The following is a 117,724-nucleotide window of genomic DNA, read 5'->3' on the forward strand; positions in this document are numbered from 1 at the left end:
CAGATTTTCAATAACACATGAAAATGAATACATAATATTACAAAAGATGTGAGCTTTCAAAAGTACAAGATTTTGGTTACTATTCAAAATATAAGTGTTTCTTCAAAATTTTAAATTTATTTTTTCTAGAACATATTTAGTAACACTATCCTTTATAAAAAATATATAAATTTTATGTATTAATTAAATGTCACATATGAATATAGGTTTTTGACATTTTCGACATTTTTGACAGTGAGGTTTTTGACGTGACGGTTTACAACCGTCAAAAACTGTCACATGTCAAAAACCTGCCAACCCTGCTTTCTACGCACATTCAAAATTTCATGTTTCTAAGTCTTATAGATTTTGTAACGTAAAAAACAATTAAGAAAAAAATTCCGGAAAAAACATTAAAAATTGCAAATTAAATATATTCAAAATGAATCTAAAAAAAACAAACTCTGGCGTGCTGGGCCACTATATATTTAACAAATTTTTACTCTGTGCATAAAATGTGTTTCTTTTGTAACTTTTTCCCCTAATTCAAAAAATATCTGCAATAAAAGAAAGGTTCTACATAATAGTCTCACCACAATTAATATGTTTAACAATAAAGTAATATTATCAAATTTTTTAATAATATAATGTTAATACTCAACAATAAAAAATAGTGACAGTTTACTTAAGGTGTATAGAAATGGAATTGAACTTATAAGGGCCCCATCATTTTCAGTAGCTTAGGGCCCCACCAAGCTTAAATCCGGCCCTGTATACAAGGTGTTTTGTAAAGACCACCCTTAACTTTTTTTTCTAGAATCCTTGTCAAAAATGAACATAGAAAAGTATACACAATTCAGGGATGAAACAGCAAATAAAAAAAGGTCGCAACAAAAGTGGCATTTTGTCTCAGTAAAACTGTTGATTGTCTTACGTTGTCTAAGTAAAATTACAGCTTTATCTCAACGGTGATTTCCAGTTTTGGAATAATTTACGCAGGTTTTATATTTGATGGATAAAATAAAAAAATCTGTTAAATATATCAATTCAATAATTTTCAGATGTGTATTGCAAAGGAAGACTAGAAATGGAATTTTAAAGGATCAAAATAAACTTAGAGTCAAAGATTGACATGAGCTAAATACAACATAACACTCTTCTAAAATAAATAACGTCGGAAGAGTGTTTACAAATTAAACAAAAATATATTTCAATCTTTTAAATAAATGAATATGATTTCAACTAATATTTAAGGCTTTTATCCCAAATAATTTTTAAAAAGAAAATAGAAAAATGTGAATATAAAAATTCACCATCAATATTTAAGAGGGGTGATTGTAGTAGCTTCAGGAAGAAATACCCGAAATTTTAAAGGGAATAGACGTTTACGCAGGAGACATAGATAATCATTGAATGTCTTCTGCTAATAGACAATTGTAAACTCTAATTATAATTTTTATAAATGAGAAATTAATATATTTTTAATCTTATTTTGGGAAACTTTAATAATTAAAGCATAAATGAATTAAATTCATGAAAATATTTTAAGCAATTACAGTAGTTAAGTCATATTATTTCAAGTAATTGAAATAATAATATTGTAACTGTAAATTTCATAATATTGTAATTTTATTACAATATTATAAAATTCTTAAAAATATATGATATTCTAATTTTTTCGACACAGATTCCGACAAAACTTGAGTGGCAATAATAAAAAATAATAATAGCTTCAAAAAATGATCCAAAACTCTTTTAAGCTGTTACATTTTAATTATTTGAATCCATGAATATTAACCAAAAATTTTACAAATATATTTTCAATTATAAGTAGGCAAAACACCAAAATTTATTTTTAATCTATGAAAACTCAATTATTAAAGTTAAATAGCGTGAATATGAATCGTGATGTGCGACTTTTAAATTTTGGGTTTAAAAAACGAAATGTTCGATATTAAAATCGCTTAATTACAAATCATAATGTTTTGATTTTAAAATAACCCAGGTTCGAAACAAAGTTTTTCTTTAAATATCAGGTGAATATATATAAATCATGATGCGTTATTTTAAAACGAATCATGGTGTGTAATTTTTGAATATTTGATGAAAATTAAATTGTGTTAGTTTTAAATCTCGTCAATAGGAATCGCCATGAGTGGATCGCGAATCGCGACGTTTCATTTGATTGACTATCTTTCCTAAAATAATATTACAAAAATTTCAACTTTGTAACATTCAACACTTGATTTGATATTCAACAAATATTCCTTTATAAAGTATAACACATTTCTATGGCAAAAAACCTATCAAAATCCTTCAGAGCAAAACTATTGATAAAAACAATCAATCGAAATAAAATAAATGCAGAAAAACAATAGAAAAATGTTTTCATAAAATTCTATAATAAAAGTAGCAACAAAAAAGGAAACTTACTTAATAGATCTCAAAAATAAGACATAAACCCACGCTTTCAACAAGGAATTCCTCTATCACATAATATTTACTTTTAATTCTGCAGAGGAAAGAGAGTACTGATTTAGTTTTCTATGGTTGCTATATTGTTTCTCGGTTATTTGGAATTCGCCGTACTAAAGTCGCCAATTGAAAATTCGCCAATTAAAAACGTTTGAACTAAATGTCACATAGAGTTTTTACATCTGGGATCCAGAAGTGTAATAAAATAAATGGTGAAATGCTTTTTGCGGTTTTAAAAAATACCGACATAAATCTGAACTAGACACAAGGACGAAATATTTTACTACGCATTAAAATCGTATAGTTGAAAACGCAATGCATTTTATTAAAAGGCATGATTTTAAACAGAGATCATTATTTTTGAAATCGTGTTATTTCCATTTTTTTAAAACTATTGCATAAAATATAACATTTACAATTTATTTCCTTTTTTGAAATTTTTCTTTAATAGTTTTTTTTAATTTACTCCCTGCTTCATCAGAATTACAAAAAACTTTTTCTCGTTAAAAGAGCTTTCTTTTTAATCATTTTGATATATAAGTGTTAGAGGGCATTATCCAAAGATGGACTAAACTGGAGCGTGAACAAGAGAGAAGACATTTAAATCAGATTTCCATATGAGGTGGGCCGGGTTCGAATCCTAGAGATGACTGGTCGATACGAATTCCGCATATGGCTTGCGCCGATCACAGTGCTGACGCAAAATATCCTCAGTGGTAGACGGATCATCGGTTAGAGTCTTCTTACCGTCAGGCTAACCATGGCATATTTTCGTGATTTTTCTCTCTACGTAACGCAAATGAGGGTCAATTGCATCAAAAAGTTCTCAACGAAGGTAAATATCTCCCGATACTAGATCCAGGAGTTCCCTTGTTTTCCGTGTTGGGTTCAAAATTATAAGGCTATGGAGTTGAACATTGGTAGACGTAAACCCTAAACTGGGTCGGGTGTTAAATGACGGCTATAAAATAAAATACATCAATAAAAAGTCGTGGTGGCTCATGGTGCAGAGCGCTTGCCACCCGATGAGGTAACCCGGGAGCGAATGACTGGTCGATACGAATTCCGCACCCGACTCGCATCGACCACACTGCTGACGTAAAATATCCTCAGTGATAGACGTATTTGTACTCTAGGTCAAAGAATAAATTGTCCTGGTGTAACCTGCAGCTAAAGGCTTTGGCCCACCTTAGGCAACGTACTAAATAAGATGTGTGAAAACACAAATATATATCAATTTCAGCTTTTCTGACTAGAAACTGATAAAGAAAAAATAAAAAAACACAAAGTATCTTGCAAAAAAAAAAACTATTGATTAAGACTATGTTATACTGTAACGTTAAAGCAATCAAATTACTAAAGCAAGATTTAAAAATGAAAACAGCTTTGCTAACTCTGGAAAAAATCTTCCCATAAAGCAGAAGCATGTTAGCATCCCAGAAATAATAACACAAAAATTAGAATTTTCTTAAATAATTACAAGAATATATGGTAAAAGATAATCGATGAAAAAAAAAATACAAATAATATTTTTTGATGAAAATTATTATTATTATTAAAAGTTTATTATTTTTTTACTGTAGATATGCTAAGATAAGGAAACTTTATAGGAAACAAAATTGGAGCTTTAATAAGTTAAGCACTTTAACTTTGATGTTCCCATTATAAGGAAAGAAGAAACTAAGTTCCAAAATGAAGAATCAAATATTCATAGTTAAATAAGTTTCAAAAATATTAAAAATTACGACGAATAAAAAATATTCCACCGCTAAACAAAGCTAAATCGGATAAAAATGAGAATTTACTTAAAAACTCTATTATAGTATAATTAGTTTTAGAAATACCTTAATAAAATTTCCGTGTATATTTTCGGCATAAAATACATTTATTTTTTGCAATTCTTTGAAAAAAATTGCTAAAAAAAATAAATAGTTTTAATAAACAAAAACTATAAGATTCGAGATATATATTTCTATGCTGTCACGCGCTTTAATAGTTGTCGCTATAGTATAAAAAATATGTTTTAAGATTTAAACAAAATTTATAACTAGAAAAAAGGAAAGAAAATGAAAGAAATAAAACTAATACGAATATAAAAAAACAAGTGAAAGATTATTTACACTCGAACTTAACAAAACAATAAAAATACAGTCTCAAATCGAAATCATTATTTGCCACAGCAGAGGAGGAAAAGAAAATGTTTAAAATGATCTTTTATAAATCTCGCCAAATCTAACTTTGAAAGCGGCTGCTTGCTTATATTGAATAGACAATGCTAAAAGTGTTTATTTTAGTTGTATAGTAGCTAGATCTGAATTATGATTGTTGCTTCTAAAGAAATAATTTTTTTCCCTGCATGAGATTTTTTTAACTTCTCTTGGATACTATCATATAATAACATAATTATTGGGAGAAACAGCTTGGGGAGATGGAACGCATCATGAGGATTAAAACTGTATAGGAACCCATGCCAGAAAGGTCGTCATACGCTGCTAGGGACGCTTTCCTACTATGAACTGACTCTTTGTGTGCTTCTAAACTGGTCATTAAAGGGAAGAGCACCTAGTTTTGTACGGCAACATTTTCGGGCATGGGTTCCTGTGCAATAATCCCGATTCCTGGGTTCCTGTGCATTAATCCCGATTTTGTGCTTCAATTCCTTAGAAATTTGTTACAACATTTACACTGCCCTATTACATATAATGTTTCTAAACTTGTGAGTTGAATTTTTCTTTGTTGCTAAAAATGCCATTTTTTTAAAACGAAAACAGAGTGTAAGGAGCAAAACTAATTTGATTTGAAAGCACAACACCTGAACTAGGCAAGATTACGTATTTGTAGAGATGCAACCAAAAAAATTTTCTCCTGTGTAATGAATAAAATTGAATGTTAATGAATAGAAAAAGATGTTAATGAGTATTGAATAAAAATGAATGTTTGATTCAAAACCTTTTAATAATATAATAAAAACACTTTATGGAATGTAATTTATTGAGTGTATGCAAATTTATGTCAAATATTTGAAAACACATTTTAGCGTATTTAAGTAAAAGTCTGAATGTAAATTTCAGCAATTATTTTAGCATATAAGAAGCTTTACCTGGATAAAAAAAAAAAGAAATGTTAATAATTCTGGGATCGAGAAAATAATTTTATTGCATCGTCGCAATATCTTAAATCACTCTCAATACGCAAAGATCTTTTGAGTGTGGCTCATTATTATGGGGAAATGGTCCTGAAAATTTCAAAATAAAATTCACTCAAAAAAAAGAAGGAAAAAAAAAGACTCTTAGCAAAGTCACAAGTTTCGACAGCCTATAACAAATATACATCCATTAACAAATATTATTAGGTTAATTAGAAATTGTGCCCGAATTGATCGGGGTTTGAAATGTAGAGATTTAATAAAAAAAATTAAAAAATACAGTCCATCATTTTCAAATTTTAACAAAATATTGATAGCATTAATAGAACTATGCGCACAGAGTTTTTTTTTGTTTTCAAAAATTATTTATAGCTAAGGCGTTGTTTTTAATTGTTGGTAATTAAAATAAAGTTCCTTGCAAGCGAATTTTAATTTTTTAAAATTAAATTGTACTCCAGTACGTTGTTTGTAACCATTTAAATATATTTAAATGGCTTAAATATATTTAAATGAGTGGTTAGAGTAACAGTATAAAAATGCTGCTCTAAAACGAGGTAAATCAGTTTTCTATTTGTGACACATTATCGTCCTTGGAGTCATTAGGATTCGGCGAGTCATGGCCTCTTTGAGCAGAAGTCAAGCAAGTTTGCTGCTGCAGGGTCCGGGGTTCGAAACCCAGGGACGGACAAATTTTCAAAAATATTTTTTTTTGTTTGTTTATTTTAAATTATATTATTTTGAATGTGTTTTTCCATATTCTAAAGGGTCCTCCATGTAGGAAATAATTTTTTTTATAGGGAAAATGGGAAAAAGTTGGAAAAATCCTGCAAAATAAGTTTAATTGCTCTTTTTCGACTTTTTTCGTAACATTTTGGATATTCTAGCATGCATGTGGTGTTTTCTGTGTGTGGAATCCAGCAAAGAAAGCGAAATGGAATAATAAAAAAAAGAATGAAAAAATAAAATGGCTCGAGAAAGGTTTAAATTTCAAGACCCCTAGCTCCCTTTAATATCAAGGTTTAATTTTCAAACTTGGACCCTAAGTAGGAGTCCATAATCCAAATTTGGCTGACGAGGAGAATTTTTATAGGCCAATTAGGGGGGTCACAGTCGGCCCCTAAAGGTATATTGCGAAGATGAGAGGAGAGCATTTGAAGCGAAACTGTGGTAGGCTTCACGTATTAACGTGGACTGGAAGGTAGGCCACCAGACAAGCAAGTTCGCTGCAGGAGGGAGGTGTCCTGGGTTCTAATCCCAGGGACGGTCAAATTTTTAAAAGACTTTCTTTATTTTAAATTTTTCCTACATGCCAGGATATCGAAAAACACATAAAAAAATAATATAATTTAAAATAAACAAAAAAAAGAAAAATTTTTGAAAATTCGTCCGTCCCTGGGATTTGAACCCAGGACTCCTCCCTCCTGCAGCGAACTTGCTAGTCTTGTGGCCTACCTTCCAGTCCACGGTGATACGTGAAGCCTACCTCAGTTTCGCTTCAAAACTTCTCTTCTCTCATCTTCGCAATATACATTTAGGGGTCCACTGTGACCCCCCCAATTAGCCTATAAAAATTATCTTTAGCAGCCTTGTTTGGACCATAGACCCCTACTTAGGGAGCGAGTTTGAAAATTATACCTCGATATTAAAGGGAGCTAGGGGGTCTTGAAATTTGAACCTTTCTCGAGCCATTTTATTTTTTTTATTCTTTTTTTTTATTACTCCATTACGCTTTCTTTGCTGGACTTCACACACAGGAAACACCCCATTTATGCTAGAATTTCCAAAATGTTACAATAGAAGTCGAAAAAGAGCAAATAAACTGATTTTCCAAGATTTTTCCAGTTTTTTCCCATTTTCCCGAAAAAAAAATTTTTTTTTGCTACATGCATGAACCTCCAGAATGTCGAAAAACACATAAAAAAATAATATAATTTAAAATAAGAAACAAAAAAATTTTAAAAAAAATTTGAAAATTTGCCCGACCCTGGGATTCGAACCCAGGACACCTCCCTCCTGCAGCGAACTTGCTTGTCTTGTGGCCTACCTTCCAGTCCACGGTGATACGTGAAGCTTACCTCAGTTTCGCTTCAAAAGCTCTCTTCTCTCATCTTCGCAATATACCTTTAGGGGTCCACTGTGACCCCCCTAATTGGCCTATAAAAATTATCTTTAGCAGCCTTGTTTGGACCATAGACCCCTACTTAGGGAGCGAGTTTGAAAATTATACCTTGATATTAAAGGAGGCTAGGGGGTCTTGAAATTTGAAACTTTCTCGAGCCATTTTATTTTTTTATTCTTTTTTTTTATTACTCCATTACGCTTTCTTTGCTGGACTTCACACACAGAAAACACCCCATGCATGCTAGAATATCCAAAATGTTACAATAGAAGTAGAAAAAGAGCAAATAAACTGATTTTCCAAGATTTTTCCAGTTTTTTCCCATTTTCCCGAAAATAAAAAAATTTTTCCTACACGCAGGAACCTCCAGAATATCAAAAAAACACATAAAAAAATAATATAACTTAAAATAAAAAAAAATAAATAAATAAATAAAAAATAAAAAAAAATTGAAAATTTGCCCGACCCTGGGATTCGAACCCAGGACCCCTCCCTCCTGCAGCGAACTTGCTTGTCTCTTGGCCTACCTTCCAGTCCACGGTGATACGTGAAGCCTACCTCAGTTTCGCTTCAAAAGCTCTCTTCTCTCATCTTCGCAATATACCTTTAGGGGCCCACTGTGACCCCCCTAATTGGCCTATAAAAATTATCTTCAGCAGCCTTGTTTGGACCATAGACCCCTACTTAGGGTGCGAGTTTGAAAATTATACCTTGATATTAAAGGGAGCTAGGGGGTCTTGAAATTTGAACCTTTCCAGAGACATTTTATTTATTTATTTTTTTTCTTTTTTATTATGCCATTACGCTTTCTTTGCTGGACTTCACGCTCAGAAAACACCCCATGCATGCTAGAATATCCAAAATGTTACAATAGAAGTCAAAAAGAGCAAATAAACTGATTTTCCAAGATTTTTAAAGTTTTTTCCCATTTTCCAAAACAAAAAATTTTTTTCCTACATGCAGGAACCTCCAGAATATCGAAAAACACATAAAAAAATTATATACACTGGTTATCATAAATTAAGGAAAATTCACAAAAATCGCGATAACTCAAGAAATTACACATGGAATTTTATGAAACTTACCCACAATATACAACACATAGTAAGGTATTAAACAACATAAAAAGAAATTATCAGACATTAATAGTAGTATAGAAATTAGCACATGTATAAAATAAACAAATTGGAAGTATCGGTTTGCAATAGAAAAAGTACCTTTAATATGGAATATGATTGCCTCTAGAAGCAATACAGCACAAACAGCGATGTGTGATGCTTTCAATTATGCGGTCTATCAGTTCAATAGGAAGTGAGAGCCATTGCTCTTGTAAAGCAGTTGCAAGCGTGGCAAGGGTATAAGGGGGCGGATTGATGGCAGATACACGCCTCCCTAGAGCATCCCAAACGTGCTCGATAGGATTCAAGTCCGGGGATCGAGCTGGCCACTCCATGCGAGTAATTGTTTCCTGTTGAAGATAATCATCAACAATGCGAGCTCTGTGTGGTCTTGCATTATCGTCCTGTAACAGGAAGCAATCACCAATTGCCCCGGCATATGGGCGCACATAAGCATCAAGGATGTTGTCTCGATAAACCTGAGCATTCACGGTTCCCCTTGGAAAGACATGGAGGTATGTGCGCCCTCCTAAGGATATGCCTCCCCAAACACAGACACTGCCTCTTCCGTATGCATCTCTTTCACGGATGTTTGATGGATGATAACGGGTCCCAGGTTCTCTCCATATCAAATAACGTCTACTGTCACTTTCTAGACTAAACCTGGACTCATCCGTAAAGAGAACAGGCCTCCATTGATCTGACGTCCAGTGGACATGTTGTCGGGCCCACTGCAAACGGTCTCTCCTATGGCGTGATGTGAGCGGCACGCAAATGGCTGGTCGTCTCGCATACAGACCACCTTCGTGGAGCCTTCTGCGCACAGTTGACGTTGACACCAACCTTCCGGTGGCTGCAGCAAGAGAGGATCTAAGATGTGTCGGAGTAGCGGTTCTATTCCTGCGTGCACTTAATGTCAAATATCGGTCATCGGCACTGGTCGTAACAGTTGGCCGTCCTTGACTGAACCTCCTAGATGCCGAATCTGTGGTTTGAAATTGCCTCCAAAGTCTATGAACCACAGATGGACTCACATTTAGCCATCTGGCCACTTCTGATTGACTCTGCCCTGCCTCTAGTCTCCCGATGGCTCTCCATCGTAGTTCTTCAGGCAAATGATGCCTAGAGGTCATTATTACGAATTGGCTATCTCAGATTTTCAATGTCGCAATCACAGTAAAATTTGTGTGCTTTCTCTCAAACTTGGACTTTTATGCTCCAGGCAGATGACGTAAGCCGAGTGCAGCGCCACTAATTTGCATATTGCAATTTTACTCAGCTACTCTTAGTGGACAACATATGCAAATTTTGCACGGTTTGGCTTACTTTTGAAAGAGTTATCGCTATTTTTGTGATTTTTCCTTAATTTATGATAACCAGTGTAATTTAAAAGAAAAAAGAAAAAAAGAAAAATTCGACCGACCCTGGGAATCGATCCTAGGACCCCTCCCTCCTGCAGCGATTTTGCTTGTCTTGCGGCCTACCTTCCAGTCCACGGTGATACGTGAAGCCTACCTCAGTTTCGCTTCAAAAGCTCTCTTCTCTCATCTTCGCAATATACCTTTAGGGGCCCACTGTGACCCCCCTAATTGGCCTATAAAAATTATCTTCAGCAGCCTTGTTTGGACCATAGACCCCTACTTAGGGTGCGAGTTTGAAAATTATACCTTGATATTAAAGGGAGCTAGGGGGTCTTGAAATTTGAACCTTTCCAGAGACATTTTATTTATTTATTTTTTTTCTTTTTTATTATGCCATTACGCTTTCTTTGCTGGACTTCACGCTCAGAAAACACCCCATGCATGCTAGAATATCCAAAATGTTACAATAGAAGTCAAAAAGAGCAAATAAACTGATTCTCCAAGATTTTTCCAGTTTTTTCCCATTTTCCAAAACAAAAAATTTTTTTCCTACATGCAGGAACCTCCAGAATATCGAAAAACACATAAAAAAATTATATAATTTAAAAGAAAAAAGAAAAAAAGAAAAATTCGACCGACCCTGGGAATCGATCCTAGGACCCCTCCCTCCTGCAGCGAACTTGCTTGTCTTGCGGCCTACCTTCCAGTCCACGGTGATACGTGAAGCCTACCTCAGTTTCGCTTCAAAAGCTCTCTTCTCTCATCTTCGCAATATACCTTTAGGGGCCCACTGTGACCCCCCTAATTGGCCTATAAAAATTATCTTCAGCAGCCTTGTTTGAACCATAGACCCCTACTTAGGGTGCGAGTTTGAAAATTATACCTTGATATTAAAGGGAGCTAGGGGGTCTTGAAATTTGAACCTTTCCAGAGACATTTTATTTTTTTATTATTCCATTACGCTCTCTTTGCTGGACTTCACGCTCAGAAAACACCCCATGCATACTAGAATATCCAAAATGTTACAATAGAAGTCGAAAAAGAGCAAATAAAATGATCTTCCAAGATTTTTCCTGTTTTTTCCCATTTTCCCCAACAAAAAAATTTTTTCCTACATGCATGAACCTCCAGAATATCGAAAAACACATAAAAAAAATTATATAATTTAAAATAAAAAATAAAAAAATTTTAAAAAAAAATTTGAAAATTTGACCGACCCTGGGATTCGAACCCAGGACCCCTCTCTCCTGCAGCGAAATTGCTTGTCTTGTGGCCTACCTTCCAGTCCACGGTGATACGTGAAGCCTACCTCAGTTTCGCTTCAAAAGCTCTCTTCTCTCATCTTCGCAATATACCTTTAGGGGCCCACTGTGACCCCCCTAATTGGCCTATAAAAATTATCTTCAGCAGCCTTGTTTGCACCATAGACCCCTACTTTGCGTGCGAGTTTGAAAATTATACCTTGATATTAAAGGGAGCTAGGGGGTCTTGAAATTTGAACCTTTCCAGAGCCATTTTATTTTTTTACTCTTTTTTTTATTATTCCATTACGCTTTCTTTGCTGGACTTTACACTCAGAAAACACCCCATGCATGCTAGAATATCCAAAATGTTACAATAGAAGTCGAAAAAGAGCAAATAAACTGATCTTCCAAGATTTTTCCAGTTTTTTCCCATTTTCCCCAACAAAAAAATTTTTTCCTACATGCATGAACCTCCAGAATATCGAAAAACACATAAAAAAAATAATATAATTTAAAATAAAAAATAAAAAAATTTAAAAAAAAAATTTGAAAATTTGACCGGCCCTGGGATTTGAACCCAGGACCCCTCCCTCCTGCAGCGAACTTGCTTGTCTTGTGGCCTACCTTCCAGTCCACGGTGATACGTGAAGCCTACCTCAGTTTCGCTTCAAAAGCTCTCTTCTCTCATCTTCGCAATATACATTTAGGGGTCCACTGTGACCCCCCTAATAGGCCTATAAAAATTATCTTCCGCAGTCTTGTTTGGACCATACACCCCTACTTAGGGTGCGAGTTTGAAAATTATACCTCGATATTAAAGGGAGATAGGGGGCCTTGAAATTTGAACCTTTCTCGAGCCATTTTATTATTTTTTTTATTACACCATTACGCTTTCTTTGCTGGACTTCACACACAGGAAACACCCCATGCATGCTAGAATATCCAAAATGTTACAATAGAATTTGAAAAAGAGCAAATAAACTGATTTTCCAAGATTTTTCCAGTTTTTTCCCATTTTCCCCAACAAAAAAATTTTTTCCTTCATGCAGGAGCCTCCAGAATATCGAAAAACACATAAAAAAATTATATAATTTAAAATAAAAAATAAAAAATTAAAAAATAAAAATTTGAAAATTTGACCGACCCTGGGAATCGATCCCAGGACCCCTCCCTCCTGCTGCGAACTTGCTTGTCTTGTGGCCTACCTTACAGTCCACGGTGATACGTGAAGCCTACCTCAGTTTCGCTTCAAAAGCTCTCTTCTCTCATCTTCGCAATATACCTTTAGGGGCCCACTGTGACCCCCCTATAATTGGCCTATAAAAATTATCTTCAGCAGCCTTGTTTGGACCATAGACCCCTACTTAGGGTGCGAGTTTGAAAATTATACCTTGATATTAAAGGCAGCTAGGGGGTCTTGAAATTTGAACCTTTCTCGAGATAGTTTATTTTTTTATTCTTTATTTTTATTACTCCATTACGCTTTCTTTGCTGGACTTCACACACAGAAAACACCCCATGCATGCTAGAATATCCAAAATGCTTCAATAGAAGTCGAAAAGAGCAAATAAACTGATATTTTCCAAGATTTTTCCAGTTTTTTCCCATCTTCCCGAACAAAAAAATTTTTTCCTACATGCATGAACCTCCAGAATATCGAAAAACACATAAAAAAATAATATAATTCAAAATAAAAAATTAAAAAATTGAGAAAAAAAATTTGAAAATTTGACCGACCCTGGGATTCGAACCCTGGACCCCTCTCTCCTGCAGCGAAATTGCTTGTCTTGTGGCCTACCTTCCAGTCCACGGTGATACGTGAAGCCTACCTCAGTTTCGCTTCAAAAGCTCTCTTCTCTCATCTTCGCAATATACCTTTAGGGGTCCACTGTGACCCCCCTAATTGGCCTATAAAAATTTTCTTCAGCGGCCTTGTTTGGACCATACACCCCTACTTAGGGTGCGAGTTTGAAAATTATACCTTGACATTAATGGGATCTAGGGGGTTTTGAAATTTGAACCTTTCCAGAGACATTTTATTTTTTTATTATTCCATTACGCTTTCTTTGCTGGACTTCACGCTCAGAAAACACCCCATGCATGCTAGAATATCCAAAATGTTACAATAGAAGTCGAAAAAGAGCAAATAAACTGATCTTCCAAGATTTTTCCTGTTTTTTCCCATTTTCCCCAACAAAAAAATTTTTTCCAACATGCATGAACCTCCAGAATATCGAAAAACACATAAAAAAAATAATATAATTTAAAATAAAAAAAAAATAATTTAAAAAAAAAATTTGAAAATTTGACCGACCCTGGGATACGAACACAGGACCCCTCCCTCCTGCAGCAAACTTGCTTGTCTTGCGGCCTTCCTTCCAGTCCACGGTGATACGTAAAGCCTGCCTCAGTTTCGCTTCATAAGATCTCTTCTCTCATCTTCGCTATATACCTTTAGGGGCCCACTGTGACCCCCCTAATTGGCCTATAAAAATTATCTTCAGCAGCCTTGTTTGCACCATAGACCCCTACTTTAGGTGCGAGTTTGAAAATTATACCTTGATATTAAAGGGAGCTAGGGAGTCTTGAAATTTGAACCTTTCCAGAGCCATTTTATTTTTTTACTCTTTTTTTTATTATTCCAATACGCTTTCTTTGCTGGACTTTACACTCAGAATACACCCCATGCATGCTAGAATATCCAAAATGCTTCAATAGAAGTCGAAAAGAGCAAATAAACTGATATTTTCCAAGATTTTTCCAGTTTTTTCCCATCTTCCCGAACAAAAAAATTTTTTCCTACATGCATGAACCTCCAGAATATCGAAAAACACATAAAAAAATAATATAATTCAAAATAAAAAATTAAAAAATTGAGAAAAAAAATTTGAAAATTTGACCGACCCTGGGATTCGAACCCTGGACCCCTCTCTCCTGCAGCGAAATTGCTTGTCTTGTGGCCTACCTTCCAGTCCACGGTGATACGTGAAGCCTACCTCAGTTTCGCTTCAAAAGCTCTCTTCTCTCATCTTCGCAATATACCTTTAGGGGTCCACTGTGACCCCCCTAATTGGCCTATAAAAATTTTCTTCAGCGGCCTTGTTTGGACCATACACCCCTACTTAGGGTGCGAGTTTGAAAATTATACCTTGACATTAATGGGATCTAGGGGGTTTTGAAATTTGAACCTTTCCAGAGACATTTTATTTTTTTATTATTCCATTACGCTTTCTTTGCTGGACTTCACGCTCAGAAAACACCCCATGCATGCTAGAATATCCAAAATGTTACAATAGAAGTCGAAAAAGAGCAAATAAACTGATCTTCCAAGATTTTTCCTGTTTTTTCCCATTTTCCCCAACAAAAAAATTTTTTCCAACATGCATGAACCTCCAGAATATCGAAAAACACATAAAAAAAATAATATAATTTAAAATAAAAAAAAAATAATTTAAAAAAAAAATTTGAAAATTTGACCGACCCTGGGATTCGATCCCAGGACCCCTCCCTCCTGCATCGAACTTGCTTGTCTTGCGGCCTACCTTCCAGTCCACGGTGATACGTGAAGCCTACCTCAGTTTCGCTTCAAAAGCTCTCTTCTCTCATCTTCGCAATATACCTTTAGGGGCCCACTGTGACCCCCCTAATTGGCCTATAAAAATTATCTTCAGCAGCCTTGTTTGCACCATAGACCCCTACTTTGGGTGCGAGTTTGAAAATTATACCTTGATATTAAAGGGAGCTAGGGGCTCTTGAAATTTGAACCTTTCCAGAGCCATTTTATTTTTTACTCTTTTTTTTATTATTCCATTACGCTTTCTTTGCTGGACTTTACACTCAGAAAACACCCCATGCATGCTAGAATATCCAAAATCTTTCAATAGAAGTCGAAAAAGAGCAAATAAACTGATATTCCAAGATTTTTCCTGTTTTTTCCCATTTTCCAAAAAAAAAACAATTTTTCATACATGCAGGAACTTCCAGAATATCGAAAAACACATAAAAAAATAATATAATTTAAAATAAACACAAAAATAAAAAATAAAAATTTTCGAAAATTTGCTGACCCTGAGATTTGAACCCAGGAGCCCTCCCTCCTGCAGCGAACTTGCTTGTCTTGTGGCCTACCTTCCAGTCCACGGTGATACGTGAAGCCTACCTCAGTTTCGCTTCAAAACTTCTCTTCTCTCATCTTCGCAATATACATTTAGGGGTCCACTGTGACCCCCCCCCCCAATTAGCCTATAAAAATTATCTTTAGCAGCCTTGTTTGGACCATAGACCCCTAATTAGGGTGCGAGTTTGAAAATTATACCTCGATATTAAAGGGAGCTAGGGGGTCTTGAAATTTGAACCTTTCTCGAGCCATTTTATTTTTTTTATTCTTTTTTTTTATTACTCCATTACGCTTTCTTTGCTGGACTTCACACACAGGAAACACCCCATTTATGCTAGAATTTCCAAAATGTTACAATAGAAGTCGAAAAAGAGCAAATAAACTGATTTTCCAAGATTTTTCCAGTTTTTTCCCATTTTCCCGAAAATAAAAAAAAATTTCCTACACGCAGGAACCTCCAGAATATCAAAAAAACACATAAAAAAATAATATAACTTAAAATAAAAAAAAATAAATAAATAAATAAAAAATAAAAAAAATTGAAAATTTGCCCGACCCTGGGATTCGAACCCAGGACCCCTCCCTCCTGCAGCGAACTTGCTTGTCTCTTGGCCTACCTTCCAGTCCACGGTGAAACGTGAAGCCTACATCAGTTTCGCTTCAAAAGCTCTCTTCTCTCATCTTCGCAATATACCTTTAGGGGCCCACTGTGACCCCCCTAATTGGCCTATAAAAATTATCTTCAGCAGCCTTGTTTGGACCATAGACCCCTACTTAGGGTGCGAGTTTGAAAATTATACCTTGATATTAAAGGGAGCTAGGGGGTCTTGAAATTTGAACCTTTCCAGAGACATTTTATTTATTTATTTTTTTTCTTTTTTATTATGCCATTACGCTTTCTTTGCTGGACTTCACGCTCAGAAAACACCCCATGCATGCTAGAATATCCAAAATGTTACAATAGAAGTCAAAAAGAGCAAATAAACTGATTTTCCAAGATTTTTAAAGTTTTTTCCCATTTTCCAAAACAAAAAATTTTTTCCCTACATGCAGGAACCTCCAGAATATCGAAAAACACATAAAAAAATTATATAATTTAAAAGAAAAAAGAAAAATTCGACCGACCCTGGGAATCGATCCTAGGACCCCTCCCTCCTGCAGCGAACTTGCTTGTCTTGCGGCCTACCTTCCAGTCCACGGTGATACGTGAAGCCTACCTCAGGTTCGCTTCAAAAGCTCTCTTCTCTCATCTTCGCAATATACCTTTAGGGGCCCACTGTGACCCCCCTAATTGGCCTATAAAAATTATCTTCAGCAGCCTTGTTTGCACCATAGACCCCTACTTAGGGTGCGAGTTTGAAAATTATACCTTGATATTAAAGGGAGCTAGGGGGTCTTGAAATTTGTACCTTTCCAGAGACATTTTATTTTTTTATTATTCCATTACGCTCTCTTTGCTGGACTTCACGCTCAGAAAACACCCCATGCATACTAGAATATCCAAAATGTTACAATAGAAGTCGAAAAAGAGCAAATAAAATGATCTTCCAAGATTTTTCCTGTTTTTTCCCATTTTCCCCAACAAAAAAATTTTTTCCTACATGCATGAACCTCCAGAATATCGAAAAACACATAAAAAAATTATATAATTTAAAATAAAAAATAAAAAAATTTAAAAAAAAAATTTGAAAATTTGACCGACCCTGGGATTCGAACCCAGGACCCCTCTCTCCTGCAGCGAAATTGCTTGTCTTGTGGCCTACCTTCCAGTCAACGGTGATACGTGAAGCCTACCTCAGTTTCGCTTCAAAAGCTCTCTTCTCTCATCTTCGCAATATTCCATTAGGGGTCCACTGTGACCCCCCTAATAGGCCTATAAAAATTATCTTCAGCAGCCTTGTTTGGACCATAGACCCCTACTTAGGGTGCGAGTTTGAAAATTATACCTTGACATTAAAGGGATCTAGGGGTCTTGAAATTTGAACCTTTCCAGAGACATTTTATTTTTTTATTATTCCATTACGCTTTCTTTGCTGGACTTCACGCTCAGAAAACACCCCATGCAAGCTAGAATATCCAAAATGTTACAATAGAAGTCGAAAAAGAGCAAATAAACTGATCTTCCAAGATTTTTCCTGTTTTTTCCCATTTTCCCCTCAAAAAAAATTTTTTTTCCTACGTCCGGGAACCTCTAGATCACGAATAACACTTAAAGAGAATAATATAATTTAAAATAAACAACAAAAAAAAATGAAAATAATTTGAAAATTTGGCTGACCCAGGGATTCGAACCCAGGACCCCTCCCTCCTGCAGCGAACTTGCTTGTCTTGTGGCCTACCTTACAGTCCACGGTGATACGTGAAACCTACCTCAGTTTCGCTTCAAAAGCTCTCTTCTCTCATCTTCGCAATATACCTTTAGGGGCCCACTGTGACCCCCCTAATTGGCCTATAAAAATTATCTTCAGCAGCCTTGTTTGCACCATAGAACCCTACTTTGGGTGCGAGTTTGAAAATTATACCTTGATATTAAAGGGAGCTAGGGGCTCTTGAAATTTGAACCTTTCCAGAGCCATTTTATTTTTTACTCTTTTTTTTTATTATTCCATTACGCTTTCTTTGCTGGACTTTACACTCAGAAAACACCCCATGTATGCTAGAATATCGAAAATGTTACAAAAGAAGTCGAAAAAGAGCAAATAAACTTATTTTTTGGAATATCGAAAAACACATAAAAAAATAATATAATTTAAAATAAACAACAAAAAAAGGAAGTTTTTAGAAAATTTGACCGTCTCTTTGATTTGAACCCAGGATCCCTCCCTCCTGCAACGAACTTGCTAGTCTTGTGGCCTACCTTCCAGTCCACGGTGATACGTGAAGCCTACCTCAGTTTCGCTTCAAAACTTCTCTTCTCTCATCTTCGCAATATACATTTAGGGGTCCACTGTGACCCCCCCCCCAATTAGCCTATAAAAATTATCTTTAGCAGCCTTGTTTGGACCATAGACCCCTAATTAGGGTGCGAGTTTGAAAATTATACCTCGATATTAAAGGGAGCTAGGGGGTCTTGAAATTTGAACCTTTCTCGAGCCATTTTATTTTTTTTATTCTTTTTTTTTATTACTCCATTACGCTTTCTTTGCTGGACTTCACACACAGGAAACACCCCATTTATGCTAGAATTTCCAAAATGTTACAATAGAAGTCGAAAAAGAGCAAATAAACTGATTTTCCAAGATTTTTCCAGTTTTTTCCCATTTTCCCGAGAAAAAAAATTTTTTTTTGCTACATGCATGAACCTCCAGAATGTCGAAAAACACATAAAAAAATAATATAATTTAAAATAAGAAACAAAAAAATTTAAAAAAAAATTTGAAAATTTGCCCGACCCTGGGATTCGATCCCAGGACCCCTCCCTCCTGCAGCGAACTTGCTTGTCTTGCGGCCTACCTTCCAGTCCACGGTGATACGTAAAGCCTACCTCAGTTTCGCTTCAAAAGCTCTCTTCTCTCATCTTCGCAATATACCTTTAGGGTTCCACTGTGACCCCCGTAATTTGCCTATAAAAATTATCTTTAGCAGCCTTGTTTGGACCATAGACCCCCTACTTAGGGTGCGAGTTTGAAAATTATACCTTGATATTAAAGGGAGCTAGGGGGTTTTAAAATTTGAACCTTTCTCGAGCCATTTTATTTTTTTATTCTTTTTATTTTACTTCTTCATTACGCTTTCTTTGCTGGACTTCACGCTCAGAAAACACCCCATGCATGCTAGAATATTCAAAATGTTACAATAGAAGTCGAAAAAGAGCAAATAAACTAATTATCCAAGATTTTTCCTGTTTTTTCCCATTTTCCCCAACAAAAAAAAATTTTCCTACATGCATAAACCTCCAGAATATCGAAAAACACATAAAAAAAATAATATAATTTAAAATAAAAAATAAAAAAATTTAAAAAAAAAATTTGAAAATTTGACCGACCCTGGGATACGAACACAGGACCCCTCCCTCCTGCAGCAAACTTGCTTGTCTTGCGGCCTTCCTTCCAGTCCACGGTGATACGTAAAGCCTGCCTCAGTTTCGCTTCATAAGATCTCTTCTCTCATCTTCGCTATATACCTTTAGGGGCCCACTGTGACCCCCCTAATTGGCCTATAAAAATTATCTTCAGCAGCCTTGTTTGCACCATAGACCCCTACTTTAGGTGCGAGTTTGAAAATTATACCTTGATATTAAAGGGAGCTAGGGAGTCTTGAAATTTGAACCTTTCCAGAGCCATTTTATTTTTTTACTCTTTTTTTTATTATTCCAATACGCTTTCTTTGCTGGACTTTACACTCAGAATACACCCCATGCATGCTAGAATATCCAAAATGCTTCAATAGAAGTCGAAAAGAGCAAATAAACTGATATTTTCCAAGATTTTTCCAGTTTTTTCCCATCTTCCCGAACAAAAAAATTTTTTCCTACATGCATGAACCTCCAGAATATCGAAAAACACATAAAAAAATAATATAATTCAAAATAAAAAATTAAAAAATTGAGAAAAAAAATTTGAAAATTTGACCGACCCTGGGATTCGAACCCTGGACCCCTCTCTCCTGCAGCGAAATTGCTTGTCTTGTGGCCTACCTTCCAGTCCACGGTGATACGTGAAGCCTACCTCAGTTTCGCTTCAAAAGCTCTCTTCTCTCATCTTCGCAATATACCTTTAGGGGTCCACTGTGACCCCCCTAATTGGCCTATAAAAATTTTCTTCAGCGGCCTTGTTTGGACCATAGACCCCTACTTAGGGTGCGAGTTTGAAAATTATACCTTGACATTAATGGGATCTAGGGGGTTTTGAAATTTGAACCTTTCCAGAGACATTTTATTTTTTTATTATTCCATTACGCTTTCTTTGCTGGACTTCACGCTCAGAAAACACCCCATGCATGCTAGAATATCCAAAATGTTACAATAGAAGTCGAAAAAGAGCAAATAAACTGATCTTCCAAGATTTTTCCTGTTTTTTCCCATTTTCCCCAACAAAAAAATTTTTTCCAACATGCATGAACCTCCAGAATATCGAAAAACACATAAAAAAAATAATATAATTTAAAATAAAAAAAAAATAATTTAAAAAAAAAATTTGAAAATTTGACCGACCCTGGGATTCGATCCCAGCACCCCTCCCTCCTGCATCGAACTTGCTTGTCTTGCGGCCTACCTTCCAGTCCACGGTGATACGTGAAGCCTACCTCAGTTTCGCTTCAAAAGCTCTCTTCTCTCATCTTCGCAATATACCTTTAGGGGCCCACTGTGACCCCCCTAATTGGCCTATAAAAATTATCTTCAGCAGCCTTGTTTGCACCATAGACCCCTACTTTGGGTGCGAGTTTGAAAATTATACCTTGATATTAAAGGGAGCTAGGGGCTCTTGAAATTTGAACCTTTCCAGAGCCATTTTATTTTTTACTCTTTTTTTTTATTATTCCATTACGCTTTCTTTGCTGGACTTTACACTCAGAAAACACCCCATGCATGCTAGAATATCCAAAATCTTTCAATAGAAGTCGAAAAAGAGCAAATAAACTGATCTTCCAAGATTTTTCCTGTTTTTTCCCATTTTCCAAAAAAAAAAACAATTTTTCATACATGCAGGAACTTCCAGAATATCGAAAAACACATAAAAAAATAATATAATTTAAAATAAACACAAAAATAAAAAATAAAAATTTTCGAAAATTTGCTGACCCTGAGATTTGAACCCAGGAGCCCTCCCTCCTGCAGCGAACTTGCTTGTCTGGTGGCCTACCTAACAGTCCACGGTGCTACGTGAAGCCTACCACAGTTTCGCTTCAAAAGCTCTCTCCTCTCACCTTCGAAATATATTTTTTGGGGGCTCACTGTGACCCCCCTAATTAGCCTATAAAATTTTCTTCAGCAGCCTTGTTTGGACCATGGACCCCTACTTAGGGTGCGAGTTTGAAAATTATACCTTGATATTAAAGGGAGCTAGGGGGTCTTGAAATTTGAACCTTTCTCGAGCCATTTTATTTTTTTATTCTTTTTTTTGTAATTTCATTACGCTTTCCTTGCTGGACTTTACACACAGAAAACACCCCATGTATGCTAGAATATCGAAAATGTTACAAAAGAAGTCGAAAAAGAGCAAATAAACTTATTTTTTGGAATATCGAAAAACACATAAAAAAATAATATAATTTAAAATAAACAACAAAAAAAGGAAGTTTTTAGAAAATTTGACCGTCTCTTTGATTTGAACCCAGGATCCCTCCCTCCTGCAGCGAACTTGCTAGTCTTGTGGCCTACCTTCCAGTCCACGGTGATACGTGAAGCCTACCTCAGTTTCGCTTCAAAACTTCTCTTCTCTCATCTTCGCAATATACATTTAGGGGTCCACTGTGACCCCCCCCCCAATTAGCCTATAAAAATTATCTTTAGCAGCCTTGTTTGGACCATAGACCCCTAATTAGGGTGCGAGTTTGAAAATTATACCTCGATATTAAAGGGAGCTAGGGGGTCTTGAAATTTGAACCTTTCTCGAGCCATTTTATTTTTTTTATTCTTTTTTTTTATTACTCCATTACGCTTTCTTTGCTGGACTTCACACACAGGAAACACCCCATTTATGCTAGAATTTCCAAAATGTTACAATAGAAGTCGAAAAAGAGCAAATAAACTGATTTTCCAAGATTTTTCCAGTTTTTTCCCATTTTCCCGAAAATAAAAAAAATTTTCCTACACGCAGGAACCTCCAGAATATCAAAAAAACACATAAAAAAATAATATAACTTAAAATAAAAAAAAATAAATAAATAAATAAAAAATAAAAAAAATTGAAAATTTGCCCGACCCTGGGATTCGAACCCAGGACCCCTCCCTCCTGCAGCGAACTTGCTTGTCTCTTGGCCTACCTTCCAGTCCACGGTGATACGTGAAGCGTACCTCAGTTTCGCTTCAAAAGCTCTCTTCTCTCATCTTCGCAATATACCTTTAGGGGCCCACTGTGACCCCCCTAATTGGCCTATAAAAATTATCTTCAGCAGCCTTGTTTGGACCATAGACCCCTACTTAGGGTGCGAGTTTGAAAATTATACCTTGATATTAAAGGGAGCTAGGGGGTCTTGAAATTTGAACCTTTCCAGAGACATTTTATTTATTTATTTTTTTTCTTTTTTATTATGCCATTACGCTTTCTTTGCTGGACTTCACGCTCAGAAAACACCCCATGCATGCTAGAATATCCAAAATGTTACAATAGAAGTCAAAAAGAGCAAATAAACTGATTTTCCAAGATTTTTAAAGTTTTTTCCCATTTTCCAAAACAAAAAATTTTTTTCCTACATGCAGGAACCTCCAGAATATCGAAAAACACATACAAAAATTATATAATTTAAAAGAAAAAAGAAAAAAAGAAAAATTCGACCGACCCTGGGAATCGATCCTAGGACCCCTCCCTCCTGCAGCGAACTTGCTTGTCTTGCGGCCTACCTTCCAGTCCACGGTGATACGTGAAGCCTACCTCAGGTTCGCTTCAAAAGCTCTCTTCTCTCATCTTCGCAATATACCTTTAGGGGCCCACTGTGACCCCCCTAATTGGCCTATAAAAATTATCTTCAGCAGCCTTGTTTGCACCATAGACCCCTACTTAGGGTGCGAGTTTGAAAATTATACCTTGATATTAAAGGGAGCTAGGGGGTCTTGAAATTTGAACCTTTCCAGAGACATTTTATTTTTTTATTATTCCATTACGCTCTCTTTGCTGGACTTCACGCTCAGAAAACACCCCATGCATACTAGAATATCCAAAATGTTACAATAGAAGTCGAAAAAGAGCAAATAAAATGATCTTCCAAGATTTTTCCTGTTTTTTCCCATTTACCCCAACAAAAAAATTTTTTCCTACATGCATCAACCTCCAGAATATCGAAAAACACATAAAAAAATTATATAATTTAAAATAAAAAATAAAAAAATTTAAAAAAAAAATTTGAAAATTTGACCGACCCTGGGATTCGAACCCAGGACCCCTCTCTCCTGCAGCGAAATTGCTTGTCTTGTGGCCTACCTTCCAGTCAACGGTGATACGTGAAGCCTACCTCAGTTTCGCTTCAAAAGCTCTCTTCTCTCATCTTCGCAATATTCCATTAGGGGTCCACTGTGACCCCCCTAATAGGCCTATAAAAATTATCTTCAGCAGCCTTGTTTGGACCATAGACCCCTACTTAGGGTGCGAGTTTGAAAATTATACCTTGACATTAAAGGGATCTAGGGGTCTTGAAATTTGAACCTTTCCAGAGACATTTTATTTTTTTATTATTCCATTACGCTTTCTTTGCTGGACTTCACGCTCAGAAAACACCCCATGCAAGCTAGAATATCCAAAATGTTACAATAGAAGTCGAAAAAGAGCAAATAAACTGATCTTCCAAGATTTTTCCTGTTTTTTCCCATTTTCCCCTCAAAAAAAAATTTTTTTCCTACGTCCGGGAACCTCTAGATCACGAATAACACTTAAAGAGAATAATATAATTTAAAATAAACAACAAAAAAAAATGAAAATAATTTGAAAATTTGGCTGACCCAGGGATTCGAACCCAGGACCCCTCCCTCCTGCAGCGAACTTGCTTGTCTTGTGGCCTACCTTACAGTCCACGGTGATGCGTGAAGCCTACCTCAGTTTCGCTTCAAAAGCTCTCTTCTCTCATCTTCGCAATATACCTTTAGGGGCCCACTGTGACCCCCCTAATTGGCCTATAAAAATTATCTTCAGCAGCCTTGTTTGCACCATAGAACCCTACTTTGGGTGCGAGTTTGAAAATTATACCTTGATATTAAAGGGAGCTAGGGGCTCTTGAAATTTGAACCTTTCCAGAGCCATTTTATTTTTTACTCTTTTTTTTTATTATTCCATTACGCTTTCTTTGCTGGACTTTACACTCAGAAAACACCCCATGTATGCTAGAATATCGAAAATGTTACAAAAGAAGTCGAAAAAGAGCAAATAAACTTATTTTTTGGAATATCGAAAAACACATAAAAAAATAATATAATTTAAAATAAACAACAAAAAAAGGAAGTTTTTAGAAAATTTGACCGTCTCTTTGATTTGAACCCAGGATCCCTCCCTCCTGCAGCGAACTTGCTAGTCTTGTGGCCTACCTTCCAGTCCACGGTGATACGTGAAGCCTACCTCAGTTTCGCTTCAAAACTTCTCTTCTCTCATCTTCGCAATATACATTTAGGGGTCCACTGTGACCCCCCCCCCCAATTAGCCTATAAAAATTATCTTTACTAGCCTTGTTTGGACCATAGACCCCTAATTAGGGTGCGAGTTTGAAAATTATACCTCGATATTAAAGGGAGCTAGGGGGTCTTGAAATTTGAACCTTTCTCGAGCCATTTTATTTTTTTTATTCTTTTTTTTTATTACTCCATTACGCTTTCTTTGCTGGACTTCACACACAGGAAACACCCCATTTATGCTAGAATTTCCAAAATGTTACAATAGAAGTCGAAAAAGAGCAAATAAACTGATTTTCCAAGATTTTTCCAGTTTTTTCCCATTTTCCCGAAAAAAAAATTTTTTTTTGCTACATGCATGAACCTCCAGAATGTCGAAAAACACATAAAAAAATAATATAATTTAAAATAAGAAACAAAAAAATTTAAAAAAAAATTTGAAAATTTGCCCGACCCTGGGATTCGAACCCAGGACACCTCCCTCCTGCAGCGAACTTGCTTGTCTTGTGGCCTACCTTCCAGTCCACGGTGATACGTGAAGCCTACCTCAGTTTCGCTTCAAAAGCTCTCTTCTCTCATCTTCGCAATATACCTTTAGGGGTCCACTGTGACCCCCCTAATTGGCCTATAAAAATTATCTTTAGCAGCCTTGTTTGGACCATAGACCCCTACTTAGGGAGCGAGTTTGAAAATTATACCTTGATATTAAAGGAAGCTAGGAGGTCTTGAAATTTGAAACTTTCTCGAGCCATTTTATTTTTTTATTCTTTTTTTTTATTACTCCATTACACTTTCTTTGCTGGACTTCACACACAGAAAACACCCCATGCAAGCTAGAATATCCAAAATGTTACAATAGAAGTAGAAAAAGAGCAAATAAACTGATTTTCCAAGATTTTTCCAGTTTTTTCCCATTTTCCCGAAAATAAAAAAAAATTTCCTACACGCAGGAACCTCCAGAATATCAAAAAAACACATAAAAAAATAATATAACTTAAAATAAAAAAAAATAAATAAATAAATAAAAAATAAAAAAAATTGAAAATTTGCCCGACCCTGGGATTCGAACCCAGGACCCCTCCCTCCTGCAGCGAACTTGCTTGTCTCTTGGCCTACCTTCCAGTCCACGGTGATACGTGAAGCCTACCTCAGTTTCGCTTCAAAAGCTCTCTTCTCTCATCTTCGCAATATACCTTTAGGGGCCCACTGTGACCCCCCTAATTGGCCTATAAAAATTATCTTCAGCAGCCTTGTTTGGACCATAGACCCCTACTTAGGGTGCGAGTTTGAAAATTATACCTTGATATTAAAGGGAGCTAGGGGGTCTTGAAATTTGAACCTTTCCAGAGACATTTTATTTATTTATTTTTTTTCTTTTTTATTATGCCATTACGCTTTCTTTGCTGGACTTCACGCTCAGAAAACACCCCATGCATGCTAGAATATCCAAAATGTTACAATAGAAGTCAAAAAGAGCAAATAAACTGATTTTCCAAGATTTTTAAAGTTTTTTCCCATTTTCCAAAACAAAAAATTTTTTTCCTACAAGCAGGAACCTACAGAATATCGAAAAACACATAAAAAAATTATATAATTTAAAAGAAAAAAGAAAAAAAGAAAAATTCGACCGACCCTGGGAATCGATCCTAGGACCCCTCCCTCCTGCAGCGAACTTGCTTGTCTTGCGGCCTACCTTCCAGTCCACGGTGATACGTGAAGCCTACCTCAGTTTCGCTTCAAAAGCTCTCTTCTCTCATCTTCGCAATATACCTTTAGGGGCCCACTGTGACCCCCCTAATTGGCCTATAACAATTATCTTCAGCAGCCTTGTTTGCACCATAGACCCCTACTTAGGGTGCGAGTTTGAAAATTATACCTTGATATTAAAGGGAGCTAGGGGGTCTTGAAATTTGAACCTTTCCAGAGACATTTTATTTTTTTATTATTCCATTACGCTCTCTTTGCTGGACTTCACGCTCAGAAAACACCCCATGCATACTAGAATATCCAAAATGTTACAATAGAAGTCGAAAAAGAGCAAATAAAATGATCTTCCAAGATTTTTCCTGTTTTTTCCCATTTTCCCCAACAAAAAAATTTTTTCCTACATGCATGAACCTCCAGAATATCGAAAAACACATAAAAAAAATTATATAATTTAAAATAAAAAATAAAAAAATTTTGAAAAAAAATTTGAAAATTTGACCGACCCTGGGACTCGAACCCAGGACCCCTCTCTCCTGCAGCGAAATTGCTTGTCTTGTGGCCTACCTTCCAGTCAACGGTGATACGTGAAGCCTACCTCAGTTTCGCTTCAAAAGCTCTCTTCTATCATCTTCGCAATATTCCATTAGGGGTCCACTGTGACCCCCCTAATAGGCCTATAAAAATTATCTTCAGCAGCCTTGTTTGGACCATAGACCCCTACTTAGGGTGCGAGTTTGAAAATTATACCTTGACATTAAAGGGATCTAGGGGGTCTTGAAATTTGAACCTTTCCAGAGACATTTTATTTTTTTATTATTCCATTACGCTTTCTTTGCTGGACTTCACGCTCAGAAAACACCCCATGCAAGCTAGAATATCCAAAATGTTACAATAGAAGTCGAAAAAGAGCAAATAAACTGATCTTCCAAGATTTTTCCTGTTTTTTCCCATTTTCCCCTCAAAAAAAATTTTTTTTCCTACGTCCGGGAACCTCCAGATCACGAATAACACTTAAAGAGAATAATATAATTTAAAATAAACAACAAAAAAAAAATGAAAATAATTTGAAAATTTGGCTGACCCAGGGATTCGAACCCAGGACCCCTCCCTCCTGCAGCGAACTTGCTTGTCTTGTGGCCTACCTTACAGTCCACGGTGATACGTGAAGCCTACCTCAGTTTCGCTTCAAAAGCTCTCTTCTCTCATCTTCGCAATATACCTTTAGGGGCCCACTGTGACCCCCCTAATTGGCCTATAAAAATTATCTTCAGCAGCCTTGTTTGCACCATAGACCCCTACTTTGGGTGCGAGTTTGAAAATTATACCTTGATATTAAAGGGAGCTAGGGGCTCTTGAAATTTGAACCTTTCCAGAGCCATTTTATTTTTTACTCTTTTTTTTTATTATTCCATTACGCTTTCTTTGCTGGACTTTACACTCAGAAAACACCCCATGCATGCTAGAATATCCAAAATCTTTCAATAGAAGTCGAAAAGAGCAAATAATCTGATTTTCCAAGATTTTTCCAGTTTTTTCCCATTTTCCCCAACAAAAATTTTTTTCCTACATGCAGGAACCTCCAGAATATCGAAAAACACATAAAAAAATTATATAATTTAAAATAAAAAATAAAAAAATAAAAAATAGAAATTTTAAAATTTGACCGACCCTGGGATTCGAACCCAGGACCCCTCTCTCCTGCAGCGAAATTGCTTGTCTTGTGGCCTACCTTCCAGTCCGCGGTGATACGTGAAGCCTACCAAAGTTTCGCTTCAACAGCTCTCTCCTCTCATCTTCGCAGTAAACCTTTAGGGGCCCACTGTGACCTCCCTAATTGGCCTATAAAAATTATCTTCAGCAGCCTTGTTTGCACCATAGACCCCTACTTTGGGTGCGAGTTTGAAAATTATACCTTGATATTAAAGGGAGCTAGGGGGTCTTGAAATTTGAACCTTTCCAGAGCCATTTTATTTTTTTACTCTTTTTTTTATTATTCCATTACGCTTTCTTTGCTGGACTTTACACTCAGAAAACACCCCATGCAAGCTAAAATATCCAAAATGTTACAATAGAAGTCGAAAAAGAGCAAATAAACTGATCTTCCAAGATTTTTCCAATTTTTTCCCATTTTCCCCAACAAAAAAATTTTTTCCTACATGCAGGAGCCTCCAGAATATCGAAAAACACATAAAAAAATTATATAATTTAAAATAAAAAACAAAAAAATAAAAAATAAAAATTTGAAAATTTGCCCGACCCTTAGAATCGATCCCAGGACCCCTCCCTCCTGCGGCGAACTTGCTTGTCTTGTGGCCTACCTTACAGTCCACGGTGATACGTGAAGCCTACCTCAGTTTCGCTTCAAAAGCTCTCTTCTCTCATCTTCGCAATATACCTTTAGGGGCCCACTGTGACCCCCTATAATTGGCCTATAAAAATTATCTTCAGCAGCCTTATTTGGACCATAGACCCCTACTTAGGGAGCGAGTTTGAAAATTATACCTTGATATTAAAGGGAGCTAGGGGGTCTTGAAATTTGAACCTTTCCAGAGACATTTTATTTTTTTACTCTTTTTTTTATTATTCCATTACACTTTCTTTGCTGGACTTCACACTCAGAAAACACCCCATGCAAGCTAGAATATCCAAAATGTTACAATAGAAGTCGAAAAAGAGCAAATAAACTGATTTTCCAAGATTTTTCCAGTTTTTTCCCATTTTCAAGAACAAAAAAATTTTTTCCTACATGCATAAACCTCCAGAATATTGTAAAACACATAAAAAAATAATATAATTCAAAATAAAAAATAAAAAAATTGAGAAAAAAAATTTGATAATTTGACCGACCCTGGGATTCGAACCCAGGACCCCTCCCTCCTACAACGAAATGGCTTGTCTTGTGGCCTACCTTCCAGTCCACGGTGATACGTGAAGCCTACCTCAGTTTCGCTTCAAAAGCTCTCTTCTCTCATCTTCGCAATATACATTTAGGGGTCCACTGTGACCCCACTAATAGGCCTATAAAAATTATCTTTAGCAGCATTGTTTGGACCATAGACCCCTACTTAGGGCGCGAGTTTGAAATTTATACCTTGATATTAAAGGGAGCAAGGGGGTCTTGAAATTTGAACCTTTCTCGAGATATTTTATTTTTTTATTCTTTTTTTTTTATTACTCCATTACGCTTTCTTTGCTGGACTTCACACACAGAAAACACCCCATGCATGCTAGAATATCCAAAATGTTACAATAAAAGTCGAAAAAGAGCAAATAAACTGATTTTCCAAGATTTTTCCTGTTTTTTCCCATTTTTCCCTCAAAAAAAATTTTTTTTCCTACGTCCGGGAACCTCCAGATCACGAATAACACTTAAAGAGAATAATATAATTTAAAATAAACAAAAAAAAAGAAAATAACTTGAAAATTTGGCTGACACAGGGATTCGAACCCAGGACCCCTCCCTCCTGCAGCGAACTTGCTTGTCTTTTGGTATACCTTCCTGTCCACGGTGATACGTGAAGCCTACCACAGGTTCGCTTCAAAAGCTCTCTCCTCTCATCGTCGCAATATACCTTTAGTTGTCCACTGTGACCCCCCTAATAGGCCTATAAAAATTATCTTCAGCAGCCTTGTTTGGACCATAGACCCCTACTTAGGGTGCGAGTTTGAAAATTATACCTTGACATTAAAGGGATCTAGGGGGTCTTGAAATTTGAACCTTTCCAGAGCCATTTTATTTTTTTACTCTTTTTTTTATTATTCCATTACGCTTTCTTTGCTGGACTTTACACTCAGAAAACACCCCATGCAAGCTAAAATATCCAAAATGTTACAATAGAAGTCGAAAAAGAGCAAATAAACTGATCTTCCAAGATTTTTCCAATTTTTTCCCATTTTCCCCAACAAAAAAATTTTTTCCTACATGCAGGAGCCTCCAGAATATCGAAAAACACATAAAAAAATTATATAATTTAAAATAAAAAACAAAAAAATAAAAAATAAAAATTTGAAAATTTGCCCGACCCTTAGAATCGATCCCAGGACCCCTCCCTCCTGCGGCGAACTTGCTTGTCTTGTGGCCTACCTTACAGTCCACGGTGATACGTGAAGCCTACCTCAGTTTCGCTTCAAAAGCTCTCTTCTCTCATCTTCGCAATATACCTTTAGGGGCCCACTGTGACCCCCCTATAATTGGCCTATAAAAATTATCTTCAGCAGCCTTATTTGGACCATAGACCCCTACTTAGGGAGCGAGTTTGAAAATTATACCTTGATATTAAAGGGAGCTAGGGGGTCTTGAAATTTGAACCTTTCCAGAGACATTTTATTTTTTTACTCTTTTTTTTATTATTCCATTACACTTTCTTTGCTGGACTTCACACTCAGAAAACACCCCATGCAAGCTAGAATATCCAAAATGTTACAATAGAAGTCGAAAAAGAGCAAATAAACTGATTTTCCAAGATTTTTCCAGTTTTTTCCCATTTTCAAGAACAAAAAAATTTTTTCCTACATGCATAAACCTCCAGAATATTGTAAAACACATAAAAAAATAATATAATTCAAAATAAAAAATAAAAAAATTGAGAAAAAAAATTTGAAAATTTGACCGACCCTGGGATTCGAACCCAGGACCCCTCCCTCCTACAGCGAAATGGCTTGTCTTGTGGCCTACCTTCCAGTCCACGGTGATACGTGAAGCCTACCTCAGTTTCGCTTCAAAAGCTCTCTTCTCTCATCTTCGCAATATACATTTAGGGGTCCACTGTGACCCCACTAATAGGCCTATAAAAATTATCTTTAGCAGCATTGTTTGGACCATAGACCCCTACTTAGGGCGCGAGTTTGAAACTTATAAATTGATATTAAAGGGAGTAAGGGGGTCTTGAAATTTGAACCTTTCTCGAGATATTTTATTTTTTTATTCTTTTTTTTTATTACTCCATTACGCTTTCTTTGCTGGACTTCACACACAGAAAACACCCCATGCATGCTAGAATATCCAAAATGTTACAATAAAAGTCGAAAAAGAGCAAATAAACTGATTTTCCAAGATTTTTCCTGTTTTTTCCCATTTTTCCCTCAAAAAAAATTTTTTTTCCTACGTCCGGGAACCTCCAGATCACGAATAACACTTAAAGAGAATAATATAATTTAAAATAAACAAAAAAAAAGAAAATAACTTGAAAATTTGGCTGACACAGGGATTCGAACCCAGGACCCCTCCCTCCTGCAGCGAACTTGCTTGTCTTTTGGTATACCTTCCTGTCCACGGTGATACGTGAAGCCTACCACAGGTTCGCTTCAAAAGCTCTCTCCTCTCATCGTCGCAATATACCTTTAGGGGTCCACTGTGACCCCCCTAATTGGCCTAAAAAAATTATCTTCAGCAGCCTTGTTTGGACCATAGTCCCCTGCTTAGGGTGCGAGTTTGAAAATTATACCTTGATGCTAAAGGGAGCTAGAGGGTCTTGAAATTTGAACCTTTCCTGAGCCATTTTATTTTTTTTACTCTTTTTTTCATTATTCCATTTCGCTTTCTTTGCTGGACTTCACACACAGAAAACACCCCATGCATGCTAGAATATCCAAAATGTTACAATAGAAGTCGAAAAAAAGCAAATGAACTGATTTTCCAAGATTATTCCGGTTTTTCCCATTTTCCCAAAAAAAAAATTTTTTTTCCTTCGTCCGGGAACCTCCTGATCACGAAAAACACTTAAAAAAAAGAATATAATTTAAAATAAACAAAAAAAAACATTTTTTGAAAATTTGACCGTCCCTGGGATTCGAACCCAGGACCCCTCCCTCCTGCATCGAACTTGCTTGTTTTGTGGCCTCCCTTCCAGTCCACGGTGATACGTGAAGCCTACCACAGGTTCGCTTCAAAAGCTCTCTCCTCTCATCGTCGCAATATACCTTTAGGGGTCCACTGTGACCCCCCTAATTGGCCTATAAAAATTATCTTCAGCAGCCTTGTTTGGACCATAGTCCCCTACTTAGGGTGCGAGTTTGAAAATTATACCTTGATGCTAAAGGGAGCTAGAGGGTCTTGAAATTTGAACCTTTCCTGAGCCATTTTATTTTTTTTACTCTTTTTTTTATTATTCCATTTCGCTTTCTTTGCTGGACTTCACACACAGAAAACACCCTATGCATGCTAGAATATCCAAAATGTTACAATAGAAGTCGAAAAAGAGCAAATAAACTGATTTTCCAAGATTTTTCCAGTTTTTTCCCATTTTCCCGAACAAAAAAATTTTTTCCTACATGCATGAACCTCCAGAATATCGAAAAACACATAAAAAAATAATATAATTCAAAATAAAAAATAAAAAAATTGAGAAAAAAAATTTTAAAATTTGACCGACCCTGGGATTCGAACCCAGGACCCCTCCCTCCTACAGCGAACTTGCTTGTCTTGAGGCCTACCTTCCAGTCCACGGTGATACGTGAAGCCAACCTCAGTTTCGCTTCAAAAGCTCTCTTCTCTCATCTTCGCAATATACATTTAGGGGTCCACTGTTACCCCACTAATAGGCCTATAAAAATTATCTTTAGCAGCATTGTTTGGACCATAGACCCCTACTTAGGGTGCGAGTTTGAAAATTATACCTTGATATTAAAGGGAGCTAGGGGGTCTTGAAATTTGAACCTTTCTCGAGCCATTTTATTTTTTTATTCCTTTTTTTTATTACTCCATTACGCTTTCTTTGCTGGACTTCACACACAGAGAACACCCCATGCATGCTAGAATATCCAAAATGTTACAATATAAGTCGAAAAAGAGCAAATAAACTGATTTTCCAAGATTTTTCTAGTTTTTTCCCATTTTCCCCAACAAAAAAATTTTTTCCTACATGCATGAACCTCCAGAATATCGAAAAACACATAAAAAAATAATATAATTCAAAATAAAAAATAAAAAAATTTAAAAAAAAATTTGAAAATTTGACCGTCCCTGGGATACGAACCCAGGACCCCTCTCTAATGCAGCGAACTTGCTTGTCTTGAGGCCTACCTTCCAGTCCACGGTGATACGTGAAGCCTACCTCAGTTTCGCTTCAAAAGCTCTCTTCTCTCATCTTCGCAATATACATTTAGGGGTCCACTGTTACCCCACTAATAGGCCTATAAAAATTATCTTTAGCAGCATTGTTTGGACCATAGGCCCCTACTTAGGGTGCGAGTTTGAAAATTATACCTTGATATTAAAGGGAGCTAGGGGGTCTTGAAATTTGAACCTTTCTCGAGCCATTTTATTTTTTTATTCCTTTTTTTTATTACTCCATTACGCTTTCTTTGCTGGACTTCACACACAGAGAACACCCCATGCATGCTAGAATATCCAAAATGTTACAATATAAGTCGAAAAAGAGCAAATAAACTGATTTTCCAGGATTTTTCTAGTTTTTTCCCATTTTCCCCAACAAAAAAATTTTTTCCTACATGCATGAACCTCCAGAATATCGAAAAACACATAAAAAAATAATATAATTCAAAATAAAAAATAAAAAAATTTAAAAAAAAATTTGAAAATTTGGCCGACCCTGGGATTCGAACCCAGGACCCCTCCCTCCTACAACGAAATGGCTTGTCTTGTGGCCTACCTTCCAGTCCACGGTGATACGTGAAGCCTACCTCAGTTTCGCTTCAAAAGCTCTCTTCTCTCATCTTCGCAATATACATTTAGGGGTCCACTGTGACCCCACTAATAGGCCTATAAAAATTATCTTTAGCAGCATTGTTTGGACCATAGACCCCTACTTAGGGCGCGAGTTTGAAATTTATACCTTGATATTAAAGGGAGCAAGGGGGTCTTGAAATTTGAACCTTTCTCGAGATATTTTATTTTTTTATTCTTTTTTTTTTATTACTCCATTACGCTTTCTTTGCTGAACTTTACACTCAGAAAACACCCCATGCATGCTAGATTATTCAAAATGTTATAATAGAAGTCGAAAAGAGCAAATAAACTGATTTTCCAAGATTTTTCCAGTTTTTTCCCATTTTCCCCTCAAAAAAAATTTTTTTTCCTACGTCCGGGAACCTCCAGATCACGAATAACACTTAAAGAGAATAATATAATTTAAAATAAACAAAAAAAAGAAAAGAAAAGAATTTGAAAATCTGGCTGACCCAGGGATTCGAACCCATGACCCCTCTCTCCTGCAGCGAACTTGCTTGTCTTGTGGCCTACCTTCCAGTCCACGGTGATACGTGAAGCCTACCACAGTTTCGCTTCAACAGCTCTCTCCTCTCATCTTCGCAATATACCTTTAGGGGCCCACTGTGACCCCCATAATTGGCCTATAAAAATTATCTTCAGCAGACTTGTTTGCACCATAGACCCCTACTTAGGGTGCGAGTTTGAAAATTGTACCTTGATATTAAAGGGAGCTAGGGGGTCTTGAAATTTGAACCTTTCTCGAGCCATTTTATTTTTTTATTCCTTTTTTTTATTACTCCATTACGCTTTCTTTGCTGGACTTCACACACAGAGAACACCCCATGCATGCTAGAATATCCAAAATGTTACAATATAAGTCGAAAAAGAGCAAATAAACTGATTTTCCAAGATTTTTCTAGTTTTTTCCCATTTTCCCCAACAAAAAAATTTTTTCCTACATGCATGAACCTCCAGAATATCGAAAAACACATAAAAAAATAATATAATTCAAAATAAAAAATAAAAAAATTTAAAAAAAAATTTGAAAATTTGACCGACCCTGGGATACGAACCCAGGACCCCTCTCTAATGCAGCGAACTTGCTTGTCTTGAGGCCTACCTTCCAGTCCACGGTGATACGTGAAGCCTACCTCAGTTTCGCTTCAAAAGCTCTCTTCTCTCATCTTCGCAATATACATTTAGGGGTCCACTGTTACCCCACTAATAGGCCTATAAAAATTATCTTTAGCAGCATTGTTTGGACCATAGACCCCTACTTAGGGTGCGAGTTTGAAAATTATACCTTGATATTAAAGGGAGCTAGGGGGTCTTGAAATTTGAACCTTTCTCGAGCCATTTTATTTTTTTATTCCTTTTTTTTATTACTCCATTACGCTTTCTTTGCTGGACTTCACACACAGAGAACACCCCATGCATGCTAGAATATCCAAAATGTTACAATATAAGTCGAAAAAGAGCAAATAAACTGATTTTCCAAGATTTTTCTAGTTTTTTCCCATTTTCCCCAACAAAAAAATTTTTTCCTACATGCATGAACCTCCAGAATATCGAAAAACACATAAAAAAATAATATAATTCAAAATAAAAAATAAAAAAATTTAAAAAAAAATTTGAAAATTTGACCGACCCTGGGATACGAACCCAGGACCCCTCTCTAATGCAGCGAACTTGCTTGTCTTGAGGCCTACCTTCCAGTCCACGATGATACGTGAAGCCTACCTCAGTTTCGCTTCAAAAGCTCTCTTCTCTCATCTTCGCAATATACCTTTAGGGGTCCACTGTGACCCCCCTAATTGGCCTATAAAAATTATCTTCAGCAGCCTTGTTTGGACCATAGACCCCTACTTAGGGTGCGAGTTTGAAAATTATACCTTGATATTAAAGGGAGCTAGGGAGTCTTGAAATTTGAACCTTTCCAGAGCCATTTTATTTTTTTACTCTTTTTTTTTATTATTCCATTACGCTTTCTTTGCTGAACTTTACACTCAGAAAACACCCCATGCATGCTAGATTATCCAAAATGTTATAATAGAAGTCGAAAAGAGCAAATAAACTGATTTTCCAAGATTTTTCCAGTTTTTTCCCATTTTCCCCTCAAAAAAAATTTTTTTTCCTACGTCCGGGAACCTCCAGATCACGAATAACACTTAAAGAGAATAATATAATTTAAAATAAACAAAAAAAAGAAAAGAAAAGAATTTGAAAATCTGGCTGACCCAGGGATTCGAACCCATGACCCCTCTCTCCTGCAGCGAACTTGCTTGTCTTGTGGCCTACCTTCCAGTCCACGGTGATACGTGAAGCCTACCACAGTTTCGCTTCAACAGCTCTCTCCTCTCATCTTCGCAATATACCTTTAGGGGCCCACTGTGACCCCCATAATTGGCCTATAAAAATTATCTTCAGCAGACTTGTTTGCACCATAGACCCCTACTTTGCGTGCGAGTTTGAAAATTATACCTTGATATTAAAGGGAGCTAGGGGGTCTTGAAATTTGAACCTTTCCGGACCATTTTATTTTTTTACTCTCTTTTTTATTATTCCATTACGCTTTCTTTGCTGGACTTTACACTCAGAAAACACCCCATGCATGCTAGAATATCCAAAATGTTACAATAGAAGTCGAAAAAGAGCAAATAAACTGATCTTCCAAGATTTTTCCAGTTTTTTCCCATTTTCCCCAACAAAAAATTTTTTTCCTACATGCATGAACCTCCAGAATATCGAAAAACACATAAAAAAAATAATATAATTTAAAATAAAAAATAAAAAAATTTAAAAAAAAAATTTGAAAATTTGACCGACCCTGGGATTTGAACGCAGGACCCCTCCCTCCTGCAGCGAACTTGCTTGTCTTGTGGCCTACCTTCCAGTCCACGGTGATACATGAATCCTACCTCAGTTTCGCTTCAAAAGCTCTCTTCTCTCATCTTCGCAATATACATTTAGGGGTCCACTGTGACCCCCCTAATAGGCCTATAAAAATTATCTTCCGCAGTCTTGTTTGGACCATACACCCCTACTTAGGGTGCGAGTTTGAAAATTATACCTCGATATTAAAGGGAGATAGGGGGTCTTGAAATTTGAACCTTTCTCGAGCCATTTTATTATTTTTTTTATTACACCATTACGCTTTCTTTGCTGGACTTCACACACAGGAAACACCCCATGCATGCTAGAATATCCAAAATGTTACAATAGAATTTGAAAAAGAGCAAATAAACTGATTTTCCAAGATTTTTCCAGTTTTTTCCCATTTTCCCCAACAAAAAAATTTTTTCCTTCATGCAGGAGCCTCCAGAATATCGAAAAACACATAAAAAAATAATATAATTCAAAATAAAAAATAAAAAAATTGAGAAAAAATATTTGAACATTTGACCGACCCTGGGATTCGAACCCAGGACCCCTCCCTCCTACAGCGAACTTGCTTGTCTTGTGGCCTACCTTCCAGTCCACGGTGATACGTAAAGCCTACCTCAGTTTCGCTTCAAAAGCTCTCTTCTCTCATCTTCGTAATATACCTTCAGGGACCCTCTGTGACCCCCCTAATTGGCCTATAAAAATTATCTTTAGCAGCATTGTTTGGACCATAGACCCCTACTTAGGGTGCGAGTTTGAAAATTATACCTTGATATTAAAGGGAGCTAGGGGGTCTTGAAATTTGAACCTTTCTCGAGATAGTTTATTTTTTTATTCTTTTTTTTTATTACTCCATTTCGCTTTCTTTGCTGGACTTCACACACAGAAAACACCCAATGCATGCTAGAATATCTAAAATGTTACAATAGAAGTCGAAAAAGAGGAAATGAACTGATTTTCCAAGATTATTCCGGTTTTTCCCATTTTCCCCAAAAAAAAAATTTTTTTTTCCTTCGTCCGGGAACCTCCTGATCACGAAAAACACTTAAAAAAAATAATATAATTTAAAATAAACAAAAAAAAAACATTTTTTGAAAATTTGAATGTCCCTGGGATTCGAACCCAGGATCCTTCCCTCCTGCATCGAACTTGCTTGTTTTGTGGCCTCCCTTCCAGTCCACGGTGAAACGTGAAGCCTACCTCAGTTTCGCTTCAAAAAATCTCTTCTCTCATCTTCGCAATATACCTTTAGGGGCCCACTGAGACCCCCTAATTGGCCTATAAAAATTATCGTCCGCAGTCTTATTTGGACCATAGACCCCTACTTATTGTGCGAGTTTGAAAATTATACCTCGTTATTAAAGGGAGATAGGGGGTCTTGAAATTTGAACCTTTCTCGAGCTATTTTATTATTATTTTTTTATTACACCATTACGCTTTCCTTGCTGGACTTCACACAGGAAGCACCCCATGCATGCTAGAATATCCAAAATGTTACAATAGAAGTCGAAAAAGAGCAAATAAACTGATTTTCCAAGATTTTTCCAGTTTTTTTCCCATTTTCCCCAACAAAAAAATTTTTTCCTACATGCATGAACCTCCAGAATATCGAAAAACACATAAAAAAATAATATAATTCAAAATAAAAAATAAAAAAATTAAAAAAAAAATTTGAAAATTTGACCGACCCTGGGATACGAACCCAGGACCGCTCTCTCCTGCAGCGAACTTGCTTGACTTGTGGCCTACCTTCCAGTCCACGGTGATACGTGAAGCCTACCTCAGTTTCGCTTCAAAAGCTCTCTTCTCTCATCTTCGCAATATACCTTTAAAGGTCCACTGTGACCCCCCTAATTGGCCTATAAAAATTATCTTCAGCAGCCTTGTTTGGACCATAGACCCCTACTTAGGAAGCGAGTTTGAAAATTATACCTTGACATTAAAGGGATCTAGGGGGTCTTGAAATTTGAACCTTTCCAGAGACATTTTATTTTTTTATTATTCCATTACGCTTTCTTTGCTGGACTTCTCACTCAGAAAACACCCCATGCATGCTAGAATATCCAAAATATTACAATAGAAGTCGAAAAAGAGCAAATAAACTGATTTTCCAAGATTTTTTCAGTTTTTTCCCATTTTCCCGAACAAAAAAATTTTTTCCTACATGCACTAACCTCCAGAATATTGAAAAACACATAAAAAAATAATATAATTTGAAATAAAAAATAAAATAATTTAAAAAAAAAAATTTGAAAATTTAACCGACCCTGGGATTCGATCCCAGGACCCCTCCCTCCTGCAGCGAACTTGCTTGTCTTGCGGCCTACCTTCCAGTCCACGGTGATACGTAAAGCCTACCTCAGTTTCGCTTCAAAAGCTCTCTTCTCTCATCTTCGCAATATACCTTTAGGGTTCCACTGTGACCCCCGTAATTTGCCTAAAAAAATTATCTTTAGCAGCCTTGTTTGGACCATAGACCCCTACTTAGGGTGCGAGTTTGAAAATTATACCTTGATATTAAAGGGAGCTAGGGGGTTTTAAAATTTGAACCTTTCTCGAGCCATTTTATTTTTTTATTCTTTTTTTTTTACTTCTTCATTACGCTTTCTTTGCTGGACTTCACGCTCAGAAAACACCCCATGCATGCTAGAATATTCAAAATGTTACAATAGAAGTCGAAAAAGAGCAAATAAACTAATTATCCAAGATTTTTCCTGTTTTTTCACATTTTCCCCAACAAAAAAAAAATTTCCTACATGCATAAACCTCCAGAATATCGAAAAACACATAAAAAAAATAATATAATTTAAAATAAAAAATAAAAAAATTTGAAGAAAAAAATTTTAAAATTTGACCGACCCTGGGATACGAACACAGGACCCCTCCCTCCTGCAGCAAACTTGCTTGTCTTGCGGCCTTCCTTCCAGTCCACGGTGATACGTAAAGCCTGCCTCAGTTTCGCTTCATAAGCTCTCTTCTGTCATCTTCGCTATATACCTTTAGGGGCCCACTGTGACCCCCCTAATTGGCCTATAAAAATTATCTTCAGCAGCCTTGTTTGCACCATAGACCCCTACTTTAGGTGCGAGTTTGAAAATTATACCTTGATATTAAAGGGAGCTAGGGAGTCTTGAAATTTGAACCTTTCCAGAGCCATTTTATTTTTTTACTCTTTTTTTTTATTATTCCAATACGCTTTCTTTGCTGGACTTTACACTCAGAAAACACCCCATGCATGCTAGAATATCCAAAATGCTTCAATAGAAGTCGAAAAGAGCAAATAAACTGATATTTTCCAAGATTTTTCCAGTTTTTTCCCATCTTCCCGAACAAAAAATTTTTTTCCTACATGCATGAACCTCCAGAATATCGAAAAACACACAAAAAAATAATATAATTCAAAATAAAAAATTAAAAAATTGAGAAAAAAAATTTGAAAATTTGACCGACCCTGGGATTCGAACCCTGGACCCCTCTCTCCTGCAGCGAAATTGCTTGTCTTGTGGCCTACCTTCCAGTCCACGGTGATACGTGAAGCCTACCTCAGTTTCGCTTCAAAAGCTCTCTTCTCTCATCATCGCAATATACCTTTAGGGGCCCACTGTGACCCCCCTAATTGGCCTATAAAAATTATCTTCAGCAGCCTTGTTTGCACCATAGACCCCTACTTTGGGTGCGAGTTTGAAAATTATACCTTGATATTAAAGGGAGCTAGGGGCTCTTGAAATTTGAACCTTTCCAGAGCCATTTTATTTTTTACTCTTTTTTTTTATTATTCCATTACGCTTTCTTTGCTGGACTTTACACTCAGAAAACACCCCATGCATGCTAGAATATCCAAAATCTTTCAATAGAAGTCGAAAAAGAGCAAATAAACTGATCTTCCAAGATTTTTCCTGTTTTTTCCCATTTTCCCCAACAAAAAAATTTTTTCCAACATGCATGAACCTCCAGAATATCGAAAAACACATACAAAAAATAATATAATTTAAAATAAAAAAAAATAATTTTAAAAAAAAATTTGAAAATTTGACCGACCCTGGGATTCGAACCCTGGACCCCTCTCTCCTGCAGCGAAATTGCTTGTCTTGTGGCCTACCTTCCAGTCCACGGTGATACGTGAAGCCTACCTCAGTTTCGCTTCAAAAGCTCTCTTCTCTCATCATCGCAATATACCTTTAGGGGCCCACTGTGACCCCCCTAATTGGCCTATAAAAATTATCTTCAGCAGCCTTGTTTGCACCATAGACCCCTACTTTGGGTGCGAGTTTGAAAATTATACCTTGATATTAAAGGGAGCTAGGGGCTCTTGAAATTTGAACCTTTCCAGAGCCATTTTAATTTTTACTCTTTTTTTTTATTATTCCATTACGCTTTCTTTGCTGGACTTCACACACAGAAAACACCCGATGCATGCTAGAATATCCAAAATGTTACAATAGAAGTCGAAAAAGAGCAAATAAACTGATTTTCCAAGATTTTTCCAGTTTTTTCCCATTTTCCCGAAGAAAAAAAAATTTTCCTACATGCAGAAACCTCCAGAATATCAAAAAACACATGAAAAAAATAATATAACTTAAAATAAAAAATAAAAAAATAAAAAAAAATTGAAAATTTGACCGACCCTGGGATTCGTACCCAGGACCCCTCCCTCCTGCAGCGAACTTGCTTGTCTTGTGGCCTACCTACCATTCCACAGTTATACGCGAAGCCTTCCTCTGTTTCGCTTCAAAAGCTCTCTTCTCTCATCTTCGCAATATACCTTTAGGGGCCCACTGTGACCCCCCTAATTGGCCTATAAAAATTATCTTCAGCAGCCTTTTTTGCACCATAGACACCTACTTTGGGTGCGAGTTTGAAATTTATACCTTAATATAAAAGGGAGCTAGGGGGTCTTGAAATTTGAACCTTTCCAGAGCCATTTTAATTGTTTACTCTTTTTTTTATTATTCCATTACGCTTTCTTTGCTGTACTTTACACTCAGAAAACACCCCATGCATGCTAGAATATCCAAAATGTTACAATAGAAGTCGAAAAGAGCAAATAAACTGATTTTCCAAGATTTTTTCAGTTTTTTCCCATTTTCCCGAACAAAAAAATTTTTTCCTACATGCACTAACCTCCAGAATATTGAAAAACACATAAAAAAATAATATAATTTGAAATAAAAAATAAAATAATTTAAAAAAAAAAATTTGAAAATTTAACCGACCCTGGGATTCGATCCCAGGACCCCTCCCTCCTGCAGCGAACTTGCTTGTCTTGCGGCCTACCTTCCAGTCCACGGTGATACGTAAAGCCTACCTCAGTTTCGCTTCAAAAGCTCTCTTCTCTCATCTTCGCAATATACCTTTAGGGTTCCACTGTGACCCCCGTAATTTGCCTAAAAAAATTATCTTTAGCAGCCTTGTTTGGACCATAGACCCCTACTTAGGGTGCGAGTTTGAAAATTATACCTTGATATTAAAGGGAGCTAGGGGGTTTTAAAATTTGAACCTTTCTCGAGCCATTTTATTTTTTTATTCTTTTTTTTTTACTTCTTCATTACGCTTTCTTTGCTGGACTTTACACTCAGAAAACACCCCATGCATGCTAGAATATCCAAAATGCTTCAATAGAAGTCGAAAAGAGCAAATAAACTGATATTTTCCAAGATTTTTCCAGTTTTTTCCCATCTTCCCGAACAAAAAATTTTTTTCCTACATGCATGAACCTCCAGAATATCGAAAAACACATAAAAAAATAATATAATTCAAAATAAAAAATTAAAAAATTGAGAAAAAAAATTTGAAAATTTGACCGACCCTGGGATTCGAACCCTGGACCCCTCTCTCCTGCAGCGAAATTGCTTGTCTTGTGGCCTACCTTCCAGTCCACGGTGATACGTGAAGCCTACCTCAGTTTCGCTTCAAAAGCTCTCAACTCTCATCATCGCAATATACCTTTAGGGGCCCACTGTGACCCCCCTAATTGGCCTATAAAAATTATCTTCAGCAGCCTTGTTTGCACCATAGACCCCTACTTTGGGTGCGAGTTTGAAAATTATACCTTGATATTAAAGGGAGCTAGGGGCTCTTGAAATTTGAACCTTTCCAGAGCCATTTTATTTTTTACTCTTTTTTTTATTATTCCATTACGCTTTCTTTGCTGGACTTTACACTCAGAAAACACCCCATGCATGCTAGAATATCCGAAATCTTTCAATAGAAGTCGAAAAAGAGCAAATAAACTGATCTTCCAAGATTTTTCCTGTTTTTTCCCATTTTCCCCAACAAAAAAATTTTTTCCAACAGGCATGAACCTCCAGAATATCAAAAAACACATAAAAAAATAATATAATTTAAAATAAAAAATAAAAAAATTTTAAAAAAAAATTTGAAAATTTGACCGACTCTGGGATTCGAACCCGGGACCCCTCCCTCCTGCAGCGAACTTGCTTGTCATGTGGCCTACCTACCATTCCACGGTGATACGCGAAGCCTGCCTCAGTTTCGCTTCAAAAGCTCTCTTCTCTCATCTTCGCAATATACCTTTAGGGGCCCACTGTGACCCCCCTAATTGGCCTATAAAAATTATCTTTAGCAGCCTTGTTTGGACCATAGACCCCTACCTAGGGTGCGAGTTTGAAAATTATACCTTGATATTAAAGGGAGATAGGGGGTATTGAAATTTGAACCTTTCTCGAGCCATTTTATTTTTTTATTCTTTTTTTTTATTACACCATTACGCTTTCTTTGCTGGACTTTACACTCAGAAAACACCCCATGCATGCTAGAATATCCAAAATGTTACAATAGAAGTCGAAAAGAGCAAATAAACTGATTTTCCAAGATTTTTCCAGTTTTTTCCCATTTTCCCCAACAAAAAAATTTTTTTCCTACATGCATGAACCTCCAGAATATCGAAAAACACATAAAAAAAATAATATAATTTAAAATAAAAAATAAAAAAAATTTTAAAAAAAAATTTGAAAATTTGACCGACCCTGGGATTCGAACCCAGGACCCCTCCCTCCTGCAGCGAACTTGCCTGTCTTGTGGCCTACCTTCCAGACCACGGTGATACGTGAAGCCTACCTCAGTTTCGCTTCAAAAGCTCTCTTCTGTCATCTTCGCAATATACCTTTAGGGGCCCACTGTGACCCCCCTAATTGGCCTATAAAAATTATTTTCAGCAGCCTTGTTTGCACCATAGACCCCTACTTAGGGAGCGAGTTTGAAAATTATGCCTTGATATTAAAGGGAGCTAGGGGGTTTTAAAATTTGAACCTTTCCAGAGCCATTTTATTTTTTTACTCTTTTTTTTTATTATTCCAATACGCTTTCTTTGCTGGACTTTACACTCAGAAAACACCCCATGCATGCTAGAATATCCAAAATGCTTTAATAGAAGTCGAAAAGAGCAAATAAACTGATATTTTCCAAGATTTTTCCAGTTTTTTCCCATCTTCCCGAACAAAAAATTTTTTTCCTACATGCATGAACCTCCAGAATATCGAAAAACACATAAAAAAATAATATAATTCAAAATAAAAAATTAAAAAATTGAGAAAAAAAATTTGAAAATTTGACCGACCCTGGGATTCGAACCCTGGACCCCTCTCTCCTGCAGCGAAATTGCTTGTCTTGTGGCCTACCTTCCAGTCCACGGTGATACGTGAAGCCTACCTCAGTTTCGCTTCAAAAGCTCTCTTCTCTCATCATCGCAATATACCTTTAGGGGTCCACTGTGACCCCCCTAATTGGCCTATAAAAATTATCTTCAGCAGCCTTTTTTGCACCATAGACACCTACTTTGGGTGCGAGTTTGAAATTTATACCTTAATATAAAAGGGAGCTAGGGGGTCTTGAAATTTGAACCTTTCCAGAGCCATTTTAATTGTTTACTCTTTTTTTTATTATTCCATTACGCTTTCTTTGCTGTACTTTACACTCAGAAAACACCCCATGCATGCTAGAATATCCAAAATGTTACAATAGAAGTCGAAAAGAGCAAATAAACTGGTTTTCCTAGATTTTTCCAGTTTTTTCCCATTTTCCCCAACAAAAAAATTTTTTCCTACATGCAAGAACCTCCAGAATATCGAAAAACACATAAAAAAATAATATAATTTAAAATAAAAAATAAAAAAATTTAAAAAAAAAATTTGAAAATTTGACCGACCCTGGGATTCGAACCCAGGACCCCTCCCTCCTACAGCGAACTTGCTTGTCTTGTGGCCTACATTCCAGTCCACGGTGATACGTGAAGCCTACCTCAGTTTCGCTTCAAAAGCTCTCTTCTCTCATCTTCGCAATATAACTTTAGGGGTCCACTGTGACCCCCCTAATTGGCCTATAAAAATTATCTTCAGCAGCCTTGTTTGGACCATAGACCCCTACTTAGGGTGCGAGTTTGAAAATTATACCTTGACATTAAAGGGATCTAGGGGGTCTTGAAATTTGAACCTTTCTCGAGCCATTTTTTTTTTATTCTTTTTTTTTTACTTCTCCATTACGCTTTCTTTGCTCGACTTCACACACAGAAAACACCCGATGCATGCTAGAATATCCAAAATGTTACAATAGAAGTCGAAAAAGAGCAAATAAACTGATTTTCCAAGATTTTTCCAGTTTTTTCCCATTTTCCCGAACAAAAAAATTTTTTCCTACATGCATGAACCTCCAGAATATCGAAAAACACATAAAAAAATAATATAATTCAAAATAAAAAATAAAAAAATTGAGAAAAAAAATTTGAAAATTTGACCGACCCTGGGATTCGAACCCTGGACCCCTCTCTCCTGCTGCGAAATTGCTTGTCTTGTGGCCTACCTTCCAGTCCACGGTGATACGTGAAGCCTACCTTAGTTTCGCTTCAAAAGCTCTCTTCTCTCATCTTCGCAATATAACTTTAGGGGTCCACTGTGACCCCCCTAATTGGCCTATAAAAATTATCTTCAGCAGCCTTGTTTGGACCATAGACCCCTACTTAGGGTGCGAGTTTGAAAATTATACCTTGACATTAAAGGGATCTAGGGGGTCTTGAAATTTGAACCTTTCTCGAGCCATTTTTTTTTTATTCTTTTTTTTTTTACTTCTCCATTACGCTTTCTTTGCTCGACTTCACACACAGAAAACACCCGATGCATGCTAGAATATCCAAAATGTTACAATAGAAGTCGAAAAAGAGCAAATAAACTGATTTTCCAAGATTTTTCCAGTTTTTTCCCATTTTCCCGAACAAAAAAATTTTTTCCTACATGCATAAACCTCCAGAATATCGAAAAACACATAAAAAAATAATATAATTCAAAATAAAAAATAAAAAAATTGAGAAAAAAAATTTGAAAATTTGACCGACCCTGGGATTCGAACCCTGGACCCCTCTCTCCTGCTGCGAAATTGCTTGTCTTGTGGCCTACCTTCCAGTCCACGGTGATACGTGAAGCCTACCTCAGTTTCGCTTCAAAAGCTCTCTTCTCTCATCTTCGCAATATACCTTTAGGGGTCCACTGTGACCCCCCTAATTGGCCTATAAAAATTATCTTCAGCGGCCTTGTTTGGACCATAGACCCCTACTTAGGGTGCGAGTTTGAAAATTATACCTTGACATTAAAGGGATCTAGGTTTTTTGAAATTTGAACCTTTCCAGAGACATTTTACTTTTTTATTATTCCATTACGCTTTCTTTGCTGGACTTCACGCTCAGAAAACACCCCATGCATGCTAGAATATCCAAAATGTTACAATACAAGTCGAAAAAGAGCAAATAAACTGATCTTCCAAGATTTTTCCTGTTTTTTCCCATTTTCCCCAACAAAAAAATTTTTTCCAACATGCATGAACCTCCAGAATATCGAAAAACACATAAAAAAAATAATATAATTTAAAATAAAAAAAAAATAATTTACAAAAAAAAATTGAAAATTTGACCGACCCTGGGATTCGATCCCAGGACCCCTCCCTCCTGCATGGAACTTGCTTGTATTGCGGCCTACCTTCCAGTCCACGGTGATACGTAAAGCCTACCTCAGTTTCGCTTCAAAAGCTCTCTTCTCTTATCTTCGCAATATACCTTTAGGGGTCCACTGTGACCCCCCTAATTGGCCTATAAAAATTATCTTTAGCAGCCTTGTTTGGACCATAGACCCCTACTTAGGGTGCGAGTTTCAAAATTATACCTTGATATTAAAGGGAGCTAGGGGTCTTGAAATTTGAACCTTTCTCGAGCCATTTTATTTCTTTATTCTTTTTTTTTTTACTTCTCCATTACGCTTTCTTTGCTGGACTTCACACACAGAAAACACCCGATACATGCTAGAATATCCAAAAAGTTACAATAGAAGTCGAAAAAGAGTAAATAAACTGATTTTCCAAGATTTTTCCAGTTTTTTCCCATTTTCCCGAAGAAAAAAAAATTTTCCTACATGCAGGAACCTCCAGAATATCAAAAAACACATAAAAAAATAATATAATTTAAAATAAAAAATAAAAAAATTTAAAAAAAATTTAAGATTTGACCACTCCTGGGATTCGAACCCAGGACCCCTCCCTCCTGCAGCGAACTTGCTTGTCTTCTGGCCTACCTAATATTCCACGGTGATACGCGAAGCCTACCTCAGTTTCGCTTCAAAAGCTCTCTTCTCTCATCTTCGCAATATACCTTTAGGGGCACACTGTGACCCCCCTAATTGGCCTATAAAAATTATCTTCAGCAGCCTTGTTTGCACCATAGACCCCTACTTTGGGTGCTAGTTTGAAAATTATACCTTGATATTAAAGGGAGCTAGGGGGTCTTGAAATTTGAACCTTTTCAGAGCCATTTTATTTTTTCACTCTTTTTTTTTATTATTCCATTACGCTTTCTTTGCTGAACTTTACACTCAGAAAACACCCCATGCATGCTAGAATATCCAAAATTTTTCAATAGAAGTCGAAAAGAGCAAATAAACTGATTTTCCAAGATTTTTCCAGTTTTTTCCCATTTTCCCCAACAAAAAATTTTTTTCCTACATGCAGGAACCTCCAGAATATCGAAAAACACATAAAAAAATTATATAATTTAAAATAAAAAATAAAAATTTGAAAATTTGACCGACCCTGGGAATCGATCCCAGGGCCCCGCCCTCCTGCAGCGTACTTGCTTGTCTTGTGGCCTACCTTCCAGTCCACGGTGATACGGGAAGCCTACCTCAGTTTCGCTTCAAAAGCTCTCTTCTGTCATCTTCGCAATATACCTTTAGGGGCCCACTGTGACCCCCCTAATTGGCCTATAAAAATTATTTTCAGCAGCCTTGTTTGCACCATAGACCCCTACTTAGGGTGCGAGTTTGAAAATTATACCTTGACATTAAAGGGATCTACGGGGTCTTGAAATTTGAACCTTTCCAGAGACATTTTATTTTTCTATTATTCCATTACGCTTTCTTTGCTGGACTTCACGCTCAGAAAACACCCCATGCATGCTAGAATATCCAAAATGTTACAATAGAAGTCGAAAAAGAGCAAATAAACTGATCTTCCAAGATTTTTCCTGTTTTTTCCCATTTTCCCCAACAAAAAAATTTTTTCCTACATGCATGAACCTCCAGAATATCAAAAAACACATAAAAAAATAATATAATTTAAAATAAAAAATAAAAAAATTTTAAAAAAAAATTTGAAAATTTGACCGACCCTGGGATTCGAACCCGGGACCCCTCCCTCCTGCAGCGAACTTGCTTGTCATGTGGCCTACCTACCATTCCACGGTGATACGCGAAGCCTGCCTCAGTTTCGCTTCAAAAGCTCTCTTCTCTCATCTTCGCAATATACCTTTAGGGGCCCACTGTGACCCCCCTAATTGGCCTATAAAAATTATCCTTAGCAGCCTTGTTTGGACCATAGACCCCTACCTAGGGTGCGAGTTTGAAAATTATACCTTGATATTAAAGGGAGATAGGGGGTATTGAAATTTGAACCTTTCTCGAGCCATTTTATTTTTTTATTCTTTTTTTTTATTACACCATTACGCTTTCTTTGCTGGACTTTACACTCAGAAAACACCCCATGCATGCTAGAATATCCAAAATGTTACAATAGAAGTCGAAAAGAGCAAATAAACTGATTTTCCAAGATTTTTCCAGTTTTTTCCCATTTTCCCCAACAAAAAAATTTTTTTCCTACATGCATGAACCTCCAGAATATCGAAAAACACATAAAAAAAATAATATAATTTAAAATAAAAAATAAAAAAAATTTTAAAAAAAAATTTGAAAATTTGACCGACCCTGGGATTCGAACCCAGGACCCCTCCCTCCTGCAGCGAACTTGCCTGTCTTGTGGCCTACCTTCCAGACCACGGTGATACGTGAAGCCTACCTCAGTTTCGCTTCAAAAGCTCTCTTCTGTCATCTTCGCAATATACCTTTAGGGGCCCACTGTGACCCCCCTAATTGGTCTATAAAAATTATTTTCAGCAGCCTTGTTTGCACCATAGACCCCTACTTTGGGTGCGAGTTTGAAAATTATACCTTGATATTAAAGGGAGCTAGGTGTTCTTGAAATTTGAACCTTTCTCGAGCCATTTTATTTTTTTATTATTCCATTGCGCTTTCTTTGCTGGACTTCACACACAGAAAACACCCCATGCATGCTAGAATATCCGAAATGTTGCAATAGAAGTCGAAAAAGAGCAAATAAACTGATTTTCCAAGATTTTCCAGTTTTTTCCCATTTTCCCGAAAAAAGAATTTTTTTCCTACTGCAGGAACCTCCAGAATATCGAAAAACACATAAAAAAATATTATAATTTAAAATAAACGGAGGTTCCTGCATGTAGAAAATAACTTTTTTTTATTGGGAAAATATGAAAAAACTTAAAAAATCCTGGAAAATCCGTTTATTTGCTCTTTGTCGACTTATTTTGAAGCATTTTGGATATTCTAACATGCATGGGGCTTTTTCTATGTGAGAAATCCAGCAAAGAAAGCGTAATGGAATAATAAAAAACAAGAATAAAATAATAAAATGGCTCGAGAAAGGTTCAAATTTCGAGACCCCCTAGCTCCCTTTAATGTCAAGGTATAATTTTCAAACTCGCTCCCTAAGTAGGGGTCTATGGTCCAAACAAGGTTGCTGAAGATAATTTTTATAGGCCAATTAGGGGGTTCACAGTGGGCCCCTAAAGGTATATTGCGAAGATGAGAGGAGAGAGCTTTTGACGCGAAACTGTGGTAGGCTTCACGTATCACCGTGGACTGGAAGGTAGGTCACCAGACAAGCAAGTTCGCTGCAGGAGGGAGGGTTCCTGGGTTCGAATCCCAGGGTCGGTCAAATTTTCAAAACATTTTCTTTTTTTTTTTTTTTGTTTATTTTAAATTATGTTCTTTAAGGTGTTTTTCGATATTCTGGAGGGTCCTGCATGTAGGAAATAATTTTTTTTTTTTTTGGAAAATGGGTAAAAACTTGAAAAATCCTGGAAAATCAGTTTATTTGCTCTTTTCCTACTTATTTTGTAACATTTTGGATATTCTAGCATGCATGGGGTGTTTTCTATGTGTGTGAAATCCAGCAAAGAAAGCGGAATGGAATAATAAAAAAAAGATTAAAAAAATAAAATGTCTCGTGAAAGGTTCAAATTTCAAGACCCCTTTTCTTCAAGACTTTCTTTTTTTCTTTCTTTTGTTTATTTTACATTATATTGTTTTTTAAATGTGTTTTTCGATTTTCTGGAGGGTCCTGCATGAATTAGGGGGGAGCACATGGCCCCTAAAATCTCTCGCTTAGCTAGCCGGGAGAACGCATTTGAAGCCATGTAGTCGCATGGTCCCTGAACAAGAGTGGTCTGGTGGTAAAAGGCTGGACTAGTAACTTACGCCTTTAACGAGGTGGTGCAAGTTCGAGTCCCGGCTGTGGTCAATATTTAAATTTTTTCCTTCCATTGTTTATTTTACATTATATTATTGATTTATTGTGTTTTTCGATATTTTATAGGGTTCTACGTATAAAAAATAAAAAAAATTTATTATGGAAATGGTGAATCGTGCATAAAAAGAGGAAAAATACCCGAAAATTAATTTATTTGTATTATTTTATATTTTTACAATACATTGGATAGTTTAGCATGCGAAAGATGTTTTTTCTATAAGAAGTAGTGTATTTCTTTGTTAAAGAACACACAATGGAATAAAAACAATAATAAAAATGGCGCGTTATGACTCAAATTTCAAGACTGCGTAACTCCCTTTATTATTAAGCTATAATATTCAAACTCAGACCGGAAGTAGACCTCTATGGGCTGAACCACTGTGCCAAAGGAATGGGCTGAACCACTGTGCCACTCTGCAAAGGGTCCAAAACCCTTTTGATTGACTAATCGTGAGTGTGTTCTTGAAGCTAAATAGTCGCCCGAACACCTTATAAGCGTGGTCCAACGGTTAGCACCATGCGCAGTGTGTTATTCGTGGATTAAAACTTGATTACTCATAATCTACCCTGAAGTTGGATTTTTATCTTCAGGGTGATACAAAATAAAAATTGCTTATTATACAAAAAAAATAATCACTTCTGTATTGTAATTTCATCAAAAGTAAAATGTTTTCTAAGATTCGTTTTTCATTATTTTTTGTTCAAATTTTTCCCTTTTTATTTTGTTCTTTGCATCGAATTTTTCCTAATATGACCATAAAGGTCACCATTAATTTATTTAATAGATTAGTTTAAAAAAAATTTTTGGTTTTAGGGAAAGTTTCTGCTTCCGCATCACCACATTCAGTGTCTTTTTCTCGCGTTTTTAATTCAGCAACGATATCTTCTCTTGAGAGCACACCGTAGTTAGAACATTGTCATCAACATTCGTGGAATCATCGATGTTTAAACTCCTTAATGTTCTTTTGTTGTAATCTAGAGTTAACTCAAATCTGGAAGGAAAAAAATTCCCTTTGTTTTCCCTGCACATATTATATACAATATATTAAGAGGAGACACTCAACCACTGTATGACTCACAACTAAAAACTTAAGAGAAAAAAAAGGGAGGCTGAACATACTCAACACAAATACAGTTGACTCGCGTTATAACGACCCCATCGGGACTGTCCCAATCTGGTCGTTATATCAAATGGTCGCTATATCAAAATGAGCAAATTTCCTTTGAAAATCGGTCACATAATGGTTTTAAACGTCACAATGCATGCTTAGACTATTTGTGGTATACATGTTATAAGTCAAATGTATAAGCCTTGTGGTATAAGCCAAAAAAGGATGGGATACATACATTAATAAAACATAATGACATTTTAACAATTGAATTACAACTGTTAACAATTAAGAATTTGTGGTGCGCTGGAACAGAGGTGTGCTTGTTCAAGGTCAACCATTCGACCCCACTTTCCAATAGGAAGTTAGAAAAGAGCGGTGTTCAAATTCAGAGAGGGTCGTTATATTAAGAGTTGACCTTTTTTACGGTCGTTATAGCAAGAGTAAAATAACGTTATCTTTTATGGATGTGAATTGGGACTCCTTCACAGGGTCGTTCTATCATGTTGGTCGTTCTATCATGTTGGTCGTTCTATCACAAGGTCGTTATAACACGAGTCGACTGTAGTACTACAGTAAATGAAATAGTTTAATATAGCTGAAATATCATCCTCAAACATCCCTTATCACTCTTTTAATATCACTTTGAGTATCACTCTTTTTTAAAAGACGAAAATAAGAAACAAAATTCCCTGCATTTTCCCTGTTATTTTAGGTGATTTTTTAAATTCCCTGTATTTTCCAGGTTTTCCCCGAGGAGTGGCAACCCTGTACCCACACTGAAAGTGGCAAATCATCTTAATACTAGTGAATTAGAATTACATTTCCGTAGTGGTAGACACACTACACTTTTCACGCACCTAATCCAACTCAGACAAAAATGAAACAAATAATTCTGAAATCATCCATGCTTTTTTATTAGATCTATAAGTCACTGGTAGGCATTTTACTCAGCTAAAGCCTGTTGGTTTTGCAGATTTACTTAAAATAAAAAGTTTTTTCTTATCTTTTGTTGACAATTTGCATCACAATACAGTTAAGCGATTTTCCTACAACTTACCACCCACGCATTCCCCCCTTTAAATTTTAACATTTGATAAGGGGTTACATCATAGAAGAGGCCAAAATCATATACGTTATAAATGTTTTCTTTTGCATAACTTTCCAGCAAATCTTTCCATACAGCATCTGACCAATAAGTTACACCTTTACACAAGCAGCTTGACCAATAATTTTTCCGGCACAGATGTTTTGACTTTTTTACGAAGTCATCCATCCATTGGAGCACGAAAAATCTGTGAATCCCAGTTGAGCTGCAAATTTTTCAACTTTTATTTTCATGATAGGTCCAGTTATCGGTAAACAAGACTACTGTTGCTAAATTAGTCACATTCGCTTCATATGCTATCATTAAACACTCCTTGCTTTTCAAACGCCTGTGGAGTTAGTAGCAGATGAAACTGTTTACATATTGCGAAATTTCTTCTCCTTTTTTAATAATTTTGGACAAAACTTTTCTTTTCGACATCTCAAATCTGCTCAATAAAAAGTAAGCTTTCAAGTAAAGATACAAGCCAGAAATGAGCTTTTCTAATACGTAGCTCTGAATTCAGCAATGTTTCTGAAACATGCATCTCGAGAGTTATTTTTCACTCCTAAAAATTCTTTCCTTATTAGTTGAAACCAAATAATGGGCTGAGTCCAGTTTCGTTGCTATTTCCCTTTCTCTGAAGGTTACACTTGGTTTTGAATAACTTTGAAAAATGATGAAAGTGTTTCTCAATCATATTAAAATTTTTTCTCCTTCTTTTGAAAATAGTTTAGATTGTCAATATTGTTCTTGTTTCCAAAATTAATTCTCTCGTTAAATCCGAGAAAAAGAGAAGAAAAAAAATTGCTTGCTAAAAGAGTATATTCTAATATATTTTTAACATTGTACCAAACAAAACACTCTGTTTTCCTTGTTTTATCTGGAATCTTGGTAAATGCGGTTAGTTATAAGCGGGTCCTACTGTATTTAAGTCAAGCAAAGAAATGTTTTACTTTTATCATTATTTTAAACATTATTAAAATAATTAAAAAAATATATTTCTTGTTATAAATTTTGAACAAAGACTCCAAAACTGCAGTAATAAACACAATGCTGATAATATAAATACTCACAAACTCTAGATATTGTTTAGCATAAGTGTTAAAAAACATTTCAGACGATTTTATACCCTTATATTTTGATGCAATTAAATTAATACAAAAACATTCTGTAATATACCTATTTATAAAAGCAATGACTGGTGACCTTTATCCTCAAATTAAAGAAAGAAATTTAATACAAGAATAAAGAAAAGAGGGTAAAAATATCAGAAAAAAATTTATGAGAAAACGAATTTTAGGGTACAAAAGATTTATCCTTGAATTGCAATACAAGAGCAAATTTGTTTTTGTTTTACACAAAACCCATAGATATATTTTAATAACCTAACATACCAAGCCATGCAATTATAAGCCAATTAGGGGTTGCAGAAAATGAAGAGAATTATAATTAAATGTAGAACATGAAAATGGCAGGAATTTGTAAAAAACAGATTATATGAATGTTTTTTTATTTATTAACCACACAAATAAAATTTTACAAAAATTCATTTATTATTTTTTAAATGCTTTGTATATAAAAATATATCAAATATGTTAAATATAAAAAACACATTTCTCAATAGGGAAAAATTCAACATGATTATAATAATAACAGATCTAAAAATTATTTTCCACATTTTTTTAGAGTTAAGGAAATCTGTTTTGGAACAATCAAGACAGTTGAAGCAAAAATTCTTTGTATATTTGACAAAAAAAAAGTTATTTAATTTTTAATTAAAATAAAATAGTATAAAATATAGTATATAAATAGTATTAAAATACTTATATAAACTGCATATTTCTGTCCGTATAATTTAAATTTTTTTTTCAAACCAACGGACAACATAATCTATGCAATAGACAGTATCGGAATTTACTGAACACAACCTAATATATTCATTTTCAGTTAATCTTCTTATTACAGGTTTTTCTTGCAAAAGGATGTATAGGTACGTTGAAAATAATAACAAAATAAACTATAAAAATATAATAAAAAAACATTTTAAATAACAGGAATATTGATGTGCAAAACAATGAGATTTTGACAAAGCTAGTTAATATGTAAAAATCAAAATTTGGCAATAATGTTTCTAGAAGAATTTCAACTCTCATAAGTAAATTACTTAAAACACATGAAATCCCTGAAATTAAATTGCACTCAGTCATTTAATGACTACTTTTTTTGTAGACTTTCTACTATAGTATCTTAGTGCTATTTAAATACAGTTTAAGTAATAATAAATGCAAAATATATATCACAATTTCAACTATCAAAAAAAAATATCATTAAATTTAGTTTACAATAAGAATGAGAATAAAACAATTCATACATGAAAAATTCAATGTATAGAACATAAGTAGTGATTGCATCAAGTAGTAATAATGGCAAGAGTCAGTGCTTACATTATATATCTTCAATTAGACAATGTTATCTAACTTGATAAAAAAAAGTCAAATCGTAAGATAAATTCAGAATAAAGAAAAGACTTGAATGAGATTTATTGCCCAGATGCCGACTTGACAGCTTCTCTCTCTTGGATGGATTTCGATATGAGTTCCACCACTTTCATTGCACAAGCTGGTATTTTGGTTCCTAAATAGAAAATACAGTAAAGCTTTTTTTAAGAAATATTTAATTTGATTCATAATTTTGTTACACTTGAATTTAACATACTCGTTTATTAAAGCACAAATAAAGGTACCGAAATGGTTACACTAAAGTTTCACTTCTATAAGCAGGAAAATTCCTCAGTGTCAAAACACCAAATGAAAGCAGAAAAGTACTGAGGCAAAGTGATTTAACCAGTAGGAAAAGAAGAACAGATAATAAAAGAAGGTAGCTAAGAAAGTGTGGAAATTTGAGAGTGCAAGATGTAGAAATTAAATTAGATTTCTCTAAAATTAAGTTATTAGAATTTTTCAAAGTCTGGAATAATTCCCGGAAATTTAGATCAGTAGATTAATTAGTAGTGTTGGATGATCTTAGCAGAAGAAAACTCAAGCTTACTATTATAATTAAAACTATATAGGGAGATACAATGTCAGTTAATATCCTAACTTTGGACAGATCTTCCACGTTCTTTAAGTTGAAATAAAGGGGCATGCTTAGCCTGTACAATATAGGCACGATTACACTAACAAGAAATTTGATAGATACTCCAGCTATTAATAGAAGCTTATAGGAGGCATGGGTGCCCCTCTAAATCAATTTCAAGACTGAAATTTTTGTTTGATCAATTAACAAAACATTAAACAGAATATTTCTGAAAATAATAGATCACTTCCATGAGAATGGTCCATTTATTTTATGAATGACTTGATTATTTCTTCTAAAATTTTAACTTATTTTTTATTATGAACAAATCAAAAATAACAGATAAACCTTGTATATCTCTCTACACCAATTGCAAAATTCTGACTTTTTCTCGGAGTCACGCATACCTCTATTCAATTTTCAAAAAAATAATCTCCAAGATCATTCTTCAAAAAAAATACTTTTAATTTAACCTCACCCAACATCTCAAAATATCAAAGCTATTAATAAAATAAATAAAAAGATAATAAGATAATAAGAATAAAGATAAAATAAATAAATAAAATATAAATAGAAAAGCTATTTAAACTCAAGTAGATTCTGGTTTAACGATAAAAATTTTATTTGTACAAGTTCAGTCAATGACACTCAATACAAAAATAACAATGCTTTTTTTTTTTTTTTTTTTTTTTTTTTTAAAGAAATATTTTTTTATATTCATTTTAACTGAATTGTTATTTTAAATTTTCATCAGGAAAAAAAAATTTTTTTGAAGGAATTTAAAAAACAAAATGGATATATATATTGAATGAAGGACTAAATTCAATCAACTGGATCCTTTCTCAAGACTGATTTTAGTCTTCAAGACTTAAGAGTTTCACCCATGCCTTCAGGGTCTGAAATTTAGTTTGATAGCATTTGAGAAAACAACTTAACTCTTTATTTTATTTTTTTATTATCTCTATACCTCTGGAGTCTGGATTATCTCTATACCTATTATCTTTATTATCTCTATACCTATTTCCTCTTTCCTTACTGCACATTTAACCACTTTGCACATTTTTGTCTCATTACTTTCCAACTGTCGTTCCGTGTTTAGAAACTGAGGAAGACTCTAGTTTCTAGAGCCAAAACTAAAGTAAGTCCATTTCTGCACCTTTATTTGTGATTTATTCAAGTGGTTTTGCTTAATTTTACGTTGTACAAAGTGTACTGAATTCTTGTGTGGATAATCGTTGTTTTTTTTTTCATTCCATACAAATTTTAAAAATGAATGAAAAGAAAGTAAGATCTCTTACAATGATGCATTGAACTAAGGTTATTATTAGAATAAATCAAAAAAGAATATTAAAGAGATGCAACATGAGAATCACATTTGTGATCTAAGTTAGTTTTTTGGATAACCAGAGTATAGCCATCCATGAGTTTTATTGTGAAGTTGGTTGGATTTCAAAAAAACAGCATCGTATAATTAATCATGTTTATTACCAATCAACTTTACTAAACAGTTTTAAAATTACAAACCTTTTGAACATTAATATCTAAACTTCAAACGGATTATTAATAATAAAGTATGATTTATTCTACAAAGAAATAATCTACATTAATAATAATAATTTAAAAGTATTTATGTAGTAGTAATAAAAAATAATTCTAAAAAATGTTTATTCTTCTATTAGTCTCAAAATTAATGGTGTATGCAAAGTTTATAGATATGTATTATATTTAACGTAAAATAATTAAGATCAAGAAAAATAGAGAGATGTTAAAATGTTTAAATCAAAACTTAATTTACTTTAAGGGCTCTGGAAAAAATTTCTTTCAGTACTTTAGCTTTCTTTTTTCTTATCACCTACAATTTGTTATTCTTAAAAACATCAATGCATTTTAAAGAATTAAAGTAAAATAAATAACTGGCATCATATTAATAAAAAATAAACACACACAATATATGCTACTTGTCTAACTAGTTTGTAGCAGTTTGATGTCACCAAAAGGCAAGTATTTCCTGTACTTAGAATGAAAATTGTTCTACTTTTATGCAGAGTAAAAACTGCAAACTTGTTATATTCAATAAAGTGCATTAAAATTATTAGTCTCAAAATTAATGGTGTATGCAAAGTATATTGATATGTATTATATTTAACGTAAAATAATTAAGATCAAGAAAAATAGAGAGATGTTAAAATCAAAACTTAATTTACTTTAAGGGTTCTGCAAAAATGTCTTTCAGTACTTTAGCTTTCTTTCTTATCATTACCTACGATTTGATATTCTTAAAAACATCAATGCATTTTTAAGAATTAAAGTAAAATAAATAACTGGCATCATATTAATAAAAAATAAACACACACAATATATGCTACTTGTCTAATTAGTTTGTAGCCGTTTGATGTCACCAAAAGGCAAGTATTTCCTGTACTTAGAATGAAAATTGTTCTACTTTTATGCAGAGTAAAAACTGCAAACTTGTTATATTCAATAAAGTGCATTAAAATTATTAGTCTCAAAATTAATGGTGTATGCAAAGTATATTGATATGTATTATATTTAACGTAAAATAATTAAGATCAAGAAAAATAGAGAGATGTTAAAATCAAAACTTAATTTACTTTAAGGGTTCTGCAAAAATGTCTTTCAGTACTTTAGCTTTCTTTCTTATCATTACCTACGATTTGATATTCTTAAAAACATCAATGCATTTTTAAGAATTAAAGTAAAATAAATAACTGGCATCATATTAATAAAAAATAAACACACACAATATATGCTACTTGTCTAATTAGTTTGTAGCCGTTTGATGTCACCAAAAGGCAAGTATTTCCTGTACTTAGAATGAAAATTGTTCTACTTTTATGCAGAGTAAAAACTGCAAACTTCTTATATTCAATAAAGTGCATTAAAATATTTCAATAACTAATATAAACAGCTAGATGTCAATTGCTTGCCGGCAGAGAGTGGAAATAATCACAAAACAGTTTCTCTTTCATAAATAACAACCAAAGAAAAATATTTTTTCCTTTTAACTATCATTAATAGTATTTTAGAGAACAGTTGTAGTCGAGCATTGGCCTCCCAATGAGGCGATCCAAGTTTAAATCCCAGCAAAAGCTGGTTGGACAAATTCTACTCCCGGCTTGCACTGCCGGTCGTAAAATATCACCAGTGGTAAACAGATCATAGGTTATAATACCCTTACCGACTGACTAGCCATGGGAAGTTTTCATAGCTTTTCTCTTCGTGCAGCGCAAATGCGGGTAAGTTGATCAAGGAGTTCTCTTGTCTTCTGGGTTGAGTTTAAAATTAAGGAGATGTAGAACATTAATGGTTGTAAGACCATAAAATGTGTCGTTTGTTTAATGCCAGTTATAAAATATTAAAAAAAAATAGCATTCTAGAAGTTATTATTTAGTTAACGTTATATTTTCATAAAGGTGAGGTTTAAAATATTAAATGAAGATAGCATACCTGGACCAAATATAGCAGCTGCACCTGCCTTGTACAGAAAATCATAATCTTGAGGAGGTATAACTCCACCCACAAATATCATGATGTCTCTGTGGAGGTAATCAACACATTAATGGTGTTTATCGAACATTTTTCCAATATTGCTATAGACTTTATTATTTTTCAAAATTTCTGAACAGAATGCAAGTAATGTTTAAAATCTGCAATTTAAAAACATTTATTTTTTAAATTATTAATTTAAATCACTTAACAACAACTAATGGAATTCTATACATGTTTGAATTATTAATTTATTATAATGGGTACTTTTTTATTTTTTTGAAAATTTAAAAAAAAAAAGATTTATACATTAAAACAAATTTGCTACCGGGAAGAAAACTTTTCCTTAATATTCAACGCTACAAATTTGCAGTTATGTACACTCAAGAGCCAAAACATTATGACCACCCCTACATTTTGCAATGAACTCTCCTGGATGACGTGGAAGGCACATGATCAGGTGGAAGAGTTTGAGAGTTTGAAGAATCATTCTGTCACTTACTTCTGTGCGTGATGGGAAAGTCTGCGGATCTAAGCGACTTTGATAGAGGGCAGATTGTAATGGCTCGTAGGCTCGAAACAAGTATTTCCGAAACTGCATGACTCGTGGGTTATTCGAGATCTACAGTTGTTAGTACTTATGGAAAGTGGATGAATAACGGTGATACCAGCTGTAGACGACATGGTGTTGGACGTCCACACACTATCAAAGAAAAAGGTCGTCGGAGATTGTCTCTCTTGGTGAAGCAAAACCAGAGCCAGACAGTGGCTCAGCTGACAGCCCAATACAATGCAGGATCAAGTAGAATAATATCAGAACACACTGTTCAGCGGACACTGTAGGATATGGGGCTACGCAGAAAACGTCCCACTCGTGTGCCTTTGCTGACCAAGCATCACCGCCAACTATTCCTGCGCTGGGCCCGGGAACATCGCGACAGGTCCATGGACGAGTGGGAGAGTTGCCTGGTCAGATGAATCACAGTTTGTCATTCATCAGGCTGATGGCTGTGTCAGGATACGCCGTCTTCCAGGCAAACAGTTGCTCCCTCAATGTACAGTAGGTCATACACAGGCTGGTGGCGGCGGTATTATGCTTTGGGGGACGTTCTCTTGGGCGTCTCTGAGACCCGTAGTTGTGGTAGAGCAGACCATGAATGCTACAGGGTATCTGAACATCATTGCAGACCAGTTGCACCCTTACATGGCCTCTATTTTCCCAGCCGGAAATGGAATTTTCAAACAGGACAACGCCCCGTGTCACAAGGCTCAAATTGTGTTGGAGTGATTCCAAGAACATGATGCTGAATTCCAGTTAATGCCCTGGCCGCCTAACTCACCGAATCTCCATCCGATAGAACACATTTGGGATGTCATGGAATAGCAGCTCAGAGTTCAAAGACCACTAAGTTGCAATATCTCGGATTTGCGTGACCGTTGCTAAAACATCTGGTACAATCTGTCTCCGGCCATCTACCAAGGACTTGTGGCATCCATGCTAAGGCGGGTTGCAGCTGTGTTGCAGGCGAAAGGTGGGCCAACTCGTTATTAAGAGGTGCTCATAATGTTTTGGCTCTTGAGTGTATAATGTTCATATGTATTGAATAATAAACAAATAAAAAAACTTTTGAACTCAACAATTATCGAAGTCCTGTCTATTTTATGACTCAATGTTTAAAATGCACTGAAAATTTTCTGCATTCTAAATAATTTAAAATTGCAAGAAACAGACACTTTTTAAAGAATAGAGCCTGTCCTTATTAAGCTGAACTTCATAAATTTCCAATGAGACAAAAGTATCTGAATTTCTCATCAGATATGGGGGGAAAACTCCTTGAGGCAATATTTATTCAGATTAATGTTTCTCATTAAACACAAAATATATTAACAATTTATTAAACAATTTAGAAAGTTAGAAACACAAATCAAGCAAAAAAATAAGAATTTTTAAAGATGTGTATGTAAGCAAATGTGAGCATTTGCTAACATGCACATCTTTAGAAATTTTTCCTTTTTTGTTTGATTTGTGTTTCTAACTTCCTAAATTATTTAAATAAGACACATTTGTTTTAGCTGTTTTTAACGCTTTTCTATTTTGACTTATCATTATTTTAAATCTTATTTTCTTAATTTGCATAAATCAGTTTCTTTCTTTGTGTGGATAAACTATTTGTTTTTCAATTTCTAAAAATCGTAGAAAGCCTTTATAGAAAAGAAATTCTCCGATACATTCATACTAAAAGAATCAAACTTGTTTGATATCTTTATATGATTCTAACAATTATGGGTGATCTCCAACAATTCCGCTATAAGTTCAAAACATAAATTACTGAGCAATCTATATGTGGTATTGCTTTTATGATGTTTTGTTACTTTTATATATATGTGGTATTGCTTTTATGATGTTTTGTAACTGTCATATATATGTGGTATTGCTTTTATGATATTTTGTTACTTTTATCTTTGCTGCACTGCTCTGCACTGCTATAATTACTTTAAAGTTTTAGTTTCTCTTTCATAAGTTTTCACCTGCCCTTTTCTGCCCATAAATAATTCAGCCAAAAATAAAAAAATAAAAGAAATAGCAAGTATAGCCCCACTTATTTTGTGATGGTGGTAACAGCCAATAAGAGTTGTGTAGGCTTTGGGGGCTTGGTTAGAGGAGGTGAGAGAAAAGGCAGGGACACACATGGTTTTGGAGAGCTGAGGTTAAGAGACAAAAAGATGAGGATCCTCAACAGCTAAGTCATATTATAAAATTTTCTATCACCCCACAATCATTTTTTATTTATTTATTAATTAGCAGTGCAGCTTCATAATGTATAATTTCATGTTATATTTTTATGTATTATTAATTGGAGTGAATGCCTTCCTGGAACAAAATTTGTAACTCTAAATATCTTAAATGATCTATATTGAATAAATAATTTTAACACCTTGCAAATAGTAATCATTCTAATGATCTTGTTCTCTTACCTAAGAGTATATTATTTTTAATTGTTATTCATTTTTATTCTTATCTTAATGTGTGTGGTGATGAACTGAACATCACCACAACTAATTTATTACAATTCCTTCATATGCATATTAAAAGAAATCTTTTTTTAAGGCTCGATGTAGGATATACAACTTGAAACAAAAACTCAAGTTGCAAGTGAATGAGTATGTTGTTAAAAAATAAAAATGATTAAAAATTAAGGCTTTACTTTCAAAACATTCTAACCACATTCTATTACTTTTAAAAAATTAAATACATTAAGTTAATGAAGAAAAAAAGTATAATTTAATCTAAAATTTTAGAAAGTACTTGAAAAAAATTTATCTCTTTCTCCCACTTAACTACAGCCAGCAGGCTTGATACAGGTGTTTCAAATTATTCAGCACATGAACAAAGTGAAGTATGCTATTTGTTCATCAAATTATGCTTTTTGAACTACTCTTGTAAAATAAAGTATTTTGCAACACTGAAGTATTTAAGAATTTTAATGTGATTCATTTTTATCCAATTAAATTGAGAAAAAAATTGACAATAATTTTTTTAAATTATTGTAGGATATATAAGGCTTATTTGTATATTTGTTTAGTTTTAAACATTTATTAATTTTAAATATTGATGAATAAGACATAAATGTGAATTTGATACGAGGGTAAAACTTTCAATATGGGAAATTTTGAAGATTTCAAATAAAGAGGGCAGTCAGAGACACAATAGATATTATAATCAAGTTTATTCAATCTGAAGTTATGAACATTGTAATTAAATTTATTTGTTATTGTTGTTGACGTATGCCATTTAGGCAGAGGGGGTGCGATTGCTCGTTTTTCAGTGGCGCCATCTATGGCCAAGAATTCGACTTCTGCCACACCACACGTCACACCCGTTTATAAGGCAAACCCATTCATACATTCATCCACCAATCATAATTTTGACCTGATCCAGAGAATGATCGATCTCCAATCCAGTACCCCCAGAGATATTGATTTGTTAACGGAACATGGAGGACTTCGCGACTCGACAGAATTTAACGTGCATCAGTCACCAACTACACGGGGAGTCTTCGGCTGGCGGGGTTCGAACCCACAAACTCTCGGACAAGGGCCCAGCACCCTACCGACCAGGCTATCCCGGCCTAATTAAATTTATTTAATCTGAGACAGTGACAAATATTGTTATCAATTCAATTATACCAGAGGGTAGGATAAACATTGTAATTAAATTTATTTAATCTGAGACTATAACAAGCATTGTAATTAAATTTAATCAATATGTAACTGCAATGATCATACTGAAACTAATTGATTTAATTTGAAGCTGGGACGATCATTGTAACCAAATTGATTCATTGTCAGGCATCCTGGAACGTTGTAATTAAATTGATTTAATCAAAGGTTTACATAAATTTGAGAAACAACTTTTATAGTGACAGTATTAACTATGAGAACGGTTAATAGGTTGTAAGAAAATTCATTTAAAAATTTTAGTTTATTTATAAATATATAGCTATATTTTACAGATAAAATAATATACTTAATTTAATTATAACAAAGCATAATAAGTAAAAAAAAATAATAAATCATACTCTCGGTTGAGATTTTTCAAGGCTTTAGCTAGTAGAGGAACTAGAGTTTTATGGCCAGCTGCTAAACTGCTAACACCAACAGCATGTACATCAGCATCTACTGCCTGTTGGGCAACTTCTTCTGGAGTCTAAAAACAACACAAAGAGATATAAATAATGTAAAACAATTTAACATAAATTACTACAAAATAAAAAAAAGTTATTATTAATTAAAATATACTTTTCAAATTGGAATTCTGCATTATTGTGCACGAAAAAAAAGTTATTTTTTAAAAAGATTTTTAAAAAAAACATTTGAATTAAATTAAATTCAACTCAATGTGAAATATTTAATTTAGCTTGAAATTCAATAATATAAAAATTTGCAGCATGAAAATGATGAACACAGTGCATTAGTACTGTCATTCTCAACTGTGCTTGAAACTTTAATTTCACTGTTCAATTTAAACTGTGAAAAGTTATGTGAATGCAATTATAAATAGATCATAACAAAGTAACCAGTAATTACTTTCAGAAAAAAATAGGGCAGTTTTCAGTTAGATGAGCACAAGTGACAAATTGGTCAAATAATTTTGACTTGCGCCAAAACCAAAATTGGATTAAACAAATTCAATGACAATCATTTATTATATATGTTAACGACAAAGTTTGAAATCCGGCATTTGTATTATTTTTTCAGAATAACATTTGCATTTTTGAGGAATGCGCGTCATTTAGATAACAGTCTTAACAGGATCGTTTTTCAGACTTAGTTAAAATAACATTTATCATTCTATCGAATACCTAAGCATTATCTATAAAGTATGTAATGATTCTTATATTTCATACCTTGCTGGTAACATGTATGTATTATAATAATTTATAATATTTTCATTATTATTTATTATATTGTTTTGTATATTGACAAATATTTTTGGTTTTGTTTGAATTTGCCAGCAATTTCATTTTGGTCATTTGCAGAAGTAGTCCTAAAACATTGTGCCAAAGATAGTTTAAAAAGTACCAAAAATAATTTTACTTATTTGAAGGGACAATATAGCGATAAGTTATATTTTTTCCTGTGGAAACATTTTTACATCAAACTATTTCTTAATAAAGTTTTATTTCGGAAAAGTACTTAACAAGTTTTTAGGAATTTCCACTACATATAAACACCTTGTTGCCTACACATCATATGGTGTTTTTCCCCAAAAAGCTTCTCCTGAACAATTTGAAAATATATTTTATTACTATTTTATAGCCAAAAATCCTAAATTTAGAAACAATTTTATTACTAATAATAATTAGAATTCTACAGGTTATAGATTTCAAAAAATATAGTATATAGATAAATGTATTTAATGATTCAAATTATGATTGATTTATAAAAACAACTTTTTCTATGTCATATTGAATGGATAAAGAATGATAAGTGTTTAGAATGATAGTATATAATAGAAAAAAAAGAAAAGAATGCGCCACATAAATTCGCAGCAAAATTTTTCAATTGTTATGGTCAGAAAATAAACTTATATATACATAGTCTTTTATAATGCTCTTAAATTCTTCATTTAAAATAGCAATAAATATTAAGTTCATTTGAGATAGACGCAACTAATTTTTGATTAACATAAATGATAAAAATTCTCAAAGAAAAATAATTACTAACTTAAAAATAGACACTTTTCAGTACAAAAAAAATTAAGAATTCAATTTTTAGAAATTTTCCCTATTTAGAAGATTTTTTAAAAAATAGAGCAAGAAAATATTTTGATAAAATCGGGTGAAGCTTGCATAATTCAGTGGTATATTGGAATTTTTAGACAAATTTGCAATTATGCACATATCAAGTACTTTTTTTTTTATATAAATAGATACCGGTTCTCACTTAAATTCAAAAATAAAGTTGAGTGACTTTTTCAGGTTTTCCAAAAAAAAATTCAACAAATCCCAGATAACATTTCAGCAGTACATGGCAATAATCCATCAGAAATATATCTTTTTTTTTAGTCAACGAACATTACAAAATACGTGAAATATGTCTTTTGTAAAAACTAAAATTTCAGTAGGTGATTTAACATGTAGAGTTTCAAATACATAATTTAAAAAATTATTTATAAAAACAATATTTTGTACAAAAACCAGAAAATAAATTAAAAACTCAATGTAACATAGTACATTTTGTAAAAAGTAAATATTACATTATTACAAAGTTAAACATTACATTAATATTAAATTTTGTAAAAACTAAAGTTTCAGTAGGTGATTTAACATGCAGAGTTTTAAATACGTAAGTATAAAAATTATTCATAAAAACAATATTTCGCACAAAAAAACAGGGAGGGGGGGGGAATAAAAACTCAATGTAACATAGTTTAACAATAAGTCCAATCAGCAAAGAAGTTAACCATCACAGATCTTACTTGTGATTAGAGTTCGTAATTTTTTTGACTTAAAATAAAAAAAATTTAAAAAAACATCAGATTTTTTTAAATTCTTATTCAAATACACTGTAAGAACTTTGATTTATGACTAAAAAAACTTTATAAACGTTTAATAAAAATTTAATTAATAATTAAAACTATATTATAAGAATATTTTAGAAGCTCTAACTACCTAAAACAATTTTTCATTATAATTCATAGCTTTGAATGTATAGCAACCATTTTAAAGCAAATGCATGATTTAAATTTAAAGAATAGATGAAATAGAGAATTTAAAGAATGCTTTAAATATTAAAACAAAGTTTCAATTGCCAAACCATAATTAATGAAAAAAAATTTTCCTCAGTTTTAAAATGACAAAATAAATGTAACAGATTGTGTTTATAAACATAGTCATTCATCAAAAAATAAATAAATATTCAATCTATATATTTTTATATTAAAATATTTGTCTTTAATCCTATATCAAAATAAATAAGTTAAGCTAAAAAAAAAATTTAAAAATCTATGTACTCAATAGAAAAAATTTTTACAAAATTTCTTTATGCAAAATCTAATAATGTCAAAGATACTGTAAACATATTATGAGAAAAAAATACTTATAGCTTACTTTAATCTATACTTTCAAGCTCAAGAATCAAAAGATTTTAAAAAATGTAATTTCAAATGTGTTGGAATTTAACAGATACCAAGAAAGAAAGTAATTTCGTTAACTAAAATTAATTAATGCAGCAATAATAAATTCTAAAACTAACAACAGAAATAATAAAAGTATCAATAATTTAAAACACTGCTTTTTCACTCTTTAAATCAATATATACATATATATAAATATCAGTTGAATTAAATCGTGATTTAAATCAACAAACCCTGCTTGTTATTAAGTTTAATTTAAAGAGGAAGTTTAATTTAACAAAACAAAACATAGCATCATTAAACTGCAAATATAATATTAAAGAAATTTAGAGCTAAGTTTTAAACAAGGTAGTTTTTCCTCATCAATATTCAAACTTTTATAAATATAACAAAAATGTATGTAAAAACCTGGCAGCATTTAACAAAAAATGATTTAAAAAAAGACATTAAACTTATTTATTTTGAACATAGTTGGCTACTTATGGTTATATAGAGCTAGGTTATTTTTGAGGTTGGTTGCAATATTTTTCAAAGCTCTTTCTTCCAAGTATTACATCATTACATGCTTTTTCCCTCTAAAACAAATTCCGACAATTATAGGTTTACGGATCCACTGGGAATCCAATGCATTACAATGATAGTATCTAAAGAACAGATATTTACTTACTCTAAATAAAGGTCCTATATCAATATCAAAACCTAAATCAGCGAATCCTGTAGCTATTACTTTAGCTCCACGATCATGGCCATCTTGGCCCATTTTTGCAACCAAAACACGGGGTCTCCTTCCTTCCACTTCTAAGAATTGCTTTAAAAAATTATTTTTGAATATCAATAACAAACTCGGACAAAGATAAAACGTAAATTAATATCAGAAAAGCAAATTCTATATTTGGAACTCTGAATTTATTAATACACATTCTCTCACATTTGTAAATGAACAGAAAAGTGGTAAATTGAGAATTTTATTCTAGCCATTTTCAGATTACAATTTATCCTACAAACACAAGTCTTTATTTAAAGATTTAACTCTTGAATTATATACATTGTCACACAAAACAATGATAATTCGTTAATTAATATCAGAATAGAAAGTTTATTAAATTAGAATTCTAAATTTATCAATACATATTTTCTGAAATTTGTAAACGAAACAGAAAGGTAGTAAATTGAGAATTATATTCCAGCTATTTTCAGATTACAATTTATCATACAAACACAGGGTTTTATTTTATACATTAAATAATATCAAAATTGTTAATTAATATCGGAATTATTGTTAATTCATATCAGAATAGAAAGTTTATTAAAGTAGAATTCCAAATTTATCAACACATATTTTATGAAATTTGTAAAGGAAAAAGAAAGGTACCCGTAAAATTTTTGTTCAAAGATAAAATCTAATTATTTTACAGATCACATTTTACCCCACAGACACACATTTTAATTAAGTAATTCAATTATTTCTTAAAATTTTAGTATTATTTTTAGCCTGCTGTTAAATATTGTATTGTATCAACATATTTGTTACATATTGTATTGTATTAACATATTGTTAAATATTGTATTAACATATTTGTTTAAAGACTATAAGGACTACTTTTTTAATAAAAAATAATTTTGTTTATTGAATTTGACTAACTAAAATAAAATAAATAAAATATGGAAATTTACTTCCACTCTTTTTCTGACATCCTCTAATTCGTTTAGATCTCCATACTCTGATTTATAAGCACCAGAAACTAATCTATCAGCAGCCACATGCCTTCCAAATATCTATAATAGTGTAGAGATAGTCCACTTAATGGAATTACTTAAGGAATGAAGTTGCAAAAAAAGAGAAAATATATATTTTGTGGGTAGCAGATTAACAGTCTTCACAGGATGAAAAATGTCAAATAGGATACAGAACAATTTTTAGCAAGTTTTTTTAATTTTTCAATGGCAATTCATTTATTATATAACAGATAGGTTAAAAAATATTCAAATCCTCCAAAAATAATACAAAGGTTGTAACAGTTTTAATTGAATAAATAATACTGCTACATACAAATAAAACTATAATTATAAAGATGAAAGATAGCAAATTAAATAATAAAACCCCCAGTTTAAGTGATTAAACTTATAACTTTACTAAAATTAGTGAGTCAGGATTACCACTCAAATCTGGAAGGAAAAAAAACTCCCTGTGTTTTCCCTGTACATATAATACACAATATAGTAAGAGGACACACAACAACTATTGTGCTCCTATGCGAGTTATATTGGGCCAACTATATTTATTAGTTTTAATAGCTAGAAAAACTTTGAGAAAAAAAAGAAACAGCTGAACATACTTAAATAATGCCATAGTCAGGGTTTCCACTCAATTTCATAAGAAAAAAATCCCTGATTTTTCTAGGTTAAATAGGTCAATTTCAATGAAAATTGAGACCATATTTTCATCAAAAAACTTTTATTCTTTTATTTGTAATGTAAAATATTAGATTTTCGGTGTAAAAAAAATTTTTTTTTTCAAGGCCCGCCTGGGGAATAGCGTCATCTGAAGGGCAGATTTGTTGGCCACTCATTCAAGGGCACCACATTAGGTCAGCCAACGTTGCTCCCACAGTAAGGACAGATAGTACAGTGAAGGAAAGAACATCCATGCCTTGCCCGGGATTCGAACCCAGAACCTTTCTGATGCAAGGGCAGTTCCCTTGCCCTCACACAGGCCACAGATATAGATATATATATTTTTCAGTTTGACTAAAATACAACTTTTTTTACAACAAATAATTGCAATAGATATTAGAACTATTTAACTCGAATCTCAATAATTGATAATTTTAAGACTAGTTTTTTTCTAGGTATGATATGGGAATATTTCAGGTTTTTGTAAAAAAATTGCAACTTTCCCTGATTTTTGGAGTTAAAATTAAATTCCCTGATAATTCCAGGTGTTCCCTGTTCTCTCTGACCCTTGGGAACCCTGCATAGTAAATGAAATAGTTTAGTATAGATGAAATATCCTCCTTATATATCCCACAGAATATGCTTTGAATGGTCACCATTTTTTAAAGACAAAAATAAGAAACAAAATTCCTTGTAACTTTAGGTGATTTCCTGTTTTCTCTATTCTCCCAGTGGAGTGGCAACCCTGTAATTGAAAGACCCCCCCCCCCCCAAAAAAAAAGATATTGAAAATTCTTAATCGCCTGCACTTAACATCAATCTTTATCAATCCACAGACTAGCTTCATATGATTTTTCTTAATACATTATGAAAAGTGCATACGATATAAAATTTTTGGCTGAATAGTTATATTTTTATTTACTCAGGAATATGGTAAATAAAAGTCAGAAAATAATTGAAAAATTAATAGAAAAGAGGAAAATAGCAAATTAGAGAAAGACTTAAAACTAAAGAATCTAAATGAGAGAAAAATTCTACCTTTTCCATTGCCTGAGTAATCTCTCCAACTGTAGCTCGAGCACTTGCTGCTTCAACTGCAAGTTCAAGTAAATTACCTTCACCAGTTTCGGCACATTTCATAATGGCAGCTAATGCATTTTGACACTGGAACATACATATTTAATTACTGAAACATATTTTATACTAAAATTAGAAAAAACAGAAAAAATTACTCAGAAAAGATAGCAAGAATTCAAATAAGAATATAGTACAGTAGGGAACCGATTATCCGGAACGATCGGGACCATCGCTATTCCGGATAACTGATTTTTCCGGTTTTCTGAATCACTGCAAAAAGCCGTTTTTTTTATTGTTAAACCCAACTAAAAAAAATATTTGGTAATAATCTTAAAAAGAAGAAAAAACGATGAAGTAATACACTAATGATTATTTCCAAAATGATTGTAAAGTAAACATCTTTCAAAAAAGAAAGAAAAATCCTAAAATTTTATGAGGAAAATTTTTTTTTTTTTTTTTTTTTTAAATGGCTGGAAAATGTATCGAATTTCGTTCCGGTTTTTTTGTTTTCCGAATTCCAGATAACGGGTTCTGTACTGTATATACATCTTATAAATTGGGTACTATAATTTCAAATTCATATAATTCAGGGGAGTTCGTGTATATTTAATATTCCAAAAAAAATATAGATAATGAAAACAGCTGCATTAATAGAGATTTTGCTAGCACTAAGGGATGAATTTTGTAGGTTTAGTAGCTCTGTAACATCAAAGTCTTGGCTAAGTAACATCAAAGAAGCAAGGTCTGATCCTATTATTGTAGGATGTTTTATGATTCCATAATTTTTTGTTCTTTTTATTATTAGGTATATTTTATCTTTTATTATAATTTTTATATAATCTTTTATTATTTCCACAAATAATTACATCATAACATATACATAGCTGATTATTTACAATAAAAGTTATTGCTAATTTTTAAATTTTTTATAATACATAAATTGATATTCAATGTCAGATATTTCATAAAATGTAAACATAACACATTAGTTAAGACAGAGTTAGTATTATTTCATTTATCATCAATATTGATAGATTAACTTTTGTCGAATTGGTAAATTGGGAGATGCAATTTTATACTATTTTTTGTTACAGATACAATTTTTATCAATTCCTATAATACAGAACCAAAATATGAAGATAGGCAGCATAATACATTTAAACTCTATAATAAAATCTAATGCCATCATCACACATACCTAATCATGTAATTTATAATCAGTGTAAATGTAACAAAAACATCATTTAATAGACAATCAACAACAGGAATGAAAATTTTATCAACCGTTTTCCTATTTTTATGATTTCATAACAACTAAACTTAGGTAGCAATTATTTTTCTTAAAATGCTCACATTTTTAGAATTTTGTGCATTATTTTTTTACACAAATTTACACAAATTACCATGGGAAATTATACAAGTAAATATCATGCACAATATTCTTAACCTCAGATGTCTGAAAATATCAAAGCAGCACAAGCTTGCAAAGAATTGTGAGGAAAATAATTTGTGGCAGTGTAATGCTTGCAAAAAAAATAAAAATAAGAATAAATATTTAAAAAAATGTGGAACGAACTAGCAATCTCAAAGAAAGTGAATGCTTTGGAGAACCATTATCAAATGACATACATTCTTTAACAATTGGAAGACTGAGTAAAGCATGTTTAAATTATGATGCACTGTCATTTTTAGTTTAACATAGCAGCACAGAATAAAATTACAGTCTTCACACTAAGTTAAGCAGCCAATAATGACAATTCTGAGGTTTTGAAAGAATTTTTTGCTTGTCAATCATCTGAACCACTGGTGGGATAGCTCTGGGAGAAGTGAGTTCAATCCTGGTGGCCGACAAAACAACTAGCATGATATGTTTTAGTGAGGAAGTTCGGAGAGAGAAGGGCACCACCTCAGGTGCTGTGCATGTCACCTGAGCAGGCTCAAAATTATTTGCCATTCTTACCATAGCCATTCATATGTGCACTACATTATTAACTTTTTAATGACCATTGTCAATCAAAAAGTTATAATTTTCACAAAAATTTTTCCAGGCATAATAAAATTTTAAAAATACAATAATTTCTAAAATATTATGGAAAACAGATTATCAAACTAGAATTATTACATATTTTGTTAAAATTTTTAAAAAATTATTAAAAAAGATTAATAAAAAATAAGATTAACTAAAATTGTTTACAAAAATTACTCAAACATATTCTCATCGTTTAAGGCATTGTTTCCCAAACTTATTACTTTTGTATACCCTTTCTAAATTTTTCGTAACACTGTGTATCACTAATAAAAAAATGAATGTACTTTTCACTATAAAAAATTGCAAAAAAGTTAAAAATCACAACTGGCTGTTGACACCACTAATTATTAATTGTTAATTCTGCAAAAAAATAGCCAATAGAAAAATACATAATCGTAAATTTTCATGGCTAGCTTTGTTTTAAAATAAAATGTCTTGAAATTTTCGTTTGTTGCAAGATATTTCGCATAGGAATGCGTACCCCCGCTAAACTGTTCCCATACCCCTGGGGGTACGCGTACTACACTTTGGGAAACACTGGTTTAAGGTGATGAACTTCTGTACTTTTACAACAAAATTATTCATTTTTGGGGTAGATTTTTTTTGTATAATTATGCCTGATTTATGAGTATAAATTTGCTGTTGAAATATTAATAAAATTTAAAACAAAAACAAAGTGTAAAACAGTACAATTCATGAGATTTCATTAGACTTACTCGCATCTCATCCCTAGTTGATCTAATTTTTTTCAATTTTTCAATCTGCAATTTGCACACTTTTGTATTATCAATAACTAAAACTTCGATAGGATCTTCCTTATCCTTCTGATATTTGTTCACACCCACAATCACTTCTACATAAAACAATATCAGTTTTAAATATTTAATTTTTTACATGCATATTAATTATAAAGTTTTAATGTCTAATACAAAATGATAAAATAAAAATAACTTTTTTATGTTCTTTTCTTCCATTTTCAAATACCACAACAACTAACTCTCTCAAGAAAGAATTATGAAAAATTTCAGGACTTAAGGTAGACTTAAGGTAGAATTTTGAATAAAAGAGAACATATAAAAAGTTTCTGATACTTGTTTGTCTCCTATTTACTAATCTTGCCTAATACTGCAAAATGATTCACTTTGTGAACCAAACTCACTTTAATTTCTGCCATGTTACACCCATTAGATATTTTAAATGGGTTTAATGTAACCGAGAGCAAGTAAGCAACTTATGTTTAGCATTTAACAACATAAATAATTGCAGAAACTATCTTACAAAAGAGACAATTTCAGAATGTCTCTCAATAAATAGTAAACATTCAGGATATCTTTGAAAATACACTTATATATTCATTGACCACGGAAGCATCTCATGAGTGGGAGGGCTCTCTTCCGTCCCGTATAGATATATATCAGGGTGCGTAGCCAAATTATTCCACAAAAAATAAGCACCTTTTAAGCACTTTTCAAGCACTCAAAAAATATTTTTAAGCACTGTAAAAAATATCATAATTAGGCAGTGTAGGAAAGTTTTTGACAATTGACAGTTTTATTTTGTTTAAACCTTCATGTCAAAAAAAAAAATTAAAAAAACTTTTGGCATTGTTTTTACAATTATCAAAAATCATGAAATTTTGAATCATGTAAAACAAATGGCGTTTTCATACGCTACAGACTGACAATACACTGCAATAGATTGGGGTTGAATTAAGTATGAAAACGTTGAAGAGAACAATGTGTCTTTTTGCATAATTCGTAGCGAAAATTAACATGTTAAAATCTCATGTTGAAAAAGGGAAAATTAAGCACTTTTTAGAAACGCTATACACCCTGTATATATATTAGTATTAACAGTGTCCAAATTATCTAAACCTTGCATAATGGCAATCAAAAATTTGAATTTGGTAATTTTAACTTCAAAATTCAAATTGTTTTAAGCTTAAAATAAAATTTTAAAAAAATTAATTGTTTACATGTAAATTATTCATTCGCTTTTTTTAATATTGTGTTAGCTGTAACATTTAAAATCAAGAGTCTTCCCACTGATCAGTAATAGGGATTTATATTTCCTTTATGGAGAACAGCGGGGGATGATTTGGTGGCAGTTTTCACCAAGGAAATGGTAAAGCTCGCTCGAAATAGAGATGTTTATTTATTAATTTTTTAAATTTAGACACAATAAAATTATATATTCTTTTAATTTTAAATTTCATTACTCAAATATTGGGAAAAAAATTTTATCTTAGAAGGGACTGCATCTCATAATCCATAAAATTTGAGGGGGCTAATTATGCCCTTTCTGTCCTCCGGTTCCGCTGTCTCTATTTATATTTTGGGACTTTGAATAATTTCAAGGTTCCCACCTGTCTTAATTCCAGAAAAGCTAACATAGAGAGGCCTTTTTTTTTCGTTGCAGCTTAAACAAAATATATAAATAGTTAAACACAATTCTAAACATGTTAAATGTATACAAGTACTATTATTATGATAATCATTTTTCAGATATAATAAATTGTTAAAATGCTCAGTAGCCAAGAAAATGTTCATTGTTACAAATTTTTAAAATTATTTCATTACATATAAATTACAGTTCTTCATGAATAAAAAGAATATAATGAAATAAAATTGTAAAACAGAAACGGATAAAAATAAATATGGCTTTAGCAGCAGGCTGTTTTATTTTTTTTACAATTTCCAACTTCACAGAAATACAATTGGAAGTATACCTTATATTAAGAATCAATTATTTAAATTTCAATAAAATACTAAGCCAATTTCCATTACTCTTATTTAATAATTTATTAAAGTAATATTCTTAATAAATAAGTTAATTTTCCAAACTATTTTGTTAGAAAAAAGGAAAATACTAAAATACAAGTATTTCATTATTTTTTTAATATTTAGCTACTTTCTCGTAGTTTCAAGGCAGAAGAAATAAATAAAAAGTGTTACTATAGGTCAATAAATTGGATACATTCTTAATTTATTTATTCATCTATTAATATGTTAACAATTAATTTTTTTAATATAGGCGCTTATAACTATTCTACCCATTTATAGGCATAAACAGAAAAAAAATCAAGACAAACTTTCTTTTTTTTAAGAATAATTAAGGCTTTAAAGTTAGGTAAAATGCAATCCTGTTTTGCAAAAGAATAATATAAAATTCATTCCAGCTAATTTCTGAAATAAGATGACATGCAATTCCCTAGTTTTGTCCCTGATTAATTAATACAAAAAATTTCTCAAAATATGTATTTATGCTTGAAATATCTTAGTACAATGTTAATTCAATTGTTATATAATAATTAAAAAAAACTGCACAAAATCAAAAAAATTCTGATTGTTCCTCTGACAAGGAATCGCACAATTCTGTTCATTCCTAGAACAGGATAAAATGGAATCTGTTTATTTCTTCTCTATAAGCTCTCAGTGTAGAAACTTCACACAATAGCACAATGAAAAAAATTTTTAAAATAAATAAGTATTCTGAGGGTGCACTGTGTTTAATTTAGTACTTTTTCCATGAACAGTTGTGATTGTGCCACAAAGTGCAAAACCCTGACAATGTTATGTGCAACAAAATGATATCAAAATATCAATTTAAATACCATACATGTTTCAAATTTAACATAATTTTTTGAACTAACATTTATATTTAAATTACCTCAAGACTATCACACCTTTATAGGAACTAATCCATGAAAATACTTACTTCTTACAGGAAGTGCGATTTAGATTTTAAAAACTCAGAAATGCAAATTGCGATATTGAACTGTTAAATTGCGTAAATACGAATCCCTATGCATACTTTTTCGATCGCAGAAATACGAATTGCAATATGCAGTTTTTTAAATCATGTATATATACGAAAATCGATGTTTGATATAGCTTGGATGGTAGGACACTGGGCCCATGTCTAAGAGGTCGTCGGTTCTATCCTCGCTGGCCGAAGACTCCCTGTGCAGTAAATCGTGACTGGTGCACGTTAAATCTGTTGAGTCACTAAATCTTCCATGTTCCCATAACAAATCATACCTCTGGGGATACTGATCCAGGAGTTTCCTTGTATTCTGGATTGGTTCAAAATTACAAGGCTATGGAGTTGAACATTAGTAGTCGTAAACCCAAAATTGGGCCAACTGTTCAACAAGGTTATGAAATAAAATAAAAACCCATGAATATGAAATACAATATTGGATTTTAAACTCATGTGAATACGAATCCTGATATTGGGTTTTTAAATCACCTGAATAGGAAGCACAGTGCATGATTTTTAAGTCGTGTAAATACAAATTGCAGTGAGTAACTTTTAAATCAGGTAAATACGAAAATTAATGTTTAATATTAAAATCACAATAAAAGTCACCGACGCAGTTTCAAATATTCAAAATGGTAAAAATCCACTCAACTAAAATAATCAGATTGTCGGAAGAATTAGATGCATGCATTTAGTAAATGGAATTTAACAAAAGTTTTAACATTTCGTTGAATTATAAAGTTTTGAATTGAGGAAGCCTGCGAACCAATAATCTTGAGATAGGCAGAATTTGACATTCACTGAAAACTCACATGACCTGCTTCTATAAAAGAAGAAAAAGAAAAAACGGAATTCCTGGGTACGCCCAGAATGCAATCACTCCTGTATGAGCTTAGGTAAGGTATCGATAAATATCTTCTGATCAAAGTGTTAAATATTACCTTTTCCACTGTCTATGCAAGCTTGTCTTTTAGCAGCGCACTCTTCTATTCTAAGTTTGGGCATACCGCTGACCACAGCTTTAGCCATTCCACCCATTTCTTCTACCTAAAGAATAAAATTAACGCCATTCAAAAATGTTCTTCATAATCTCTTTCACTCAAATCGCTAGTATCTTACTTCTTTAATAACTTTCAAGGCTTCTTCATACAACTCGTTTGTAAGAGATTCCATCATGTAGGAGCCACCCCAAGGGTCAATGACCTGTAGTAAAAGAGTTGTATAATAAGAACAGGAACTTCAAAAATATATAGCTCTTTTAAAATTTGATAACTCAGAAAATATTTGGCCAATTGTGTCGAAATTTTGTATTTCTTCATTTAAAGTCACATTCTTTAAAAAGAAATTTGCATGCCATGCAATTTAAAACTTTTTCAATTATTATTGAATAAAATAATAAAGAATAATAAAATAATTATTAAAAATTTTTTATTGCAAGTAATTGAAATCATATAAACAAATTTTATAATTAAGTGTAAAAACTTTTTGATTCACTTAAAAAGTTCTTAAGATACAGAGAAATATGTAAAAAGTAAAATTAACATTAAGGAGTCGCAACTTAACGACCACTCTCCCGATCAAACTATTAGGACCAAATTCTCTAGATTGCGGCTGACATCCAAATATTGGAAAATCTAAAATTCGAATCTCTCAAAACAATAAGTATGTTTCTTTTCTGATTTAGTAACTTTAATATATTCTGCACCAACTAATTAGCATATATATGGTAAGGCCCTTGAACCCTTAAGATTGAGTCAATACTTTAAGAATGAAAACTCAATCATTAGATCAACAACAAATACAACAAACTGTACAACAAATTTGAAAGAACATTCTTTCTGTCTTTCGGTTGAAACTTCTTGATTCTGTATTGATAAAAAGTGCTTAGATCATACATCAGAACCAAAGTGGATTATGGCGTATTGCTTTTGAAGAAAAAAAATTAGCTAGCTTCCAGTAAATGCTCGGATGTCGTAATTTCTAATACATCTAATCTAAAGTACTTCAATTTTGCCATGATAAATAGGAATTGCGTTCAGAATTGAGTTTTTGACATCAAAAACCTGTCAAAATTTGTCGAAATCCATTAAAAATTGTCAAAAATCTGGGACAAGTTTCTTTTTTGACATTGGAGACATTTTATTAGATACTAAATCATGCATAATACTTGCATTATATACTACAATAATTATGATTCATAGTATGTAACTCATATAAAAAATTCAGCCAAAATTAATAAAACTATTAATTGATTTTTCTAATGGTATTTTAATACTTTAAAACCCTTATTTTAACTATTCAGTTTATATTACTGGTAACAACTATGAGTTCTTAACTATTATCAATCTTAATATTGATTTTAATTCTTTTATGATACAATTTAGGCATATTTTTTAGATTAAGTAAAATTTAAGTATTCGTCAATAATGGTTTGATCTCAACTGATTTGTTAGATCAACTCGAATTTTTTTTTTTAATAATTCTCAATATTTGCTGTTAATTATAGTTAGGGAAGCAGAATATGTCTGACCCCGTAAAATGAGGTTCTAGAGAAAATTCAAGCAGCCATTGGAAAATTTTTGATCTAAAAAAATTCCTACAAAACTTTTTTTTTGAAAAATGTATTGCTTTGCAAAACTTTTTCTTGTTAAAAAAACATATGTTAATTTGTGTATTTATTAGTTTCAATTCCTTAAGTTTATAAGTGGGACCCTCTATTTAATTTGATAAAACTATTATTTCTATATATTTTCATTTCTATTATTTTATAATACATATGCTCGTTTATTCAATTAAGAATTATGTAAAGTCAAATGCTTTTCTTATATAAAATTTACTTTCCAAAAATATTTATAAAAGGCATTGTACTAAAAAAATGTATATGATAATTGTATACTGTCAGATGTAAAACAGAAAAAATAAACCATAAGCAAAAAGTTAATAAACAAAGAACTTAGTGAAAAGAAGTTCTAAGGGAAATTTTTTAAAACCTTAGAGTTCTAGAGGGTCATTTTATTTAAAAATTATAAAATTAATTATCTTTTAAATTTCATTGATATGAATGAAAGTACAAACAAAGGAAATACAAATCTACAAAATTCCAATAAAAATAAACTCAAGTTAAAATTTAAGAACATAATTAAAACATATTGAGAATTTTTTTTTTTTTTTTTTTTTTGCAAAACTACAAGATACAACCCCTCCCAAATTTAAGACCATTTATTTTTAAGGAAAAAAAATTATAAAGAGATGTGAATGTGTGGTTCAAAAATTAAGACATTAACTTTATAGCTGATAGGTTACTTGTTCTCTCTTTGCCGGAGACAGGTTTTAAAATTCATTTTCTTAAAATGCAATATCTTTCCTTTAAAGTATTTGTATTAAAAAACTATTAACTAAATTTAGTTTATTATCTATTTTTTTAGGGGAGGGGGGAGGTGGAAAGAAATTTTGAATCCAGCGTTATCTGAACAACTAGGTAATTTAAGTATGCCCTAATTGAAGAGTAATGAAACTGTAAGAAAAAAAGAAAAATGTTCACATGAGGTATTCCAGTTTCTTCTTGCAAGATGATTTGAGTATTTCGAGCAATTCTAGCACTAAATTTTGTAGGAAGAGCTAAGGCTTCATCAAAAGCATTTGTATGAAGAGACTGTGTTCCACCAAATACTGCTGCCATAGCCTCAACAGTTGTGCGAATAATGTTGTTGTAAGGATCCTGGAAAAACAAAATACAGCGTTTGAGTCAAATAGGTGACTCAAAGGGTTGCAGTTTAGATATATGCAAGTACAAAATTAGAAATTAATTCACTCACTTGTTCAGTAAGAGACCAACCTGAAGTCTGACAATGTGTTCTTAGCATAAGTGACTTTTTGTCTTTGGGTGAAAACTTCTCCTTTATTAAATGAGCCCACAGGCGACGGGCAGCCCTCATCTTTGCAATTTCCTATATAAGCAACGTTATTAGATTTTTTTTAAATAAAAATATATTTCAGTTTGAATACTCAAAAAGCATAATTTTAGCTATTTAAAATTAAATTTGATTTAATAGTTTTTATAATTTAAACTATAATATCTTGAAGAGATAGGTTGCGTGTATTAAATCCTGCATTTTAAATAGATCAATCGTCAAAGATAGTAAAGGAGAAATGCGAAATTTAAACATAACTTTAATAACATTTTAACAACTAAATTAAAAGCATCTAGGGTTATAATCAATGACATAGAACATAAGAACAGATGTGAGGTAAAGCGCAAAGAGTGAAAGAACAAATTTTACAATGGTATATATGCATTTCATTCCCTTAAAATTCAGTTCAGTTTGTTATACTTTAGGAAGAGAATACATTATTACAGAGAATTATAGAGAATACATTGAATATACACAGAGATTTGCAGGTTCGCCAGGTCACTAACTTTGGTACTTGAACCTAGTACATTGATTACACCACAATATCAAATCAGAAGCCATTAAGCCAAAATTATGCTATTAAAAAAAGAGAGAGATGGATTCGAAATATGGAGTACCAAAAATCATTTTCCTAATTTTACCAGGGAGAACCATATCAATGGATCAGGAGAGAACTAAGACCCATGTCACTTGTCACAACCAGCAGAATGGAGCATACGTCATTTTTATATTAGTTGTTAGCATTGATATGGAAATAATACAAATATATATTTTAATTTTGATAAATCTAAGAAAATTTAACCGTGTAAAAGTTGAATTTTCAAGAGAAATAATTGCAATAGAATGATGAGCAGAGAAGAAGGAATCTAATCAACGACATAGGACACTGAATTTTTAAATCTATTAATATTATTATGAAATTAAATTTTAAAGCAGGTAAATATTTGGCTCAAGGAAAATATTTTAAGGAAAATATGATTTTAAAATAAATTTAATTGGAAGTTTTAGGGTGGATAAAGAAAGAGAAATACAGTAAAAGATTGGCTGTCCAGAATTCGACTTACCAGGAATTTTCAAAAATTTATAATTTTTTTCGAAAGAACGGGATCGTTTGAAATATAAAATTAAATAATCAATTCTAGATAAATGCTCCCCTTTCTCATCTCAATCAATTATAAAGAAGCATTCAGTTCAGAAACAACACTGACCCTCAGTTTCTTTCTAGCTTTTTTTATTTTATTTATCTTTAATAATTTATTAGATCAAGCATTATAATTTTTTACTCCTTTATCATTATTAATCTACAATTATAGTAGATAATTAACATTAAAAACTTAGATTTTTGATGCTCAAGTCAGGAATTTTGGCATAACAGGAATTACAATCAATTCCTGGTAGTCGAGCTTTTACTGTACCACCAATAAAATTTAAATATTGATTGTTTAAAAAAAAATTATTAATTTTATTGGAAATAATAAATTTTTACAATTTCCACTTAAGTATACTTAAAATATAGGATCAGAATTTTGAAAGCTTTATATTTTTTCTACTTTTTTTTAAATGAAATGTCTTTCCCTTTCAGTGATTACACTCCCGATTTTTAGTTCATCTAATCAAAATGCTGGCTCTGGGCACATACTTTGCATCTGCACAGTGGGTATCTCTAGCATCCAGTAAATAAAAGTTATCTAGTTATTCTTATATGCACTATATTATTTTCACCTCTAATTAAATCAAAATTACATAATAAAAAAATAATTAACAAAAATTTTCTTAATAATTTAGAAAGTTAGAATCACAAATCAAGCAAAAAAGAATTTCTAAAGATATGTACATTAGCAAAACAGCACTTCATCAGTCCTGCCAACACACAGGAGTCGTCAGTGGTAATACCAAAAACTGACTGTGCCCTGAGGCCTCATAATGGATAAACTAAATAAGAAAAAGCAATTAAAAATTCAAAAACCGAAATGTAAATGCAAAGAAAAATTAATGATACACAAACACAAGTCAAAAGTACACAGCTAAGAACAAATAATGAAATGCCCATATATAAGAAAAACAAATAAAGATAAAGTTACTGTTAGAATAAACAAATCAAAATAAAATTTAAATTGCCAAATCTTTAAAAAAAAATTCTATAAAAATATTTCAAGCGCCCATTCTAACATCTTGAAAAATAGAGGAAAAACATTCAATGATTAAAAATTCCAATAAAGTGCAGCATTCTATATTCTTTAGGAACAAAAAATCCCAAGTTTCACCGTATAGGCCTATTTATGTGGGATTCAATATCGGTCAAATTAGCTGAACGTCTTTAAAATACTTTAAATTAAATTACAGTAATTAAAAGGAAAATTATTATTCTTTAATGTAATTTTGAAATTCAGAATAGTTGGAAGAAAATCTGTTTTATTATTACAAATAAATTTAAACTTAATAATTTGTTTAATTAAAATATTCTTAAAAATTTTAAAGTACAATTTGGAATTAAAATGTTCTAAATTAATAACATTAAACTTAAAACATTGAACTTCTTACTCTGTGTACTTTTGATTTCTGTTTGTGTATCATTAACTTTTTTTGCTTTTACATTTCAATTTTTGATTGTAATTGCTTTTTCTTATTAAGTTTATCCATTATGAATCTCGGAGCACAGTCAGTTTTTGGTATTACCACTAACAAGAGATAGGATCCAGTGCGTTGGCAGACAGTGTGTCCCCTGATGAAGTGATGTTTTGCTAACAAACATATCTTAAGAAATTCTTTGTTTTTTGCTTGATTTGTGTTTCTAACTTTCTAAATTATTAAAATAAGACAAATTTAGTTTTAGCTGCTTTTAGCACTTTACCACTTTGATTTATTATTTTCAATGTTATTTTCTTATTTTGCCTTTTTCTAAATTTGCTTAAATTAGTGTCATTATTAGACAAAAGTTTTCTTCCCTGCAAAAATAGTTCATAATTATATTATAACTATGTTTATACAGTTATAAAAGTAAAAGAATATTTAACATACCATATAAAAATTCATGCCTATGCCCCAAAAGAAAGAAAGACGAGGAGCAAATTCATCAATAGTTAAGCCAGCTTTCAATCCTGCAATGAAATTATGTATTCAAATGATGCATTCAAGTATTATGTATTTAACTGCTTTGAACAAGGGTAAAAATCTTCCATTTATTCAAAGGAAGACAATGTTTTCAAATAAAAATGGTTCTTAAACAACAAACATCCCCATTAACACAATGTTATTTGGCACAAAATCAAAAGACATATATCCGTAAAATTCAGTATAACGAATTTATATTTTTTTATTTTTTTATTATTTGCAATCTCTTTAAGTTACTTAATGTTATTAGCTCAGGAAAAATACGTTATAAGTTTAACTCATCATAAGAAAAAGAGACTACACTCTATATCAGGGGTTTCCAACTTACATGAGGCCGGGGGCTACAACTGAAAACCCAAATCAAATGGCGGGCCGCAACTTTATCAAAATTATATGTAGGACTCCTTTATGTTTGAAGGAACATTAAATATTACTGTCGGATTTTTACCAAGTTGTACAAACAAAAGTAAATATTAAATAAATAATAAATATTCGGGCTACAATAACTTTAATGTGCACCTATGTATTAAACTATTAATGTGCAACAGATATCAAATTGTTAAGATATAAAACTTTAAAAAAATTGGTATTAAAACTTGCATAGTACCACACAAAATGTTCAATAAGAAAATTGAGGTTTGTCTTCTGCAACCAAAAGAGAATAGATATTTACATTTGAAATTTACAAATGTGTGTGTTAATATTTTCGTCCAAAATGAGTCGTTTCAAAAAGTTAAATCAGAGAATTTCTTCGAGAAAATTTCTGACACACAAATACAAAAAAATGAAATAAAAAAGAGCAACATACACGATTATTTTTGTATTTGAATAAATACTTTCTTGAATGCAAAACCCGAGAAAAAAAAATTTTTTGCACCGTTGGTATGTTAAATTTCACAGAAACGAAGAAATTAGGTTTCTATTAACTAGAAAAGTATTTTAAACCCAAATAGATTTTTTAAGAAAATTGTCCGCAAAAAAATTACAGCTAATATATTTTAGTTCGCAGGCCACAAAAAAGGCTTCGCGGGACGGATGCGGCCCCCGAGCCGCCAGTTGGAAACCCCTGGTCCATATGAATGTTATAAAAATAATTTTTTTAGAGGGCGATTTCAGTCCTTTATTGAGTTTTCAGGGGCTTAATTTAAAAGAGGCGTGAACTTCAAAGGAAAATTATAAATTACAATCATTTTTTTAACACAGATAATTTCATAAATAACATATTATCTATATACAGTATGCCTATAGAATTATTGATTGAATATTTTATCTAACGGATTATTATACAATATTTTTTACACTATATGCTTGTTAATACTGGCTGCATGCTAGTTAAAAAAATATCAATAAAATATTTCACATTAAAATTTTTATGAACTTTTTTTTGTTTTCACAATTTTGCAGCATGCTTAAAATTCATGTCAAAAACAATATTGTTGGTGTGAAAAAAAAGGGGATGGGGATTCTTCCAAATAATCTGGAATAGTCCCCTAAATGCTTATCCCCTAGTAAAGCTCATTTCTAAAAAAAATAAATTTATATTTAATTTGGGTTGAAAAACCTCTTTCCTGAGCAGTTGCAGTTTTACGTTTTGCCTGTTTATTGTAGAAATAATTTAGTAAGACCATTTTTTCTTCTGATTTTTCAGACTGATTCTTTTATCAAAGTTATGTTTCAATGATTTCTTACCATCTGCTTGCTGAACAGTTAAAAACTTGAGCCCCATATTTACTTAAAAATAAAGGTAAAAATTTTTTTTTACTTACTGAAAATTTAGCTTAGAAGATTAACTAAGAAATTTTCACACAGTAATTTAAAATTTTTTTTAAAGTTCTTCAGAATTGAATAAAATGCAGGAGAGGAACAATGGAAAATACGATGAGTAACATTTATATTTCTACTTGTTTTGAAAATACGCCTGATTTTTAACAAAAAGAATTTTAAAAAACTTTTAAACCACTTTAAAATAATTTTCTTGTCTCATGTCTGTTATGACCTAAAAATATAACTACTATAATTCACTTAAATTACTCTTATAAACTCCCAAACAATTAATAAATAAATTAATTTTTATTAATTTATTTTTTCATGAAGAAAATAAAGATGCCTTTACATAAATTTAAAAAAAATAGTAATTACATTAGAAACAATTTGAATGCATGTATATTAATTATTTAAGAAAAAATAAAATCTTAAAATGGGACACTTGGTGCTTAATGGGTTAAGCCAGAAGTCAAAACATTCTATACTTCTTAAATCACCTTTGTGTACACATAAATAAATAATTTAAGACCTAAACTTATAAAAAAAAAGTACCGTAATTTCGCGGAGAAACGGCGCATCATCATACACACCGCGCCGAATTTTACTATACTAATGCAGGTATTGATTAAAGACATACTCTAAATACGCATATATATATATATATATATATATATATATATATATATATATATATATATATATTTTAAATAGTTAAATAAAAACCAATAAAAGAATATTGAATACACAAAACAATAGAAACAATCCTAGTATATAAAATAGATTTCAATAACTTACAATTTCAATAACTAAATAAAATTAAGCATTTTCTAATTTTAATGTGAAGTAACCATTAAAATATAAATAAAGTAATTAATATATCAAAAGGCATTAAAATAAGTATGAAAATTGTTAAAAATAAAATGATCTTACTTCTAAATTAACAATCCAAAATCCTGTTTTAGAAATAAACGATAATTCAAAAAAATTTTGTTCGAAGAAAAACTAAAGAATAATTTATTTAGATATCACCCATCACTACATATTCATATCACTGCACTTAAAAATTTCTCAAAACTCTCTGTATCAGAGCAAATTAGGTTTACTAGTTCATTGTTTATTTCTGGTTCATCTCTGTCACTCACACTTTCAGCCTCACTTTCGGTTTCATTTTGTTCCGGGATGATTTCCACTTTTTGAAGCCATTTATCACAGTTTCTTTTTCTCTTTTAATTATTGACAGCTTAAACGCAGCGGTATAATTTTTCCTCTTAAAGGGAGGCATTTAAAATGGATAACTTAAATACAAGTTATGTCAAAACAAAACGAAACAAAAATATTAACGGAAGAAAAATATTAATAAAACAAAAACGCATCAGAATTGAAAATAAAACGATAAAAAAATAATAATAATGAGCTGAGGAAGATGATCGAAATCAGACAGAAATAAGAGCAATGAAAAAAAAACAAGAAAAAAACAATACTCCCAAGCATTTAAAACAAGTTTCTATATTTAGAATTTCCTCCCCCTATTTTCGCTTCTCAAATCAGGTTTCTTTTTTTTACTGACTCGGCATAGGACGGTCTTTCTTTTATCCCTGTCTAAAATTCTCACACACTGCTTTTTCCCCTCTTCACAGACCCTCAGTTGAAAGTTTGAAATTCTTCTTGAACATTTTAATTGTAAGATTATTCAAAGTTATCCCAAGCTCATCAGCACCCTTTATTCATCAAGCATTCACATGTTTTTAACAACCAGCTAAAGAAAAAAGGTGCTTCCAGGTGTGCTGACCATTCTTTGGACTAACATTAAGCATGATAACAGGTGGAAAGAATGATGATGAAATTTCTAGTGGGGTTTCTAAAAAGAAAAATTTTAAAGAAGAAAAAAAAAGTCATACCATATAGGCCGCCCCGTTACTGTTTGTCTAAGATAGGTACTCTGCCAGACATTCGCCTGGAGCTGTGGCGATGACTATGGTAACGAGGTATGATTATTTCAAGTAGGGGTGCGGGGTCCCTCTTTAGGACTGGTTTCGGCGAGAGAAAAGGAGACCTCTTAATCGAAGCTACCCTCCCTAAAATGCCCTCTTCTTGTTTCCATAGCACCAGACAGCCGCAGACTTAGTGGCAGTCAGAGTACCTATCTTAGACGAACAATAGATACGCCTTTCTACTAAATTTTCAAGTTTTAAATCAATAACGCAGCAGCCTATCTCCACGAAATTATGGTACAAACTTAAAAACAGACTAGTTCATAGAACAATATATCAATGTGCTTATAGGTAAAAGACCGAGATAAATTTAAAGAAAAGCAACAGAATAACTAATATCTTACAAAATTCATTTACACAGAAAATTCTTAATAATTTAAATGCAAACTAGTCTCAATGATCAATCTATTACGGAAAGATAAAAACAAGAGATTAACAATATACCTGTCCTACAATATTCAAGACCATCAGCAATGGTAAATGCAAGTTCAAGAGTGGCAGTGGCACCAGCTTCTTGGATATGGTATCCGGATATGGAGATAGAGTTAAATTTTGGCATATTCTAAAAAACAAGAGAGTAAATTTTTTTACGTTTTATAGTCCTAAGGTTTCACCCAATTACCATCTATTTTGCTTATATTACAACTGAAATGCATAAATCAGTTATTCTACATATCTAAGTAATAGGCAGGTTAACTAGGGTGATCTGATAAGTGCCATAATTGTTTCAAATCTCATATTACCTAGGTAAATGGAAAATCACCTAAATGATTTCCACTTTTACTCACTAAACACTTGTTCATCTATATATTACCAATAAGGTGCATATTAAAGTAAAAATAAATTTTGAGCTTAAACAGTAGCAACCTTTTTATAGGCTTAAATTAATAATGAGTAACTTATTTTTTGATATCTAAAAATTTGAGTTAATATAATCAACAAATTACTAGATAAAATTAGTTGATAAAATTAACAAATTAGTTGATAAAATCAATCATCAACCAATTATAAGAAATCATACACAGAATAAATATATGTATCATTTTGAATAAACTTTTTGAAGAAATGGAAACTGTTAATCTGTACATTAACGTAGGTAAAATGCAGAAAACATTTGATTCCGCACTTTAGAAAGCAGATTAGCTAGATCATGGGTTTATTAACAGTTTTTGAGCTTTATTGGTAACATATAAATACAATAAAACCACATGTTTATTTTTATTATTTAATCAGTAACTTAAAGAATTTTAAAGTTACTTTATAACATAACATAATTTAATAATTTCTAAGTTTTTTTATTTATTTATTTTGCATTTATACTGGCTTCAAACAATAGAGTCTGCTTTCAGTTGAATGATAAGTTACTATGATAAACGTCGGTTACACAAATAAAATTAAACTACACTTTTAAATAACAAAATAGAATTATTTTCTTTTCAACAAAGTTAAATTGATAAGTAAACTTACTTTTGATATATACTCAAATATGTTTCCAATGATGTGCATAGAATGATCAGGTGGATAGATATAAGTATTTCTCACCATGAATTCTTTAAGGATATCATTTTGTATAGTACCAGAAAGTTGAGCTTTTTTAACACCCTAAAATATACAGCACATACTATAAATTACCTGAGCAAATGTATTTTTATAAAAAAAAAGGTTTAATGTTAGCTGTTAAATGCTAAATTCAGAAAGGATTACTCAAACAACTTGACAGTTGATAAATGCATTACTAAAGGGTGGCTAAAGACAATAAAATAAAATGAGTGAGAAAAAATATTGAGTTTTTTTTAATTTTAAAGAGTTCCTAAATCTAACTTTATTTAGTTAGATTCAGGAACTCTTAAAAAACGCTAGATAGAAAATTAGCATAACCTTCTCTTACTGGTAAAAAGAGAAAATTTACAAAAGTTTCAAAACTTTAGATGTAATTCTACTCCTTAGATTGTGAGTAATACTTTTTCATTTGCTTTTCAATAAACTTTTATCACTAGGAGATATTTTTTTAATTAATACTTTTTAATTCTATAGATTTAGATAGTTTTGTTTTCATATTCAGTTTTAAAAGGCAAACATATTAGTCGAATATACAATTCAAATCAGACTAAATAAATTACACTTTCAATAAGACTTTTCTATAAAAAAAAGTTTAATGTTAGCTGTTAAATGCTAAATTAAGAAAGGATTACTCAAACAACTTGACAGTTGATAAATGCATTACTAAAGGGTGACTAAAGACAATAAAATAAAATGAGTGAGAAAAAATATTGAGTTTTTTTTAATTTTAAAGAGTTCCTAAATCTAACTTTATTTAGTTAGATTCAGGAACTCTTAAAAAACGCTAGATAGAAAATAAGCATAACTTTCTCTTACTGGTAAAAAGAGAAAATTTACAAAAGTTTCAAAACTTTAGATGTAATTCTACTCCTTAGATTGTGAGTAATACTTTTTCATTTGTTTTTCAATAAACTTTTATCACTAGGAGATATTTTATTTAATTAATATTTTTGAATGCTATAGATTTAAATAGTTTTGTTTTCATATTCAGTTTTAAAAGGCAAACATATTAGTCGAATATACAATTCAAATCACACTAAATAAATTACACTTTCAATAAGACTTTTCTATAAATCACCTTTTATTTATTCAAATAGTTCAAATATATAATAAAAATTATGGACAGTTAGCAGGATCTTTTTAATTTAATTTCTTTGATAGTTATATAAAAGAAAAGAAAAAAAAAGAAAGAAAAAAAAGATAAATGGCTTAGAAATAATTTCAATTATGTGTTTATATGACATTATAAAGATCATAACTTCAATTATTTTGCTGAAAAATAATAATAAAAACAAATATAAAAATCTTAATATTACAGTAGAAAAATCTCTACACTGAAAATCATAAAATGTGAGGCTTTGTGATACATAGAATTTGCTGTTTTATAGATCATTTCACCCATCATTAAACTTATCTACTTTTTAAAATAATTTTTAAATACAAACACTTTAAAACGGAAAATCACTTGGGAATTTTTTGTTCACACAAGAAAATTATAACTATCGAATGCATTAAAACCAAATATAATCAAATTTATCAATTTTAGTATGTTTTATAGATTGTAGCCTCTTAAGAAAATGGTTTTTCTCGCAGCTTGTGAACAGTTAATAGTTCTTCCTTTGTTATAGAAATGTCTTAATCATGATTTATTGAACTGTTTACATCTGCAAAGTTAATGAAGTTAGGGAGAATAGTTGTTTACAAAATTGTGTTATATTTATCTCATACAATACATGGGTGCCACTCTAAAAAAATTTCGAGATTGAATTTATTTTTTGACCAATTAACAAGGTCTAGAGCTGTTTACCAGAACTTTCCAAAATTTATAGCTCACTTGCTCCAAAATGTACCTTTGCATGATGAAGGCTCATATATCATAATCATTTTCTCATATATTATTATCAACTAGGAATTTATTATTTTATCAAAATTATTACTTATTTTTTTATTTACAGTAAACAAGATAAAAATAAGTCCAACCTTGTACCAATCACTGAATAACGAACTACTATTTTTGTTGAGAATCTATTCATCTCTGCTTATTTTTCAGTTCATCATTATTTTAATTTATCCTATCTCTATAAATTTAAAAAAAAAAACTTTATATAACTTTGGAAAGCATTTGAAAACGTTGGAGAAAAATTAAAACTCAAGCAAATTTAGATACAACAGTAATACAAATTTCACTTAAACAAGCAGGTGCTAAATTTTCAGGAAATTTAATTTAAAAAACAAATGGGAAAGAGATATTAATTCACTGATTTTTTCTCAAGACTGATTTCAGTCCCCAGGACTGAAGAGTGACATCCATGTACTATAATTGTGTACATTAAGAAACTGCATTATTAAAAGAAACATGACATTCAAATTAACATATGATGTGTCTCACTTGCTCTTCTCCAGCTACTATGAACATGGCTAAAACGGGAATAACAGCTCCGTTCATCGTCATAGAGACTGAAATCTTATCCAAAGGGATGCCTTCAAACAAAGCTTTCATGTCCTCCACAGAGTCGACAGCAACACCGGCCATCCCCACATCTCCAAGAACTCTCTCGTTGTCCGAATCATATCCACAATGAGTTGCTAAATCAAATGCAACTGAGAGTCCTTGCTGTCCCATTTTAATGTTTTCTTTGTAGAATGCATTACTTTCTTCCACAGTACTGAATCCAGCATACTGAAAATATTCATTTACTATTTTAACTAGCAATAATCAAATTATTATTTTCCAACATTGTAAATTTAATATAGCAAAGTAAATTTTTTTATTTATTTAACTGATAAAGTATGGAAATTTTTTTAAAATTTAAATGAAGTGAATCATTGTAAAGATAAGTGAATACCTGTCGTATAGTCCAAGGTCTTTGAGAGTACATGGTGGGATAGGGGCCACGTGTATATGGAAAGGAGCCAGGTAATTCATCTGGAATATTTTTACTATCTTCTTTAGAATATAATGGCTTCACTAATACTCCCTGTAAAATATATATAGAATTCATAATAAAATGATAATTCTTGCTATTCTGAATGCCAAATCTTTCAACAAAAAACCAGCACCTCTTAAGTACTTTTTAAACACTCAAAAATATTTTTAAGCACTATATACATTAACAAGATGCAAAATTTTCAGACTTTACATGATCATGACAAAACAACCAGATTCCTTTTTCGATTATTTAGCAATTATAAAATGATCAAGAGATTTTTTCGGTTCAATATCAGAGAGTGGAAAATGAAGCCTGAAATTGAAAATATCTTGTGAAATGCAGCAAAGTTGCACATGAGAGAGCAAGAATCTCATCGAACCCAGCTCAGTAGATGCACATGCGGATTTGCAAGTATTTCATCAAACATGTAAAACGATTAGTGCTTTCATACGCTACCGATCTACGGTACGCCAAAATGGAATGCGGTTGAATGAATTATGAAAACGTTGAATATAACAATGTGAAAAGCACGCTTCTGCATAATACATGGTGAAAGTAGACAAGGTAAAGAAAAAAACCTCTTTTTTGAAAATGGTTAAACAAGCACTTTATAAAAACACCCAATGAAAAAAAGCCCCTTAAAGGATTTTTAAAAAACGAAAATCGCAAATAAGCGCTTCTTAAAAACACTACGCAACGTGAAATATACAGTCAAACTTGTTCATAACAAGCCTTGATTTAATGAAGGCAGAAGGAATAGTAAACAGATGGCCACTTCACCCTCCCATGATGAATGTTCAAGCTCCCATATTCCCTATTTTTCTACCAGACTAGATAGATGGAGAAACTACCATGAATGCAAATAATAAATATTACATTACAGACAAATATTATATGATTTGTGCAGTGTGAGACAATTTTAACTCTCCCAAATACAACCTTACATAACCATATGCTAAATATGTAAAGCAAACAAAACAACTCACAAGACTTATTTGAAGAAATTCCACTGAATGTGGATACGCTGAAAAACTAGTTTTACAAAACTACTGATTTCAATTCGAGATAACTTTCTGTTCTAGGTAATGAATATATATATATATATATATATATATATATATATATATATATATATATATATATATATATATATATATATATATATATATATATATATCAGGTTGACTGATAAAAACAATAACAGGCTTCCTAAAACCAAAAGAAATTTAGAAAAATTCTAATGTATCCCTCCGCTTGTGTTATGTTTTCGAGGCGATGTGTGAACAGGCTTAATATTCTACAGGGGTCTGTCCAGACACTTTGCGAAAGGTCCGTTTTTATAAAATTGTGAAAAAATTACTCGTAATTTGTGAATGTAAAATAAACGTTACATTAAATTCTTTCAACCAGGGTCCTGCTTTTGTGTATTTGTGCAAATAGGGTCCTGTTATTGCAAAAAACTTTTTCAAGGAGTTTTTAAATTGTAAAGAGATACTAGATTATGCTCACCACTGTAAAATCATAATAAAAAAAATTTATTTTACAAAATAAACAGCAATTGCTGCTACTAAATTAGAGAGGCAACATACGAATATTTGGTATTTAGCCTATACTGCTGAAGGCAAAATATTCATTTCGGGCAAATAAAGAAAGAAGCATCTGCTGAAGACAAAACTTAGTTTGTTTACATTGGGGTTTATTTGATTAACAAAACAATAATGAAGACAAACAAATTTGTGAAGGGTCCGATAAAAAGATTAATTATTTTTTGAAAGGTCCGTTTTTAAGTTCAAATATTTTGTGAAGGGTCCGTTTTTATGAAAAGATATTTTGTGAAGGGTGCGTTAACAGAACCAAATTTCTTCTTAATAGACCCCTGTTCTAGGAAGTTTTATTATAGTAAATTTGCGATTAAGTTTAACCATAATTTTACCATTCATAAGAGTTTTTAGACTGTAGTTTGCAAATTCTAACTCATTGTGAGCCTTAAACAAATTTTAAAAAATTAATATAAAAACATAAATAAAGTGTAAGGTTTGCCATGTTTTGATTTTTATCTCTTATTTGGCTATATTTGTTTGAAATATCATAGTTTGATATTTTTGGGTTTGCATCAGAGCATGTGTGCTTAGTCTTCTGAATTCATTTGCTGTTTGCTTTGTTTACATTTAAATAGGAAGAATGTGTTATTTTATAAATACTATTACAGTAGAGAACCATTTATCTGGTATCCAGATAACCGGGAAACCAGAAAACCGGGAAAAATTTTGATCGGTTTTCCCGCCATTTTAAACTAGAACAATTATGAAAAAAAGTGGAAATGAACTCATCCTTGAAGTTGAGTAGAGGAAAATGTAAGGAAGGGGAGAATTTTTTTCCCCGTTTACGCAGAGGAGCGTCATTTCCTCTGTGACCTTGAGGGCAGGAAAGGGAGGAATGTTTTATTTTCTCCTTTAGGCCGTCAATCAAGCTCAAGGGTGCGGCATGCTGATTTCGTTTTCTGTTTAATTTACGAGGGGGTGGGGAAAATGCATTGCATGCATATTAGTGAACAGAAGATGAAAGAGAAAAATATATTGATTAATAAAAATAAAATCTTTTTCTTCTGAATAAATTCAAGTGTGGTATCATTTGCAAGTTTTTATTGATGTGGAATCACATCTGCTGTAATTAAATATCATGTTTTTATCAACAACAAAAAAATAAATAAATAAATAAAAGGAGAATTGTTTATTAATTTAAACATAGGATTATTTTATGAAGCAGATTACAGTTTTGTTTTTCTGATTCCACTACGTTTGATTTTTTTTTCTTTTCACGATAAATTTCGCACTCAATAAATTAATTCTTTTTATTCATAAATTTTATCATTAGGTTTTTTTAAAAAATTCCGTTGATCTTGCTTTATTCCGGGTTTCAATATTTATGCTAGTGCCTTTTTTAGCTATCGTTTCGGTTCATTAATTTTCAAGTGTTTTAATAAGTTTTCCTTTTATTTTATCGTTTCCCCCGTATAATTAGGTATGAAATATATTGCGTTATTTAACCATTGGTTTTGTTTATATTAGTTAATTCAGGAATTGTAATTACGTTTAAAAAATAAATACGAGAAATTGGTATTTTTTAATCTTGTTTTTCTTGTCTAAACTTGCAAATTTTTTTATTCCTTTAAATTTTATTTTTCTACCATTTTTTTTTTCTTTTTAAAGTTAGGAGTATCTTTCTTTTTTCTCTTACTTTATACATTACACTTTTTCCTTGTAATTCGGGTTCGATAAAACATTGATTAACGACACTTTTTGGTCGATCCAGAAAACCGGGAAATTCAGACATCCGGGATAGCTATGGTCCCGAGCCTCCCGGATAATTGGTTCTCTACTGTAGTATAATAATATTGTTTGACGCATTTTTTCAAGTTTAGGCAGAAAAATCAATCGGAAGTAGTAACCTGCAAGTCTTAAGATGAATTTTAACCCTTAGCCTCATCTGCACTGAGCTTCACACTGTCAACCATCCATATCAGAAATTTTTACTTAAAATTTTTTTCTTACCTCAGCAGTGTGCCAGCCCAACACTTCTAAAGGATCCTTGCCTTTTAATACCTTCCTAGCAGCAGCAACCCAGGCTTCAGGCATGTGAGGATTAGTAGCATACTTTAATGTCTGAGGCTTTAGTAACTAAAATTAACAAAGTAACTGTATGTCATTTTAAATCTAAAAAAATTACATTCATAAATTTTTCAATGTAAATTTTCTTAAGAGTAGATAATTTATTTGCTACGCTTTCATATCATCTTTTATTTTCAAATAAGTTTTCAAAATACCTTAATTTTGAAGGAAAAATTTCTTTTAAAAACTTACACTCAGTATTTAATCTTAAGGAGAGATTTCCGTATCGTAATCTGCAGCAGAATAATAGCCAAGTCTTTGCAATTATTAGCCTATGGCCTGCGAGAAACTAAAAAAAGCATAACAGAAAAGGACCAACTCGAAAGATATAACTCATAGCCAACATCCAGAAAAACATCTACATGTTTTTCTTTTTTTTTTTTTAAATTTGTAAATTTAAAATCCATTTGGCACATTAGATCACGGAGCGGTAATATCCACAATCACAATTTCTTCCTTATGCAATTTTGATTTTAGAGGTTTCAAAGTGTAGATTAATTTCCTCTAATTACTAATTATATTATGAGGACTCCAGTGTGTGAAAAGAGCAAGGATGACGATTCTAAAACTTAACATAAATTTATTGAAACGTAACAAGTTTTGTGCGCCTGCTCGCTGACGGGATACTCTCTGGAATGAGTATAGAAATCCTGAAAATTTCTCAAGAAGAGGCACAATTTGGCTGAAGAGGCACAATTTGGGGGTTTGATCTAAAAATAGATTTTCTAGAAGGGAACTGCTACATGATCAATGACGCTAAAATTAGCACTTTCTCTATATACTTTGGAAAAGGTAGACTATCTATTAACTATATTTCCCTTACGTTACAGAAATATCTACGTTCAATTAAAGTTTTAAGTATAAGGTGTTCTTGTAGCAAATATAATTATGCTCAAACCGGCATTTAGAATAATATAACCTTAAAGCAAAACGACCAGATGATCAGCACGTCTTTTCTGGAGTGGCGGCGTACGCGTTAAAATGAATATATGTTTTCTTCGAAGATTTGTTTTCTATGAAAGAGCAAAAATCTCAGTATTTATTTAATTTAAATAATGGTTAAATTATACATATCTTCAAAAACTTTCATGATTTACTTATTTAACACTCTCTCTTTCTAATATTGAATTTTTACTTTGGGGGGAATGGATTTTGATAATGGTAAAATAAAATAATTTCAATCCTATTATGCAGTCCAGAATTACGCATTGGTTTCTAATCAAATAAAATCAACAAATTTTGTCATTGTATAGTTACTTCTGCATTATGAATATACCTGCTGAGTAATTCCACTAAAAACTTTTTTAGAAACCTTTAACTTGTACATCGTTTATTATTGTTTTATCATATCTAAATTATATTTCATTCCGGGTAGTGTATAGCGTGAGGATGCCTGTGAATCCTCAGGAAACAGGATGATCCCTCAAGGCATGTTTTCAAGCATGCGCAGTATACTAATCATAATGAGTAACGCCTCCTCCCTGTCCTTCCTAGTCAGATGACTACGCGATAGAAAATGGCGAGAAATGGCATTTCAAAAATGCCATTAGATATTTTCCAAATATATATTTGACTACTTCAAATTTATCCAAAACTAATCAAGGATTACATAAAGGGTATGTGACTATACTTTATTCAAAATATTTATTATCTGCCTTTTCACTAGAAATTTATACCTCCTTAAGAGTTGAATGATCATTTCTTTAAAATATTTGACTAACGAAAATCTTTATTTGATGTCAAAATGTGCAATGACTGGTGGATTACCAGAGGAAACCCGAATAGAGAATGATTTTTAAATTTAAATATGTTTATGCAATCCTTTGTAATAGTATTTAACGAGCATTTAATAATATATAGAGAAAAGGCAGCAATAAATATATAGAATAAAATATATTTACTACTCATAATACTGTGTTTCCTTTTGTTTACTCATTGACTCAATAGAATATTCATAAGATTGCCATAAATGACATAAGAAAAATAAATAAAAAAACATTTCATCAAAGCAATATATTATTTAAGCAATAATGAACTTCTACTCACTGTTATAAAAAAATACTTTATTTTCTTATAAAAAACATTAAATTTTCAGAGTTTATTTCTTATTCCCAAAAATTCGTTTGAAATTAAATATTTATATATAAAAATATAGGGTTTTTTTTTCATTAATTTTACTTCATAAAACTTTAAAATATGCAAATTGATGTCTTTAAAATTTTTACTTTAAACGTCAATTTTTTTTATTGCTATTACAATTAAGGTGACGTTCCCATCATGGGTGCAAGTCTTCCGTCCCCAGGACGGATTTCCGTCTTTCGAAAATGTCCGCGAACGGAAGTAAGACGGAAACAAGACTGACTCGAAGACGGAAATTGGAATTTTTTTTTTTCTGTCCCTAAAAATATTTTTTTGGTCTACATTATTGGTCTACTTTCTTATATCCTGTTGTTATTTTATCAAAAGACAGATGAATAAATATTTTTTGTACAGTACTTAAACTTGATGTGTTATGGTAAAGCTTTCTTAGATAGTTTGCATAGGTCGAGGGGGTATTGTGAATGTTAGGTATTTCAGTCAAAAAAATTTCAGTCTTGGCCTTTTTTCCAACTTGCACCCATGGTTCCCATTCTTTATTACTAAAAGCATTCCAAAAACAAAAAATCCAAATAAATATTGAAAAAAAATACCTTTTAATTTTACCTTAATCTAAAAATATAACTTCTTAAGAGACATTTGAAATTTTAATTCAAGTACTTAAAAATGTTTCAATCTTCATAATGCATTTGTTTTTTACTCAAATTTATCAATTTCATTTCATATTTTGTTTTTATACTCTTTCATTCAGTTGATAACAAAATATGTTACAATATAAAGATTTAGTTGAATTAAATCATAAAACAGAGTCTTTGCTAGTGTGGATTATATATTTTTTATTCTGTTAATAGATGGCTGCACCAGTTATTTAAAATAAATAATAATAGTTTCTTTTTAGTTAGTGGAGACGTATATCGCCAAAAGATGGCACTGAGATGCATTGGAATTTTACTTTTTGTCTGGACTGTCAAATCTAGTGGGAGGGGAGGGGATGTTTGACGGATGCTCCTAAATTAGTGGGAATAGTTTTTTCTTCTTTTTTTTTCTCTCCGTTTTTCCCTCTTACTCCTTTCGGAACACTTAGCAAGGATATAAGAATGATTTCTCAAACTTTTTGTATCTAAATTTTTAAGATGTCTCATTTCACATGTTTCTGTCCTTAGATTTTTGCTATGATTTTTCATTAATAAAAGCACTAGCATATTATCTTTTGGTTATAAAATTAATAGATAATGATGTAAAGGATCATTAACTGGAAAATGAACCTTTTATTAATTAAAATTATTCTTTATGTTTGTTATACTTTTTTAATTAACATGCATGAGAATTAGTCCACCCACAGCAAATGTTTGTTTCACATCAGTGTATCATAAATATTCATCGTAGAGTTAAAACCTTTGTTTATTTTATTTAAGAAAATATTTCACAATTTTCTCCAATTGAAAACATTTGATGTTGCACGTAGTACTTTCATTTATTATTTATTCATTATTATTATTATTATTATTTCGTTTTTTTTTTTTTTTTTTTTTGCATTCTTTCTTCTACTGAAATTCGATGAGTCACTAAAAAAATTTCTTAAAATAGTCTATAGTGATTTTATTTCCATAATTTTACTTTTTACTATTATAATAATGCAAACTGAGAAAAAAAATCTGATTTAGGAACTTAGGATAAATGTTTTGCTTACTCTTTTCATTATCTATAGTACTCATTGTAACTTTAACAGTAAAACGTATTTCAAACTGTTAAAAAAAATTTATATTATAACGTTTTATTTATTTATTATTTTTTTATATATATAAAAATCAACTGCACATATAATATTGAAACTTGAAATATGGTTCTTGCTTGAAATATGGATAATTCAGAGATGCTCTCTGTTTCCCTAATTCCCCATCAAGAGAGAAATCATTAACCCTCTGGCGCTGGCGAAGCTGTAGTGATGCCAGCCGACGCCACTTTCCGTCATTATTAACAAATCCAGAGCCGTTTTTAAGGATGGGCCTGGCCCAAGGCATGTGGCAAATGATTGAATTAATACGTTCTTGTAGAAGGGGACTCGAAACTTGATTTCTAAAGGGGTGGTTTGTTTTACTCAATTACTGCACCAGCTATACAATTCTTGGAAAGGGGATTTTTGTATGCCAGCCTACAACAGTAGAACAATACAAATGTTTCTTTCTATACATACATACTAGAACAGGGGTGGCGAACCTTTATACACCAACGTGCCATTTTTTCCAAAAAATTGTTTAATGAGGTCATAGACGTGCCGTCAAATAATTTTGCCATCGTGATTATTGGGAAAATAATAATACGAAATACTATCAACTCAAAACTCTTTAATTACGTTGAAAAAAAAATATTTTGCAATGTCTCAGTTATACGCGAAATTCAACTTAAAGTAACATCAGTGTGACTTCTGTTGTTGCAGATTAGATGATAAATAACTTATATTAGGTCGTAAGATGTTAGTTTAAGCAGGACTGTTTATTTTTTTTTTTGTTAGTTATTTATTGTTAGCTTGTTTTTCATGGTTATTAATTGCTTTTTTAGCATTAATTGTTAATTTTTTTATTAATAATTGTTTATTTTGCGTGTTTTTTTTGTGAATTTTAATTTAATTGTTACATATGCTTCATAGTGTAATAGCATTTGAGTAATAACAATTCATAGTGTAATAACAAATGTGATCGTTGGCGTGCCCAAAATATTGTGTCGGGTGCCATAAATGGCACGCGTGCCATTGGTTCGCCATCCCTGTACTAGAACATACTTTATGTTTCTTTTTATTTTTAAAAAATTAAAATTTTTATATGACAGAAAATTTGAATTATGTGTTTCTAATAATACTTGTTTTCTTAAATGTATTGACCACACCTGTTTTTTGAGAAGCAAGTTTAAAAAACGAAATTAGTAAATTGATATTTTTCTTTTATATAAAAATAATACAAAATTATTATTTGTACAATTAAAATAATTATTATGAATATGTAATTATAAATTTAAAATTTTTAAATTTAGCGAATAAAAAAATATTAACGATAATTCTAAATTTATATTGCAAAAGTTCATTTATGAAATCAAAATTCATAGCTACTAATAAATATATTATTATTAAATAAAAAAAATTCCTTTACGATGACATTGTTTGCTTAGAAAATATATTATTATTATTGTTAAATGAAATTCTCCCTAGTGTAAATTCAAAGAATAATAATGAAGGAATTATGAGACTGAAACACTAAAAAAAAATTTAAAACAAATACTTCCATGTAAATAGATGGTATAACAGGTGAATGAAAAACTAGTTTTTGTAAGAAAATTATGAAGTAATTTTGTATTGTAAACAACAAAAATTCTATCCCAACCTATCCTTTATAAAAAATTAAAGCTTCAATCTTGATTCAAATTCTTCATTTTTTTTTTTTTTTTTAATTTTCCCACGAAAAATCATCTAGCTTCTCTTTCTCACTCTCTCTACATTTAACTGAAAAAGATAATTTGGAGTTCAGTAGTACAATTAGTTTTTAAATTTTCATTTTCAATGTGAAAAAAGTGCTTGAACGAAATACTTGAGTAGTGCTTCGAAAACAAAAGGTTTCAGGGCATTGAGCTATTATCCCTTTATATTTTCTTCTCCATACACTTCTTTTTTTTTTTTGATTTAAAAAAGATTTAATTATTTGTCAATCATGAGGATTGAATATGATGTCTGGCAGGAAATGAATTTTAATGATGTGACAGAAGACTCTCAAAAACCATGAAAAGTACTGTTACCTTAAACTTTCAATACTAATTATGTATTAACGCTTTTATAATAATGTATTTGTTTTTCAACCTTAAAGTAAAATAATTTTTTAAAAATGATTTAAGCTAAAAAATTTTTATACTAAAATTAATCATAAAGGACTCCCAAATAACGACAGGCCCAGGGCCCCGAAAAACATAAAAACGGCTCTGAACAAATCAATGACGACAGTCGAACAGCGGCGCTGCCTCACCGATCCAGACTTTACTTATGTTCCCTTATAAAGACTTTACTAATAGATGTTTACAGCTAATCTTTTGTTATTTAATTGCTAGCATGTTATCTTGTTATAAATATGTTTTTTGTTGGTTTTTAAATACACTTTTTAAGTTATGATTCTTCATTTGTCGTCAAAGATGCACACAGTTTAAAAGAAAGAGCGACGTCCCTTTTATATATTTTTTCAGACAGTTTAATTACTAATAGAAACATGGTTTTTTTATTTTTTAAATACATAAGAAACCGTCTAATAGTTACTAAAAAAATCTGTTAGATTATCGGAATTATATTTCTATTAAAATCCAAAAAAAAGTAGTTTGAAAAAATGTTTTTTTATTTACATTCAAAAATTTATCAATAATTAATTTTGAAAATTAAAGAAATTTACATGTTGAATTACTTATGTTCCCTTATGTTTAAATGATTACAAATAAGTGCAAATTTGGAAAGGCATTGTTTGGAAGTGCGCCGTCAGTCCATGCTTCGCAATGGACACTTGTATCCTTATCTACATTTAGTTTTCTCTATTTCATAACCATAAATTATTATAATTCAAAATATTAAGTTTTTTACTTATTTTGACTTTAATTATTACGAAATAATAAAAAATATTTTGAATGAAAATTCTGCGTCAAAGGGTTTAACCATCTACTCTTCACCTGACTGCTATCTGCCGTGGAATATTATCTCTTTTGCATTTCTGTGTTTCTTTTATAATCTATTTTGTATTGCTTACAAAATTAAATGATATCTTTGGAAAGTTCCAGCAAAATATTTTTTTTCAATTTCATTATTATTCTTTAATAACTGGTTTGTTCAAATGTAATTTAAAATTCCTATTGTAAATGAAATCTGCAAATTTAAATATAGAACAGCAATGTTTATATAACGAAAAAACGTTTATTGAAACTGTATTAAAAAAGTTATTTTATTTAGCTCTTTTAAAGTATGTGAATAAGCACAATAAATTAGTCAGCTAAAATGCTTGTTAATTATGGTGTAAGCAAAATATTGATTGCACAGCAAAGATATTGCTTGTATTCAGTATTGTCACCTGGAAGAGTCATTCCACAGTATTTTCAGTTAGGGGTTGAATAAATTCAAATTAATGCAGCGAAAAAGCGAGAAAATTATTACTCTCATGATCATTATCTCCACTATTTTCATTTTGTGATCAATAAAAAGCAAGGTCACAGAAAGGGATGTTTTATAATGTATTACATTCTCCTTTTTTCCTGACAACCTTAAATATTTCTATAAAAATTTTAAATAACTACTAACTATTGCTTTTTAATTAAATTGTGATTAACTATTACTCTATTATTTTTCAATAATTACTATTACTTAAAAAATTGCATATAATTTTACTTATTAACTGCTTTTTTAAATAACTATTACTCCACTTAGGCTCCATCATTAAATTCATGCTTGTTTTGTAGAAGGGAAATATGAAGACTGAGTCGCAACGAACATTATGGATCTATATCCATGACCATAATGTCCTCGCAATTAGGCCGTTATCTGGTAAAAAATAATATTGCTCTCGGTTTTTTTTCTTTTTCTTGTTTACATGATATGTTACACGATGTACTAAAAACTGAACTCAGTGGCGCGACAGCCCATAGAGGAATATCTAACTCTTCTTCATGTCAAAAGCAATAAACTATGGTATAGTACATAGGTTCTCAACCTTTTTAACGCTGCCGCCCCCATAAGGAGCAAAAAAAAAGTTTAAACGCCCCTTTTGTGAAAATTCAGTTACTTGGAGCATAGGGTGAGCTGAATTATAAGAGGTAACATTTTTAAGCAATATTCTTACGCGTTAACATTGTTTGGTTTTTTTAAAAAAAATAGTGTGAACGTTAACTCGATACTTTTCTCCCGACAGGTAATCTATTTATTATAATCAAAATAAATACGGTAATGAGAAAACAAACAAAGAAATCTATGCTAAAAAGAGTTATTTAAACTTAATTAGATAATTAAAAAAACATCAAAAATAATTTTTTACACTGAAACGTGGTATCAACCAAGCAATCAAGTAACTATGTCAGTGGGATGATTTTGCTTGATGGTTCAGAGCTAGTTTCTTAACATTCGGTTCAATATTTTCAGTGAGGTAAAGACGCAAGTCCCCTCGTTGCACGATTTCGAGTCGATTTCTCTTTTTTGTGACTAGATCCGTCACAGCACAGTCCAGGGTAGAGACGACTTATGTTATCTTGAAGCCAAAATTCTGTGAGACGATCACCATTCTGGAAGCTAGCTTTCAAAGTTTCATAAGTTGAAAGTTCGACCAATTCCTCCTGAATATGAACCTCTGCTGCTTCAATATTCACGTAAGGGTTCATAACCCATTGAGGGACTTCCAGGGTCAACACATCTTTAAAACGATTAGAAAAGCCCATGTAAAAAGACTCAAGATGTTGACAATATTCCTGTATATCACCAGAGGAAATTTCACCATTCTTTTTAAGATCCGATAAAATCGGAAATTGGCTGAACTCATTCCTACCAAAATTCTGCTTCCACAAAATGAGTTTTTTTAGAAAGGCAGAAATAACTGATTTTGAAGTGATCAAATTGAGTTCGTTGCCTTGAAATTTTAAATTAACACCATTAAATTTTGCAAATAAATTCGTCATGTAGGCAACGTCTATCTTAAATTCTAGCAATCTGTCTCTCAGAGCTACATCTTTGTCTTCCAGGAACTCAAGCACTGAGTCGAAAAGATTTCAAAACCTATTGAGACAGGTCATAGCTGTCTGAATAATCGATCGTTAAAAGCATTACTGCGAATTTTGTTCACAGCAGAGATAACGTATTGCAGTGACTGATGCAAGCGGTCACTGAGATTTTTTCCAACTAAGTGCTGTCTGTGAATCACGCAGTGAACAGCTAAAATATCTGGTACCTCCCTCTTGAAAAAGGCGATAAACCCACCATGTCGACCCACCATTGCTGGAGCTCCATCAGTGGCAACAGACATAATATTCGTAAAAGTAATGTTTTTCTCTTTAAAATAATCTTTGACAGTGTTAAAAATAGATTCTCCTTTGGTATCTATAATCAAGCTTCGTGCAAAGAGCCTATCTAGAAAAAATTCTCCTTCCTCAACAAACCGGACATACGCCAACAATAAAGCCTCATTACTTGGCAAAGTTGATTCATCAACTTGCAGGGAAAATTCATTCGATATCAAAAGTTTGCATAAGGAATCCTCAACGTCTTCCGCCATCTCATCAATTCGTCGCCGCACTGTATCGTTGCTTAATGGGATATTTTTTATTACATTAGATGCGGCTGGATGATGTAAAACTGTTTCTAAGACTTCCTTAATAGATGGAAGTATCAACTCTTCGCCTATGGTATGAGCCTTGGCCAGATTTGGCAATTAATTTTGATATATTATAAGAGGCTATCAAACCATCGTCGCATTTTTGGGACGAGGTTGCTAGTAAGCAGGGTTGGCAAGTTTTTGGTTTTACCATGGTTTTTACCGTCATGTCAAAAACCCTCTGTCAAAAACCCATAGTTTGGATAAAACTGTATTTTTATTTGGGTTTAACTGCTTATAATTTAAAATTAATTCATTTTTTTGGCAATAAAATTTAAAACAAAGTTGCTAAAAGATATTTAAGAACAGATTTCTGCATTTTCCCCAACATGATTATACCAAAACATACTATTTGAAGTAAAATATTAGGATACTAATAAAAATTTTCGACATTTCCAAGCATCATTTTGTTTGGCATATTACGTTACTGAAGAATGTCAAGATTGATTACTTTCATTCATAAAATCTTGCTGTGAGAAACACATGTACACATAAAAAGAAAGCCTCATAAAAAAAAAACTTTTCTTATCATTTTTGTTTTCAATATTTTACACAGAAATGAGACATGAAAAAGCCTGGGAAATCCTTTTAGAGTTTCCTTGCAACATTGCACTAACCTTTTGTTATCATTATCCTCAATGATCTCGAATTCTAATTATTCTTGAATTTCAGACTCATTCATACTAAACTCAGAAATCGACTGGGCAATGAAAAATGTGCAAAATTAGTCACTTGCTATCGTATGCTTCGGCACAGTGACCCCGACTACTGAACATATAATTTTGTTTGTAATTAAGTTTTGTTTAATGTGCTTTTTCAACTGAATAAAAGCTTTTAACTTGACAAAATAGCAGTAATTCTTGACATAGAGTTTGTTAGTAGTTAGAAGTTTTGTTTAGCTTATTTCTAATATTTAAGAAATGCCAAATTTTAAATTCTTCATTTTAGTTCCTGAATTTATTAATAGTTCCAAGCTTTTTTGTTTGTTTGTTTATTTCTAACAATTAAGAAGTGCAAAATTTTGAATCCTTTGCAAATCAAGCTATAATGATAAAAGTAAGTATCACTATTTTCAATAAGTATATTACAATATTTCTGTATGAATGTATATCCTTCCATAAGAATACGTGTATGTAGTTGCAAAAATAAATGACTCATGCGCTGTGCAATACTGTTTCGAAACGGAGAAAAGGTGTCGTACAAGTTCGTCTTATTGCTGGTGCAAATGATGTATCGAATATTCTTATTTTTTCATTTAATATTAATTTAAGATTTATTTTACTTATTAAATTAATCTTAATTTAATAGTTTTATTTGGGAGTTTTAAAACTAAATTTGAATGACTAACCATGCTCATTGCCTCCCTACCGCGACCGCCCATAACATATCCAACGCCCCCCTACAGCCCAAAGCAAGTTCCCTGCCCCTCAGCATACTCCCACCGCCCCCGTAGAGAAGCAAGGGTATAGTAAAATAGGAAAATTTGCCCATTTTAGTGAAATATATCAGGAATATTCTGAAAGTGTTATTGATGCGGAAATAAGTTTTATAAGAGTTATTTTAACTCTAAATTAATTTTTTTATTTGCTTTGAACGTGAAAATATTAGCTGTAAAATGATGAATTTTTGAAGCCACGAATTCGAATGGTTCAAATTTGAATTTCTGCTTGTATAAATTCTAAAATATTAAATACTATAAAAAATTTTAAATATGAAATTTCTTAAAATAATCGTATGCTCATAATTAAATTAAATATTGCATAGCATAAAATTCCGAAAACCGCATTATACGTCAAAACATAAATGATCAACGTCGATGGATAGACAATTGCAGTGTCTGCCTGAAAAAGGCAAATTACGTTTCAGCTTATGTAATGCTATTTAATTAGAATTTTTGGTAACGGTTGGCGTCATTCGTTTCGCTTTTTCTTTTTTAGAATTTATCTGTTCCTGATCTTTGATTTTAAATTATTTTAAAAAATAGTTATTTAAAAGTTAAAAAATATTTACATTGAGAAGGAACTATTGATATCTCCGAAAATATTAATTGTAAAAGGGCATTATCTATCGACCTTTTTTTTTAAAGAAATTTTTACACACTTTTTGTTTCTAGAAAACTGTTTGTCTACTTTAAGTTTTATAAACACATTTATATATAAATATACATACGTATACATATTACGTTCGTAAACATATTACGTATCCATAAATATGTATACATGTGTATAGATATACAAATATGAATGCGTATGCATACGTATATGCATAAATACTTAAAATAAACTAACAGTTTTCTAAGGAAAAAAAAAGGATGTTCCCTCCTATGTGTGTTGAATAGAATGAGATATGTAACAGGAATCGAATAGAGGGTTTTAAGTTTTTATTCATGCATTTTACATTGCTTATTCCTAATCGTATTTAATTATAAATATTGTTCCCAATGCATTTTTTCTTGCTTATTCTAATGGACTAATATTTAAAATGCGTTTTTTTTATAAAGTATATTTATTTAAAAGAAACTTCTTACAGCTTTAAAACCAATTATGCCACACACTTGAATTTTATCTCATGCAATTAAGCATGAAAAACTAGATCGAAAAATGTATCTAATGTCTTCAGATAGCCCCTATATAGCGAAGCAAAAAGTGTGAATAAGTAAACGTCAAGAGTAGTTTTTTTTATACATGATTGAGAATTTTGAACTATTCGTTCTATAGCTAAAGTAAACTTTATAAGCAAAATAAATTTCATAAAAATTAAACTAAAACAAATATTAAATTTAGAATAAAGTGAAATATTGATCAATATATTATTACAAAATAGTTTAAAATTATCTCATGCATTATTTAATATTTTTAATGTCATTTAATATATTAGAACATAACTAAAACGATAAATTAAAATGTCCAAACTAAAATAAGTAATTATTATATTGTAAAATTTATCGTTAAAATGATTTACGTTGCAAGAAATGTTAAAGAAAATATTTCATAAAAATACATAAAATAACACTGCAAAAGAATTAAATATCTCATTAAAGTCCCCATTTTTTATAATAATCAGCGAATCTGAGTTATAACTGTTATAACTAGAACTTAATATAGCTAGACTATTATAAGTTCTAGCTAGAAATTTCTATATAGTATAGCTAAGGAATTGATTTCAGATTTTTTTTTATTCCCCTTCTAAAAATTTTTTTCACAAATAATTTCTATCAGAAATCTCTAGGGATGTTTTTAAAATTTTTGTCTATATTTGATATCAAAAAAATTTGCTATGCTCTAGAATTGAATGTATTTTAGTTGATTTTAAAACTATAAATTAGATATCCCAAAGTTACTTCACCCAAGGCACCCTAAGTGCTCATGTGGTAATTTTCCGTCACAGAAGTTTTTTTTTTTTTTTTCTTATTGTAGGCAACAGAAATCAATTATGTATTTATGTTTTTTTGTGTTATGTTTTTTTTTTCAAGTTCATGAATAGCTAAAAAAATAACTTCATAAACGCATCATGGATATTTCTCTAAAAATTTATAATAACAATTTAAAATAATTTGAAACATTAGGTGATTAAGTTTTAATGAGATCTTTTAATATGATACGTATATTAAGATGTCAGACGGTAATAAGTTTTTGAGAAAAAGTGAAAATTACTTCTCCCATAAACTAACATGGATGTAGATTATAGCTAAAAACGATGCCAACAGTCTTAAATCAACTAACAGAAACCAATCGAATAAAACTCTTTTAATTAGACACGCTTTTCTATAAATAGCCTTTTAGACTAGTAAAATTTATGGTCCGTGTTCCTTTTACTTGCCCAAGGGCGCCCCTGGGACTTCATGATGTTTTTGGAAGTGCGAACAATCAAAGGAAAAGAGGGGAGCAAGTTGAAAAGGAAATGAAAGTTGAGTACCTAAACACCTCATTGAAATGTAGAGAATTTGGTTTCCGGTCACTTTTTGAGTATCACAATTTGAAAAAAGAAAAAAATATATACTATTTATTCAGTATAATATATTTATTTTAAAAGATTTACAAGGCAATGTGCTTCTTCGTAGATTTTTGTTTTAATACAATTAATTGGAACTCAAATTTTCAAGAGCTAATCCCCCCCCCCCCCTGATAGCCTGGGACCCCAGGCGCCAAAGAGAATTTAAAAAAGAAGAAGAAATAAAAGTACATGAAATGCTCTTGTATGTTCTAAAGCATTCTAAATGGCATTTTCTTTGCAGCTGTCAAATCTTTAAAAAAAATAAACCACCGTTTTTGTTTTATGCAAATACACACTTCAGTAAATGAAATAAAATAACAAATGTTCTTAAATACTAATTATTTAAACTAATAACACCTCATCTACCACCGCGGTGCGGGGGAGGGGGAGAATACACGAGGTTTAAAGGACGCACGATTCCAGAATTAATAAATTTCATCTATATTGATGAGCCTTCTACGGCCTGCGGTCTTTCTTAAACATATAAATAAAATAAAAACATGAATAAAATAAAAACTATACATTTTTTTCACAAAAAAAGGAAGAAATAAATAAGGAAGAAAAAAAGATTAGGAATTTTAAATTGCAAATGAGTCTTTGAACGCGCCAAATCTAAATCATTGTAGTTTTTTTTATAGCTCTTTTCGTTGTTTTTTTACTACAAATTTTCATAGTTTTTAAAATCTCGATAATTTTTCCTCGGCAGAATTAATGCGTGAATTTCGAATTTTAGTAATGCTTTTAAAGCTCTTTATTTCAGTCCATTTCAAAGTTAATTCAAGTTATTTTCGATCGCGTTTTATCGGAAGTAAAATTTTCAAGAGCTACCCCACCCCCCTGAGTCGGATTTCCAAATGTTTCTTGTCCGATCTCTTAAATGCAATATTATAACGGCTTGAGACTTTCAAATCAGGCAAGAAATAATCTCTTTTGAAGTACGTTATTTATGTCAGTCTTATCGTAAAAACAGGCTATTTTTCCATTGCTTGTTTTCGGCAATACGCATTTTCTCATGGTTTTGAAAATACCATACTTTCAATATATATTAACACGACACTAAATCGCGAATATGCACTTGATTTGTGCCAAATTCATCAAAAATCTAAGAGATTTTTTATTGTTCTTTCAACTGTTATTGCTAGGCTTCTCCACAGGGTTTCAAAAATCCTGTTATTTTTAATCCGGCAATAAAACGACTTGCAACTTTCGAGGCATTTTAATCATTAATTTTGATGTGTTTTACTACTGCCGATTTCATCGTCCATCCAGCATGTTATTTTGCAATCTTTTTTTTTTTTCTTTTAAAATAGCCATTATTTCCCTTTTTTGATTTTTTCAATACAATAACATTATTACAAAACGCAAAATTCGACTGTAGGATTTAATGCGTTTTTAATTTTTTGAGCTTAATTTCTAATTTTTGGTAGTTTAAAAAAATAAGAAGAAAAAACTTTTATGATTTAATATTCATGAAATCTCTTATAATTCACTAATTAGCAATGTCCTAAGGTTAAGAATATATAGAACTTAATCCTAAATTAATATTAAATCTTATTTTGAGCAATTATGCGTGTTTTTTTTTAAAAATTTTATTTTAAAATTTAAATTACCCCATACGATTTCTTTACTTAAAATATTTACTTTGCAGTTATGTTCTCAAAAAATATTTATCTCTTTATTTTTTACTTTCATTCAAGAACATTACAGTTAATTGATTTTAAATTATACTTTTATGTTACTTGATGTGATATAAAACCGTCACTTTTTCCCCATCTTTACATTTTTCGATAAATCTATCTATTTATTCATTTATTTTTGATAAAAAGGAAATATTTTTATTTATGAGAGTATTATTTTGGTTTTCTTCAGTTGTTAATGCTTAAGAGAATTTAATTTTATGCAAATATATTACAAAGCTAACTGATAAAAAAGAAAGAGTTAGTTGAATGAATTAAGATAATAAAAAAGAATTATAATTATTTAAAAGAATTTAATTTAATAGAAATTTATCATTTAGTGACTGATGAAAAGAGCTGTGTGCAAAACACTTATGTTTACATTAAAATTATATCTAATCTATTCAAATACTTGGAACGTAGCCCTTCATTCAGAATGGTAGTGCACTCTACTATAGATGAATTCAATGTTGTTACTCAGTAACAATGTACTTTTCTAAATTTCGCCTTTTCATCGCGATTATTAATTCTTTGCTAATTCAAAAAAAATAATTTAAATTGAAATCTATAAATTTTTATAAATTAGAATAAAATGAATGATTATAAATTAAAAATAAAATGAATGACTATAAATTCCCGATTATCTCTTCACAGTGTTCTTGTCTCATATAATATATTTTTTAAAAAATTGTGTTTAGTCTAAGATTGAGTGCATTTATAATTTTTGCTGTGGGGGGGGGGCGCACCTAAGTCTAAAACATAATCAAATAATATTAATTCTCAGTCTTTAAGCCAGGATGTAAACATTTCCATTAAAAAAATACCTGTTAGAAAAGTATATCAATTTTGAATTTTTTCACATCAAAATTTTAAAATAATGAATGTAATTGAGAAGCAAGAAAATATGGACAATAGGAATTTTTTTTGATCAGTAAAACAAAACTTAATGGAAAAATTATTTTTGATATAAATGTGGCATGTGTACAGATGGATGGAAATGGAATTTCTGAAGTTGAAAACAAATTGTAAAATTTGTATTGGAATTTTTTTTTTTAAAGATTAGGTTACATTTGAATTTTCAACTGTGTAAGAATTAATCACTTTTAGTGAATAAAACGTGGAAAAAAATGCAAATAATTATTAAATACAATCTAGTTTAAAGAATAAATGTGTTAGTCGAACAACATTATTATCACAATAAAACTTAATATTGATATTTCAACTGTAACTGTTGTACCTATTTTCGAACTTATTAATTATTCTTACTGTTCATGTATTTCATTTCAATTTTCAAACTCAGCTGTTTACTTGAGCAATAGGGCAAAAATCTTAAACAATTTTTATCACAAAACATATTTATAATGAAACTACATAAATTATTTATGCTACGTCCTGTGATTGCTTTTTTTAGGTGCACCTAAATACTTTTCATTTTTGAATGCTTATAAGTTTAATTTTTTTAACTCTAATCTGAAATATTTAGGATCCTCTCAATCATCTTATCTTTCATAATTTATTGCTACCAGCTGTCGAGTAAACAGCCTATTTTGTAAGTTTTTCGTTCATGCGTATCCTTTCTCAAAAGGTTGGTGAAGGGAAGGGAAGCATCAGTTAAAAAAAAGTTTAGATAGAAAGATAGTGGTGGTGCCATCTACAGAGGCGTTATTGAAATATAAGAAATATTTAAAATGATTTGTGTAAATTTGTAATTAAATACATTGAGTTTGGGAAAAGAATACAAAAATTGTGTGCTAATTAATTCGAATTATGTTAGTCAATTTAATGCAAAAATTTCCTTATTTTGTCGATGATTTTAATCAAGTCTATTCTATTTCGCATTGAAGTTAAAAATATTGGCCCAAACTTTTTAAATTCATTACTTTGTCATGAACTCATACTCCCCTCAAATATGACGGAAAATTTACCTGCACTCAATAAATAAGTGCCTCAAATTTTACATTATTGCTTAGTCTAATTAAGGAAACATGCTTTATATTAGTCACACCAATTGTATCACGAGTATGCTTGGGTCACATTTTGTTATGATTATGAAATATTTCTTTTGTATTTTTTATTAAATAATCATGTGAAGACTCTTGAGTCAATGAAAAACGAGTGAACAAAAGAGATCTTATTATGAGCAGTAAATATATTTTATTCAATACATGAAATGCTGCCTTTTCTTTACATTGAATGATCGTTAAATACTAAGGATTGTATAAATATATTTGCACTTACAAACTATAAATAATTTATTCGGATTTCTGTTCGCAATTTTTGCATTTTAACGTCTTAATCACCAGTCATTACATTGTACTTTTAACATCAAATAAAGAAAATAGGAAAGAAACTGAACATAGATTCTTGCAAAGCTTTTTATTTATTCAACGTTCATTAATTAATTAAAAAAGATGATCATTCAACAATTAAGGAAATACATATTTCTAATGAAAAGGCAGAAAATCAATACTTCGAATAAAATATAATTACATACCCTTTTAATAATCTTTTATTATTTCTTGATAAGCTTTGATTTGAAATGAGCTTTGATTCTGGAAATGAGCGCGCCATTTTCTGTTCTGTAGACGTCTGTAAGAAGGACAGGGAGGAGGCGTTACTCATTATGATTAGTATACTGCGCATGCTTGAAAACATGCCTGGAAGGGTCATCCTGTTTCCTGAGGATTCACAGGCATCCTCACGCTATACACTACCTTCCCGCAGTTCCGCATCCAGCGAGTCCGCATTTACAAAATGTAAACAAATAAGCCGACCTAAAGTAGAAGTAGTTGGTCATAAATAATCTTGTTAAAGTCAAAGTAGTAGTTTTCGTTTTAAACAGTGAAATTTGAAATTAATTAACTGTACCTGTCATGTAATAAAGGTAAACAGAAAAATACGAAACTGAAGGCGCTCTTTTTGCAGACGATATTTGAATTACGTTTAAAATGGAGGAAGACGATGGAAGTGTTAAGAAAAAACGAAAGTTTGAAAAATCTCACCATAACAAGTATAACAGATCAGTAACATCACTTGCTCCTAAGGCTAATAGTCGGCCTTTGAATTCATCTAATCTGCAAAATGACTGGGATTTATATTTTCCAGACAATATTCCAGAAGGTGATTTAACAGTAATGTCGAAATTGAGAATTGTTGAACATTATTTTTTGTGTTATGAAGAAGATGCGTTAATTGAAATTCACGAAAACAGATATTTCACGTTAAATGTTTCGCATTTATCTAAAAAAGATTCGTTTTTATCATGGCCTAAATTTTTAACAGAATTAACGCATACACCCGTTTTAGTAATGAGTATATTTGGATATGCTATGGAGCGAGTAATTAAACTGAAATGTTCGCCTGAGTTGCTTGAAAATAGTAAATGTAATTTAGATAATGTTCCACAACCGAAAATAGTCCCACGCTTCATTGGTTCCAGTAACTTATTACGTTTTCAAGATTTAAAAACGTACAACTATGGGCACTTTGTAACAGTTATGGGGATTGTTGTTTGCTCTGCAGACGTAAAACCTTTCTGTGTTGAGATTGCCTTTTCTTGCTTGAAGTGCCAAGAAATTCAAATTACGAAACAAGAAAAAGGATGTTACACATATCCAAATAAATGTTTCACTAAAGGTTGTTACTCAAAAACTTTTAAGCCATTGCTTGATTCTCCATATACGCAAACAGTTCCGTGGAAATCGATTCGCTTGCAAGAATTGAATGCGGATCAGAGCGAAGGTGGGAGAGTCCCCAGAAGTTTAGAATGCGAACTGGCGTGTGATTTAACAGATCGGTGCATTCCTGGAGATGTTGTCATTATTTCCGGCATAGCGGATGTCAACAACGCTAATGAGAAAAAAATGACTGCGAGTAAAGATGCTTGCAATTATTCCCTCTTCATCAATGCAAATTCAGTGACTTGTATCAAAGGTAAGAATGTAGATGACGTTGATGAGAATAATGACTTGAAATCGGAAGATGTTATTGCCATTAAAAAAATTCATTCCGAGTCGAACATTTTCAGGCTTATTGTCGCTTCTTTGAGTCCTAATATATTTGGTCACGAGCTGGTTAAAGCAGGCATGGCTTTGGCCCTCTTTGGTGGAAGTGCCAATCATAAAGAGAATAGTTTGAATGCAAAAATATCAACGAGGGAAAACTCTCACGTTCTCGTGGTGGGAGACCCTGGATTGGGAAAAAGCCAGATGCTTTTGGCGTGCGCCAACGTGTCGCCCAGAGGAGTCTACGTGTGTGGCAATTCGACGACTGCCTCTGGCCTTACTGTTACAATCTCAAAAGGGGGTGGCGGGGAGAATTCATTAGAAGCTGGTGCTCTAGTTTTAGCTGATCAAGGTCACTGTTGCATAGATGAGTTTGATAAAATGATGCAACAACACTCTGCTCTGCTCGAGGCTATGGAGCAACAAACAATTAGCATTGCTAAGAGTGGTGTTGTTTGTACGCTACCTGCTAGAACTTCAATTATTGCAGTAGCAAATCCCTCTGGTGGACACTACAGCAAAAGTAAAACAGTTTCAGAAAACTTAAAAATAAACGGTGCCCTGCTCTCTAGATTCGATCTTGTTTTTATTCTTCAAGATAATCCAGACACATTGTTTGATGATAAGATGAGCAATCATGTCATGGGCCTTCACACTGAACCCAAGGTCAGCCATCACTTTGAAAAGCCTTTGCTGAACGAGTCTCTTAGCATTGATGGTGACTTGAAGAAACGATTGCAATTAAAATTCAATGAGAAGCTGAATTATATACCGCATAATTTGTTACAAAAATATATTACTTATGCCAAAAGGTTTTCTCAGCCAAAACTTACACCACCGGCATGTGATTTGATAAAAAAAATTTATTTAGACATGAGAAGAATCCACAAGGTACATCAGGGCAGTCCTATCACAACGCGGCAGCTGGAATCCCTCATTCGACTTACTAGAGCGAGGGCTCGTGTGGAATTAAGATCCCACTGCACCGTAGAAGATGCAAAGGATGTGATTCAGATAATGAAGTACAGCATGTGGGATACTTTTTCAGATGAATCGGGCTTTTTAGATGTAGATCGATCCATACATGGTTCGGGAATGAGTAATCGATCTCAAGCAAAGAAACTCATGAATGGTCTCACAAAAGCTGCAAAGACAAAAGCAGATGACTGTTTTACAGTTTCAGAAATTAAAGACATTGCTAAAACACTTAAGATTTCTTTGAATAGTTTTCAATGCATCCTAGATTCCTTAAATGATCATGGATTTTTATTAAAAAAAGGTTTTCAGTTGTATAAAATACAGACCCTTTAAAAAAATTTCTTCAAACACTTAAAATTTCATTTAATAGTTTTCAATCCATTCTAGATTCTTTAAATGAACGTGGATTTATATTAAGAAAGGGTTTTCAGTTGTATAAAATACAAACTTCTTTTAAAACACTTAAGATTTCATTAAATAGTTGGCAACATGGACATAGTTGAAGGAAACCCCCTTTAACAATTTACCATGTTTCAGTGATTTCTTTAAAAATATTACCAATAAGAACATTTTATGTGGGTTCTGAAATTACTTAAGGTTTTTCATAACATGTTAAAGGAGTTCAAAAATCAATCAGGGTGCATAGCTAGATTTTTCAATAAAAATAAGCACCTTTTAAGTACTTGTTAAGTTATTTTTTAAAATTTGAATCTAAATTGCTTTAATCTTGTCAAATTATCTTTAATCTTGTTTAAGTTATATCCTCTTCATTTTATTCTTGAATAAAAATTAAGTTCATTAGAAAAATAAATAGTAAGAGAAAGATTAGAGTAACTGATATGTATTAAAAATTATTTCAATATCAAATTTCTTAATATTTTGACTGTTTTATTTGACATTTTTACTTATTTATTTTTTTATATAGTTTGTAGATATTTCAACACAAAATTGTTTATTTGTGAAATTAAAAAATTATATTTTTAATAAGTCTCATATGGAGAATCTAATAATAAATATTTTTAAAATATTACTTTCCAATATTTATGATTTACCACTCAAATTCGTTATAACAATATCTTTATTTATCTTTTTAATGCAGTCCTATTATCATAAATATAATCCCCCCCCCCCCGAATTTGAGAGGAAATCGACACCTATAGTTTGCATTGCATTCTCAATTCTTTAAATGATCATGGATTTAAAATGACTTCTTCATATATAGTTTGATGATCATGGGTAAAAAAAGGTTTTTCGTTTGTATAAAATAGAAATTTTAAATGACTTTTCATAAAATCCAGCGTATTTCTTTATAAAAATAAAATTTTAATATATTGAATGTATGATTTTTTTTTTTTTGTTGTAAAATTATTTCATTTAAAAAAAACTTTTTTTTACTTACCACATAAAATATTGTATTTAAATAATTGGCACCCTCATTAAAAAAAAATAGTATTGCATTTGTTTTTGGTATTAACTTTGTTTTGCATGCTAAGATCAAATAGCAGTTTCTCAACTGAAAAACCTATTTGACTAGAAACCTATTAAACTATTTGACTATCTAGAGATAAAGATAACCTATACAAGTTAAGAAAAAGCCATTATCCCTATGGAGAAAGCCTGTGCATACACGCTAAGCTCCAAGGGCAAACAAATATCAACATTGCCAACTTTTGAAACGGTGCAGCGTGGCCTTTTTGATTATAAAAATTAGCATGAATTAAATTTCTGTCCGAGTTTAACTTTTAAATGCTTCTTATTGTTCTAAAAGCATAATTATATAATTTTAATTATATTACTCAAATCCTATATAGCATTGACCTTTTCTAAACTTGAAACGGAGTATAGAAAAGTCAGAGAAATTTTTGATTTGAGTTTAAGGAATTTAATGTAATGAATTTCTTCTTGACAGAATTTCAAATTTTTTAACATCAAGAAAAAAAATTAATTTAGCTTTTTTTTTTTACAATTTTTGTCTAATTAAATTCTATCAGATAACAGAAGAAATTTCTACTATTCAAGATATGGTGAA

At 32.0% G+C, this 117,724-nt stretch overlaps 2 protein-coding genes across 4 annotated transcripts; one reads left to right on the plus strand and one right to left on the minus strand.

Annotated features, from left to right (window-relative positions):
• Positions 1 to 54,693: 54,693 nt before the first annotated feature.
• LOC107447176 (methylmalonyl-CoA mutase, mitochondrial) lies at positions 54,694 to 113,481 on the minus strand. Of its 3 annotated transcripts, none has more exons than XR_015428700.1 (19): positions 113,432 to 113,481; positions 96,854 to 96,944; positions 95,461 to 95,586; positions 91,826 to 91,957; positions 91,369 to 91,659; positions 88,887 to 89,021; positions 87,864 to 87,981; positions 83,572 to 83,651; positions 80,458 to 80,589; positions 80,184 to 80,360; positions 77,762 to 77,845; positions 77,584 to 77,689; positions 73,597 to 73,733; positions 70,813 to 70,938; positions 69,055 to 69,156; positions 68,048 to 68,188; positions 64,322 to 64,449; positions 59,703 to 59,902; positions 54,694 to 55,793 (listed from the first exon to the last, which is right to left on the minus strand). XR_015428700.1 is itself a non-coding variant. In XM_087150101.1 (19 exons), exons 2-19 carry the CDS (start codon positions 96,902 to 96,904, stop codon positions 55,699 to 55,701), a joined length of 2,250 nt encoding a protein of 749 aa, XP_087006227.1. In that variant the 5' UTR covers positions 96,905 to 96,944; positions 113,432 to 113,481; the 3' UTR covers positions 54,694 to 55,698. The 3 variants fall into 3 exon arrangements, 2 of the variants coding, with proteins under 2 accessions (XP_087006227.1, XP_042910785.2); XM_087150101.1 differs by having other exon boundaries at positions 59,703 to 59,791; XM_043054851.3 differs by lacking the exon at positions 113,432 to 113,481 and having other exon boundaries at positions 59,703 to 59,791; positions 96,835 to 96,949.
• Positions 113,482 to 113,539: 58 nt separating this feature from the next.
• Positions 113,540 to 117,035, plus strand: LOC107447175 (DNA helicase MCM8). Its single transcript, XM_016062026.4, has one exon. The coding sequence runs from the start codon at positions 113,662 to 113,664 to the stop codon at positions 116,026 to 116,028; it is 2,367 nt and encodes a 788-aa protein (XP_015917512.3). The 5' UTR covers positions 113,540 to 113,661; the 3' UTR covers positions 116,029 to 117,035.
• Positions 117,036 to 117,724: the final 689 nt, after the last annotated feature.

Source organism: Parasteatoda tepidariorum, chromosome 1, assembly GCF_982258835.1.
Source record: "Parasteatoda tepidariorum strain Cologne lab strain chromosome 1, Ptep-v5.0, whole genome shotgun sequence".
Lineage (NCBI taxonomy): Eukaryota > Metazoa > Arthropoda > Arachnida > Araneae > Theridiidae > Parasteatoda > Parasteatoda tepidariorum.

Bases quoted from the DNA above. Each gene is read 5' to 3' on its own strand.
- LOC107447176 (XM_087150101.1), bottom strand. From the start codon at position 96,904: ATGTACAAGTTAAAGGTTTCTAAAAAAGTTTTTAGTGGAATTACTCAG. The intron at 89,022-91,368 runs GTGAGACACATC...TGTATATTTTAG, and splicing joins TAGTAGCTGGAGAAGAGCAA to GGTGTTAAAAAAGCTCAACT. The intron at 70,939-73,596 runs GTAAGTCTAATG...TGTATGTTCCAG, and splicing joins CAACTAGGGATGAGATGCGA to TGTCAAAATGCATTAGCTGC.
- LOC107447175 (XM_016062026.4), top strand. From the start codon at position 113,662: ATGGAGGAAGACGATGGAAGTGTTAAGAAAAAACGAAAGTTTGAAAAA.